Genomic DNA, 144,179 nt, shown 5'->3' with positions numbered 1-144,179 from the left:
CAACCTCAGGAAACCCAGCAGAATGAATCCATTGGGTATGACAAATTAAACACAAAGGGGGAGAATCCAACAAAAAGAAAAAGTCATGACAAGGCTTTTAAAACTTTTAACTTCATCTCCCTAATGAGTGTATAATTTAATTTTATTATTGTACTGATTAGTATTTTTCTGATTCTAGAATTGAACACCATTCTTTGTGCTGTACTGGCTATTTATCATCTTATGTCTACATTTTAATTGGGTTGTCTATTAATGAGCTCTAAGAATTCTTTATATATTCTGCTCATAGGTTATATGCATTGTAAATATGGTCTGTTTAAGGACTACTTTTCATTTTAATGATGTCATTTAAAGTTCTAAATTTTGTGTGTTTTTGTTTTTTTTTTCTTTTTTTTTTTGGTGCCGGGGATAGAACTCGGGTCCTTGCGCTTGCGCAGCAGGCGGCGAAACCACTGAGCTAAATCCCAGGCCCTAAAGTTCTAAATTTTGATGGAATCTCATTTATCAATTTTTTTCTTTTATACATCATGTTTTTTGTATCCTAGGTAGTTCTTGCCTACCCTGAATTCATAAATATTTTCCCTTATAATTTCTTCTTAAAGTTTTATACTTTCAGGCTTTCATATTTAGGTTCATAGATCCTTTCAAGTTATTTTCATGTATGGAAAAAAAGGGTTGAGGTTAATTTTTTATATACAGATACCAGGTGTTCTAGTGCCGTTTGCTGAAAACATTATCTCTTCCTTGGCTCTTGAATTGAGTTTATATTCTATAAAATGCTAATGTTAAATAACCTTTCAAAACTCAGTGGATCATATATGTGTGGTTCTATTTCTAGATTCTCTGTTTTATTCAAATGATCTATATGTCTTTCCTTACACCAACACTGCCTTGATTACTGTAGCTTTAGAAGAAGTCTTAAAATTAGGTACTAAACGTCTTCCAACACTGTTTTTGTTTTTGTTTTTGTTTTTAACTTTTCTAGGTCCTTTGTACTCCTACATAACTTTTAAATTTCAATATCCAATTCTTCATTTATAGCAAGTATACACAGACCTGAATTTTTATATATACCTTGTGTTTTCTAATCCTGCTAAATTCAAGTACAAGTTCTAGGGGCTCCTAGAGATTTCTTAGTATTTTCTCTGTAGATGATCATTTCATCTACATATAAAGATTTTGCTTCTGCCATGCCAATCCTATCCTAGTTGTGTCATTTTATTGCCAGACTATTTTGGTGGGGACTAGGTTTCAAAGTTTAATGGACAGATAAAGAGTAAGCATATCTGCCCTTGTTCCCCACCTTAAGGAGAAAGCATTGTATCTTCTCTGTTCATATAAGGCATTCTCACTGGAAGTATGGAGTACATGTCTTTAATCTGTTGAGAAGGTTCTGTTCTACTTCTAGTCTCCTGATAGCTTTTACCATGAACAGCTGTAGAATTTAGTCCAATACTTTTTCTCCAACTAGTGACAGGATCATATGGCTTTTTCCTTTCCTCTGTTAAAATGATGACTTTTGGGGTTGGATCTTCCAATGCTGAACCAACACTGCCATCCCTATAATAAAACCACTTTCTACATCCTGCCAGATCTGACTTCTAATAGTTTGCTTTGTTAAACAAATTTCTATCTATGTTCTTACTTTTTTCTTCTATTATCTTTATCCAGTTTTAGGATTAGCACAATGTTGAGTTCCTAAAATGAGGGGAGAAGTGTTCCTTCTTTTTTCTGCTTTAATTGTTTGATATAATTTATCAGTTAAAATGTATATGAGCCTGTTGTTGTCATATAGGTAGGTTTTCAAGCTAGGAATATACTTTCTTTAATAGGTGCTATTCAAATTTCATATCTCCTCCAGAGTTAGTTTCATTAATTTGTCTTCCAAGGTACTTCTTAGAAGTTGTCAAATTTATTTCAAAAAAGAATTTTGTAATATGCTTTCTATATCCTTTTAAATTCTGTAAAATCTCTGGTAATGTCTCCTAGATCTTAATATTGTAATTTAAAAAATGTATAACTGATATTGTGTAACAGGAAGAAAAGGTCTAAAAGAGCAGGGGAATTGGGAGGGGTAGGGGAAAGGAAAAAAGGGAAAGGAAAAAATATTAGAAGAGTAAAAAAAATGGAAACAAGGTCTTTGCAAATAGGGAAGGGTGGAGGGGGTGAAGGGAGGGCAAGGGAAGGGGAAAAAAAATAAGAACCAAGAAACTCATGTAATGGTACAAGATCCTAATGATGAATGTAACTGTATTTTATACCAAAAATGTACTAATAAACTTAATGGTGAAAAAAAAAAAAAAACTACACCATCTCACCTAGTCAGAATAGGTATCATGAAGAATGCAAAAAGTATTAAGTGTGGATGCAAGAGTTGGGAAATGTAAATTACTACAGCCACTATGGAAATCAGTATAGAGGTTCCCCCAAAAATGAAAAATAATCTACCATATGACCCTTGGTGTATACATGAAGGAATTAAAGTCAGCACACTATAGAGATACTGTATCTATACACCTATGTTTATTGTAGTAAAATTCACCATAGCCAAGATATGGAACTAGCTTAGGTGTCTGTCAACAGATGAATGGATAATGAAAATATGATGATTGTGTGTGGGGGGGGGCAAGGTTGGGTAACAGGGATAGAACCTGGGACCTTGAGCTTGTGAGGCAGGCAGCGGAACCACTGAGCTAAATCCCCGGCCCAAGAAAATATGACATATATATACACTAGAGTATTATTCAGCCATAAAAAAGAACAAAATTATGTCATCTGCCGGAAAATGGATGGAATTGGAGATATTCAGGTTAACTGAGATTGTTAAGAAAGTCAGACTTGGCAACCCCTTCACTGTGGTCTGACCGGTAGGAGGGCAGTGTAGTCTCAGTGGCCCTTCGGAGACCTCCACCCAGGACAGTTCTTCTTCCGGGGGCCTCTCCCCTCCTGCCCTCGAGTATCCTCACCTCCTAGGCCTCTCATATCTGATACTGTGAGGTGAGGTGAGAGCAGGCCTGGGGAGGGTGATTACGCCGAAGAGCTGCAGTCTGTAGTAAGGTGATAGAAGTACTGACAGCAACTGACTCCCAGAAACTGCTACACCAGCTGAATACCCTGTGGGAACAGGAGGCCAGATGTCAGCCAAAGGTCTATGGCTTGAGACTAACTGAGTCTGCACATGATAATGGCCTCAGAATGACTGCAACACTGAGGGACTTTGAAGTGAAAATCTTCTTAGTCTAACTCAGTTCTTTGACTTTGATATGGAGACATTTTCTCTAGCTGTGAATTTACTGCACAGATTCCTGTCTAAAATGAAGGTACAGCCCAAGCACCTTGGGTGTGTTGGACTCAGCTGCTTTTATTTGGATGTAAAATCATTAGAAGAGGAAAGGAATGTCTTATTGGCAACTGACTTGATCTGAATAAATCAGTATAGGTTCACAGTTTCAGATGTGATGAAATGGAAAAGACTGTATTGGAGAAGGTGTGTTGGAAAGTCAAAGCTACCACTGCCTTTCAATTTCTACAACTGTATTATTCATTCATTCAAGAGAGCTTGCCATTTCAAAGGAAAAATAGCCTAAATTTTGAAAGACTAGAAGCTCAGCTTAAGGCATGTCACTGCAGGATCATATTTTCTAAAGCAAAGCCTTCTGTGTTGGCCTTAGCTATCACTGCATTGGAGATGCAAGCACAGAAGTGTGTAGAGTTAACAGAAGGAGTAGAACATCTTCAAAAACATTCCAAGATAAATGGCAGAGATCTGACCTTCGGGCAAGAGCTTGTATCCAAGTGTTTAACTGAATATTCATCAAACAAGTGTTCCAATCCAAATGTTCAGAAGTTGAAGTGAATTGTTTCTGGGCATACTGCATGGAAACTGAAGCACAGTTACTATAGAATAACTCACCTTCCAAAAATTCCTGAAATGGTTTCTTAATTGGTAAATTTGGTTGCTATTCTCTGTGTAGAGAAAATTGCATAATTTTCTTCTACAATTGAAATTCAAAATATTATCTTCAAAATAAACCAACTGGACTTGGAATAGCAAAAGGGGAAAATTGGTATTACCAATCTAGTCAGCTAACATTTGAAGACATTTGCTGTATATAAGGTACAACATCCTAAGGGCAAGGCATGGTTGTGCATGCATATAATCCTAGCACTTGGAGGCTGAGGCAGGATTGCCTTGAGTTTGAGGCCAGCCTGGGCTACACAGTGAGTTCAAGGTCAGCCTGAACTAGTGGGACCCTGTCTCAAAAATAATTTTAACAAAAACAACACCTTTAAGAGTTTTCAATCTCTGATGTATATGTTAACCATTTCATTAAATTATCAGCTTAGAACACAACATCCTCTGTTTTTGGTACCGGGGATCAAACTCGGGTCCTTGCGCCTGCGAGGCAGGTGGCAGAACCACTGAGCTAAATCCCCAGTCCACAACATCCTCTTTAATGTTGATGTAATTTTTTTTTTTTGGTACCAGGGATCGAACTCGGGACCTTGTGCTTGCGAGGCAGGCACCAGAACCACTGAGCTAAATCCCTGGCTAACATCCTCTTTAATAACCTGAATTTTTAAAGTAGTGCTAAAGTAATGGTTTTTTAAATTGCACATTTTGCTAAATTTAGCCCCAAGCTCTAGCTCAGTTAAAGTTATAATAGGGCCAAAAATTTGATCCATATATGAACTAATTTGAGACTATTAGTTTATAAGCAGAATCATTATGAACTTGAAGTTACACCTAAAGAAAAGTAATACAAAGCAGATGATCTTTTTCGGTTTTCTGAAAATTGCCAGTATGTCTCAACATACTGCTATTGCAATTGGAATGCTAGAAAGTAATTATATTCATAAAAAATGTAAATTCAGTCACTGCATATATTCTATATGTTCTTGCCATCTAAATTTATTAACTTACAGTAATGATTTATCTTTTCCTACTCAAAACTAAATGTTAACATTTAACACATCTACATATGATTATGAAACTTAGGTATGAAAAATTTACTTTTAACGGCTAGTAGTATTTAGATAAACTTTTCATAAGTTGGGGGGTTTTGTTCTTTACATAAAGAGTATGATTGCAGCAACAAAAATTTCTTTGAAGCTTTTCTCCACAACCCCGAACTATGGATTCCATAATATTATAATGGATTTGTTATGAACCCTTAAAATATCACAAATAGATTAGTATGAAGTTCTCCGTCTTGGGAAAACTGCCTAATTAATATAATGCTGCAGTAGGATTGTTTAGATTTGAATTCATCTGTAAAGCTAAAGGCATAAATGTGAAACACTACAAGCTTGAAAAGATGAACAATGAATCTTCATTTCTAACATTAGTTTAACTTTCTATATTGGATCACTTAATTTAGGTGACATTGAAAATGGTAACCTACTTAATTTAACTGTAAAATTTTAAATTATTAGGTTTACATCAAAACCAACATTTCACACATGCACTTTTTAAAGGCATAATAAAGGTTATATTGTAGATAATGCAATGGTTTCTTCGCACTCATAATGCAAGTTATAGACAGTTCAGAGATGAAAATGTTATTGCTACATGGGAATTATATTTAAAGTTAAAAACATTTTGTATTAAGCCAAAATACAGACCTAGTAACCTTGGCATATTCATTGAGCTATCTTTAATGTTTCACCTAAGAAAAAAGTGATGTTTGTATTGATGATAAAAATTTCTATACAGAATCTACTTCCTCAGTCTATCTAGTTCCATTTAAAAATATATGTTCTTTGTCACCTACCTTGCAAGCACAAGGGCCCAAGTTTGATTCCTGATTTAAAAAAAAAAAAAAAAATATATATATATATATATATATGTTTTACTCTATTACATAGTGACTCAAAATCAATTATCACTCTGAAAACTTGCTGCACCCTAAGTTCTAGCTAGATAAAGTACTCAGGTTTTACTATGGACTGTTTCTATAAAACTGCCACTGCTTCCAGTTTATTTTTTTTAAAGGAATAGAATATACTTTCACAAATTTCCATAATGTGTGTTAAGAAAAGTAAGGAGGCACTGTCATAATTATGAGATTGCTAAGGTAGTGTTTGAAATTCTCCATGTGGCTCTCCATGTGAGTGAATTAACGTAAAGAGATGTACGTATATTGTTAGTGTTGTAAACAGTTAGGGCAGCCTGAACCCTGAGTCTATCCAGAATGGATGTAACCAATTTTGACATCATGTTATGGATAAATAAGCATTGAACAATAAACCAAAGAACCACAGTACATACTACCTTTAAGTTTTTGTAAACTATGTTTTGTGGATAACTTCAGTTTTACCACAAGGCTGATATATTTCAATATTTTGAAAATATAAGTATTAATTTTGAGTTGGCAGAGGTAACCTAACCAACTACCATTATGTTTGGTACTAAGAGATATACTTTTCAATAAAATTATTGAAATGCCAAAAAAAGTCAGACTCAGTAAGACAAGTATTGAATGTTTTCTCAATATGTAGAATCTAAGAAAGATGAGATGAAAGTAGAAGGGAGACTTAAAATATAAGACAAAAGGAAGGAAGGATAATAGGAGAAATGGATATCTCAAAATATTTTATATACATGTGTGAAAACACCACATTGAAACTTCATAGTTTATTAAATTAATAAGTAATAATAAAAATATATTTTTAAAAGATGGTTTGATTGGACCCTATGAAGGCACAGACTTTGTATTTCCTTTCCATTTTCAAAATCACTCACCAAATTTGTGGATTTTACCTACTAATTATTTCCAGGTACTCAAACCATATCAACTACCACTAATTCACTTAGATACTTATTCTCCCTCTTATGGTCTTTTACTTAGTTTTCTTCCAAACTCAGGCCTCCTTTAAGCCAACCTGCAGACTGCAACCCAAGTGATCCACCTAAGTTACACACGTGGCTGTGACCCTGGGCCCACCTGCTGCAAACCCTCCAGAGATGCTCCAGAACCTTCAGGAAGTCTGCTCTCTGTCCTAAGGTGCACGCAGCCCTTGGTGACATGGTCCTTACCTACCTACATCCACTCCTGCAATATTCAAGCCCCATAAATCAGATTTAAAAAACTAAAACATATAAATAATGAAAACATTTCCAAAAAATGTCAATAAAGCAAAAAGAAAGACACTGAGAAATCTACAGGCAGTGTAAAGTGGTTCGACGGAGCAATTTTGACCTTCTGTGATAATTACCAGGGTAGCCACAGGTTAAGTTCTGAAAATTGAAAGTCTAAATTACTGTTAACTGAGCCAGTTACACCTGTATGACTCTGAGGAAGTCAATTTGGTGCTCTGGGCTTCATTTTTCCTTTTCTAAAAAATTTTATTTTATTGGTACATTTTAGGTATACAATATAATGACATCCATCATTGGAAATTTGCACCTTTACATAGTCTCCCTTGGTTCTTATTTTTTCCACATTCCCCTGCACTCCCTTCAACCCCTCCATCCCTCCCTATTTATAAAGACTTCGTTTCCATTTTTTCATTTTCTCATTTTCTTTTTGCACTTTATTAAATTCTTTTATTGGTACATTGTAGGTATACAACACAATTACGTTTCTCATTGGGAATTGTACCTTTACATAATGCATCTTGGTTCTTATTTTTTCCCCATTCCTAGCCCTCCCTTCACCCCCTCCACCCTTGCCTATTTACAAAGACTTTATTTCCATTTTTTTCATTTCTCAGCATTTTTCCTTTCCCTTCTTTCCTTTCCCCTGCCCCTCCCACTACCCCTACCCCTATGGACCTTTTCTTCCTATTTTGCATTATTGATTATTCATTCTAATCATTGGTACATTTTAGGTATACAATATAATGACACTCATCATTGGAAATTTGCACCTTTACATAATCTCTCTTGGTTCTTATTTTTCACCCTTGCCCAGCCCTCCCTTCAACCCCTCCAGTCCTCCCTATTTACAAAGATTTTGTTTCTATTTTTCCATTTTCTCATATTAATCCCATTCCCTTCTATCCTTTCCCCTAGCCCTCCCACTTCCTTTCCCTTTGTCCCTTTTCTTCCTATTTCACATTACCTATTATACATTTTAGTCCTTATTTACACTTTCAGTTTCTCACACCAGAGAAACTATTTGGTATTTATACGTGTGTCCTATTTATTTCACTTAAGAGTATTGCCTCAATGTGCATCCACTTAGCTATAAATGTCTCTAATTTCTCATTTCTTATGGCTGAGTAGTACTCCATTTTATAAAAAAAAACCCCACATTTTCTTTATCCAGTCTCCAGTTGATGGGCATTGGGGCTGTTTCCAAGTTTTAGCTATCACAAACTGTGCTGCTATGAACATGGGTGCACATATATCACTGTGGTATGATTCTTTTAATTCTTTGGGGAAGATACCCAGCAATGGAATAGCGGGGTCAAATGGGACTTCCAGTCCTAGTTCTTTGAGGTATCTCCATACTGATTTCCACAGTGGCTGCACCAGTATACACTCCCACCAGCAGTGGAGCAGGGTTCCTCTTTCCCCACAGCCCCGTCAGCATCTGTTATTGGTTGATTTCATGACAGCAGCCATTCTTTCTGGAGTGAAGTGGAATCTCAGCGTTGTTTTCATTTGCATCTCTCGAATGACCAGTGATGTTGAACATGTTTTCATGTATTTATTTGCTATTTCTACTTCTTTGTCTGAGAGATGTCTGTTCATTTCAGATGCCCATTTTTAGATTGGGTCTTTAAATTTGGGAGGTCTGATCTTTTAAAGTTTTTTATAGATTCGAGATAGTATATCTTTGTCTGAGGAAGAGGTGAAGATTTTTTCCCACATTGTGGGTTGTCTCTTCACACTGCTGGTGGTTTCTCTTGCTTTGCAGAAGCCTTTTAATAAGAAGAGATCCCACTTGTTGATTGTTTGTGCTAGTTCACGGGTAACTGAGGTTTTGTTCATAAAATCTTTTCCTACACCGATGTCTTCAAGGGTTCTACCTAACCTCTGTTCCAACTGGTTCAGAGTTTCTATTTTAATATTTAGATCTTTAATCCATTTTGATTTTAATGTAGTGCATGGTGAGAGATATAGGTCTAGTTTTAATCTTTGGCAAGTTGAAGCCCAATTTTTCCAGCACCATTTATTAAAGAGGCTATCTTTCCTCCAGTGAGGGTGTTTGACTCCTTTATGGAAGATGAGATGTCTGAGTGTGTCTGGTGTTGTTTCTGCATCTTCTAATCTGTTCCACTGGTCCTCAGGTCTGTTTCTTTGCCAGTACCATGGTGTTTTTATCACAGTAGCTTTGTAGTAGAGTTGCAGGTTGGGGATTGAGATACTCCCTGCCATGTCTCTGTTACCTAGAATTGCTTTTGCTATTCTGGGATTCTTATTGTTCCAAATGAACTTTTGGATTGTTTTCTCAAGGTCCATGAAGTATGCTGCTGGGATCTCAATTGGAATTGCATTAAATCTATATAGCAGTTTTGGAAGTATGGCCATTTTCACTATATCAATCCTTCCTACCCAGGAGCAGGGGATGTCTGTCCATTTTCTGATATCATCTTCAATCTCTCTTTTCAGAGTGCCATAGTTTTCAGAGAAGAGGTCTTTGATTTCTTATGTTAGGTTGATTCCTAGGTATTTCAGTTTTTTGGATTCTATTGTGAAAGGAATTATTTGCCCTATTTCTCTCTCAGTGAGTCTGTCATTGGTGGAGAGGAAAGTTACTGATTTTTGTGTGTTGACCTTGTCACCAGCTACTTGACTGAATTTGGTTATTAAGTCTAGAAGACTTTTGGTGGAGTTCTTGGGGTCTTCTATATAGAGTATCATGCCATCTGCAAATAATGACAATTTGACTTGTTCATTTCCTATCTTTATTCCTTTTATTTCTTTCTCTTGTCTAATTGCTGTGGCTAATGTTTCCAGAACTATATTGAACAAGAGTGGTGATAGTGGACATCCTTGTCTTCTTCCTGACTTTAGTGTGAAGGATTTCAGTTTTTGACCATTTAGTATGATATTGGCTGTTGGTTTTTCATAGATGGATTCTATCAGTTTGAGGTAGAGACCATCTATTCCAATGTTTTGTAGGGTTTTTATCATAAATGCATGTTGGATTTTTGTCAAATCCTTTTTCTGCGTCTATGGAGATAATCATATGGTTTTTGTCCTTGGCTCTATTGATACAGTGTATTACATTGATTGATTTTTGCATATTGAACCATCCCTGCATCCCTGGGATGAATCGCACTTGATCAGGGTGTATGATCTTCCTGATGATCTGCTGCATTCTGTTTGCCATTATCTTATTAAGAATTTTTTCATCTATATTCATTAGTGAGATTGGCCTATAGTTCTCCTTTTCGGTTGGGTCTTTCTCTGCTTTGGGGATCAAGGTGATGCTTGCTTCCAGGAATGAATTTGGGGGTATTGCTTCCTTTCAATTTCATTGAAGAGTTTAAACAGTATTGGCAGTAATTCCTCTCTACATGTCTTGTAGAATTCAGCAGTGAAGCCATCAGGTCCCAGGCTTTTCTTAGTTGGTAAGTTTTTAATTACATTTTCAATTTTACTGATTGATATTGGGTCGTTTAGACTGTTTAGGTCTTCTTCATTCAACTTTGGTAATTCATATGTATCTAGGAATCTGTCCATTTCTTCAGTGTTTTCCATCTTATTGGTGTATAGGTTCTGGAAGTAGGTATTGATGATCCTCTGGATTTCTGCTGGATCTGTTGTCATTTCACCCTTATTTGTTCCTAATTGCATGGATTTAGGCCTTTTCTTTCCTTTTTCTGATAAGGTTGTCTAAGGGTTTGTCAATTTTATTCTTTCGAAGAAACAACTCTTGGCTTCATTAATTTTTTGTATCATTCTTAGTCTCCATTGCATTGATTTCTGCCCTGACCTTTATAATTTCCTGTCTTGTATGAGCTTTAGGTTTGTCTTGCTCTTCTTTTTCTAGCAGCTTGAGGTTCAGCATCAGGTTGTTTAATTGGGCTCACTCTGTTTTCCTAATATGTGTATTCACTGCTATGAATTTCCCTCGTAAGACTGCTTTCATTGTGTCCCATAGATTCCGATAGGTTGCATTGTCATTATCACTTAATTGAAGGAACTGTCTGATATCTTCAATTTCCTCTGTGACCCATTGGTTATTCCGAAGTGTGTTGTTCAGTTTCCATGTTTTTATGAAATTTTTGTAGTTTCTTTTGCTATAGATCTCCAATTTCATTGCACTATGGTCTGATAATTTACAGGGGTTATCTTCAATTCCTTTTCACTTCCTTAAACATGTTCTATGAGTGAGTGTATGGTCTATTTTGAAGAATGACCCGTGTGCAGCTGAAAAGAATGTGCATTCTGATTTTGTAGGGTGGAACACTCTGTAAAGATGTTAAATTCATTTGTTCAAGAGTTCGATTGAGTTCTAGTACTTCATTACTTATTTTTTGTCTAGTTGATCTTTTTGTGACAGTGGGCTATTGAGGTCCCCCACTACTATTGCATTAGTGCATATATGACTTTTCATGTCCATTAGTATTTGTTTTATACAGTTGGGTGCACTAGTGTTTGGTGCATAGATAGTTATGATTGCCATCTCTTCCTCTTGGATTCTTCCCTTTACAAGGCTGTAGTGTCCTTCTTTGTCTCTCAACCAGTGTTGGCTTGAAATTCACTTGATCTGCACAGAGGATTGCTACTCCTGCTTTTTTTTGGGTTCCTGCCACATGAAGTATTGTTTTCCACCCTTTAACTTTCAATCTTTGAGTTTCTTTTTGAATGAAATGTGTTTCTTGTATGCAGCATATTGTTGGATTTTGCTTCTTCACCCATTCTGCCAGTCTATTTCTTTTATTGAGACCATTAACCTCAATGGTTATAACTGATATGTATTGAGTTATCATTGCCATGACTTTTTCTTTTTGTTGGATTCTCCCCCTTTAGACTTAATTTCTTGTCACTCTCGATGGATTCATTCTGCTGTGCTTCCTGGGGTTGTGATCCTCATTGTCTTTTCCTAGGATATTAAGTAAAATTTTTTGGAGTGCCGGTTTGGTATTCATTGAATTCATAAGGTGCTCTTTGTCATGAAAGTATCTTATTTCTCCATCCATTTTGAAAGATAGTTTTGTAGGGTACATCAATCTGGGTTGGAGGCTGTTTTCCTGTAGGGCTTGAAATATACCACTCCAAGCTCTGCTTGCCTTGAAGGTTTGCGTTGAGAGGTCTGCTGTGATTCTGATGGACTTTCCTTTGTATGTGATTTGTTTCTTTTCTCTAGCTGCTTGTAGAATTTTGTTCTTCTGTTGGGTTTCTGGAATCTTAACAATTATATGCCTATGTGTAGATTTGTTTTTGATCAAGGCTAGTTGGAGTCCTATCTGCCTCACTTATCTGTATGTCAAGTTCTTTTCCCCTGCTTGGGAAGTTTTCTGCCATTACTTCTGTGAATAGTTTTTGTATGTCATCTGCACTCTCTCCTGTTTCTTCATTGACTCCAATCAGTCTTATGTTATTCTTCTTTGCATCGTCTAGCAGCTGCTGGATTGATTTGTCATGGTCCCTTATAATTTTGAAACAATTTTTCTTTTCCTGGTCACTAATTGCAATCCTATCTTCTATATCTGAATTTCTGTCCTCACATTGGCTCATTCTGTTGTGTAAACTTTCAGTGGAGTTTTCAATCTCCTGGAAATCTGTATCTGTTTTATGGACTCCATTTGTTTCCTATGTTGGGATTCCATCATGTTCCTCAGCTCCTCTATTTTTTCATCTGTGCTCTCTCTAGATTTATTAATCATGTCTTGCCCTATGGGCACAATCTCTGTTGTTATGTGAGAAATTATTTCTGATTTTATTTTTTCAGATTGTCTTTTGTTGCCAGTTCAGGGAGTCTAGGTGGTTGAGTATCAGAGTGTTCCATCTCACTTCTTTTTGGGGTTGCTGTAGGTGATCTGAAAGTCTGGTTTTGAGACTTGTTTACATGTCTTCTCATTTCGATGGGGAGGGGTGCTGTTGGTGCCCTCACGGCTCACCTCCTCTGCACTGGGAGTGGTGGAACCATGGCCTGGAAGCCCCTATCTCTGTGCTGGGAGAGCAGAGACATGTATTTTAACAGAAGAGTTCGCTAAGAACTGAGGCCATTTTCCAGATCTGAAGTTGAGAATTACAGGCCTTGTTCCACTTGGGAGTTTCACAATATGACTCTGTTAGAAATACATTTATATTGTCTCTTATCTCTTCCTTGTACTTAAAAGACTCATAGTTCTGTAAACTGGGAAATCCAAGAGCAGAGTTGCAGAATATGGTAAGGGCTTTTTCTAGTGGGGAATCTGCAGAGCCCCAACACATGACATGGTGAGGGGAACTGAGTGTCTCTTTCCATTTTCTTATATCCCCTTCAATCTCTTTTTTCAGAGTGCTGTAGTTTTCAGTGAAGGTATTTTGCTTTGTTAGATTGATTCATAAGATACTTCATTGTTTTGGATGCTATTGTAAAAGGAATTGTTTCCCTAATCTCTCCCAGTGAGTCTGTTGTTTATAAGAAGGCTATTGTTTTTTGAGTGTTGAGCTTGTATCCAGCTACTCTACTGAACCTGTCAATTAAGTCTAGAAGTCTTTTGGTGGAGTTTTTGGGTCTTCTATGTAAAGTATCATATCGTCAGCAAATAACGACCGTTTAACTTCTTCCTTTCCTATCTTTATTCCTTTCATTTCTTTCTCTTTTCTAATTGCTGTGACTGTTTCCAGAACTATATTGAACAGCAGTGGTGGTAGTGGGCATCCTTGTCTTGTTCCTGATTTTAGTGTGAAAGTTTTCAGTTTTTGACCATTTAGTATGATGTTGGCTGTTGGTTTTTCATGGATAGCCTTAATCAGGTTGAGATAAAGACCTTCTATTCCAATTTTCTGTAGGGTTTTTTTTTTTTTTATCATGAATGGGTGTTAGATTTTGTCGAATGCTTTTTGTGCATCTATTGAGATGATTCTATCAGGGGTTTGTGTGAGTGTGTGTGTGCTGAGAGTTGCAAGTCCCTTACAGTGGGCAGATTTTGTTGCTAGTGTGCAGATCTCTTTAGCTGGTGTCTGCTTTCCAGTGATGTATTCTGGGTGTGGCTAACTACAGGCCTTATTCCTGTCCCCAAATCCAAGTACCTCCATTAATTTGGGGAGGGGAGGGTGCAGTATAATTGGCCCAGCACAGAGTTCTGTTTCTGTGTGTGAATGCTGAATCCTGTTGGGCATATTCCATCAATGGTTTCCACTCAAGGGCTATATTTATTCCAGTGGCTGCCAGTTTTCATGTCTTTCTGTGCACCCCAGTCAGGGCTTTCTCTGCCTAGATTTACAGCTTGTGGGTTTGAGGGGTGTATCTCTTGCTCTAGATGCCCGTCTAGATGGTTGATGTGGCAACCATACAAGCCAAAGTGTACCTCTGATCATGATGATAGATGTGGAAAAGAGACAGACCACTGAGCTCTGGGCTGGATATAAACAGCAGGTGTGTGTTTGGGTGAGTGGGGATCACTGGACTTAATGCCAGCATTTCCAGACCCAACTCCTTCCAAAAGCCACTTATGACTGGCCTAGCTTCTCAATTTGGTGGGTGGACCCCCCTGCCATGTCCTTCTTGCCCTAGGAATTATTAAACATAGATATATTCTAATGGAATTTGATTTCCATTTAAACATAATGATGTAAAAAAATCCCTTAAATTCATGTTGTCCATTTGGGACTGTTGTATATACATTTTAATTTCCTTTTTTGCTCTTACTTTTAAAGGGGTCACGGACTGGTCTTACTATTTGTGGTTTCCTGGGTGTCCTGTTAGAATCTAATCCTCTAGACCTGCCCACGAAGTACACCATCTGAATCAGTTGTCTTTCCTGGCAAGCCAGAATTAACAAAGCAGCAGTTTGTGCACCTTGAGCAATCTTTGTGATCTGCATTTCACAAGACATTTTGTTTTTTGTGGTCTGGGTTATTTCCGCACCCTGCTCAGGCTCCATCATTTTGCAGCACATCCTTCTCTTCTCTCCCAGAGTCAGTTTTGCAGTCTTTTGCTTTTTCTTCATTTCCCAACCAAAGTTCTGATTAGTGCTGACCACCATTGCCTCTCCCATGTATCACCATAGTCATTGTCTGCATGGGCCCTCACTTATCCCAGTCACTGTTGCACAGCAATGAGAAGATAAAATAATCCTTTAAGCATATTGATGGGACCACATCATTCCCTATTTAAAGCTCTTTAGTGGCCTTCCACTGCCCTTAGGATAGATCCTCGCTCCAATCAGCGGTCTATTAGTTTCTTCAGGGTTGACAGATGTTCCTTTCCATTTCACGATGAAGCAACATGCTCTTCTCTTATTTTCCAAGTCACAGTTTAAATGTCTCTCTCCCAGTGAAGCCTTTCCTTTGGTGCCTGTTAGGTCTCTATATGCTGTCATGGCTCCCAAACTATATTGGTTAACAGTGGTCACAAGTACAGGTAACTAAAATATTTCAGGTGGTGGTGGGGATCAATCCCAAGCCTTGTGCATGCGAAACAGGTGCTGTGCCACAGAACTATATCCCCATTCCCCAGCAGTTTCTTATACCTAGAAGGTGTAATATAAATATTAGCATATATATATATATATATATATATATGCGAGAGAGAGAGAGCTTTTCCTATACAGGTCTAATTCTATGGAGACCACTGTACTTTTTATTCTTTGTCTACAAATTCACTTCTTTTCTGACACTGTTTACTCTCCCAAATTGAGGAGCCCGACACAACTCCTTCAAAACACATCCCTCTGTGGAGGAATGGATTGTGAAGGGTACTAGTAACTCCTCAGTATCTGAATCACAGAATCCCTGTTCCTGTTGTGACTCTTCCCACAGGCAGCTGTCTCAAGACCTTCTGGAACAACTTTTCTTAATATCACAGTGTACCTCTCTGCTGGTTCTATGGGCGAGCCTGCTCTCTGTGTTGCCATGTATCTCTAGTGAACCACACAGGAACAGATGTTCAAATCTCCATTCAATGGACAGTATAAAGATTAGGGGAATTTTTGCATTAACACATATGGAGGTCCTACTGATCCTTGCTGACAGCCATCTAGGGCATATATTGGACTCTTTGAATTTATACTTGCTTTCTGACTGGTATGATGCGACTATTCCCCAACAGTTGTGATACTTTTAGTTCCTTATTTAAGGGTATTTCCCACTAGTCCATAAGCTCCTTCAGTACTGGGATCATGCCTATCTTAGCATTGTATTCCCTATCCACTGCTTCGTATATGATTGGGCTAGACACTTTTCATTATTTGAGCACCGAAGTGACAGAAAATCTATGTTGGGTAAAGGATTCCCTCTCCGTAACTTCAGTTTTGTATTGGCTTTTTAGTCCATTCTGTTCAAAGACCTCGAAATAAGCAGTCTTCATGGCCTTTATGTAGCTGCTCTTGATAGCCTCGAGTTTACTTTTCCAGTTTTTTATGTAAATTTCACAAATCAATAATCTCAGGTTCTCTAATCTGTTAAATTTTATTTTTTTAAAAAAATAGGGTCTTCTTGGGCTGGGGATTTAGCTCAGTGGTTCTGCCGCCTGCTCCACAAGCTCAAGGACCCAAGTTCGATCCCCAGAACAAAAAAAAATAGGGTGTTACTCAGGCTTTTAACTTGAGATCCTCCTGCCTCAGCTTCCCCAGTGTGAGATTACAGGTATGTGTTACCATGTTTGGCTTTTTTTAAAACTTAAAGATAGTGTCTCACTATATTGCTCCAGGCTGGCCTCAATCTTGTGGGCTCAAGTGATCCTCTCACCTCATTCTCCTGGGTAGCTACAGCCACTGTACCTGGCTGCTTCCCTAGTTTTTATCTCCACAATAAATTGCACAAAATGATTCCCATTCTACAATACCCACCTGCCAGGGAAATGAATCTATACTACTAGGGAAACCAATTCAGTTATCTTTGAAATCATCTCCCATCCAAAAGACCAGAAAAAAAAATTGATCCACAGTATTATGGAAACAGACCACAGATATCTGAGATCCTGTTAATGTGTGGAAATTGGTATGCAGAAGCCTGTTTTTTCTCTACTTGAATGCTCTGCTCATCGTTGTTACACTTTAGGTAAGTTTGCTTAAAATGTAATAGCCTTTAAGTAATTTTTCATAATATTGTCTCTAACAAAGCTTGGCCTCTACTGCTCAGTGGATATTCAAATTTTCCAAACCCTAGAATTCAAGCAAAAATAGGTCACATCCTGGAGCCAAACTCTCCAAATCCACTTATCAAGATATGTGACTTCTATGCTAGTATTCTTGTTTGTCAAACTGTAGTACCTACCGGATTGAATTGTTGAGGAATAAATGAGTTAATAAATTCAAAGTGCTTGGGAAAGTGGCTGGGCATAGGGTGAGAACTTAGCACACATTACCTATCTTTATCTAATTCTGGCCTGTCAAGAACATCAATTCAGGGCTGGAGATTTAGCTCAGTGGTTTTGCCGCCTGCCTTGCAAGCGCAAGGGCCAGAGTTCGATCCCCAGTACTAAAAAAAAAAAAAAAGAACATCAATTCAACTCAGGCAAAAAGCTTGTGTTTTGTTCATTTCTATATTCCCAGAATAGTACCCAACACATTTTAGATACTTTTTAAGACTGTGTTTTGCTATGCTGGTTGTGCCTGAACTTATGATCTTCCTGCTTCAGCTTCATGTAGCTGAGTAGAGTACCTGTCACTGTACTCAACAAGACACTCAAATTGTTAAATGAATTAATCTATTATATATTTATAGCCCAGACAAACTGAAATACTTCTTTATCCCTAAATATTCCTTAGTTTTCCTGCCTTATGCTCTTTGTTCTTCACTAACCATTTATGTTGGGTTAGTCATATTCTCTCAATGTCCAGCTTAAATTGTAGCCATATGAAGCCTTTCTTCATCATTCTAAGGGTAATCTTCCATAGACTGTACTGTCATAGCACATTGTGTTAACTACACATTAGCAGTATGCTAGTTTGCAGTACCTTTATGGAAGTTACCATACCATTAATTATTCAAGACTAGATTACTACATGACAACATGTCTGTTGGACAAATGTACATAGGATTTTAAAATATGGTCCGAGATTTAAAAATTAGTGTTTTTTATTTTTTTATTTTTAGAGCACTGTCTTATTCTTGTGGCAATCTTCCTAGGATTCTGTGTGGGGAACAAAGTCCTACTAGCAGTGGAGCCAGGAGTATGGAAGCTTAGAACCAAGTAAAGAGAATTGTTGAGGCCCACTAAAAATGGCTAGTCTTGTACACAGAAACACTTCCCAGTTATGTGCTATAGCCTAAAACTTCCATAGTATTGCAGCTATAGTGTGGCATAAAGTTCATTTTATAGCATCTAGGGAGATCAAGTAAGATACATTGCAGTGTTTTGATAATTTTAACTCTGAGATGATGTAAATTACAATTTTCATTTTACTCATGCTAGGAAAAGCATCTTAGAGGCTTCAGTTCCCACACTAATGATGGCTGTGGGATCCCAATTTGATTGGAACAATTTGCTTTCCAAATTTGCTATACTCAGCAGGCTAGAACACAACTCCAAGAAAAGTGGAAATGGCCAGGCCTTGGGACTTTTACTTCAGTAACTTTGGGAGACTGACAAGAGATTTGATGAGTAATTTTGAGCTCAAATTAGGTTAAGTTTTTAAAACAATATCCCATATTAAAAATTCTAAACACTTCAAATTCAATCAGTGAAATTGAAAATGTAATTAAAAATTTACCAACAAAGAAAAGCCAAGGTCCTCATTGCTTCACTGTTGAATTCTACAAGAAATTTAGGGAAGAGCCACTACTTCTCAAACTCTTTAGTGAAATTGAAATCATTCCTGGAAGTAAGCCTTTGATTCCAAAAGCAGAGAAAGACCCAACCAAAAACAAGAACTACAGGCCAATCTCCCTAATGAACACAAACAAAAATCCTCAGTAAGATACTGGCAAACAGAATACAGAGGATCATCAAGAAGATCTTATACCCTGACCAAGTCGGATTCATCCCAGGGATGCAAGGATGGTTCAACATATGTAAATCAATAAATGTAATACAGTATATTAACAGACTTGAGGACAAAAACCATACGATCATCTCAATAGATGCAGAAAAAGCATTCCACAAAACCCAACATGCATTCATGAAAAAAACCCTACAGAAAATTGGAATAGATGGGTCTTTATCTCAATCTGATAAAGGTTATCTATGAAAAAACTAACAGCCAATATCATACTAAATGGTCAAAAATTGAAAGCTTTCGCCCTAAAATCAGGAATGCTACAAAGATGTCCACTATCACCACTCCTGTTCAATACAGTTCTGGGAACATCTGCCATAGCAATTAGAAAAGGGAAATAAAAGGAATAAAGATAGGAAAGAAAGAAGCTAAACTGTCATTATTTGCTGATGACATGATACTCTACATAGAAGACCCAAAACACTCTACTAAAAATATTCTAGACATAATAGACAGATTCAGTAGAGTAGGTGGATACAGGGTCAATTCTCAAAAATGAAAAGCCTTCTTGTTACACAAAATACACTGAGAGAGAAATTGGGGAAACAATTCCTTTTACAATGGCATCCAAAAAAATGAAATATCCAGGAGTCAATCTAATGAAGGAAGTAAAAGACCTCTTCTCTGAAAACTATAGCACTCTGAAAAAAGAGACCGAAGAGGATATAAGAAAATGGAAAGACATCCCCTGCTCCTGGGCAGGAAGGATCAATATAGTGAAAATGGTCATACTTCCAAAACTGCTATATAGATTCAATGCAATCCCAATTGAAATTTCAGCAGCATACTTCATGGACCTTGAGAAAACAATCCAAAAACTCATTTGGAACCTGAAGAGACCTAGAATAGCAAAAGGAAATCTAGACAACAGAGACACAACAGGGGGTATCACAATTCCCAACATGAAACTACTACAAAGCCACTGTGATAAAAAACAGCATGGTACTGGCAAAGAAACAGACCCGAGGATCAGTGGAATAGATTAGAAGATGCAGAAACAACTCCAGGCACACTCAGCTACCTCATCTTTGACAAAGGAGCCAACCACCCTCATTGGAGGAAAGACGGCCTTTGGAAAAACCGGATTTCCACCTGCCACAGATTAAAACTAGACCTGTATCTTTCAACATGCACTAAACTAAAATCGAAGTGGATCAAAGATCTAAATATTAAAACAGAAACACTGAACTTGTTGGAAGATAGGAGAGAACTCTTGAAGACACTGGCATAGGAAAAGACTTTATGAACAAAACCTCAGTAGCACGGAACAAGCACAAAGAATCAACAACTGGGATCTCATCCTATTAAAAAGCTTCTGTACTGCAAGAGAAACCACCAACAGAGCTGAGAGACAACCTACAATGTGGGAAAAAATTTTTAGCAGCTGTACCTTAGAGAAAGGACTACTATCTAGAATATATAAAGAACTGAAAAAAATCAGACCCCCCTAAATTCAAAGACCCAATTAAAACATGGGCATCTGAAATGAACAGACATTTCTCAGACGAAGTAAAAGCAGCAAATATATGAAAAAATGTTCAACATCACTGGTGATTCGAGAGATGCAGATAAAAACAACACTGAGATTCCACCTCACCCCAGAAAGAATGGCTGCTATCAAGAAATCTACCAGAAACAAATACTGGTGGGGGTGTGGGGAGAAATCCTTCTCCATTGTTGGTGGAAATGCAGACTGATGCAACCACTGTGGCAATCCATGGAGCAATCTCAAAGAACTAGAACTAGAGGTCCCATTTGACCCAGCTATTCCCCTGGTGGGTTTCTTCCTAAAAGAATTAAAAGAATCACACCACAGTAATATATGTCCACCCATGTTTATAGTGGCACAGTTTGTAATAGCAAAAGCTTGGAAAGAGCCCAACTGCCCATCAACTGGAGACTGCATAAAGATGTGATTTTTTAATAAAATGGAGTACTGCTCAGCCATAAAGAATGAGAAACTAGAGACATTTATAGCTAAATGGATGCACATTGAGGTGATACTCTTAAGTGAAATAAATAGGATACACATGTGTAAATATCGAATAGTTTCTCTGGTGTGAAAAACTCAAAAAGTGTAAATAAGGATCAAAATGTATAATAGATAATGTGAAATAGAAGAAAAGGTCCAGAGGGGAAGGGGAAGTGGGAGAGGTAGGGTAAAGGAATAAATATGAGAAAAGGAAAAATTGGAAACAAAGTCTTTGTAAATAGTGGTGGAGGGGTTGAAGGGAGGGCAGGGGAATGGGGGGAAAAAAAAGAACCAAGATATATTATGTACAGGTACAAATTCCCAATAATGAATATCAACACATTGTATACTTAAAATACCAATAAACTTAATGAATGGAAAAAAAATAAATCATAGGCTATTTTATATAGATTCTATAAAGGTCATGGGAACTGCATGATGAAACATTCTTAGAATAAGGACATACAGAGAAAGGAATATCATAACCCTAAGGAATAAATTAATTTTAAGTCTTTTAGACTCAAGCCCCGTGCACTCACTCATTTTGTGTAAACCAGTTAACAATTTCACAAAGCTACAGTAACTCCAGTTTTCAATAGTTCTACTTTTATTTTGAGATGAAGTTTGGCTGTGTTGCCCAGGCTGGCCTGAAACTCCTGGACTTGTGACCTTTTTGCCTCAGTCTCCCTCACTAGCTGGGCCTATACTTGTATGCCACTGCTCCTAGCTTAGTTTTTTTTTTTTTTTTTTTTTTGATGCGGAGGAATAAACCCAGAGCTTCTGGGGAGATGCATGGCAAACACTCTACCGCTGAGCTACATCCCCAGTGCTTTTTATTTCAAACTTTGAGACAGAGTCTTGCTAAATTGTCTGGGCTGGCTTTGAACTACAGACCCTCCTCCCTCAGCCCCTCAAGTAGGTGGGATTACAGGCATATGCCATCACATGTGGCTAGTTTACTTTTTAAAACAGCTTTAAGTACCAGAGCAGCAGTTTAATAATTTTATACAAATAAATGCTCTGCTTAGAGTTCTCCAAATACTGCTTCCAGTATGGTACAGACAATAGGTGGATTATTTGGATGTTGTTTTGGCTTCTAACAGAGTCCAAGCTGCTGTCAGCTTGGCAATAAGGTCACTTTGTTTGGAAGTCTGTTATAATATGGCAGGGAGTAAACATTAACATCTTTTTACTATCATCTTGTTTTACTAGTCTCTGATTTTTTAACTGTCTTCATTTATGGCAGTATTAAGTCTTGCAGTTAAGGGCTATTTTTATGGATAGGAAATTACTCATTTTGCCTGTATCACAGTTGTGTGTTTTTTGCAATGTTAGGGATCCAACCAGGAGTCTCCCAGGTATTCTACCACCCCTAATCAAAGCCTCTTTCAGCCTTCTGGAGTAGCAGCTGGGACTACAGGCATGTGCCACTTTAACTGGCTCTCTCATTTGATTCTTAATTCAGTACACTTTTAACTCAGAAAATGGCTTACTGGAAGTTTCTCATAACTAAAATAGAGACCAAATGTCAGCAGTTTAAAGGGGTGCAGGGATGACATCCATGGTAGACACCCTGCTAGAGCCTTCAGCAATAGTGTATGTGGAACCCTAGCATTTGAACCTACCCCAATAAAGGCCAGCTGTCAGGACCAGGGAGGTTCTGGTTGACATTAGAGAAGAAAAAAAAATGTGCCTGGGTCCTTGGGGCTTCTTCGTTTGCAACCTCAGCTGTTAGGAAATGGAAACCAGGCAGAATTAAACATAATCCACCAGCCTGCCACCACCCCTATAATAATCATCTTTTTATTACTAGTTATTGTTGCCATCAACATAGCCAGAGCACACTGCCCCTTGGAACAACTCCCTACTAAGAGGCACAACTTTATAGACACAAGGTATAGTTTTTTCCTTTGGTGTTAAGGATTGAATTAGGGCTTCAAGCACATGAAGCACACCTTTATGCCTCAGCTATACCCCAAGATACAAGGTATGGTTTTGAGGTAACATCTATGATCACTGTATTTTGTACTAAAGAGAAACAATTTTAATCCAAAGTTATTATTCTATCAATGTAAAGAAGTTATACATAGCAGGACATATAAGTTTTCATATCTGCCTTACCAAAATTGATATGTATCAATAATTGAAGATAAACACATAGAAATAAGTCATTTTTCAAAGATAATCAAATCTACTTATTCAAAGTTCAGTACTTCACTTAAATTTGTAAATCTTTTTATTGTCAAAACATTAAGTAATACTTTTCACTAATATAAGTGTTCTATTTTAGAGACCATGAGAGAATATTCTGGAGAAATAAGACAAAGGCCCCCAGAAAGACAATGTCATGTACATCTCAGTTTCCTCTGTACTGTTACATGTAGTAAAGCCATTTAAGGATGAAGCGGACACAGTTCTGCTTAGACACTACTACTGATAGGGATAGTATATGTGAAAAGTATACATATAAAGTTCAAAGACCTAGGTCTATACTTTGTTTCAAATGTCATGCCTAACTTTGGGAAGTAAAAGTAACCTTAACCTCGTTACATCTGACTACCAATTGCTACTATAACTTTATTTCTAGTACTTATTCATTGGAAAACTGGCAAGACAAAAAAGTTTTAAATGTTATCAACTGCTAAAAACAACAAGGAAGACTTTAAAGAAAGAATATATTTGAACCACATAAACAAAAAGATAATACATAAGAAAAAATAATGTAACAATTTATGTAAGTACCTAACATGAGTACGCTCTTACATCTAAAACAAAAAAATAGTAACATTGGTACTATATATATATGACAAGTGTGCATTAAAGAAATCTCTAATATAAAACATTTAAAATGTGGAAAATATTTTTCAAGATACAAGAAATAACTGTTAAGGTAGGCACATCCACAATTCTTATAAAAACATGCAAAGATAAAAATTCATCTGACTACGCATTTCTCAGATGTACAAAAGCTATGAAATTGTTAATCACTGGATACTGCCTTTTGTTTTTGCACTGTTTTGAGTTTCAACACTGATCGGTATGAATTCTGGCTTATATAATTACTGCTATTTTTCAGTCTGTTATGCTCCAAGAGAATGGGTCTATTTAATATGAATACTTAGAAGAGGAACATTATTTGTATCACAGTCACTTTCTTACTGTTTTTTTTTTTTAAGGCAGTATGTTTAGAAAATAGTTATTACAAAATAGTGCTTTGGAAGATCTGAAATTTCAAATCAATGTGCTCCATTAATCATAACTAGATCTAAGAAGCCTTAAATAGAAAGAACACAAATGTAAAAAGCTGATGAATTTAAAGATTATAAAATTGGTTTATTGTAAAAGCAATTCAAGAATAACCAGTTAAAATCTTATCCCCATGCTACCCAATACAAACAAGAAGCATTAAAACACTTTTACATTAGGAAAAAGGACATAAAGCAAGAAAGACCACATTAAGGCTGTGATTCAAACTCAAAAGGAGAAAGGACTCTTAGATCTCCTTCAGGTCAGTACAAAGGGTATGAAAAGATCAAAGCACTGTGTCAGGTACACAATGCTGCTACAACACTGAGGTATAATTGAGCAAATTAAAGTCCAGGGGAAATGGAGAGTACATATTTTTGTTTTGTGGGTATATTTAAGTGATTGAAATTTTAGGATCAACTGCCTTTAATGACAGCAAGATGCAAGACAAATATTTACTGAAGTGAAAAAAGTTTATGAAATTTTCTATCAAGGTCCCACTAACTCTGCACAACCCACACCCACCTTCCCACCCTCCCGCTAAGCTAAAGCTACTCTGCTGATACATATATATATATATACATATATATATACACACATATATATACATACATATATATATATATATATATATATGATGTGATCTTAATTTGTATCTTACTGGCAAATTGTAGGCACTCCTTGTAAGTAGCTTTGATCTTCTGCACATTAACAACCATCACAACATTCTGCATCATTCATATGCTCAAAGTTGCATTCTAGGTAGAATTTCATTATTGTTCTAAAACTCAATGCATCTGCACAGTGGCCAAATCCCCCCAGACTTAATTCAAGATTGAATCTTTTTGCCTTTTTTTATATAAATTCTGTAGTCAATTATGATGAATGACCAACCTATGAATCATTATATACAATACAGTGATTGCATTATTTTTGAGCACTGAAAGTATTTAAAATTAAAACTTTACTTCCACTTTTGCACTCTTCCAAATTGAAGGGTCAAAATACTTAGATTTTGTAACTGGAAAAAAAACCTCTATCTTCCCAAGCTGAGGCTTTTCATAGAAGCTTTAGCCAGGAAAAGAGAATTTGTCTGTTATAAACCCTTGAAAATAAGGGCTTATTTTAGAAGCACTGAAAGACCCTTAAATCATAGAGGGGCTAGCTGGTGCCACTATAATTCACAACCAACTACTACTTCATAGCTTATATTGAAGAGTTAATTCATACTCATTTTGTTCCTTTTAAAAAATATTCTTTGGAAGCCATTATTACTTCTGTAGACACATACTCTAGTTATATCTCTTCCTGTAAAAATAAAGGTATAATCATGATTATCTCTATTTCTTTGCTAAATTCAGCTACCAATATACATTTATTAATCTGATCACTTTACCAGCTAACTTATGACCTTACAGTATTCTACATACTACCCAGGTCAATTTTCAGCATACAAAAGTAGGAGCAAGTCTTATAAAGTCTTATTTCAACCTACTAGTATTTATTGTGTTTATTATAAATGAGACCTAAGGTACTAGAATTTACTTCCAAAACTATGGTGAAGGTAAACTTCCAAAGTTAATGGAAGGTAAACCACTAAGCTTACTTCTGTCATGTACATTACAAACCTACTCAGTAATTTCCCATCAAGACTCAAATTAGTACAAGGGGGAGATTAAGCCATTTCTTGTTTGCCCCTTTTCAATTCATCAGATAATATTTATCATGTGTCCAGAGGGCAGAGAGTACTCCTCTAGGCACTATCCATAGTAATACCCTTTCTAGAATACTAAACTACCTCAAATATCTGTAGATTTCTCCAACAGAATTAAACTATTTGTGAAATATAAACTATTAGCTGTGTATATTCTAAATGCACACATTTAAAGCTACCACTTAAAAAATAAACTGGAAAGTAGGGAAGCCTAAAAAAGGATACATTCTGCTATCACACTATTATAAACACTGTAACTGAGTGTGTGAATATATAGAAAAAGGAGATAATCAAGATTTAAATAAGATGGCAAAAACCAAGAAATACAGATTTTACCAAAGAACTACAATAACTTTCCCAAGCTACAATTATAAACAGATTCACTAATACAGTAATTTGCCTAGGTTCTGGGAAAAAAAAAACACAAAAAAACCCCACCACCAACAAAAAACCCAAACAAAAAATAAAACACCCACAAAAATATCCACCCAAATCTATACTAGAGTATGTGGCAATAATTAATGTATTTCTATGGAAACTGACTCATGCCTTATAAGCTCCTAAAGTAAAATCAAGGTCACTACATGACTAATGATAGCACTAGGGGGAAAAAAAACACTGAAAGTAAAAAACAGTCTTCAGCCTTGGTTTCAGCAATCTCTTCAAATCAGCATTAAGTACTTAAATCAGGTACATAATTATTTTTGGCTTGTCAGACCAGTAAGACATGTTTTGCCACTGGCCAAAGGCAGCTGAAGAAACAACTACTTGAACAAACTAAAATGCTGTGACAATGAAGCATTTGACTTCCAAGTCTAAATAGTTAAAATGATCAGTGAACATCTAACTGGGCAAAAGGAATGACATCCATCATCCAAACAGGCTCATTTCCCCAGCCCCCACAAGGAACAGTAGTTATAGTAGCAAAAGAAACAAAAAAACTTTTTTTTGATTCTTTAGGGCCAACTGTGAAAGAGGTCAGCAATATATTAACAGCAGCAATGAACAAGGAAGAGCAAAATAATGGATGAAAGCATCTTGCTGGACGTTTGTTCATCTTTTTCTGTATTAGCCAGGAAAATTTAACGGGCTTATTTGGAAATTTCAGGTACACATGTCTCATCTCCTTAAATCCTTCACAGATTTAGAATTCAGTCTACCTGAGGGCTCTATAACCATGTAAGAAAGCTTTCTTTATCTAGCTTGGTGGCAGCCAAAACAGACTCCATGTCATTAAGGATGTCAGAACTCAAAGCTTCCTGCAGACTGGGCATTAGCTCCTCTCCTTCTATGTTCATTCCATCTCCTTCCAGTGTTCCAAGGTCCACATTTGTCCCAGGAATGGCTTCAAGGTAGTCTGGGAAACGGTTCTGCTGTGAGGGCAGGGTGCTTTGGTTGATAGTATCACCTAGTTGGGACAGAGAGAGGACAATAAGGTAATTTTCTGAAGAGCTAAACATCAGAGCAGATCATATGAGCATACAGACATGCAAAGAGAAAGAAAGCACCCCTGACTGACCTGGACTGATGCCCAGAATTTATTTTAGAAAACAATGCACAGATAATGAAATGACAATGTCAAGTTTACTTTAACACTGCTCAGATATTCAATGTACAATCTGAATGCTTATTAAGTGTGAAGCAGTGAAAGGGGTTGTAAAAAACATAAAAATTCCTCAAAAAACTATATGCAGCAGGGGGAGAAAACAAGTATACCATGCAACAGTATCACCACACTACTGACTTTCAAATATATACCACCACAGTAAGTTTACATGTTTAATAAATGGTATAGACCTGTTTTTCTCTTACATACACTTCAGAAAACACTAAAATAAAATATTCTAATCATGGAGATTCATTTATAATAACAAAACAAGCTTCCTAGAAGTTCTTGAATAAATAGATCTTTCTACCCTTGTTTCTAGATTTCCCAAATTAACCTCATTACAGGACCTTTATGACTACATTAACATCCCTCAGAACTTCAATAGACTGTATGTTCGGAAAAATTAAAATAATTCATTAATAAGGGTTTGGATAAGAAAGAAACGAAGATTCAAAAAGTACAGATAAGTGGCATGCACAAGTAGGATTTGAAGTGGGCCCTAAGGATGATTTAAATTCTCAGTAAATAGAGGAATGGTGCTGCGGATGCTAGGTAGCATTGTCATGAGCTGGATAAACACAGGGACAAAAGATGTGCCAAACATTTTCAGAAGACAAGTCATCAGCTAAAGACCTAGCTAGCCAAAGAGCTTCTTCATTTCCTTGCCTTGTCCCGTGCTCTAACAGTTGCCATACCCAGGGCAATGGTCACCAGTAAGTCATAGGAGAAATGGTTCCTTAATTACCCCTGCAGGGTAGTTATTTCTTAGCTCCTGCAAGATTTCCATAAATATTTTTATAATAATGTAGGTGGGGCTTACCACCAAGCCTTTCCCACCTAGTTTCCTGAGCCTCATAACACTTAAGTTAGACCAAAAATACTTAGAGAAAAAAGAGCAGACAATGACTCACATGGAAATTAAGGACACAAATCTTCAAAATTAAGAACACAAATCTATAAAGAGAAAAGACCTCTAATAAAGACCTCAATTATCTTGCCAATTAACATGTTAAAATGTCATGTTATCAGTTTTATCCAAATTAGAGCTAAGATACCCAATCCATGACATTTAAAAACTAAGACAAATTACAAATCACCATATAGTAAATGAAGCCTCAATTTGAACTGGAGTTTACATAATTTTAATCGTCTGAATAACCTTTGCTCACAACATGTTATCAGGTATGTTACTAAAAGTTAGGTTTCTAAGAGCAATTAAAAATACAAACCTGTATCCATTTCATCAACGCTGTTTAGGAAGTCATCTGGAGTCCGAGGGACACTGTAGCTGCTCATGCTTAGCCCACTGTCTGTACTCTCATCTCGAGAGTGATAGGTGCCACTACAACAACCACAACCACAACAGAAGTTAAAGACCAATGCTGGAGTGGGGAGGGAAGGGCATGTAAAAATGTGTCCCAATTCCCCATGATGAATGTAATCATTATGTATTGTAAACTTGTACTAATAAAAATTAAAATTAGAAAATAAAAACAACAAAGATCTCAATCAAAAAATATCAATGCTAAAAAATTTAAATCAATCCAGGCAAAATAAATATCTATTGAGTATCAAGATTCTCAAAGAGGATTAGTGAAATTCTTATACTGCAATACCTAAAACAAGCATTCTCCTTCAGGGCCATACATAGCCCTGTACAGTGAAATGAAATAGACAGGTTAATCCTAATTGAAGCTGGCAGTTCTAAGGGGCCAAGATCTCTCTTAAGGTTTTTCGTTTTGTGGCAGTAACAGAAAAATGTCAGATCCAGTTAGTTTCCCTACTTGACAGAAAATTCTCTGCATAGATACTCTCTCTGGGATACCACTGGATGGGGCAGGGCGGGGGGGCAGTAGTGGTAAGAGGTTTAAGGGGTCTAAAAAGCTCCACATAGGTTGTTGGCTCCAAAGTCTCAGTTCTCCTGGTGGTGGTAGCATTGGCAGAGAGGTCAAAAGCTCTAACTAGGCAATAAGACAGGCCTGCACTAGACTCTTACTAAAATTCCTAGCTCTTGTACAGAGAACTTAAGCCAAACAAACAAACAAACAACCTAACCCAAAATAAAAGAACCAGAATTCCTTTTTGGACTGGGTCAAAACAGATGAGTCACTGCCACTGAGATAAGAATTCCTGTAGCTTGATTTCTTTGCTTCTGTTGTGGTGAGGCAAAGAACCCAAAAATCCTCAGCCATATAGCCCCATTTGTAGAAAAGATCAACAAAACAAGACACTACAAAGCACATCCCTTGAAGAAAAACGTAAGCTAAGACAGATTTTTTACTTTAGGCTAAGTGAAACATTTCCCAGATTTACATACAGGAGTGGTAGATATCCTCAGAACATTACATTCACAAATAGAACACTCCTTATCTAGTAGCACAAAGATACCAGCTGAAATTGACTATAAAACTGAGTTCTACAAAAACCTTAGGTAACTTTACTTTTCTTAATGGTTCTGAACATGAACTTTAACTTTCCCTACATCTTGGAAATTTAAGCAGCTGTTTAACTTACAACAAAAGTTTAACAACAACAACAAACCTAAGCTTTAAAAACAAGCTTTAATTGTTCAAGGTTAAAAGTTCAGTATCCTGAATTTCTTCCTTAAATTGTTCAACGCATTTTTTTGCCTTATCCTCCCACCCCCTTTATTGTATATTGTAACCACTGGTTTAACATAAGCTTTTGCCAGCTTTCAGCAAGATTCATACGCTTCACACACATCTAACAAAACACAAACTTGCCTCTGACACCAGATAACACAATTGTTCGTGAAAAGGCCTCAGGAAGTAGTTTGTTTTTATTTTTGAATGCCCTGATCTGGGACAAGTGCCTTGTCCCAATCATCACTCTCTTCTCACTGCTATGCAGCACAGGGCATGTATTAGACATTTGAGTCCATTAGAGAGAAGGTGAATTTACAGAGTTGTGCAGAGTTCAATCCACAGGGGAGGTACATGGGCATTTCTGAGGAGAGTTTACAGGGCCATTTTTCTGACTAGAAATTGCTTCCTTACAGAACCCTACCTCCTGCAGGGCCTACTAATTCAGTTAAGTGTTCACTAAGTAACTGCTACTTTATCACAGGCACTAGACTAGGCTGTGATGATACAGAGGTCAACAACAACAAACTACAAATGGTACTTTTTAAGAGGCTTACAACTTCGGTGAGGAAGATGAACAAATATACCAATAAATTATATACAGGTCTATATGAACTGTATGTGCAAAAGGAAAGGTTTCATAGAAGAGGACATCTGAGCTGGCCTTGAAGGGTCTCAGAACAAGAGGGAGGGGTAAGACAACGCTGCAACACTAGTAAGAGTCAACTCCCTGCCAAGTTAGGGGAATAAAAATGCTTATAGCCTAAGGAGTAAGTGTAAGTCAACTGGTAAGTCATACAGAAATTATTAAGAGTATCAAGAAAAAAAAATATGCCATAGTCAGATGTGTGCTTTAGACACAGGGGGTACTACAGAGAATAACTGTACAAGCTGCTTCTCAAAATAGTAAATTGATTATCTGCTACGCTGTGATCTTACTAGAAAAGAACCTCAAACTACAGTCCAGCTCTTATCAAAAGTTTTAAGAATTTGCACACATGACTATAAAAAGGGTCTGTAGTCTACCCATTTATTTAAAAAATAGTTTAATTTTACCCTGTATCAACATAAGTCTACACTAAAATAGGTACTGGGCTTACCCTGATCTGAAATTTTCCTTGGGAAAGAAAAAAAAGTTTTGGGCCCATGATCTTTCCTCATTAGCTGCAGTTTAACTTCAGAATTACAAGCTGGTGTAAATATTCTCAATTTTAGGTAGAATTTTTAAATACTGTGTGTGTGTCTGTGAGAAGATTAAACACAAACTTAAAATATATTCGAAAGACTTTCAAAGTAAAAATTCCCAACTAGGCTACCAGTACAAGATTGGGAGAACAATGGGATGTACTATTGTTTTAAATATTTTTAAAAGGATAAAATATTTTGTTTCTCTTAGAATCATAAAGTTTTTAGTTCGATTGAGAAGAAAAGGTGGCATAATAGCTTTTCTAAACCAAAATATCTATTTTTCAAAAGTATGTTGCTTAAAATTGATTGAGAATAAAAAAATCAAAACTAGAAATTCTAAAAATTCTATCCTAAAAAATGAAACTCCACAGATGTTTTATAACCCAGAAGAGTGAATTTTAATCAAATATTAAATGGCTTTCAAGGCCAAAAATATTATCTGTTTCAGTCTATATTTGTCAACATAGTAGTTTATATATTGCAATATCTGAAACCCAACAACTGTGATAACTAAGAAGCATCCTAAGCAATGTTATTTTCAAATATTAATAATTTTAATGAATTTATGAAAGAGGCACAACTTTATATTTCATCTCTTCAAACTATAGCCCTTAAGAGAACATGTGGCTTATAGTGTGGCTGGATGAAACCTCTCTCAGGTTGAATGGCTATGTGGAAAATTTCTGCCAATGATCCTTAAAATGAGATCATAACATGTTCTTTCACGATTAATTTTAAGTAACTATTAAGTCAACAGTACAGGCAGAAGCAAACATGTGACCGAGTAAGTGACCCCTCTACAAGTCTAGGGCTATTTTTTAATATTTTTTCTGGTACCAGGGATCAAACTCGGGACCTTGTGCTTGTGAGGCAGGCAGTGAAACCACTGAGCTAAATCCCTGCCCCCAACCAACTACAAGTCTGAACAGTTCATTTCCTCTCACCGAAGATGGTTTTGTTTTTTTTTTGTTTTTTTTTTGGTTATCGGGATGAAACTTGGGACCTTGTGCTTTCGGGGCAGGCAGAAGCACTGAGGTAAATCCCCCATCCCCAAAGATGGCTTCTAATCCTCAACTTTTACTGTACTTGCCATTTAAGGAGAGATTCATTTATAGCCATGGTTTCTGGCTCACACAAATGTTCAATACAGCCTATGACAAGGTCTAAGTAGAATAATCTTAAATCTATCATCTTTTTCAAGTATTCGCCAGTAGCACTCTCACCAACCTGTTAAGAAAGGGATCTGAGCTATTGGTCGTCATTGTTCTTAATTCCTGAGACATGCCGGGAGAAGACACTGGATTTTGAGTTCCACCATCCTGCTCCAGTGTTGGCAACTGGCTACGAAGAGCTAATTCCTTAAATAAACAATACAAAAGAGAATCAATCTATGAATGAACAAATTTATTGTTAGACTTAAAGAAAGAAAATGCACATTAGAGTAACTAAGTACAAAGTATTAACATTTAGTTTAAGTATTAATATTTACTTTAAAGTTAATACATTTCCTAATCAGAATATCCAAATTCTTCTATACATTTCAAGCAACTGAAAATTAATTGGAAGTTTGTCTAGTTTATTAACCCAAAAACATACATACTTTGCTATTTTCCTTACTGTCAGATACAGTTCTCCCTTGGAATAAAATGGCAAGTATGGTCTTTAAAAAATAATTCTTAAAGTTTGTATTTACTCACCAATGCTCATATGGTTTTATGTGTTTGGACCAGCAATAAAAATAAAGAAGCAGAAAAAACATTTGATGATTTACTATGAAACACCAACCATTCCCTCCATCCCCAAATATTGTTTTGTACTTTGCTATCAAGTATCTCATTTTAACTTCAGTTTTTTCTATCTTGAGCTGGACAGAGTATGTTTTGTCATCTAGCAGGGACAAATGAGGAAAACAAAAAGGCATCAGAAGTAAAAATATGAACCCAAAGTTTCTTTACCATAACCATAATGTTTAAAATAGGGCACTATGTTTTCAAGGGTATCCAACAATTGCTTAGCGGATTTCTACCTAGAAATATGAGTAAAAGTTACTGGCTGCTTGCTACTTTGATGATTCCCCATGGCTTGCTTCCACAGGCTTCCAAAACATTCAAGAACACAGGGAATATTTTGCCAGGGCTTCCTCAACAGTTTGTATCACTCTGGATAATCCTAACAACTTCACTATTTCTGTGTCCTTAATCTTTCCTTTTCATTTGTTCAATGCTCTCTACTCTGATGAGAATTTTTCACTGCTTATCAGCTTCCTCTCCCTTCATTTTTTTGGTTTGATCTGAAATAAGGATTTAAAAAAAAATCATGAAGTACACTGGCCCAGCTCTCTCCCCTCTTCTGAGTCAAGTCTGCTCTCTGCTACACAGCCCCACCATCTCCACTTAACTCACTACCACATTCACCACGGCATCTAGGTGTGGAAATAATCTCCTAGCTCTTTACTGCCACTCCAAGACTTTGATTTCTCCCATGCAAAACCAACTACTTTTTATTCAATTTATGTTCTTCTGGATATACCACTTCTTAAAATCAGGGTTTCTTAACCAGAGGACCACAAGAGAATTAAAAGGTCTGTGAACTTGGATGAGGAAAAAAGTTATACCTTAATTTTATTAAATTTTAACTTAAATTTTGTATATTCTTCAATTATGAATGTAGGCAACACAACAGTATTCACTGTACCTGAATTTTCATCAATACAATGCAGATGGTGCAAATAGCTTAAAACACCATACATGCTTACTGTGACTGCAATATTATAGTCGTTAATACATGCTTCTAGATAGCGCTATTTATACGTTCATAAAGAAGTACATGTATTTTGGTAAATGTATCAATAAAATTCCTTTCTTTAATGTTACACATTTTATCCTCCCTGTATATTTTTAAAAGCCCAACATTCTGAGAATGGATCCACAGTCTCAGCTGCATACCCAAGTATTATGCCTCTTCCCTCGACAAAGCAAAGTACTTTTTGTAAGCTATTGCATCACATACAGGAGAATTCTGGAGCTTGGTTCAGGGTCTCCTGTCATTGCACATACATATATATATATATCTCATGCTGGACTCCAAAGATCTTCATTTACACTTATCTCCATCACTCCACATATATAGCCACCAAGATCTTGTTACTTGAAATCAAACTTCCTCTACAATCTTGTCATGTTTAGGGCAATGATCATGTTTCAATTCTTTCCAATAGCATCTATCATCCTGGAACTGTAAACAACCAGGTACAAACTCATAATAATCTACAGCTGAAATTCCTGTATATCCTTAAACTGCATTGATGTTGACCACTTCATTAATGCATTTCAATCATTAACTGCCTCAATCACATCTGAGAACTGGCTTAGAAATTCTCTCCCAGAAATCTTACATTTTCTTTTTGTGCTTCCTTTATGACTCTCTTCCAGTCAGCCTTCTAAACTCAGAAGCTTCCGATTCTTCTCTCTTTATTATTCTACGCTAATAGCTCTCGACTGGCTTCTTTCTTTCTCCTTCTCTACAAAACTGAGCTCATAATTGATCATTTGAAAAACATACAAATATCTTTCAGATTTCTGAAAGAATTCCATATTTCAGATTCCATATAATTTTATCTCAACCCCAGCAAACCGCAACTTGAATCAATGCTAAAATGTGCTTGCTTCATTTTGATATTGAGATTGCTGAGAAATTTGAGGAGGGGAAAAAAATCATACAACTATCCAGCGTGGAATCATTACAAACTAATTGTCTTTGGCCTTGGGTGGGTTCCTTAGGAGAACTCACTGACTTTTTTTGGGGGGGGGGGCTGTTTTCTTGCTCAGTTCTTCCTCATGTCATCATGGTGAAATATTCTAAATATGGCACACTGGAGCTCCTAATCAGTCAAATCCATTTCCCTTTTCCAGCCTTGTAAATAAGGACACAGACAATTATGCACAATCTGCCACTCTCTGACAGCTTCTGCCACCTCTTCCTGCTCCCTTCAAATGTATCTTCATTCACACTCATCTTTGTAACTTTTTTCCAGTCTCAGAAAATAAGTTAAAGGCCAATTTACTTTCCCAGTGCTTCTGGAGACCCTATTTCTTTTCTCTCTATCCTCTCTTTTTGATCCTTTCCATTCTCATCTTACAAAGTTATGAAAAGTGACTTTAGAACAAAGCAAGTACATGACACTAACCTGTAAATCATTACTGAAATAAGCCAACTAGCTATAGTTTTATAATGCTGCCAGAACATTTTTTTTTACTCTTTCTCATGAAGTTCTGACTTTTCCAAGATTATTTTGTAAGGTCAAAACTAAGTTATGGGCAGACTAGACTCTCCCAAGTTTTTGCTCCCTGAAGTTTGGCACTATACTTTTTTTCTTTTTTTTGAGTCTCACCTTGTTGTCTAGGCTGGCCTCAAACACAGTTCTCTCATCTCAGCCTCCTGAGTAGCTAGTATTACAGGTCTGTGCAACTGTACCCAGTTTTTTTTTTGGTACCGGGGATCGAACTTGGGACCTTGCACTTTCAAGGCAGGCATCGGAACCACTGAACTTAAATCACCAGCTGTACTCAGCTTTAATCTTTATTTTTTGCTTGATTTAACTGAATTTTACTGTCAGCAGATACTGCAGAACCACCTATTCCAATTCACAAAAGAAAGGCTTAGGAGTGTGAATAAGAAGGCAAGTCATTCCAAGTTAACGAAGAATATACCCAAACTCCAAAACTATAGAAACACCTTAAAGATTCAAACAGAGTGAGCTTTAGAGGATCAATGAAAAAAAACGGTCCTTTACTGGTGGTAATGGGTGGTAGCATTATTTGACATAAAACAAATATAATATGACAAGGCCAATGATACATATAGCACATATATATATTAGATATCACACTCAAAGCATGAACGTTCAGCTGACATCTGGAAGTCAAGTGACAACAAACAGAACATCACTGTTTAGACATCCTCACTAATTTTTGAACAGCCCTGAGATTTCACTGAGTGACAGGTTGCACATAGAGTACACAATGAGTTTTAAATGTGTACACTTCTGAAACTCCCACTACAATAAACATAATCATTCCCCATATATTCTCTTGCTTCTTACCTCCTCTGTTCCCACCCTTAAAAACTAATGGCCTTCTTTTTGTCATTATATTATATATTACAGTTTTCCATAAATGCACTCACATAGCCTGTTCCTTTTCACTTAGCAAATTACCCTGATATTAATTCATATTATAGCTAGAGTTCATTCCTTTTTGTCACTTTCTACCATAAAGATATACTACAATTAATTATTGACTGTCTGATAAGACATTTTGGTTATTTCTAAACTTCGGCTTTGTGTAGATACATGCCTTCATTTCTCTTGGATACATTAAGAATTTAAAAATTAAGTCTTGCCTAAGTGCTTTCAAACTTCTGACTACTTCCAGCGCCTTTCTATTTTTCTAAATGATGAGGACAAATTTTATATGAAGCCAAAATACATATTATCTCAAATGTTTTTTGTTTTGTTTTTTAAAGATAAAGCCTCCTTATGTTGCCAAGGCTGGCCTTGAACTTGCAATCTCCTGCCTGCCTCAGCCTCTGAAATAGGATTACAGGTGTATGCCATTACATCTGGCTTTTGAAGTCTTGGCAGAGGTGCTGGGGATCAAATCTAGAGCTCTAGGCATGTTAGGCAAGTGCTCTACCACTGAGGTACAACCCTAGCCCTTAAAGTGTCTTTTTTACCCTATAGGAATTATATTGCTATTTTACATGAGAGGAGGGAAACAGAAGGATCAATGCCTACAGCTGGGCTCTGGGTCCATAAAAGCCACTATAAAAAGCAGGCAAAAGCATGTTTTCCTTCATGAACCACCCTAGAAAATTCTCTCTAGACCAAGTTGGGACGACTGATTTTAGTTGTAATGCAGAGAACTCTGACTCCAAATGTGTCCCAAATTAGCTAAGACTTACAAGCTCAATGGTAAAAGTCACATTTTTGTATTATTACAGAAGAAAATGAGCCTAAAAATACTTCATTTAGAAAAAGTCACATACTCTAGAAGAACCATTTGACCTTTGAAATACAGAACAGAAGCATGATTAAGTTTTGGCTGAATGTCCTGTAACTTGCTTATTTCCTCATTTTTGAAAAACTGTCAAACTATTCTAACTACTTTTGTGAAAAGAAAAGTTGAACAAACTTGTATTTTTAGATCAGTATTCTAATTTTAGGCACTGTGTTCAGGATAAAAAAATCCAAAAATTCCTTAGAGTTGCTTCATGTAACTTTCAATATGAAACATTTCAACTAAAATCAGTTTTGTTGTAGACAATCCAATTATGCCCCCAAGTTTATTTTAAAGACAGATATACAAGATTTACTCAACTATAAAATAAGTTTCCTATTCATCCAAAATATTTACTGATAAAACTATGTTACTTTAATACATTAGAAAAAGGTCTATGCAGTCCTATTCAGTATTTTGTAATAATAATAATAATAATAATTCTTAGCTTTATGTAGTAATTCACTTTTATATTTATAATACTTGGCTAAGAATACAAGAAATTATAAAGCTTACTCACAATGAAAAGTCACAATTTATCTGTTCTTCACTAGAAGCAGGACAGTTTATAGGAGGAATTCTTTTTTTTTAAATTTCTCATTTCATGTCCCTGTCTTTTCGAAATCTGACTAAACCACAGAGTAGGATACATCCCTAAATGTCCAGTCCATGTTTAAGATCTGCCTTCTTGAAACATTTAGCCCAGCTAGGTGTGGTAGCACATGCCTGTAAATCCCTGCACTGGAAGCCAAGGCAGGAGGACTGCAAAACTGAGCCCAGCCTGGGCAACTGAACAACCTTATCTCAAAATAAATAGATAGGGGATGTAGCTCAATACAAAGGCCCTGGTTCAATCCCAGTACTGCAAAATACCAAATTAAAACAAGCAATAGTCAGCTAATCTTTGATTTTCTTTTTTTATTGTTTGCACCATTTCCAAAGTATCAACAAGTTTGTTTTCTTTTTAACTTAAAAAAGTATACAGATGGATTTAGGAATAGTCATAAGACTTATACAACAATCCTTAAAACTCTGAAAAATAATGGTGATTAACACCATTATTTTAAGATTCAGTATAAATGAGTGTGAGTGTGCATGCGTGTATATTTATGAGGGGAGGCCAGGTTACTACTGTTCTTATATTCTAATGAACTCCAAAGACATACATGTATTAATAAGGGGGAAAGAGGTTGGTCTGATTTTCTACATATTTAGATGTAATTTCCCTCCTATTCTTTTTATAATTTCTTTAAATAACAGCCACAATTTAAAACTTTTCCAAATGGAACCCAATGTAACAAAGTACATTCATTTCATATAAAAATATTAACAAGAATTAATGAGTTGGGGGAAGGACTGCCAACTCAACCTTAATTATTTTCTTAAAACAATTTCTGTCTTTAGCAAATAGAGTTATTTAAGAATATATCCATTTTTGGGTAACACATGGCACACAAGTGAAGGATGTGATAACCAGTTTAAGGAAGATTAACTTAGAAAACTTGAAATTCAAATTTAGAAATGGAGAATAACTTCAGAAATATACAGCTTGTGACTAATTTGTCTTAGTGATAAAAATTTATGTCAATACTAAAAACAGAAAAAGATTTCTTCCAACTATTCAAGACAGGGGTCCTGCCATACCATTTTTCGACACAGGTTGCTTTTTTTCAAGATGACAGAAAACAAGGAGACAGACTATGTGGAGAAGGAAAGGGGTTCCAGGGATGGGGAAAGGTGGAAAGGAGAGGAAGGGAAGGGGAAGTAAAAAGGATCTAAATGTGATATGTACAAGCACCAACTCCTCCTAATGAATATATTCACTATGAACCACAAACATATACCAACAAAAAAAAATTGACACATCTTTCAAAAGTCGTCTAATATTTTGTAATTTATGAAGTCATTTAAACATGTGGCCAATCCATATAATATAGTATTTGTGTGAATTTCTGGTGCTGGAGACTGAACCCAGGGCCTCAGGCGCTGACAGATGAGCACTCTATCACTGATCTATATACCCCTAGCTCTGTTTCTTAATGTTTTTATGTCATGTATCAAATTAACTTGCATTTCAGGACAATTTTTTTTTTTTTTACCTGAAAACATATACATATATAGATTTAGGGACAATTAGGAGAACTGTGGGATAATCCTAAACTCTGAAAAGTAACATTTGAAACAAGAATTGCAGTTTGGTGTTCCCAGCCTTATCAAGATTCGACACTGTTCTGTTTTTCAAAGAAATAAAGTTACTATACCTTCAGTCAAATAGCAAGGGCGAGCCAATTTTAGTTAATAAAGTAATTAAAATAACCTATTAAGAGTATGCAGCATGTAAGGTTAAATCTTTTTACACGGAGTTTTCAACATACCAACCAAAAATAAAATATACTTACGGGGAAATATTCAAGTGAGTTTAGATTTATTTAAAATTAAGACTTCAAAGAGGAGAGATAATGTTGAAAAGAATGTTAAAAGGATTTTGAAATAGCTGTTTTGGCAACTGCTAAAATGAAACAGTTTGAACAGAGAAAAAATTCTTTGTTATTACTAAACTCAAGGGGAAAAAGATTGGCAATTGTTTTCACACGGCTCTGAACAGTAGCATTATTTTGCTCTGAGTAAAACTGTGGACGTCTAAACCTCCTTACTATTGAGGGGTAACAGTGTAGTCCAATATCCTCAACAGTAATACTGTAGTACAGTAATACTGTACTCTTTTATTAAACCAGTAACTGACATGATATATTACTTATTAGTGCCCGTAAGAATGCCAACTACATAATATTCACTAGCTGTAAAATACTGACACAATAACTTCTATGAAGACTGAAACAATTATTTGCACAGAAACAAACATAATTTTGTATCATACTTTTGACCATCTAAATTTGAATTCCACTGGCTGCTAAGATTACTATATATATATATATCTTGTTTTTATTTTGTGATTAGTTTCAGGACTTGTGATGAATACACTTGGGGAGGAGTTCTGACCTAGGCTGTATAAGGGAGAGTGGAGAACCTTAACTGGTAAGACACAAGGCAGATGGCAAAGATTCGCACTAGTGGGACAGCTGCTTACCTAGAATCAATGAGAGAGAAACTACTGACACACAAGCCAAGCTGTAGAGTTTAGACCTGTTCTTATAGGTGCAGTAAAAGGCAATGCTACATATTAAACACCATTCTTCAACACAAGAAGGCAAAAACATTCCCACTCAGACTATCTTCAAACTATTTCTCCAAAGGCTTGAAACAAGCTGGAATGTATTTCCAAACCCACTCCAAAGGTCTCTCCAATTTACAGGAGAGCGTGGATGTGTAAGAAAAATTTGACTAGAAAATTATTCTATAATTGATAGATAATAATTATCTATAATTATTCTATTATATTATTTAATAATAATATTCTATTATTCTATTCTATTATGCTTATTCTCACAAAGATGTTTATAGTTTCAAAGTTTGTTTTGAGAATAGAAGTTTTTGAAACATAAAAATCATGAATTAAAATGAAATTAAAATTTTAAGCTTTTTTTTTTTCTGGTACTGGGGATCAAACTTGGGTCCTTGCACTTGCGCGGCAGGCAGTGAAACCACTGAGCTAAATCCCCGGCCCTTTTTAAGCTTTTATAAGGACAAATCATTACAAAATCCCACAAATACAGTTAACAAATTAATAAATTTTCACATTTACCTAAGAAGGCACATTAAATGCGCCCCCCTCCCTGCTTTTTTCTTCTGGTAGTGGGGATTGAACCCAGGGCCTCTGTACTGAGCTACATCCCTACCCCTTTTAGAAATTTTTAATTTTTATTTATTTTTGAAAGAGAGTCTCACTAAGTCACCAGTTGCCTTAGGCTAGGTGTGAACTTGTGATCCTCCTCCCTCAGTCTCCCAGCACACTGGGATTACAGGTGTGTGTCACCACACAAGGTTTAAAGTTTTATTTTTCGAAGTTTTTACCTTTAAGTCCTATCTCAGGATTATCCATGAACCTCATCCATAGTGACATTACTGTAAATGATTACAGAATCCTACAACAGATTTATTAATCCTACCAAAGTTTTTAACAGCTTTTGAACCTAGTAATTAAAAAACTTTGAGGTTTGGTACCTTCCCACATCCCACCACATATGAGGTATATAAATAAACTAATGGCATTGATATCACTGCTGTTTGTTAACTCAGCTGCACTAACTTCTACTAGAAAGGTTTAAAAAAAACCCAAACAAAACAAAAAGACCTTGGAAAAAACAGTGCCTGGTACTCAAATACTGAGTTATATGCCTTTATACATCCTGTTCTTTCAGACTGGAAGGTGCTTTCAGGATTATCCTTGTGAACACTGTTTAAAGCTTTACTGACTTTTCTGGTGGGACTCAGAAAAAAACATCCCAAAGCATGTTGCTTTGGCATTCTGAGCATGAAGGGTCTTAGAAGCTAAGTCTCTTTCTGACGCTCTCCTGACCTTTTTTCTTACTTTCCCTTTCTTCCCAAAGGCAGACCGGAGAAAACAGAATTCCTTTTCCCCATGGTCAGTTATAGCAAACAGAACCCCTCTCCCACAAAGCAAACCATATAACCTAAGAATATTAATTCTAACCTCACCCTGCCTTTCTACGTTAGAAGTGGCCATAAAGAAATTCTCTGACCTACGTACTAGATCTTAAGAATTCATTTCAGAAGGGGTCCTGCTCTATATCCAGGGGGGAAAGAATGCTTTGCTGAGAACCATAGAAGAATCTGTCAGGTCACGCTGGGTTTCCTTATAGTCTAACATTAGGCCACACCCTTTTGTCCAACCAGATTCTACATGGCTGTCCATTCTTCATTAAACCTCAGCGTAAGAATTTAGTTTTCCAGGAATCTTTCAGTTTTCATTTCTGAAGGTTCCTGTATCACACAAAATTTGGATTACATATACTATGCTTTTGTTTTGTTTGTTTTTGGTACCTGGGATCAAACTCAGGACCTCACGCTTGCCAGGCAGGCGCTGTGCTGCTGACCTACATCCCTGGCCCCATGTTGCTTTTTGTTATAGGGGTGTCTCCCATGACCCTTAAGATTGTTGAAGAAAGTTGCCACACTTTTCTGTCCTACAAAATCTACCTTAAGATCATACAGAAAACATAAGAAAAACGCATATAGCTTTTCTAAATACCACCAGTTTTCATGAAACTGAACGCTACTTCAAATTTATTCCTATTGAAAGTTCATACTTTTAATGACATTTTCACAACTGTGTCAATTAAATATGTTGACAATTAAAAATTGCCAGGCCAGGGATTTAGCTCAGTGGTTCTGGTGCCTGCTGCACAAGCACAAGGTTCTGAGTTCGATCCCTGGTACAAAAAAAAAAAATTGCTGAGGATGTAGCTTAGTGGCAGAATGCTTGCCTAGCATGTGCTAACCCTGGGTTCAATCCCCAGCACCACAAAACAAAACACATGAACATTAATTATTTTAATGTGCATCATATGCAAAGCAAATTTTTAAAAATATGTCTCTCACTGGGCATGGTGCAAATCTTTAATCCCAGCTACTTGTGAGGTTAAGGCAGGAGTATCAAAAGTTCTAGGCCAACATAGGCAACTTAGCAAAATCTTGTCTCAAAATGTAAAAAAAACTAATAAAGAGGGGTAGGGATTTAGTTCAGCAATAAAAAACATGCACAAGGCCTTGATACTACAAACAAGGCAAAGCAAAAACAAAACAACAACAACAAAAAGTATCACAGGATTTTTGCTCTGCCCTATGTAAATTTAAATAAGCAAATCTGCAAATTTAGTATGCTAAAATTTTATTACTTATACACTTCATCTTTTCTTCCTTTTTGCGGGGGATGCTAGGGAATGAACCCAAGGCCTCGCACATACTAAACCTGGCCTCACCTTTTCTAAAGTTTTACTATTTAAAAAAAGTAAGAACTCCTGATGATAATTTTAATAACAGCAATTATTTTCAAATACTAAGTCATCTAAAAAGCATTTATTTGTTAATTTAAGGTTGAAGATCTCAATGGGGGAGGGCATGGTAATTCAACATCTATCTTTGGCTTTTTACTTGAACTCAAATATCATAGAAGTTAATTTCTACTCCTATATTTGCTTCCTTTGACAAATAATTCAGAGAAAAAGCAAAGAAAAACTGTCTTCACATTATAGGACTTCAATACTATGCTGCCCTTCACTCACGGTCAAATGTGGTATTAGTGTCACTCATCATAACAATGTCTATGTTCTACTTTAGTGAAGATGACTTACATTACTCCCTTACTTTGTGTTTTGATGAAACAGGCATTCATAAGACAGATAAAGAACAGAGTTTATTACAAAGTTAACTGATCTCTCTGAAGACTATACTGAACTTCATTAGCATAGTGCTCCAATGGACAAGTGGAATCCTGTCAACTCCCACTTCTATGGTTGATTCTAAAGCAATGCACTTATTTAGTTTACTGTGGAAAGAGCTACATAGAATATAAGGTGTTTCATGGTTGCTTCTGCCTCTCCAAGAGAAAGATAATTTCTTCAAAGCTTTGCTAATTTCTTTGTATCTTTTGGACCTTTTTGGGATTTTTTAAATTTCAAGAATGCAATTCTTATGAGTCATATAGGAGTCTATGTTAGACAGGAAAAACGGCCACAATCTTTCCATCTATACCAGATACCTTCACAACCTGTGCTCCCTGGTATTCATCAGGGAGAAATGCCAATCTAGAAACCTGAAACACCATCCAGGTGGAAGGTTCCCTCTTCTGACAGTTTTGGTATTCTTCCTTTGAAATATCCACTAGAAAGAATTCTTTTCCTCAGTCTCATGACTCTGACAAAGATTTCAAAAATTAGCCTACCCAAGTAAATAATCTGTACTATCTTTTGCTACTGTTCTATTAATTCCTTTAAAACATTAAAGACTTTTGATTCCTGGTACAGAGGAAAAAAAAACAACAAAAAAATTTTAGCTGGGCATGGTGGCACACACCTATAAACCCAGCACTTGGGAGGGTGGGGCAGGAGGATCACTGAGAGTTCAAGGCCAGCCTGGACTACATAGTGAGTTTAGGGCCAGCTTGAACTACAAAGCAAGACCCTGTCTCAAAAAAACCCCATAATTTTAGACTATACACATAAAAATTAGACACACTTTGACACTGACAGGATGTACAAATGACACACAATACACTTCAAATATGGATTAAAAAGACCTCCACACAGTCAAATTGAATACTAGAAACTCTGGGAGGAGTGGGAAGGGAGGAGAAAGTGCAGATCTATAGGAAAAGTAATGTTAACTGTCTTGGTAGAAAGATGACTCAAAGTTATACTCTGGCTAATCTTCAGTGAGGACAGGATCCTGGAATACAAGTATTTTGCTTTCCTAATACCTTTTTTTCCCCATTGCTAAAACATCATATAAGAGCCTACCTGACATTTTGGAGAATTTGCTGTGCTGGGATTGATATTCCGCATTGCCTAAGAGTAAAAAATAAGATGGATAAAAATTACTTTAAGCCACATAGTTTGGCTGTGTAGGCTGAGTTACAAATTGTATCCAGACATATCACCATAGCACAGAATTCCCAAGCTACCCAAGAAGCAGCAGACTGAAGAAGACAAGAGCCAATGGAGTCACCACATAACAAAACTAAAACCTCAGAAGTTTTTAAAAGCATTGAGGATAGGACAGCATGGGACTAAAATTTTGATAACAGTCAGGTAGGTTCTTTGCTTCTAAGTATTAGATGAAATAAGTAACATTTTTGATGTTTCACTGATAAGAAATACTGTCAGTGGAAGTTCAAAGGAAGCCAAACAACTTGAGATGTACTAAAATTACACAGACTGCTAAAACAAAAACAAAAACTTCTTAAAACTAGGTGATTAGTACAAGAATAGAACAGACCTGTTCACTTCAGTATAAAAAAGACAACACAGTAGGCAATAAAGAAACAAAGAGGTTACCTTTAAAGAAAGTGAAGCTATTCTGTCCAGGACCCATCACCCAGAGTAAGAACGAGAATAAGATTTAGAAAAATTCTTTAGAATGAAGAGTTTTATAAGTAGCAGCATTCTGCCCACCAAAAACAAACAAAAACCAAACAGGGTAATCTATGGTATACAACAAAATAAATGGCCCATTTCTAAACTTCAAACTACCTTAGAAACAGCAAGACCTCAACGTTGCCAATTAAATAACTATTTCTTATTAAGGTTTCCTGATTTTGATAGTTCTGAAATTGAGACCTGCATTACTTAGATCAACTTAGATCAATTAATACTCAGTCACAACAAAATGAAAGGCAAACAATGAAAACAGGCTGTGTAAAACGTACTTTTAAATGCTTTTCTAGCAGCCACATAATTAAATTATTGACAGTGTTACCTTGTTATGACAATACAGTTTTATCTAAGTGAAAAATACCTTTCCTCTACATTTGGTAGAAAGTCAGTCAGAGGTACAATAAACCATATTACTATGCTTTCACTTTTCATCTTCTTTATGCAGATGAAGAAGCATCTCTTTCAAGACCTTGTCCTGATATCACATGCTAGCCCAAATTCTTACTCTCCATTAGGGCTCACCGCTAAAGCCAACCACACTAGAATTACACTGATAGTGTGCAAACAATTTGAAGGTGAGCCCGTTTGAGATTCCATGAATGTATTTAATTCCTCAGGTACCAGATGTTCATATCCCAAATCAGAGTTAAGAGACAGTACTGACTTTGTGGAATTTCAAGTATATTCAAGTGACACTTAAAAATAGTCCTTTAAAAAAATGTATCTTTAATTTTCTATACCCTTATTAACAAAAATGTAGAGTATAATTGCTTTTTTTTTCCTGGTACCAGAGATTGAACTTAGGACCTTGGACTTGTGAGGGAGGCACGATGCCACTGAGATAAATCGGCAGCCCTGAACAACTGATTTTAAAATGTCTATATTTAGGGCTGGGGATTTAGCTCAGTGGTTTCGCCGCCTGCTGTGCAGGCGCAAGGACCCAAGTTCGATCCCCGGTACCAAAAAAAAAAAAAAAAGTCTGTATTTAGTATGTTATGATTTAGGGGGGTAAACAATATAGATATGTGTTTTTTTTTTGTCAACAATATTTCTGGGAGGAAAAACAAAAAGCAAGAAACTTAGTGACTTTACCTCTACAGAGAAGAACTCAGGAAACGGAAAAGAACATTTTATTTCCTTCCAGTATACTTTTACACACTTTCACTACTATTTGTTTCTATTATCTATTCAAAAAATTTTATATAAAAATTGAGAAATATACTGCTTAAGATATTCCAAATATCTGAACATTATCTTAAATATTCTGAAACAAGATAAAGCAAGAATTTTCAGATGAGATTATCTATTTTTATTCAATATAAAGACCAATAAATAGTTCTTCCTGAAAGAATACGTATGGCAATGATTATAAAGGGTTTTAAACTCTTTACTGACTGTTGCATACTACCCTTCCCAGTAAGAAAAAACATTCTTAAAGAGGTAATCCCACTCCCCAGCCCATGCTGGGGATTGAACCCAGGGCCTTGCACATGGTAGTCAATGGCTCTACCACTGGGCTAAATCCCTAGCCCAAAAAACAGGTAATTTTAAGACATATTGAGATCTCCTAAATTTGGGTATAACTCATTATTTGGGTATAACTCTTATTTTAAATGAGAATTATTAAGATTTGGCAATACTGAAACATATTTGCCATTCAAGAAAAGTCACATGGTATATTCCTCCCACACAAATAATTCATTTAAAGATGTTTTTCCCCAAGAGATGCTGTAGAGTATCCCCATTAGCAAAATCCTCAGAAACACAGTAATATACACAGTTTCACTCACATACATGTGAGGAAGTATTCTTGCTTCCTTCAATTTTCCCTCAAGTGCAATGACCATGGCCAAAACAGCTCTGAGATACAGGATTTTACAAGTTATAGCCCATCTGATCAATAGCCAATCAAAAAACTAAGACAAGGACAAAACCAGACAGAATGCTTGTGCGTCATTCTAATTTTAGAAAAATATTTCCCTGTAACTAATAATGCTAAAATGAAATCTGCCCAACTTCACAAAGGAAAACAAACCCCCAAAGTAGAAGGCTGGTTTCTAACCTGTGGCCTCACCTGCCGAAGCAGCTCTTGCTGTTTCAACCGAAGTCTTTCCTTCTCCATCTGCAGTTGTTGGAGACGCATCTGTTGCTGTTGGTTGGAGTTGCTACCACCCATAACACCTCCCTGTGGGCTCTGGGGAGCCAAGGGTGGTGGCTGTTTTACTGGAGCACTTTGACTGATTCTCTGGCTCATGGCTGAAATAAAGCAAAAAGATATGCCTTTAAAATCTAGTTAAAGAAAAGGGTAACAGCTATTAAGAAGCAAACAAGAATGTTAAATGTAGGTTTTTGGTAATATGACTAAAAATAACCTAAAAATCCATCAATAGTATGATGGTCACATTAACTTCTTGTCATCACTGTTACTGGATGAAAGGCAGTAATAAAAGAAACAGCTACAGCAAGTATGAATTAAATAGATAAGAAGCATACTAATATTGGTTGGCTCTGAAGGTGGAAAACTGGGTGACTGAAACACTGAGTTCAAGACAGACTTTCTTAACTTCTGAAGTTTGAATCATGTAAATAAAGTGGTACCCTCAGTACTTACTAATAGATTCCAGGAAGTGCTACAAGTACCAAAAACCATGACTATCAAACTGTTTTGGCTGGAAGGCAACTGACAGCAACAACTTTTAGCTTGTGTGGGCAAGTATCAAACAAATGATCAGTACCAGGATACAATTTTCATGTCAAAAATGTCAAGTACCAATTCAATGAGTTTCAAAGCAACTAAGAATGAAGGTATGACTTCACATTACATATTACAAAAATAAATAAATACATAAAATTAAAAATTCATCTTCAAAAACTAAGACAAAATACTTTGAGCAGGAAAACTCATAAAAACAACTCTTATACTTCACTGCACATATCACCCTAATAAAGCAAATCAATTAAAATGATCTATGTTCATATCAAATGAGTCCACAAGCATCTGATATTTGTCTCATTCAACACCACTGAACCCAACATGCAGTCTGGGTAGTCAACTCTTTTTACTTAAATGTATAATACACTATCTGCTGGTGAGAAACCGACTGGATTTTTATACTAGTGAACTTTTGCCACTGATACAATGTAGGAATGACAGAATCTTGTTTGAGAAACATATTCACCATTTCAAATTGAAATTTTTGGTCAGTTCCTCTTAAAATTTTATAATACAGCACACACTGACCAGAAAAAACCCTAGGCTCAAATAAGGAAGAAATAACATCAATCTTATAAGATACCACATCTTCCAGAGGACAACAAAGAAATATTTCCCAACATTTAAGAGGCCAGAATAAGCTTCGTAATTTACACAAGGACATCAAAACAAAGAAAAATTATAGACCCAATCTCTCTTACAAACCTTGCTAAACAGCATATACTGACAGCACTGTAAGTTACTGGCAATCCTTGTGATTTCTTCTTTGTAAAACAGTGGCTGCTTCGTGATGGCTACCTCTTCTTGAGCAAACTTCATGAGTCCTTCTTAAAGTCCAATGACAGGGCAACCCATTTGAGACCCCTCCTGTCTCTCAGGAGCTATTCTTATTCTCCATTCCTAGTCCTCAATAAATTTTCTCTTAAAAAAGAAAAAGTCTAATGATAACCATCTTCTTGGGCTGAAGACATAGCTCAGTGAAAGAGTGTGTGCCTGGCATGCACAAGGCTCAGGGTTCAATCCCCAGCACCCCAAAACAGAAAAGAAGGAATCTCCTTCCCTCAGGAGTGCCTCAAAACATTTCTGCTTTGTCTACTGACATTTCTTACCTAACTGTAATTTCTGATTTACAGATTTGTAACTTTAGACTGTCCTAGGAGCAGAGGCAATATCTTACTCATTTATAAATTCTCAGTGCATGGCATTGTGACACAACGTATGTTCTGAAAAACACTTCCTTATTTCTATGTTGACTATTCATTGAGGCAGAAAATTAGCTAAGGCAGGAGTATCCAATCCATGGTCTACAGGCTGCATGCAGCCCTGGGCAGCTGGTAATGTGGTTCTACACGATGATACATTGTTTAACATCATTATGTGATTTTTAGTGGTATTTTTCACAATTTGAACTCAAGCAAAGACCAAATAGCTAACAATGGAATGCTGTGCAGAAGAAAGCACAATGAAGTGCTAACTCTTGCTTCCCACAGTTGAAGCCAGGATGACTCAGACATTATATGTGCTTGTGTGACTTCCTGAGTAAAACAAACCAATTACTGATGATAATATTTTCACCTATCTATGTGCTATGTGTGCCTGTGAAGGTCCTTATTATTAAGTAAACATGTACATTCTCTTATTAAACTTCAACTTGCATTATTTCATAAAATACTAAGTTTTTCAGCAGCTGTGGTACAGTTAGTATAAAAATGTATACAATAGTGTTGTGCTCATGATACTGGTATAATTACATACACTACAAGGCTAATACTAGAGTAATACTATTAATTTACTTATTAATTTAAAAAATTCAACATGGCTTCACAGAAGAAAACAGAAGCTGGGCACGGTGGTTCATGCTTAGTCTCAGCCTATTGAGAGGCTGTGGCAGGAGGATCACAAGTTGGAGCCCAGCCTGGGCAACTCAGCAATTTAGACCCTGTCTCAAAATAGAAAACAAGAACAAAAAGGGAGTGGGGAGCTGGGGATTTAGGTCAGTGGCATTGGGCCTGCCTTGAAAGTACAAGGTCCTGAGTTCAATTTCCAGTACCCAAAAAAAGGGGGGGTTGGAGGGGTGGGATGTAGCTCAGTGTAAAGGCCCAGTATCGGGGTAGACGGGGAAGGGGAATCTCTTCCTAAAAAAAATTTTAGGTAAAGGGAAGAATATTCAGAGTATTTAACCAAAAAAGCAGACAGATGAGCACCGTGTTTAATTTGTACAGAAACATGTCATTGCAGAAAAGATTACAATTTGAAAAGACATCATATGCAGGGCTGGGGATGTAGCTCAGGGGCACCCCAACTGCCTGGCAAGGGCAAAGTCCTGAGTTCAATTCCTGGTAACCAAAAGAAAGATATCATATGCAAAAAACATACTGTTAAATTCCATGGATATCAAGGAATATTTTGTGTTTTTTTTAATCCTCAGAATTCTTTAATGTAGGTACTAGTATTTCTCATATTTCACACATGTGCAGCAAGGCACAAAGAACATGACCACAATTAGGATCTGTGGTGCCTGGTCTTGAGCCCAGGCACAGACTCCAGAACCTACATTCTTTATTCAATTTTTAAGAAATTTTATTTTATCCCATGTACAGAAGCTTTGTTTCCGTTTTTGCCTTCTATCTTCACTTTGTTTTACCTTAAATTCTTTTATTGGTACATTTTAGGTATATAATACATTTACATTTATCATTGGGTGCTTGGTACATGTACATGATGTATCTTGGTTCTTATTTTTTTCCCCATTCCCTTGCCTTCCCTTCCTCCCCTCCACCCTTCCCTATTTACAAAGACTTTGTTTCCATTTTTTCCTTTTCTCATAATTTTTCCTTTCCCCACCCCTTTGGACCTTTTCTTCCTATTCAAATTATCAATTATTCATTTTAATCATTTTAATCTCAAGGAATATTCTGTAAAGACAAAATAGCAGAATTAAAGAAATAAACAGACCTGAAATCAACACAATTCTTTTTAAAAAGTTATAAGACTACTGTAAAAGCTAGTTATTTATTAGTAAATCTAATTGCAAAGAAAATCAAAACCATTTACAGATCGTGAATGTATTAAATAATGTAAGAAGAGTGTGGCAGACATTTTTCCTAATTATAAAAAATTTTTCTAAAATCAGTTTATCTCACCAGACTATAGGCAGATGAACTGAAGAAATAGGAAAATCTACTGAAAGAGATTTGCAGAGTAAAGCTGATAATTTCAAAGTTTATGCTCTGACAATACATATTCTTGGCTCAACTCGCCATTTTCACAGACATACTGTTAATGAATATATTGTCACTGAAAAAATGGCTTCTTTGGTGCCATTAAAAAACACAATTAAATCTCTTGATTTCCATGAGGTTGTAAAAATTACATGAAGACAATTTTCTTAACCTTTGTCAACAAATCTAGTATAGCTACTCATGGTGCCCTGGTGATGGCTATTTAAGAAAAAAAAGAGGAGACAAAGGTCTACTATCTTGAATCTGCAAAGAACTTAAAAAAAAAAAATCAGACCTCCCAAATTTAAAGACCCAATCCAAAAATGGACATCTGAAATGAACAGACATTTCTCAGACAAAGAAGTAGAAATGGCAAATAAACAAATGAAAAAATGTTCAACATCACTGGTCATTCGAGAGATGCAAATGAAAACAACGCTGAGATTCCACCTCACTCCAGAAAGAATGGCTGCTATCATGAAATCAACCAATAACAAATGCTGGCGGGGCTGTGGGGAAAGAGGAACCCTGCTACAATGCTGGTGGGAGTGTATACTGGTGCAGCCACTGTGGAAATCAGTATGGAGATACCTCAAAGAACTAGGACTGGAAGTCCCATTTAAAATGACCCAGCTATTCCCCTGCTGGGTATCTTCCCCAAAGAATTAAAAGAATCATACCACAGTGATAATATGTGCACCCATGTTCATAGCAGCACAATTTGTAATAGCTGAAACTTGGAAACAGCCCAAATGTCCATCAAATGGAGACTGGATCAAGAAAATGTGAGGTTTTTTTTTAAATAAAATGGAGTACTACTCAGCCATAAAAAGCAAGAAATTAGAGACATTTATTGCTAAAAATGGATGCACATTGAGATGATACTCTTAAGTGAAATAAATAGGACACACGTATAAATACTGAACAGTTTCTCTAGTGTGAGAAACTGAAAGTGTAAATAAGGACTAAAAGGTATAATAGATAATGTGAAATAGGAAGAAAAGGGGCAAAGGGGAAGGGGAAGTGGGAGGGGTAGGGGAAATTAAAGAAGGGAATGGAATTAATATGAGAAAATGAAAAAAAGGAAATAAAGTCTTTGTAAATAGGGAGGGATGGAGTGGTTGGAGGGCAGGGGAAGGGGGAAAAAATAAGAACCAAGAGAGTATGTAAAGGTGCACATCTCCAATGATGAATGTCATTATATTGTATACCTAAAATGTACCAATAAAAGGATATAAAAAAAGGAACTTATAAATTAATAGATGATCTGATTGCTGCTGGGAACTCTTATTTGATAAAATATCACTCTATTCTACATCAAGAAAATTTATGCACAAAAGGTTTAAAAATGGATGTAATGGAAATTGTTAACAAAGGTTTGAATTTCACAAGGCTCAAGGGACAGAATCATTGACAATTCCAGGAGTTCCTTAAAAGTATGGATGGTGATTATGTGAACACTATTTACTTTTCTGAAATAAGGTAGCTAAGTAAGGGTAAAATGTTAAAAAGATTTAATAATTTTATGTAATGCTATCAAGCCACTTAACACAGGAAAAAGGAAAATTTGTTCCAGAACTTTAAAATGAAAAACAGCTCACAGATTAAGCATTTTTTGGTTTGAATCCTCATTTAAATGAGTAAAACATGCACCTTCAAGGTAAAAATCAACTTCTCTGTCTTGTTTCAAACCATAACAGTGCTAAAAATCAAACTTGAATTGGGATGATTTCAAATTAGGGTAAATAATTTTATGCATTTTGGTACACTGGCTAAACAATCCTTTGAACAGTAAAAAATACACATCTTTGTCTTCCATTTTAATACAGGAATTTGAGAATAGGTTTCAAGATTTCTCAAAAAAATCATCAATTTTTTGGTATACTTGCAACTCCATTTTCAGTCGACAAAAATACATTCTGCAAATTTTCAAATGAAATGTATAAACTGACAATCATACATTCAACTCAAAGAAAATTTTTATCTTGTCTCCCTTTACTAGACTTTTGTAAGACCTATCCTTCCCAGAGAAAAATTCACTTCACAATCATGCTTTACTCATGTTAATGCTTTTTGGTAATACATACATTTGTGAACTACTTTCAGGATGAAGCACATGAAGAGTAAAATTATATAAAGAATTTCTGAAGAACATCTTGAAAACTCACTAAAAATCACAACATCCATAGAACTAGACACTGATGCATTCATTCACAAAAAAATGTAAAAAAATTCCACTAGATATCTTTGTTATCCTCTTCTAAAAATGTTGATAATAAAGCAAGTTTTGTTGCCTGTATACATTAACTTTATTATATATTTTACATACAGCCCTAGATTATTCCTCTTCATTCAATGGATCCCAGGCAAGCCAAAATGTTGAACACATGTGCTTTATGATAAAAGACAATATAGTAATAGGAATCCTATTTGTTTAGATTGCCCAGTTTTTTTTTTTTGTTTTTTTTTTGGTATCGGAGATCGAACTTGGGACCTTGCACTTGCGAGGCAGGCGGCAGAACCACTGAGCTAAATGTCCGGCCCATGCCCAACTCTTCTGTGAGGTCAGTGTAACACTGAGACAGAACGAAGATGATTAAGAAAGAAAAAATTACAGACCAACCTCTCTCAGGAGGTTTTAGTTTAATTCAACCCAATCTACTCATTAATATAAGATGATAGAATTATCAAGTACCTCCCCCTTTTTGTTCTTTTTCCCTCTGGTTATTTTTTTAAAATAAATTTTTCTGAGTTAAATTCACTTAGTTTAAATCCCTTCAGGAAGGATTTATGTCAATAAATTTACCATTAAGTCCTGCTTTACCACATCAAATGTACTTGAAATACTGTAATTCTTGAGTGTCCTATTCCAAATATTCTTATTCAACAGTGCCAATCTTGTTTATTTCCATTCTCAACCACTTTTTCCTCCAATTACTTTCAAGCAAAATATTATGGGTTTTGCTCACAATTTTAACATGTATCTCTAAATAACATAATTACAATATCCTGATTACCCTGTCAATATTTGCCAATTCCTTAATATTATCAAATGTCCACCCCATGTTTACAGTTCTCTATTATTAATGAGATTATTTTTTACTTCCATTTAAAACAGAATCAAAACAAAGTCCCTAAGGTGTAACTGGCTCAAGATCTAAGTCTCCTCAGAGGACTAATATCTGGAATATAAAAGAATTTTTAAAAAATTACACCACCAAATAAAAGACCCAATTAAAAAAAACAGGAATTGAAATGAATAAGCATTCTTATTGAAAAACAGCCAATAAATACATGAAAAAACACTCAACATTAGAGACAAGAATGGAGAAAAGGAACCCTTCTACACTGTTGGTTGGAATGTAAAACTAGTTCAACCACTGTGGAAATCAGTATGGAGCTTTCTCAAAAAACTAAAAAGAGAAATTCCATTTGACCTAGGTATTCAGCTTCTAGGTATCTTCCAGAAAGAGTTAGAAATCATATTACAGTGATACATGCATACTCATGTTTATAGTAACACAACTCATAATAGCTAAATCTTGGAAGTGGCCTATGTGCCTATCAACAGAAGAATGGATAAAGAAAATGTGGAATTTAAATTTGAGTCATTTGTAGGAAAACTGATGCACCTCAAGACTACAATATTAAGTGAAAAATCAGACACATAATATTGCATGGCTTCTCTTACATGTATCAACTCCCCATTATGTACTGCAAAGATGTATTAATAAAAAACAATGTCAGTAGCATGTGGCATAAACCTTTTATCTTTACTATCAACCTTTTATTTATTCTGAGCTGTTTATCCAAATATAACAGGTGCAATTTAAGAGCATACTCTTTCCTATTTGTTAAAGAAATTTAATTTTTTCTTATTTTAACAGTGCTGAAAGAATACACTAAAGATATCTTGTGTTCCTTTGCAAAAAAAAAAAAAAAATCCAAGTCTCCTTTAATAAAACAGTTCTTGAGGGGCAGGGATTTAGCTCAGTGGTTTTGCCACCTGCCTTGCAAGTGCAAGGATCGGAGTTCGATCACCGGTACCAAAAAAAAAAATTAAAAAACAAAACAAAACAAAACAGTTCTTAAAATGAACCTTCTGAATCATGAGGAACAGTACCATCTAGCAACTCTTCAGAAATCCAAAGTCATGAGTCCTCACCAAAAGTACAGAATGAGAAGCTCTGAGGATGAGGCCCAATAATTTTGTGTGTGTGTGTGTTGTTGGCACTGAAGACTGAACTCAAGGCCTTTATAATGAGCTACATCCCAGCCATGCTGATTTTTTAAATTTTCAGACAGGGTCTCAATAAGTCCCCAAATTTCCTAGATTGGGTTCATACTTGTGATCCTACCACCCCAGCCGCCCAGAGTGCTGGGGTTACAGGCGTGAACCATCATACCTGCCCCTCACTTACCAGGGATCGAACTCAGGACCTTGTGCTCTCAAGGCAGGCGCAGGCGCAGCACCACTGAGCTAAATACTTGGCCCTAATTTTTTATTAAAGTACATGTTTGCAGTACATAATGACTACACTCATCATGGGGAATTGGTACATGTACGTAACATATCTTTTTTCATCCCCTTCCCCTCTCCTCCCTCCACTTCTTGGTCCTCCCCTTCCCCTTTGCAAATGATTCATGTCTATTTTTCCTATCATCTATATTTTCTTTTGCTAATTTATTTATACTTGGGGTTTTTCACATAAAAGAAAACGTGATATTTAAGCTTATAAATCAATTTATTTCACTTATCATTATGGTGATTTTGTTACAAATGACCCAAACTTATCCTTCTTTATAGCAAAATGAATATGTATAAATATTTTCTTTATCCATTCTTTTGTTGATGTACATATAGATCACTTCCAAGATTTAGCCTTTATGAGTTGTGCTGCTACAAACATGCACACCTTGCCTAATGTGTTTTACAAGAGGTCTGATAATTTCTGATCAATTCTCAAATGTTTGAAAACCTTTCATATATAGATTTCCCCTTCTGTGTTTTTTTTTTGCCATTTATTCATTCCTATAAAATTTGTTACAGCTTAGATTTTGCTGATTGCATCCTCACTGTATCAGTTAACATGATTCTCCATACCTCCAACATACCATAAACAAGTTAGGCATCAACAGCTGACCAAATTTTCTGGCAAGAATGTTGTACTGACAGTACTGGTTAAGATGATAGAGCACAAAATATCCAGTCTTTCTTCTTAGAAGCATGGATGGATCAGTATGTACAGATGCAGCAAATCTATTGTACCCATTTTAAATTTCCTACACCTAATATTTTTTAGCTGTTGATCCTCCTCCCCAATCCACTGTTTATTAGAGGCTGCAAAATGGTGTGATTCTATCATCCCTTCATTGGTTTTATCTAAAGTTCTACAGGAATTTTCCTACACTGTTATTTGGTGACTTGATATTTAGTTTGCAGGGGTTAAGATAAATGTTTGATTCATTCCCGTGGTACATATTTTTAGGATGAGTTGGTTTCATTGTATCCTCCTAAAGGTAGACAGTAAGCATTTGTTTTATTAAAAATCATATCACAGATTTTAAAAATGTTTATGATGTATTTTAATCCAACAGAGTTATTCTGAATACCCAGCACCACTCAGCCAGTGAAAGCCCCCTGAATTGGGTTCTTCTAGTATGGCTGTGGTGGGAGTGGTCACCTTGCTTTCGTTTAGATATGAAAAGCTATTCCAGGCTCATTTTCTTTCTTCCTTTTCCAAAATATTAGTTAGTCTCTGTTTCGAAGAAGTTCTGGTTTCTTTAAGTGGCAAATGGTAGAGACCTATGTAAAAATGTATCTTTGTCCTAATAATCTCTTTATTAGTGATGTCTTCAGGTTAAATATGAAACTTTACATACACAGAGGTACCACCCCCCAACCCACACAACACTGCCCTAATAATCTTCATCACACTCAATTTCTAAATTTTGTTATTTCTGGATTTTCTATTGTTAATCTAACTACTCTTATACTAGTACACAGTATGTTTTTATGTATATTACCATACAGTGAACATCTATTCCTATCAGCACAACTTTAATTTTTAAATAGCTAGTCAAGGAAACCATATTTTTAAAGCTAACTTTTTAATTATGACTTGTAATTTAATTGCAGTGTGGTTAAAAGAACACACTCTATCCTACTGATGCTAGAAAATTTGTGACTTCTTTGTGACTAGACATGCAAGTCAATCCTTAGGTTTCTACCTAGCCTGGGGCCAGGTCAACTGTTATGTCTGGCTTTTATCACACAGCCCCTTTCTTCCTCTCCTTCCTATTCGTAACTTTTAGTTCCTGATGTCCTCAGGAGCTGAATCTGAATGGCCCTCAAACCTGGCAGGCTCCAGTACTACCCACACTACTGTATGTGGTTTTATTTTCTGACCTATGGAGATTTTTAAAAAATCTATGATCCCAGTTATGTCAGCTATGGTTATCATGTTTTATTTATTTATTTATTTTTTGGTACCGGGGATCAAACTCTGGTCTTTGCGCTTGCGTAGCAGGCGGTGAAACCACTGAGCTAAATCCCCGGCCCTGGTTATCGTGTTTTAATATTTTGTCTGGAAGAACAGAGAAGAAATACCAAAACACAACATACTGCTCAATCTTGTTTAGTCTTATTAATCTTTTATATAGTAAAATAAATGAATCATACTGATTGGAAGAAATAATTAAAACTCTCACAATTACAGCTTACACTTTAGTAGTTTATAGGGGAATGGATAGAGAAAAGAACTAACAATTTTTGAGAGCTAAGATTTGACAAGTACCAACAACCTTAATAAAATTATCTGTCACCAACGTAAGAGGAACAACTGGCAGATAAACCATGATACAGAAAGCATGGCTTTTAAAGTCAAATAGAACTAGGTTAGATTTAGGCATATCAATTCAATAATTCATTTGTTTCTTTTTTTCCAGTATTAGAGATTAAACCTAGGGAACATTAACTTACATCCCACCCCTTTTCAATTTATTTTGATAGGGTCTTGTTTGATTGTCCAGGCTGGCCATGAATTGTGATACTCCTGAGTAGCTAGGTTATATGTACCACCAGACCTGGCTTAATCCTCAGTTTCTTGAACTGTATCTGGGGATACTAACACCCCCCTTCTGGAGTTACTGTGGAAACTGAGTATTCTATTCTAGACCTGGGGTGTTTCATAAATGTTAGTCTCTTCCTTTCTCAAGTTCTTTCTAAACCATCAAAGTACTACCATTCCTGATAATCATCTCCATCTCCTCCCTCCTCCTCTACACACACACACACACACACACACACACGCACACACACACTCATTCCCTTCCTCCTCCTCCCACTTTACAATGTCATTCAACGTTTTTAAGTATTCCTATGATTCACAAAGATATGCTGTTTATCTTTCCCATAGATCTAAGTGGAAAAAGAGTAGATAGCAGAGACTGAGCTAAGGGGTTTCTTCTTTCTCTTTGGGGAAGTATGTTCCTGGTATGACAAAAGAACACTCATATTGACATAGAGACACATCTTATACGTTGTGGTATGTTAGGTAAATAATAAATAGAAGGATTGACAGATTCCTCAAGTACAGTGAAAATGTTATAAACTGAGGCCTAAGGCAAACAACTATTGGAGGAAAAAGTTTTCCAGTTCCAAGCAATTTTTTATAAAATGCTAGACAACTGCCCATTATCAAGTTGAAAAGTGCTGGGATTATAAAACATGACTGATTTAAAAACAGATCCTAGGGCTGTTAAATATTTCATCTATTAAAAAAAATTAGAAAAAGCTTTTGAGCTTTCCACAGTAGGCTTTTAATGTAACATTTAATAAGTTATTTATAAAGTAACATACCTGGTGAAAACAAATTGGACAATAAAATTGCGTGAAAACAGGTAAGTATCCTTTGCTTCTCACCAGTTTCCCAGAATTAGATAACATAAGCAGCAATCATTCATGAAAATTGCTACTGCTGATGGCAAACTGAATTTGGATGGTAAGGTCTTTTGGGGGTGTGGGGGGGTGTCTCTGGAGTATCAGACCCAGGGCCTCACACATGCTTGACAAGCTGCTGTACCATTTAACAATATCCCCACCCCCACCCCGTTAGACCTTTTACAAATCTAAGATTATGACTACTCAAAACCAAAAAACTTTCACTCCCCGGTACCAAAAAACCCAAAAAAACCCAAAAAACAAAAACTGGGGGGGGGGGGGGGACGGGATATTAACAGAGAAAAGAAGAAAATTAAACAGTCCACAAAATTGAACAAGCATGCCCAAAATGAGCAAGAGAAGGTCTGGTGACTACTGTAGCACTTTGGGTTGTATTTACCTAAATGTTGTTACCTATGGATACAAGCAGTGCTACAAGGTTTCCATATAAAGAGCTTGCTTAAATGACCAATTCAAACAACACTGTTTGTCTACTGAAGCTGGGATTTATTCTTCTCAGAAGCACTCTGTTGTTCACCTCTGAGTATCTTAAGCATTTCAACAAAACACAGTGCAGTGCACCCACATGGAGTGCAGCAGAGACCTCACAAGCAGGCAATAAACAAAACAGGCTTTGTTTCCAGGGGGAAGGGGAAAGGGGGAAGGGCAGTTAGAAAAGAAAAGAATAGCATTACCAACTTCCCCCCACTCTGGAATCAACTATTTAAACACCAGTGTTTCCAGTTTTAATACAATTTCTGAAAGGTTAAGAGAAAAAACATTCTACAAAATGTTTGAATTTTAAAAATTATAATATGCCATTTTAAAATGTATAGACTATGAAATACTAATTGATTCAAGTTTTACTAAAGAAATCAATCCTGACAGCTTTATGGTAGCAGACCAACAACTCAGCAATTCCAGAAAAAGAAGACTACCTTCCCAAAGAGAAAAGGAAGTCACCTCCATGACCCAAGTTTGATTTCAAACCTCTCAATTTTCAAACTTCAGATAATTTTTAGATTTACATAATTTGTTGGCGCAAAATCTTGGACTATTACGAAGTATTACAGATTTGTTAGTCTTAAAAGGTTTGAAATAGATTCTTAGTTTAAGTATAAATTTAAAATTCGAAAATTTTAACTACTAAAACTATATCAACTCTCTCAAAACAAAAGCACGTTTCACATCTTTTTTTATTAGTGCATACTGGTTATACAGATTAATAGGTTTCACTTTGACAGATTTGTACTTGCATATAATATACTTTGTTCATCCTCCCCTTGTGGTGTCCCCCCTCCCCCCAGTTTCACATTTGGGACAAGTTTCAATGTGTATAGCACTTCTTTAATTTATCTAATATTTGTTTTAAAAGTAATGCTTTTTTTTTTTTTAAAGTAATGGTTTTCTAAAAATACAAACTAATAGCCCATCTGTTGGTCTTAAAACAGTAAACACACACACACCACCCACTACATCCATCACCTAGAATGGTGATGGTGAACCTTTTAGAGCTTTCGGTAATACAAACAGCCCACTGCTGTGCGTGAGCCATATGTTTGTCACTACTGACCTAGAGAATTAATTATCTACAATGTAAATTTGCAGTTAACTGGCACAATAACTGATCTGCAAATCTACCATTTTACAATGCTAGCTTCTTGAAGTTACTATTTCATTCACTACAAAAACCTGTCTCACAAAAGTAGTGAAAGATAATAGCCCCAACCTAATGACTGAATGAATCTTTATCATTTCATAAATGTTTCCCAATATTTTAACTAAGCTAGCACCTAAATAACAATGCTGTGCCTATCTTTTTTTTTGCTGAGATGATTCACATGCCATAAGATTAACAATTCAGTAGTGTTTAGTACTATACAAGCACCACCACTAATTTCAGAACATTTTCATCATTCCAAATCAAATCCTGTGTCTATTAGGAGTTTACTTCTTAATATCCCTCTCCACAGTCCCTGGTAACCACTCATGTTTTCTGTTTTTATGGATTTGCCTATTCTGGAAATTTCATATAAATAGAAATAAGCAACATGGACCCTTTGAGAAGGGCTTCTTCCATTTAATCTTATTTTCAAGATTCATTCATGTAATCATTGCAGGGTTTTTTTGTTTTGTTTTTGTGACAGGGTCTCACTACACATGTATAGTTCAGGGTGGCCTTGAACTCATTATGCAGCCCATGCTGACCTCAAACTTGCAATGATTCTCCTGTCTCAGCCTCTAAGTGCTGGGATTATAGATGAGTGCCACCACACCTGGCTGGACCCTTCTTTAAATTGCAGAGTATTATTCCATTTTTGTAGAAATCACGTTTTATTAGTCCATCATCAATTTATGGACATGTGGATTATTTTCACCTTTTGGCTATTATGAATACTGTCATGACCATTCATAAGGGGGACATATGTTTTCAATTTTGCATATATACCTAGGAATGGAACTTTCTGTTCATGTGGGAATGTTATGGTTAACTGAGAAACTGTCAAACTATTTTCCAACTGGCTGCATCATTTTTTAATCCCACCAGCAATGTATGAGAATTCCAATTTCTCAACATTCTGGTCAACACTTGTTATTATCTTTTTTTCCCCATTCTAATGTGAGGAAAGTTGGTATCTAATTGTGGTTTTGAATTGCATTTCCCTAATGACCAGTATCTGGTAACAGCTCGCTCACTCTAAGATCCCACTCTATGTCTAGTCACAGACAAAGTGATGTCTCCTAATACTATGAACTTTTTCTCTTTCCCCTAGCTCTTACTCCGAAGTCCCCAAAATTAGGTTAAAATATACACATCTTTGCTTGGAAATACTGATAACAATATCAATAGGTCAATCCAATTTATTCTTCCTTGACCCTTCTATGAAAAGACTAGCATAAAAATTAATTACAGTGGTATTTTTTTCAAATGATACAATTGTGGATGGAGCGTTAAAAAAATTTCAACAGAAATTTTTCTCCTTATCACCTTGTTAACAAGCACTTTGAGGCAAGACATGGGTTGCTGAATGAGGTGAGGCAGAGGAAGGAGAAAGTGTTCTCACAGCTTTAAGCTGTTTCCAGAAAACAGCACATTTCTCCTCCACTGTGAAAGGTTTAAGAATCAGGTTTGGAATGTTTGGTTGCTTTAAGGGGGAACCACATTTTAAAATATATCTGCCACCATGAATTCATTTAGATTACAAACTAAACAGGGCCATTAATTAGTTTTATCTCTAATTTCACATAATTTATTACCAAAAATTCTCATTCACTGGAGGAATTTATAACTTAAAAGATGCATAACTTAAAGAGTTTGGTTTTTTCTCATCCTTTTCAATGTCCCTCCTTCAAAAAAGCATTCTTTGACCAATCAGAAATCTATTTCTTCTCACCACACCTTGTTGATTACCCCTCATGGATGGAACACATATGATGATAATTTATTTCCTTCTAAGGTTTATGTGTGTGCCCTTGATGTTATGGGCTTTAATAACACAAATGGGCCATTAATTTAAATTATCAGTGACTATGGTGGCACTAAACTTTTGAATTTTCAGAATCCTACATGAATAGTTTATTATATAACAAAGACAATATTCTTTACCATATAATCAACTATTTGGATCACTAAGCTATCCATCAAGTAGAAGCTACATGTTAGTTTGCCTTCATTAATATATAGTATACCTAGGGCTGGGGATTTAGCTCAGTGGTTCCGCTGCCTGCCTTGAAAGCACAAGGACCCGAGTTCAATCCCCAGTATCAAAAAAAGGAAAAAAAAAAAAAAAATATATATATATATATATAGTATACCTACCTACCCTTGTTAAACACTAGAGAAACTGTTTACCATAGTTCATAAAACTATTTTCACACTGTTCTACTAAATTTAAAAACAAGCAAAAGTAAGCTGAGCATGGTGGTGACATCTGCAATCCAAGCATTCCAGGAGGCTGAGGTAGGAAGATCACAAATTCATACACAGCCTCGGCAACTTCACGATCCTGTATCAAAAAATAGAAAGTAAGGGGGGAAGGGTGTAGTACTGGGAATACAGCTTAGTGTGAAGGCCCTGGGTTCAATCCCCAGAACTGGAAACAAAACAAAATTTAAAAACCCACAAACAACAAGCCCTACAAAGCTCATGTACTGACTTAATTTTGATATTCATTCAATAATCATATATAACAAAATATGTAAGCAATTTTTTAAAGTCAAAAAACTATTGAGGGAAATACTAATAATCTGTAACAGTCTGTCTTAAATCAGGCTTTACACCAAGCACACAGTATGGAAACTAAGTTTGAAACTGCCTTACATCAGATCTAACATGGCAAATTTTGGAGAGTTCTAAATTTTAAAAGCAAAAGGACACCAAAAGGGCCCAAAAGCAGTAAAGCTAAACCTGCTAATGATTCCAGGATTGTAAGTGTGTTCTCACAGCTTAACTATTAGATCCAGCATAGCCCACTGCCTAACCAGATTTGTTGGCCTGGCCATATTCACCATGTGATAGGGCTCATCTTTAAAGACAGATTCTTCTCCTCTTCAAAGTAATTTCCAACTGTGATCACAAGATCAAAGCTAAACTTAAAGGGTATGTCTGCCTTGCAAGCGCAAGGTCCTGAGTTCGATCCCCAGTATCGCAAAAAAAAAAAACAAACAAAAGTTCAATAGTTACCTCTGATACCTCAATGACCAAAAACTAACAAGGCTACTGAGAAATAATCTTAAGAATTCAAAGGAGTTACTGAATACATAATGTAGCATATTATATTCAGCTATAAACTGAAAATCTTCTTAAAAGCCCCTAGTCTAATTTAGTCACATTTACATGAATCAAATTAAGAAAAATTACCTTCTGAATCAGTTGATTACTTTGTGGTAATGGAACAACCTGGGTCTCCTGTTTCCCAATTGAGTAGGAAATTTTTTCTGTATCATAATTTAATTCAGTTAAATATTTTTAATGAAACTATTATGTGGAAAACAGAATGCTAACCTTTACTATAGACTTGAAAAATGGTCTTTGGGGGACATACAAAATGTCAGTTCAGAGGAATGCCATAACTAGTTTTCTCACTGGATAATGTACATATAAAACATCACAAGTTTATGAAAGGGTTACTTTATATTGTAACATCACGAGTTAATGAAAAGCATCCAGAAGAAATGAGTGAATTGTTAAAGAACTAAGAACTCTCATAATCAACACAGGAAAAACTGGGAAACTGCAATTAGAAGAGAATATTGAAAGGATTAGTGAAGCAAAATAAATTTCTGGGTAATAAAGGGACACAAACTTTCTGATCATTAGAACAGACTGCCCTATAATGCTGGAAGCCAATCAAGAAAAAGGTCAAACTGGAAGACAGTCTCTTAAGAATGTGATAGAGATGAGGAATGAACTGCATAGATAATTCAAGTAGATAAGAAAAGTTTGAAAATCTGTTCCAATCAGAGATCTTATGATTCTCTTCTATAATTAGAAACTCATGATCTTTGGATAATTCCCTCAAGATCAGTCACGATATAAGATACAGGTGAATTAACTAGCGTCCTCTTTCTCCCTTTGAAATTTCTATGTAACAGTACTGGTGTATGGGGTACTAGGCATGTTTCTAAAAGATAACTTCATGCAATCTAAAGGTCTTATAAATAATCGGTGTCAAAGAAATCCTGGTTTTGGTTCTGTCACTTTCCTATATAATCTTAGATAGGTTACTGTTTCTCTAGACCTCAGAGAACTCAGGTTTGGGGGAGTATTCCTTACCTCTCTAGGCATTACTACTTTTTAATGTGGTGATGGTTAGAGAATCATGACCAGGTACACCTCTATAGCATTTAGTGAGCCAGGCATTTAGTGAGTGTTCTGCAATACCCAGAATGCTAGCATACCTTCCACTGAGAAAGAGAGATTAGAGGAATCATAAAGTCCTTTTCGGGCCAAATTTTGTAAGGCTTAAAATTTAGTAATTTTTAGTTAGCAACAGTTCTTTTTACCTAAAACACAATGAAACTTCGTTTTCTCTCTATTATTGGTAGTTAATATAGACCACAATCAAATATTGACAGACTAGGAAAAAAATTTTTTTAACTGGAAATTAAACCCAGGGCCTCGTACCAATTAGGCAAGAACTCTAGCACTGAGTTGAAGAACTCTCCAGGCGTTCTTCAAATTTTGAGAGGGTCTCTCTAAATTGGCTAAGCTGGCCTAGAACTTGTGATCGTTCTGCCTCAGCCTCCTAAGTACAGTAGCTGGGTTTAAAGGTTTGTGCCACTGTGCCCAGCAGCAGAAAGATTTAAGAGTTGTATAAATAAACAATCAAACAAACATATTGATTTTAATGCACAGATGTCAAGAGATTTGCACATGGATAAAATTCAAATAACTACATTCCCTCTACCCAAGACACCATTAAGGAAGTAACATTTAGTTTCTAAAGTCTTTGGTGTTTTTTCTTATCATTAAAACATTAATACTTAAAAGTATTTAGCTGGTCATTAGGTGCATTTTCTTTTTCTTTTTTGGTACTGGGGATTGAATACAGGGCCTCAGGCTTGCTAGGCAGGAGCTCTACCACTGAGCTACATCTTTACCCCTCATTAGGTACATTTTCATCAAAAGAAAAATATTACTGGGTGGGGGATTTACTTCAGTGGCACTGCGCCTGCCTCGCAAGCACAAGGTCCTGAGTTCAATCCCCAGTAACCCCCAAAAAGAGAAAAATATTACTTATAAAAGCTACCAGAAATATTGGGTCTTTCAAAAGGAAAAAGTTAATGAATGTCTCAACAGTTAAATTTTTAATAGGTTATTAATCAACATCTGAGTTTTAATTCCCTTTGACATTCCCTTACAAAAAATTATAGTTAGGAATTAAAGGATACTCTTTTTATGGCATACCAGTATTGTTCATTACTTCTTTTCAGACTCACAGGTATAATCTCCAGCTCTTCCAAATCTCTGGTTTCTATGTTTTCTTTACATTAAACATCTTTATCCCAATGGTACGTACCATCAGCACTTGTTTCCAAAAAATACAGACTGCTAACGTTATTTTAATGTATCTTTAAAAACAATCAGGGACAATAATATTATAGAAAGATCAGTTCATTGACTGTGTTTTTGTTGTTGAGACAGGTTCTCCCTATGTATCCCACTCAGGCTGGCCTCAAAGCTCAGTATATAGGCCAGACTGACCTTGAACGCCTGGTGATCCTACTGACTCAGCTAGGATTACAGGCCACCACACCCAGCTCTGTTAGCATTTAGAGTAGATTTTTATTTTTTGGAGACAAGGTCTTACTCTGTAATTCAGGCTGGCCTTGAATTCACTCTGTGGCCCAGGTTGGACTCAAACTCAGCAATCTCCTGCCTCAGCCTCCCAAGTGCTAGGATCATCACAGGTGTGCGTCACCACACCCAGCTCACAAAGTAGATATATATTTTTTTAATTTTGAAGAAAAGGAACTATAATTTCCCTGTTTTCATTAGAGCATTAGAATTAAATACTCATAAAACTGTACTATATAAAACAGTAATTTTATAATATAAAGTAAATACTTAAACTTGAGACCCTGGTACAAAATCTCCAAGGAACAAACTTAAAGCCTCTTGTACATGTTTATATGAAATAATTAAAAGGTTCCCATAATACTCAAGGACCCATATTTTTAAAAACACATTCTTAATATGATTCCTTAAAAAACAAACAATATAAAACCCTTTTTTAAAAAAGTTCAGCAAGTATTAGTGCATCTATACTACCATTTGATATCCTTTTTAAATAAATTACTAATAAATTCTCTAAAATACAGTTTTTAAGTGTTAAAGACCAAGAAAATCAGATTTAAAAAGAACCAATCCCCAACAAATTAGCATTTTATTTCTTAATATTATATAATTTATTAACTTCATTAGAAACGTGAAAGGACTGGTAAACTTTTAATTTTAAAGAATCTGATTAAAATACAAATATAAAAGGAGTTGACATTTAAAGAGGTTAAGAAAATTACACTTCTACAGAGATGTATATCTTCCATTCGAAGAGGCTAAATAAAAGATACATATTGACTTAGCTAACGGTCAATACTTTAATACATTTGGAGAATATGAAAAAGCAAACCCCAAATCCTTGAAAACAATAACCCTCACCATTTATTTGTGTTTGCATGGCTCAAAGGGTCAGCAATAAGGGGACAGTTTATATTTTTTTGGCAGAGATAAATATAATCCACTATACAGAACTTCATATTTCAAGGAGAACTTCAAATCCAGCAGCTAACAGCTTGTCTCTATTTGCTGTCACTCTAGATCAGAGAAACCCACACATTTTTCCTCCCCCTTCCCCTTCAGTTACACTTGAGCTCTCTGGCTGAAAAATGTCTGGAACAGATTAAAAGTCGGGCCACAAAATAAAAGGCTTTGGCGTGTTGTCAAGCTGGTCTGGAAGACACATACACAGTGGGCTCAAAAAGGGAAACTTAATGCAGTAAGAGAATTTCATGAAACTTTTTTTGGCTTATCTAATTGTATGCTTGTGTGTACATGTGCTGGAGATAGGGGGAAATCTTTAATACCTTATACCTCAAAACAAAAGACCAAGCTGTGGGTGTAATCAACACACCTACTTAAGCTTACAGCAAAGCTTCTGATTTCACTGTTTTAACTGAAAATATCTTTTTTAAAAAAGCTGTTTTCATTCTTGATCTCTGCAGTTAATAATTATCTTTCATAATCTTGTGGGAGGGGGGTCTTTAAAATTAAAAAAAAAAATTTAAATGTAGACAAGTAGAATTCATCTCATTAAATATGATTTAAGGAAACATGCCTGTTATTCCAGTCCACACAAATGGCAACATTTATTAAATTTTCTAGTACTTTGTTTCTTGTTTCAACCACAAGGACTTATTCAAATATTAAACAGAATCTGAAGTTGTAACTTATTAACATGACATACTACTTTTTTTTTTAACACTAAACAACTCCTGAAGCTCAAAAGGCTGGCATTTAAGCTAAACCCAAGATCTGTCAAAATGACAGTCTCTGCCCTGACCCCACCTTTGACTTGACTTTGAATAATAGAGGATTCAATAAGTCCATAAAAACGACCAGTCAGGCAGTTTGAGGTAAACCTTAATACTGTTTGGGGTTTTTCTGCGCTTTTTTTAAAAAAAAGGTATACATAAGACACAGGAAAACTGTTCATAAAGTTCCTGATGGGGAAGTTATTTTACCCAACTAGCTCCAGATAGTTTTTTCTTTCTTCCCCAGGGCTGTGTTTTGATGGCATTCACAGAGTTAATTCCTCTTTCCCGTAAGGGCCCCACAGTTGTTGTTAGGTCAACCCCTGTAAAGCTTCAAAGGTTCCTCATCCCCTCCATCTGACCTACTCAGTGATCTGCACATTGTTTTCATTTAGTTGCATCTAGTCCAAGAAGAGAGCTTCAAAACCACAATTATCTGCTTCTTTTTAAATTCATTTTCCATGGCTTTGGAAAAATATCTCAGAAACCCAACTGAAGAAATTGAAACAGTAAAAAAAAAAAAATATGGCTAGAAAGGCACAGAAAAACTTGTATATGCTTATCAAAATGTGCACATTTGGGAGGGAAGAGTTCTGTGCAAATAGTGATTTATGTAATCTGGAGAATATGGCTTGCTTTTTATTTCTTAAATAAAAAATAAAGATCCATTATTTAAAAAAAAAAAAAGCCAACAGAGAAGAAGGGAAAATGCTTTCATTAGACCACTTCTAAGGCAAGCCAAGCCCTCTTCCCCACTTAGAATGGGAATCACTAACATCCAGGCACTCAATGGTGCTCAGCATTCTAAGAATTCAAGCACAAGTAGACACCAGGTCACTGACAAAAGCTGATGTTCCACATTTTAGATGTTACATGACAGCCTGATTATTATTACAGTTACAAAGATCATTTTCAAAGAGGTTGCTGGGCTTCCCCAAAATGTGAAAGGGACAGTGATTCTGGTTAGTCAGCTACTATGACCCCCACCCCAACACAGACTAAAAAGATTATTTAAACCTAAATTTCTCAAGTTTAAAATGAAAGATAAAAAACAGTACTAGGAAACACTGGGTAGGCGTTATATTTTAGTACTATGAGTCAATACAATTTTATTTAAATGTGTTTTCTAAACTCAAACACAAAAAATTATAATTAAAAATGTCAATAAAGGTTTTGAGATGAACCTTTACCAAAACGAGGGTCAAGCCTTGGGTCTAGCCAAGAGGTGGTCTTGTTCTTATGATTTATATAGTAAATTTCTCCATCCTGAGTTATGGCTTGTTCCCATCCATCAGGAAGAGGACCTACAATACAGAAAAAAAAATCATGGTTGGTTTTGATTTGGTGTACCTAAAAAAAGGAGGGGTGCTGATTTTTTAAAAAACACATCTTGACATAAAACAATTCATTAAAACAAATTTAAGCCTATGTTCAGAGAAGGTAAACCTATATACCTGAGCCTGCCCCACTAAAAAGAAACAACCAAATAATAAAAATCAACATACCCAATGAAACAGTAAGGAGGGAAAAAGTCATACTAAAAAAAAAACCTTTTGCAAGTAGTGATCCAAATAATTATTGCTGATAATATAAGACCAAGGAAGTGCTGCAGATCTGGGAATTACCCCCAATCCAATCAGTTTTGTGACAGCGTGCATTACAGACTTCAAAGTTCTTTAGAAAGAAATACATGCAAGTGTTTCAGAACATCTAAAGTATCATGAACTTTTTTTTTTAGTACCAGAGATCGAACTCAGGACCTTGGCCTTGCGAAGGCAGGCGGCAGCACCACTGAGCTAAATCCCCAGCCCTCATGAACATTTTAAAGTGACTGGATTATACACACACACACACACACACACACACACACTATAATACCGAAAACAATAGTTTTTTTTTAAAGCTTATTTTAAAGCAGACCAGAAAATAATAGGAATAAAGGATTGTGGCTGAAGTTTTAAGTTTGTTGGTAGTTTGAAAGAGGGCAATAAAATATAGCACTAAAGCTGTTGGAAGGCAAATTTCTTAAAAACAAAAGGGGAAGCAAAACCATTTCAAAGCTACAGAATAAAAAATAAACATCTGGGAGATATAACTAAAGAATATAGTTAGCTCTAAGATTTTGCTACTTTCATAAGGTTACAGAAGTCAGACAATTGATTTGGGGAGGTAATACTAATGAAAGAGAGATCCAGAATAAATAATTAAAATATTCAAACACTCCTACAATGAAGCAGAACCTCAAAACTGAATACTAGTGATTTGCTACTATTGTACCCTTAATTGTGAAAATGGCTAAATTGTAAAATGGGTCAAAAAAATTAAACTTTAAAAATTCTAAGATCCTACGATACCATGTGACTATACATGGTAATGAACAAATCAACAAGTCCCTGGATGCCTTAGGGAGACCCAACAATCTCAAAAGACCTTCATTATAGGCTTCAAACATGTTTGAGCATATGGACCCTGTTTTGCAGTGCTGGTGATTAAACCAAGGGTCTTGCACATGCTAGGTAAGCATTCTACCACTGAAGCGTAGCCCCAGTTTTGTACCATTTTTAAACTGCCTCATTCCACACCTTCCTTGGATACAAATTAAACCTTCCCCACTTGCGCTTCCTGAAGATTCCACTTATTTATATCTCTGATTGATCCCTCCATCCCATCCATCTCTAAGAATTTAGCCATCAATACTCACCAACTCTTTTACCTAACCTTCCATAGAGCTTCCTTCCTTGGTGACTGACTTCTTATCTCTCCTCACTCCAGTATCTTCTGTTTGGCAGCCACCAGGGTTTTTCTTCTTAAAAATACTATTTGGCTCCTTCCCTCACAGTGCTGGGGTGAGGATCAAACCCAGTGCCTGGTGCCTGCTAGGCAAGTACTGTACCTCTGAGCTATGTCCCCAGCTCTAAAATACTTCCCAACAAACTTTTATGTCACTCACTACCTTATACAAAACATACTTATACAATTTCCACTGGTCTCCACCATCAAGGGGAAAATGGCCAAATCTTTCACCAGCTGGTCTCATTTCTTAAAAGTCTCCAGGCACCCAATTTTTCCCACCAACTTTTCAAAAATGTTCCTTTTATACATTTATTTATTTATTTCGGCTATTGTAAATAACAGTACAATACACAACCCATGGGGCAGTGACAACAGTAGCATCTTCACCACTATTATTTCCATTATTATATCAAAATGTACAGTGTCTCCATTTGCTATGCACTGTTCTTATCACTGTTACACATATAAACACAGTGAGGTTCACAGAATTTTGTAACTTGCCCAAGGTAGACAGTAAGTTTCAAGCCAGAACTTGAACCCAGGTATTATGTTGAGCTTCTGCTTTTATTTTAACCCATACAATATGCTGCTTTGTAAAGATATAAATACAACCCCAAAATTTATGCCAGTGTTTCTACAGATTAAATTTGCAAGGTTGAATAAAAACTTTATCCCTTTTATACCAAAGTTTTGATCATTAAGTATTAATTTCACTAAAAATTATATTCAGGAAACCTTTCACAAATACCATTCTCGTAAAAGGTAAACAATCAGAAACAAACTTCTAAATGTACAAGTTTTGGAAATGAATATATAAGCAAGACAAGCCCAGCACAAATCAACAGTCTAGTGAGTAGTGCCTATTTTCTCTTCCTATCTCCAAAGAATGATACAATGCATATATCAAATACACATCAAACAATTACAGTAGTAACTTTGTAAGCACTCAAATGTATGCCAAAAATATATGCTATACAGAAAAGGACACTTTACATATTCAATTATGTCTGTAACACTTTCTGGATATATGTAGAATGTTAAGTGGAAAAAGATAAGCGCAAAATGGGTTGCCTTTTTCACACTGAAGGGAACTGCTGGTTAAAGACAAGGAGTAGATCACTACAGATAATCTTTAAATAGCTTAGTACCATGAATGAATCCTTAGTAGTCAAATTAAAACAGAGGAGACTAAAAAGAAACAAAAAGTTTCAAACTTAAATGTCAATGAAATAAAATATAAATTTATGTTTTATTCACGTCCCCCCCCCAAAAACCCACAACTTTTTGTCAACTGGCCCCGAGATTCAGTGACTTGATTCTTACAGCACTTTCCAACTTATCCTATTAAACTAGTCTGACTGTTATATAATCATGAAAAAGAAAGAAAGTGATGTATTTTCTTTTCTTTTCTTTTTTGGTACCGGGGATGGAACTCGGGGGGTCCTTGCACTTGCGAGGCAGACGGTAGAACCACTGAGCTAAATCCCCAGCCCAAAGTGGTATATTTTCTGACTCAAGTTATACAATCGAAAGTCTAGTTCAAGCAATCTATTTAATCTAGAGATAGTGTAAATCTAAGAGAAATAAATACAGGTGTTGATTTATATTCTGATTTTAGTACATCATATTATAATTTCTCTAAAATGAGGTATATACAATGAATTAAATTTAAATGGAAAAATTTTACTTATACAAAATGATCTAAAACAATGGCCCTCAAATTTTGGAATAACCAAAGCTTTATTACAACAAATACTGCTGAGCCTCGGCTTTCTACAGTTTCTGTCAGGGGTGGTGCCTGCATATTCCTAAATGCTGCTGGTCTAGGGAACATATTTTGAGAATAATTGATCTAAAATAATCACTTCAAATTCTAAAGTATGTATAGAGTTGCTTTTTGAATCGATTCAATTTATACATGACTATATTTATTCATCGTTAGGTACCAAGGGCAGTTCATAGGTTAAATTATCAAGCCTTGCCATGTGTGAGAAAGGCACATGGCTATGTTTGCTAGAATAAGATGAGGAAAATGGAACTACCAAGAAGACAGTCATTAGGAAGGTGGTAATTTTTTTTAATACTTGAACACTCTAACCTAGTATTCTGGAGGAGACCAAATGTCATTCCTCATTTGTTCTCTAATGACAAGATAGAAATGAAAAGCAAGTATCTGGAGGTAGGAAGAATTGGTGTGACTTTTGGGATTTATTACTAGCTACTTAGCTTCAAACCATTTTTAATCAAGAAAACTTCATTTTCTCAAACAAATGAAGAGCCCTTTCTTTGTGCTGGCAGAATATTTTCTTTATAACTAGGTCATAGCATTTATAATGCAATATTGTTTCATTATGTTTCTTGTGCGAAATCCCTGAACACTAGCACATACATGATGCACTCATTTCATCTTATTGCCTAATATGTTGTCTACTCCTTAGAAAGAGTGGGAATGTTGGCTGAAATATATGCAATCAAAATGAAACTCAAAATGTTTTACTTATGCTTATGGAACAAAAGATTCTGTTCCTTCGATGTAAGCTTAATTTCTCTATTATTTGACACCACTTAAGCTGAAGGCAAAAGAATATATCAAATTCTTTCATTCAATAAGTATTTATTAAGCTCCTACTATATTCAGGTACTATTCCAGGCCCTGGAGATACAGTAATAATCCCTATTTCATGGAGCTTATTTACTTTTATTTTTATTTTTTTTGGTCCCAGGGATCAAACTCGGGTCTTGCACCTGCACAGCAGGCGGCGAAACCACTGAGCTAAATCCCCGGCCCCTTGGAGCTTATTTTTTAGCCAGGAAGATATAAACTAATGATAAATGCAGTGAAAAAAATTACAGCAGCATGAATGCAGGGGAAAAAGGGGGAAATAATGTTTTAGAAATGCACATCAAGAATGGCAACATGTAAGAGGTGACTTTTAAATTTAGTTCTGAATACAATGCAAATTCAAACGTGATGACCTGGGACATGAGCATTTCAGACAGGGTAAGACACTGAGGAAACCAGTATTGTATAAATGGGGCAGAACAGGCAATAAATGAGGTACCATGACTCACTTAGTTTTTATGATTATGAATTGATTAGAAGCCTGGTATGGTGGCTCATGACTATAATTCCAGCACTCAGGAGGCTAATGTGGGAGGACTGCAGCAAGTTCGAGGCCAGCCTGGGCTACATAGCAAGAGCCTATCTCTAAAACCCAAAAACCAAGCTAACAAACAAAATTACACTGGAAGCCAAAACCCAAACTCAAACCCAAACAACAACAACAACAACAACAACAACAAAAAACACAACTAGAAAATGTTTCATTTTAATCAGTAAAGGACTGAATGGGTAATATTTATAAGGGATTACTGTTACTAAAAAGTAGTAACAATTCTCCTAAATTGATGGATAACCTATAGACAAGTCAAAACAGGCCATAAATATTATCATTCCACTTCATTTTTTTATACTCTAAAGCTAGATGTCAAAAAGATGTAGGAGTTAAAGGCTAGCCTATCTTGCTGATCCCCACACCAAAGCCCCTTGGGGGAGGATGACCGAAGAAAAAAAAAAACAACAAAAAAAGGCCTTACATCAATAAGGGAGAAAGACGCGAGATTTTAATGACAAGTAAAGAGAGTGAGAAATCCGAATCAGGATAAGCGAAAGACAACGGCAGGCTACAGTTAAAGTAATTCATACATATTGCAGAAAACAATTTTTATGTAAGATTTACTAATATTACTTAAATGATAACCTATCTACTGTAGGCAAGCAGTAACTTCCTGCAGTATTTTAAAATACTCTCTGTCACAATACTAAAAGTGATGCAACATCAACTTCCTGCTCTTGCCTAAGGACTCTCTTGCATTGGTAATGATTAAAACCATTTGCAATGTCTGATCAAACAAGAAAGTCTTGATTAGCTACATCAAATTAAATGATTTGATTACCGGCCTCACAATTCAGAAATAAAGAAGTCAACCCAGGACACTGAACATTTACTAAACACACCCTGGTGCATAGTTCAAAGTACAGGACTATCAAGAAGTAATTTCTTTAGAAAGTAGATTCAATGACCATTTAAAGGAACCCAGGTCTAAAATACTGACCAATTTCCATTTTGAAATTCCATTCTCTTGTATTTAAGAGTCACAAACTTCTTACAACATGCAAGACACTGTACTAAGTTCTTTGCAGACAAATATTAACTCATTTAACAATCCCTTACACAGGTGCAATTGTTATCCTCACTTTACAGAAGAGAAAGCTAAGAAAAAGAAAAGTTAGCTTGCTCAAGATCACCCAAGCTGAAAGTGGCAGAACTGGTCTTCAAACCCTGACAGTCTAGCTCTCTAGAACATTCAAGTATGACAAATAGTAATCAAAAGTTTTGGTTTAAAACATGTTCTGCTCCCGGAACTTTCATAAAATCCTCTGGCTTCTGTTCAATTTATGTAGATAATTCCCTTCTTTTTAATGCCTTTCCATCAACTGAGTACTGGTATGTCACAAAATGTGTCTCCTGTATTTTGAGTTTTACTTAGAACATTATTTCCATTTGTCCCTCAAATAAAACTAATGTAAACTCATATTTCCAAGACTAAATTTTAGCAGTAATTAATAAATTGCTCTCAACTAACTCCAACTGTAAACCCTGTTATGTACCACAAGACCATCTTGCCTCATTTCCTCTGGGGAAGTAGCTCTCTGGGTTCACAAAAGCTCAAAGGAAAAATTCTCAACTCTTTAGCTGTTTATACCCTATAGTCACACATTACACAGCACTGCATAAGTACTGAAAGCATTCAGAACTTCAGGTTCTACCCAGTCCTTCATAATTATTTCACACCTCCCACTGCTCAGTCTCTTTTTTAGGTGCCCAAACCTCTCCACCTCTTTTCCCCACAGAACCTTCTCTCATGCAAGTCTTTGAATAGCTAACATCTACTCTTTCCTCCCCACTTTGAATGCCACTTCCTCCTGAGGCCTGGGCTACAGTCTCCTTCCCTACTTCATCAGGTTGTTTTTTCTTTGGTAGGATGATTCCATCACTTTAGTGATTTAGCAACCTATTCAACATCAGTCCTCCTAGCAGCATGGCTTGTTCACTCCTGCCTTTCCAATGCCTAGCAGTATCATGTACTTTCCACCTTCGCATACATTCTCAATGCGTCTGCTCCTGGCCTGTCTCCTCCACCGAAATTCTACTGTATCCTTATTGCCCTATTTTTTTGTGAAGCTTTTCTCAATTCTGTCCTGTTACTACGGCTCTTCTCCAGCTATGAATTGCAATTACTCTTGCTTTGATTTCTTTGCTTCTTATGACAGACACACTGCCTTGTGTTAACTCTTCTGCAATGAGTTCAGTTATAAGCCATATGGTATTATTATGGGAATAATTTATCATTCTGCTCTAGAAGACAAAAAGAGTTTGCTTTCCTCCCCCCTCACTCCTAGTAGGATACATGATTTTGAATTTGCTCAGGGCAAAGATAGCAAACACTTACTGAAATCAATGCCAGGTTAGTTTATAATACTACTTTGGTCTGCATACTCTACAGACTTGTACCTTTCAAAATATAGAAGAATTAAAATATTTTCACCTGAATCTTCTGCAGTTTTATGTACAAAACTATTTACACAGGAGTCTTCCACAAACAAACAACTGAAATTTCTATGCTTGACCATGTAAGCCCTAGATAAACCCTAATAAAGTTCTATCCACATTACTAAAATTGTTAGGCAAACACAACAGAAGAAACTATCATAGGCAAATCTGAAGAACTTTAAAAATGATCACTAATTTTTTCTATAAGCCAGCCAAACACAGGACGATAAATGCACTTAATGAATTAAGAGAAATTTATAAATCAGGTTTTGGTAAAGATTTTTCCTCTACTTTCCACAACATATCTTCACTACCACTACTACTGTGAAAACTGGCCTGAAGCATGCAGTTCTAAATCGTAAAACAAAGACTGTATTTCTGTCCTTTTTTTTTTTTTTTCTTTTTGAGATAGGGTATAGCTGTTTCCATGAATGGATTGTTGAGAAGGAGAAATGCTTTATACAGGGCAAGAAACATTGCAAATATCTAAAAGTCAACTCTCCACCTTTTCCTAGAATAGCTCTACCATTTTATTCTAATAACTTATTTAGCTTATTAAAACTCTTGTCGAATATTCATAAAAACAGGTTAACTATAAGAAAATGAGATACTTGGGTCTTGTAGGTCATATGATCAGATAACAAAAACAGGAAAAATCACTGGTAAAGATCCCAGAGTTATGTTAATAATGTCCCAGAGTTCTCAGAATAAAGCTAAAAATTCTTAGTTTAACACAAAGGCATTCCGAGGATATTTTCAATCTCATTCCCCTACCATTCTACCAATGAGTTACACGATCAAGGGTTTCAGGCCTCAGTAACTGCCTATACAGTGCTACTTCTACTGACCCTTTTCTTCACCAAACTTAACTCCTACTCATGGGGTCCTGAACCCATCTACTTCTTACCACCTTTAATGCTACCACCCTGGTCATCCTCTTCCCTAGGTTACTACAAATGCCCCCTTAATAATGTCCCTTCTTTTGAAAAGCACACTAAGACCATATCACCCCTGTGTTCAAAACTTACAAGATCTATCTAATGTGGTGTCCTTGCTGCCCTTCCTGATTCTTCCAGTTGCAGGAACGCTGAATGGGTTGTTACGTCATCAGGGAAAATTCTTTCCCTTTTCCTCAGATATACCCATGGCTCTTGCCCTCTGTTCATTCAAAATATCATCTCCCTCTATCCCAACCAATCACTTCAACCCATAACTAGTTTACTTTTCTTCTATTTTTAACTGTACGTATTTTGTTTATAATCTATATTCTTATGATTTAGAAGAGTGCCTGACACATGCTTAAGTATTCAATATTGGTTGAGGGAAAGAATAAACATCTGCTTCTTTAAAGAATTCCTCTTCCTGCCCTCCCCACTACTGACTCATGTGTTCCTCCTTTTTCAGCATTCAGTACATACATCTGCCACAAGACTCATTATTATATAGAAACACTCTGTCTTGACTCTACAATCCTAGTGGCCATCACAGTGCTTAGTAGAAATTAGAGGGATTTTGTTGTTATTTGGTGAGTAAATACTTTCAGAAGGAAAAAATACCAATGTCTCAGGATAACACCTGTTAAAAATCATTCCTGTTTGTCATGCTACAGTTGGGTGAACTTCCCAGAAGGCCAAATGTATGCTCAGAGAGAACCTTCTAACGTGCAGACTCTTGAACTCTTCAGTGCAATTTGAGTCTCCTAGATTTTATCTTAATGAAATAGCTTAGCGTTTTAATAAATTTAGTAAGGTAAGTTTTCTGTAAAGTTTTACTGAAGCAAAAATAAGTAAGATTTAGACTTCAGGCTGCTCAAACAAAACAATCATCTTTAAGATTTTAATCAAAACTTTAACCTTGCTAAGTATGGGGCTGAAATCCCAGCACTTAAGAGGCTAGGGCAGGAGGAATATGAGTTTGAGGCCAGTGTAGGCTACACATGTAAGTGAAACCCTGTCTGCATAAACCAACAACAAAAAAACTAACCTACAGCAAGTCTCACCACTTTCTTCACCTTACTAACATTTAAAAAAAAAACAACCAACTATTATTTTGGAATATTCTGACCATTGCTAATGGATGGATTACATCTAGTAATGGACTACATTTCATTTATGCTGCCTCTATATGGTAGCCTTTGGATACTATTTTTAAAGAATTACTCCTTCACACAAATATTCCTTTTATTTATGAGTCACAAAATTATTACAGCAATAGAGCAACCAGAAGGATTTAGAAATAAGTGGGAAAGATGAAAATACTGTAATATCCTAACACTTATCAAGAAAAGAAATAAAACAGGCATTTGATTTGTTACTTAAATGTAAATAATCTTTTCATTCTCTGAAGATAAGCAGTTTCCAAAATCTACAAATAATTGCTGTAGAAAAGTTAAGCAGACACTTGTATTTTTTAATTCCTATTATTCAACAACTCATTTTACTATGAGTTACCTAGTAGCAATGATACTCATGCATCTAAAATTTTTCCTTATATACTTTAACAATATTGTCTAACAATATTCTCTCACTCTTCTAAACAAGACTACTTATTAAAACTGAAGTCTATATACTTTTATTAGGTTCAATATTTACATGAAAATCTTAGTGACTTTTAGAATTCAAATAAACTTTAGCTTCAAACACTTCTTATACATTTTAAAATATATTTGATTTGTTAGATGTACTATAAGATCAAGTCAACAGAACAATCTTGAGTTTCTATTTATTCACTCTTGCTTTAGAAGCTAACTTCTAAAAGAAAGCAGAGATTTCCTCATTTTCTTTCTCATTCCGTCTCACTGTCATTATCCCCTTCCAAGGGGAGTGAGTAGGGAGGGGGCTTATAAGTGCTCTGTCACTGAGCCACACTCCAGTCTTCCATCTTAGGCTACCTGAATTTATAGATGCAGGAGAGAAAAACCCAAAAATTTTAAAAAAAAATTTTTTTAAAGAAGCTTGGGATAGGAATTTAAGAATAAAAAATAAGATACATAGTCTCAATCTAACCTATATTTGATAGTAGGTTAAACTTTGATGACAGCTAAAATAGCGTGGTAAGATTTTAAAACTTGGGCCGGCAATTTAGCTCAGTGGTTCTGCCACCTGCCTCACAAGCTCAAGGTCCTGAGATTGATCCCCAGTACAAAAAAAAAAGATTTTAAAATTTATTTTAAATGCAGTAATCATAACTATTAGTCATAAAAACTTTTTACAAATCAGGTCACATTTATGTACTACACATGCAAAATATAACAAACCTATAATGTCAGTAATAATTTTTAATTATGTGCCAATTGCATGATATGAATTATGTCATATAATCTTCACAACAGCTTTATGGGTTCAGTTACTATGTTGTTGTTACTCCATTTTCCAAGTGAAGAAAATTAAACACAGACAGATACAGTAACTTTGCCCATAATATCACAAACAGTAACAGGTAGGACTCAAACCCAGGTCCACCTGACTATAAGAGCCCTTGTTCTTAACTTATTCTAAACTATCTCTTAGTGTCAAAGGTGAAACTTCAAAATTTATGAATTACAACATATAAAGTAGGAATTATCAACATCTAAAATTTGTCAATTTTGTAACTTCTCACAATCTTTATATGCTTGTGGAGGTTAAAAATCTTATTTTCAGTATTTTGTCTGTCATTTTTCTTAGTAAAAATTTCTCTTTCCTATTTGTTCTTTTGTGCTTTGACAGATCACACAAACCAGGAATAACAAAACTGGCAAACATACAGCAGGTCTATACTACTCACTTGGCTTCTGAAATCCACCTCCCCCTTAAAATGAAGGTGCTTAGCACATTCCTCTAATATGCATCACCTTTCATGATCAAAAGGACACTCATCTTCAGGTAATTTCCTAGGAATTCTATGCAGTTTTTCATAATAGGGAAATATGAAAGAGTTGCGATGGTTGATTTGGTAATTAGTCAAATAAATGCCAACAATTTCAATGTAAATGCCAATAACTTTAAAGACTAAAAATAATGAATGAATTCTTTAAAATACACCCAAAATAACACATTTTGGTTTTGGATTATTATCAAAGGCTTACTTTAAAAAAGCAGGTAAATGTGTTAAATAATTTTGCTTAATGTATATAAAAGATTTTATTTTTTGAGACAGAGTCTTAGTATCTTACCTAGGCTGCCCCCCTGAGTACTTGTGATTTTAGGAGTATAGCATCCTGCTGGCTTAATTTTTGTGATCCTAAATAGTTATCAGCTCTTTGGCATACAGGTATTTCTGAATCATTACAAAGTACATTCCTTGACTTTAAGATTCATTAATCAGTGTTAATAAGCAACTACTAAAAATTTTAATATTTATCATACAAATAATTAAAAGTAGCATCACTCTTCTCTCCCCAAATTCTTATTTTTAATATAGAACACAAAAATTACTAAAATGTTTACCTAAATCTTAGTGTGAAGATGTATATTAGACTCAATGGATGCATCAAAAAGTTATTATTATACTATAAACATATCACATAATAAAAGCTTCTGAAGGGCAATCACCAAGTAATTTAATAGGCAAGGTTCATACATGTATACGTATGTTTAATTTTAACATGGAATAAAGGAAAATAGAACCATTATCTTAATGAATTATTCAAATCCTTCTACCAGGAAGCTGAGGCAAGAGGATCATAAATTTTGAGGCCGCCCTAGCTAACTATGCAAGACCGTGTTTCCAAATTTAAAAATAATGGGCTAGGAATGAAGCTCAGTGATAGAACATCCCTGGGTTCAATCCCCAATACAGCAAGACATACATACAATTTTAATTTTAAAAATTCCCCTTTCTCTCTTATCTTCATCTTTTAAAATCCTTCACAGAATATGCTGTCATTTACATGGCAGTTAAATAATACCTATAAATTAATCCTTTTCATGAGATGTAATAAGCCTTGCCTGGTATACCTTTGTTTTTGAGTAGTTTCTCACATACACATATTTGGAAATTTGACCAAATACAAAACACAGGTTTCTAGTAATGAAATACATGGTTTCAACCTCATATTTTGAGTAAGTCAGAACAGAACACAAATCTGCATTCAAATTTTGAAGGACAATTTTTTAAAAGATTAATACTAGAAAGTTTTTGTTAAAAATAATTAGTGGTAAAATTATAAATTGGTACTTAGCTTGATTAACCCAGTAAAATGCTGCAAACAGCTTCTCTTTTATCTGAGGGCTTCAGATGATTAGATTCAGAAGGCAAGATAGCTTGCTTAGCTGCAAGTCATTTGCTGCTTTGTTACAGTGGAAATGCCTTCAAATTTACTTAAATACCTTCACAACTTTCCTTCGCTGCCTCTAGGCTTTAAAGATTCTTCTATAAGATCAATTTTTGAAGCACAGAAGGGCAGTGCTTTTGCTGGTTTTCTCGAAGAGATAAAATCAGATGACTTTACATTCTGTATAATCCTTGACCCAAGAGTAAGATCATTCTCTCTTAAAGCTGTTTAGGAACCTGTGACATGAACCTCACTAGAGAATATATAGCTGTCACATGCCACAGCTGCTTTTTAGATAAAAAGAAGTTCTTAGATTGAAACTTTTATTAACATGCTGTAATTTATGGTTACAAGTCTATGTGAAATGGGGTATATCAAGATTACAGTTCCCATGGGGCTGAGAGTACTGTTCTGTGTTACAGCACGTGCTTAGCATGCACAAAACTCTGGGTTGGATCCCCAGCACCAAAAGATTACAGTTCTCTTCCTGTGACATTCATTCCAAAGCTTTTCAAAACTTTGTGGAAGTCCTTTTCATTCTTAAATATCTAGTGAAATGAAAGACAATATAAAAGTTCTTGTAGTTCAGAAAGAAACTCATACAGATATTACCAAAAGCCTTAGCACTTGATTTGACAGCTACATCTCCATTTATATTTTTGTGACAAAATTCAGAATCCAGGCTTATGTTTGTCTAAGTAGGAATTTTCATGCACAGCTGGCTCCCATTATTCATGAGTTGTGTATTCCTGAAGCCAACAATGGATAGAAAATACTTGAGGAAAAAATTGTGCCTGTACTAACATGTACAGATTTGTCATTTCTACTATGTAAACAATACAGCTAATTACACTGTGTTAATATTAAAAGTAATCTACAGAAAGCTTAAAGTATACAAGCGGATAGATACACTTAAGTCTTGGAACCAATGACCTGTGGGTACCAAGAATGACTATATACCCAATGTAACACCTCACTCTCATTTTCAAACTTTTGTTGACTACTTTGCTCTCCCCATACTTGTCAACTAGCCTCTTCCTTTCCTAACTTTAATCATACTGTCTGACCATCTCCATTAAAGGCAATGACCAAGTATTCTCTAAACATTCTCTACTATATAAAGGACAGTGTATTTTATTAGACACAAAGCCTCCTTCAGCAAACAAGACCACACATCCCCCTTCTGAAGAACCAATTTCCTAGTACATGTACTATTATTTTTAAATAGTTCCCCTAGTACATGTTATGGTTTGTACCTAGATGTTAGCCCAAAGCATTCTGTGCTCATAGGTGGGGCTTTTTGGATGCTAGGGTGCTTTTTCTGAAGCTTTATTGTGTCATTTATCCTATTTATGACTCATTTACCAATTGGGAGCATAGGACCTAGAAGCTCATTACCAAAATCTGAATCTGGCTGCTATTACTTAAAAGTGTGATTTTGGGACAGTTACTCAAGTGTTCTGATATACAAAGTGTAACTAATGGCCATCATAAGGGTTAAATGAGATAGTCCAAAATGACTTTTGCACAATGCCTGGCTTATAAACAGAACTTATTACTGTTATCATTTTCTACCACGATTTAAATATACTCAAGTCTCTCTGGACATTGCTTTTCTCATTCAGTTCTCCCTTCCAACTCCAACCAGAACTCTCTCTTCATACCTTCTTTCCCTCACTCCTAACTTACCACAGTTGTGTTTCTCACCACTCCCCTGTAACTGTTCCTGCCAATGTTGTCTCTTTGCTAAATATGTCTCTAAGTAAGCATGTCTACTAATTTATATTTGGGGTATAAAAACATATTTTACAAGACATTTGAAAATATCCATATTATTTTAAAAGTCACTAAAACCAAGATGATGCATGCTTTTGATTTTAACGTAAGTTTGAGCCCAAATTCTCTTATTTTCTTAGGCCATAATATTCAGAAAATAAACAAACCAATGTTTTAAAATAATCACAATCAATCTTGTCAGAGAGACAAAACATCTAATCATCCAAAATATGATTTAAATTAATGATTGATTTGTTGCTAATTTCCTACATATACTTTCGGCTGGAATAAGACAAAATAAATAATGTAAATTATCATTTTTGGACCACAAATGCAAGGCAGATTTTATAACTTCTATTTGAAAATTTGGTGATTAAAAAAATAAGTTGTCAAGTACAAATATTAATTTAAAAACTTATGTAATTTTTCCCTTAAGTTTTTTAAGATTTAAATCAAATGCTACATATAAACAGCTTTTGAGACTACGTAAATGAATTCATATTATGGTAAGTTCAAATGAAGATGAAAGGAATTTTTCATCAAGAGTAAATTTATGATAAGAAAAGCTCAATTATGAATTTTGCCTTGTTCTTCATTTTCACCTCTTAACTCTTTAGAAGTCAAGTTTCCAACCCACCCAAAGTGAGAGCAGAGTTACAGAACAGCAGAAATATTCCCATACTTAAGACATCATCTTCAGGGCAGAACATTTCAAGTTCGGTGAATCCTTTAGTCAAAGTGACAACAGTACCATCCTCCCTACCATCAACAGTCCTTTACAAAGGCTGTTGCTTGGGAAAATCTAGAGTGCAGCTCCTAATATTAATACTATGGTCATTTTTTTGCATAGAGTAATCAGACAGGTTATGAAGGAGAAAATCAACAAGAGCACCAGAGCTAATACTTCAGCTGATATCCTGAACTATGGGGGACAGGAAAGTGAGCAGAAAACCAGCCCAGATCAATACATACTTTTTCCTATAGATGCATAATGAGCTAGCTCTGGCCTTGGACCCACCTACTAAAGTAGAAAAGAGGTCAGACAGTATCTGATTATGGAAGATAAACTAAAATTTCACTTAGTACTTACTCTGTAATAAAAGTATAATAAAAGATATATATATTATAAAATTTCCTTTAATTGCTTCTTCTCCATCATAAGGAGCATTGTTACATGCCATTATATATGAGAAAACTTGCAGATTCAAGTAAATTGCCAAATAATTGAATCTACATTTTCAGGTTTATCTTTTGTGAAAAAGGTAGAGATGTGCTTAATAACACGTTAGACCTAGGAGAAAGTACAGTTCTTTGGGTTTCACGAGTTAGTCTCTCAGGTACTGTATTTCTGGGGCAGAATAAATACCAGTTTTAAAAGGTAAGTTAAGAACACCATGGAGTCTTATATTGGAGTCTAATATTCCCATGACCCAGGCATGTAATAAATTGTGTTCTTTTTCTTCTGCAGGGGGAGGGGATACCATAGCTTGGCTTCCTATCCAAACAACAAAAAGGAGGAGGAAAACATCAATTAAAGACCTGAGGCAAGAAAGCAGCAGAATAAAACACAAACATGTCATGATTAACAAAACCAGAAATCTAAAAATACTTCAGAAAAGGTTCAGAACCGAACCTTTAGCAAACTGTTGGCTTTCTGTTATTAAGACCCTTTATGGAGTAATGACTAAATAACGCTATCATATAGCATGTTATTTTGAAATAAAATATCTCCAAATGAAATTGCATAGAAAATGAACACCATTCGTGTCTCAGTTTCCTTAAAAAAATAATGATCATTTTCCACAAGTTTTACCAATGCATAAGCATTACTCTGTGGGCTAATTCCAGTGTCTCGCTCACCTGAGGCCGAGTTCATCAAATTCTGCTGCACTGGTGGATTGGTGGGGGCTGTAACATTCATCTGAGAGAGCATGGCCTTCCTGGGGTCCTGCCATGTTGTTGTCTGGTCAATGTGACTGAAACAAAACAAATCACTGCGTTAGATGACAAATACTATGTCCTAAAAACAATGCTTCTTATCAAAACAGGGTAGCTATGTAGGCTAAAAAATCACAGGATGCTAAATGAGTTCTGTAAAAGCACAGTCACTTCATCTCACAGCTCTTACCCTTCCTCCTGAAGACACTGTTCACCATGCAGTCACTCAATGTTTACCTCTTAGATCTTTCAAGTGCAAGGTTTTAAAAAGCTATGCCTGGAATTTTTTTTTTTTTGGTACTGGGGATCGAACTTAGGACCTTACACTTGTGAGGCAGGGGAGGCAGGGGTGGTACCACTGAGCTAAATCCCCAGCCCCCATGCCTGGAATTTTAAGTGAGGAGAAATCTTCACCTAGTAGGCAATTATTATTCACTGCTAACTTGAAGATAAAACATAATTTGTAAATTAATCATCTAAAATAGTAATAAGGACTAAAACTCAAGATTCCTGAGAATCATGTATTTTTCCTTCTAGTTCTAAAAATGCCAACATCATTTTTATGCCTAAAACCTCTTTTTTTTTTTTTTTTTTTGGTACCGGGGATCGAACTCAGGACCTTGTGCTTGCGAGGCAGGCAGCCGAACTACTCAGCTAAATCTCTGGCCCCCTAAAACTTCTTTTTAAAAGTAAAACACACAAAAAATAAGAGCTTTATTGTAATACATACTCAGAAGCCAAAATATAATTTAAAATGTCACCTGTAAGTTTTCATTGTCTCCTCTGACTTCAACAGGTCTCTATACAAAGGCTTTTGTTAATCTCCCTTCTCTTCCCTCCATGTCTCTCTCTGGCTTTCTTTCTCCTACTAGGGATTGAACTCAGGGCTTTTACACTGAGCTACATCCTCAGCCCTTTTTTATTAATTATTTTGAGAAAAGGTGTCCTTAAGTTGTCCAAGTTGGCCTTGAACTTGTGATCCTTCTGTCTCAGCCTCCCAAGCTGCTGGGAACACAGGCATGGGTCACTGCTCCCAGCAACCTTTTCTACATATTGATAACTTACTACAAAACATAGTATACATATAGATTTCTACATAGTAAAAGTGGGGCTGAACACAGCTTAAGATCTTATGAAATACAAAACTACAAGGCATCTTAATATCTGGTATAAGGCTTTCAATAAACACTTAATAAAACTTTTCTAACCAAGTTTCATTGTTTCAGTGAAATCAACACTAAAGATATCATTATACAAATAAAACTACCTAAACAATTATCCTGAAATAATAGACAGCTACTGAAAGATTTATTCATGAAGTTCTCTTCACTATCACTTTTAATAGCAAAGTCTGAAAACCAGATAACACTCAATGATAGAGCACTGGTTAAAATAATGTTATTACATATGTACTACTATGCACCGATAATATTTTAGAATATTTAACAACATGAAAAATATTCATAATATAGTTTTTATAAGTAGGCTATAAAACAGTACATACAGTACAAGGCTGTTTTTATAATACATGTGTGTAGTTAAAGTGTATGGAAAGAGCTATCAAAACTTTTGACAGTGTTTATTTCTAGATGATAAAAAATACATTAGAACAAGCTCATTATTAAACAATCATGAACTCATATTATGGAAAAGGGGAGACAGAGAAAAGGGTTAATTTTTTTAAAGAAACCTCCAAAATAATTTTTTGTAGCTGTTTAAATTTCAAAGCTGAGTGCTCGCTTCAGCAGCACATACACTAAATTTCAAAGCTGAGTTGTCTCTTTCTGAATCATTCCATGATAACCACATAAACAGTACAGATATAACATTCTGTGTCATTATCCTGAAATCAAACTAGAATGCTCTCTCATCAATAGCATCTTATTAACAAGTAAGAAAGGATAATGGACTCTGACTTAGAATTGGCCCTAAGTATTATCTGCTGGATCTTATTTCTTCAGCAAGTTGAAAACAGAAGGGTTTATGTACTTAGGAACAACAATAACAATCTTACTTTAAAGCTATTACAGACCAAATATAAATGTGAAGAAAAGTTTATTTATTTAGTGGGATATATAATTTCTCTTACCAGCCCCCCCCCCCCAACTAGGTTGTTGTAGCAGCATTAGCATTTGCTCAGGTCTAGACAAAAAGGTAATACTTTGTTCAAGTTTCACTAAGTACCTTATTCCAAAATTATCATCTTCATCAAGCCCAGTAATGGTTTATTCCCCCACCTTTTCAATCCTCCACAGGAGCCAACGGTCCTTAGGCACATCACTTAAATGTAACAAAGTGGAGGTCTCCAAACCCACCCAGCTTCTAGGGCCTTCCACATGCTGGGCTGGAGTTCCTTGAACTATACTCACAGGCCTCTTTCCTTTTTATAAGTGACTTTCTCCCAACTTTTAGGAGTGAGCCATCAAAGAATGTAACATCTCATTCCCATGGCTGAAGTCTAGTCCTGGGGAGGTAAGACTTCAGGTAGCACTTAATATTCTCATGTTTCCTCAGCAATTTGATGGTGGTGACAGTAATACTGTTATTCCTCCTAAAGTCAAGAACCTTTGCATGTTTAAGGTCTAGGCGTAAGTTTCACAGGATTACATCATATAGGAAGATATTAAACTAAGTATCTCTGTACACTATTTGTATCCTTAATTAGTGCATTATGCAAAAAGTTATTTTCCAATATTTCACTTCTACCCTTTCATGGATTTCTTTACATTTTGTGAAGTCATCCATTATGAAATATCACATTACCCATCAAAAGATACAAAAGCCTGCAGGTGACACTGATTCTGGGCCCAAACGTTGTTCAAAGCTGCATAAATTACATCAATCTAAATTTTACAAGTTCACTGCTTAACTGCTCTGCAATGATATCACAGGGTTTATCTTGGTAATAAATCCAATTGTTTTTTCCTTCCCAAAATTACAGCAGAGAATTTATTTACATATCTTGAAGATGTAAAATTTCAGATTTATTTTCCTGTAGGAAGTTCAGCAGTTAAGACTATCTTTAGAACAAACTGAACTAATTTATTTTCTATTTTTAACTTCGAAAATACTGTTTTATGAGACAAGCAGTGAACTCAGAGTAGGCTTAGACAAAGTGATACTTTAGAAAACTCCTTTATGTAAATCCATACCGATCTTTGATCCTTTTGAAACATCCAATATATCTCCTGAGGCTACAGTTCCTCCATAGAAAACCTTTCTCCAACTGGCCCACAAAGCACTTAATTTCTACCTCTTCTTTTTTGTTGTTGTTTTTTTTGAGACAGGCCTTGAACTCACTATTGTAGCCCAGGCTGGCCTGGAATTCACAGCAATCCTCTCATCTGTCTCCGGAGTACTGGGGTTACAAGCTTCAAGCGTGCGCTACCACGCCCAGCCATTCTACCTAATTCTTTAAAGACTCAGATAGATGATGCCTCCTCTTAGAAACCTCCTCTGTGAAAAGGACTGACACACAGTATATTAAAACCCAGCTCAGCTGATGGCAATCCGGATTGTGCAGGTAAGTTTTACCAATCTTCTACATCTTCACAAAAATGAGACTGATTAACCTGCTTAACTTCCCAGCATTATGATTAAATTCAACAGCATATATAAAACCAACTATGCCCTTAAATGATTTTCCCAACTTTATTCTTTTGCTAGCCCAATATTTAGAACAGGAAAAACTTCACTGTAGATGAGCCAAGAACATATTTAAAAACAAGCTAAGAGTTCAATTAAGAGAGGACGACCGATCCAGGGCTTTAGGAGTTTAAAAGGAGTTTGGTTTTCACTTAGTACAGTAGGTGATAAAAAGATGTAGTAGGTAGACAGTACAGGTTTGGGGGTAGAGAACAAAACAAAATGTTTCTGGATCATCAGTCCAACAGACATAGAGCTATCAGCTTAGAGCTATGGATGAACTAGAAAAAGAAACTACCAAATGTAGACATACTGGCTCCTAAGAGAAAAGCAGTAAAATAACTTGAGAATTTAAAAAAAAATCTCTGTAACCAAATGTCAAAATATGAACTGCTGGAAACCTCCCTGTACAAACAAACATTTCTTAATTAAGCCATGGGACAGTCAAGTCGGACAACTAAACCAAGACAAAGAATAAGCAACATCTTTTAAAGTAATAGCCAAAGTCTATCACAATAAACTCTTAACACTTCAAATTCTTGATTGTGCATGTCAAAACTCCTACATATGTGACACTGAGGAACACAATAGGAAATGGGTTAATAGAGTAATAGAAAAATCATTTCTAGAGTAATAGAAAAATAATCAGGACTTTCTTACATCTATTCTCAAATTGCAGGATTAGCTTCATGCTGCTTAATTTCTCCAAGCACCAGCGAACTAAAGGTTAGTAAAACAAATTTACTGATTAACTTCAATGCTGATAGCGTGACAAAGTTTAGCAATCTCAAGGAATGGGTAACTTACAATTCTCTTATATCCCTGGTGCTCAACAACATAGGCCTTGGGTGCAAGCACTGACCTGGGAGTCTGTAGCACCCCCAAACCTCAGGCTCTGTCAACCTACAACGAAGATCTGCAGCTTAACAAGATGCACATGCATCTCTATATGTACTGCAGTTTGAGAAGCATTTCCTCAGGCCCTTGAGACTTGACCACCTACACTGTTTTAAGGACAAAAAAAAAATCAACAGAGGTTAAACATTATGTGTACACAAAAAATTACATGGTTTAAGTATCAGACATAAAGAAAGCAAAACCAATAATTTAAGGTGTATGTAACGGGTTTTCTCAAACTCTCAATTTATAAAACGATGCAATCTTATATAACTAAGATTTCCAGCTAATACCAGTAAAAATGAAATTGTTATAAACAATATATGTTTTATCCCCTTTTCATAATCCACTTTTGAAAATGTTTTCTTTCTAAACTAAAAAACAAGTAAAACGACCTTTTTACAAAATTCCAGCTGCATTATCTTCAACTATCTATTCCACTGAATAGCCACCTACAATGTTCTATGATGTTAGTTGACCCCAATTAGATGTAGGAACCTAACAATATAATCTACACTCATGAATAGAAACATCTTAAAATGCAGTCAGCAAGTGTTTAAGCTCCTAACATGGTACATCTTTAAGACTTTGTTGGGCCAGGGTTTTAGCTCAGTGGCACAGCGCCTGCCTCAAAAGTTCAAGGTCCTGAGTTCCTCCCCGTACCCCCAAAAAAAAAAAAAAAAAAAAACAACTTTGTTGTTTTGCCAGAGAAAAAGCAGGGGGAGGGAACTTTAGGGCAAGAGTGACCTGCAAAGACATCAATAAAATTTCTTTTGTGAATTCTTCTTTGCTGCCTAGGTTGAGAGCTCAGCTATACTATGGGAATTGACTGAAATTCTGAATTTTTCCCAGTAAAAGTATAAAAAAATAAAATGACAGAAACTTGTGCTGTTTTTATGCTAGTGACATCTGGGCAAACAAATCACCTTCATCCCAGAAGAAAAGTGAGAAAATTTGTACTTATATATAGGATCACAAAACAAGTACTATATCTAATGAAAAACCAAGTGACCAAATTAAAGTCTGTTTTTATTAAGATGACTTGATCTTTAGGAAAACAACAAGATTAAAACTAGAAAACCATCAATAATACAAAATGGGTATGAAAAACATTTTAATTTTAAACTTCTGTTATTGCTATCAGGCCCTCAAAATACTATGATGGCAGTATGGGAATGGGCAGCCAGCCCAGATTTACTGCTTACTTATCAAGCTCATGTTTGTTGTGCAAGTATTATTTATAGAGTCACATACTAGGGGCTGTTCCCAAACCAGCTAAACCTACATGCTTAATTGACTCTAGGAACAATGATACACTGCTCTAATTCTTCTATGAACTACACTTCCTAAGCCACAACCATATGCTTTTTATATTTGTATATGTCTATCATAAACTATTTTTAGAACTTGAGAAGTTCAGAGATATGACAGAGTATTATGTGCACACAGTATTAACTCCTCAAGAAGGATAACTTACACATTTATATTAAGTCTTTATATAACCAGAAATTAAAATCTTAAATTGAGATTCAAATAAATGGAACTACTGCTAAAAGCTATTAAAATGAATAAAAATTAGAAACAAGTGTGGACAAAAATAAAAACGAATGTGTCAATTCATTATACTCTCCAAATGCATACCATGGTGTAATCTGACTCTATAGCCTTAAATAAAATACTAGCTCGCAAGTAGGAAATCAATTAAAACACAATTTCACCAAGTTGCCATGTAAGGGTGAGTGACAACATCCCCTATTGGGAACAATTATTCTCTAAGGGAGGAATAAAGATGCAGCAATGATAAGCATAATGACAAAACTCAAGTGGAGGCTTCCTGAAACACTACACACAGTTCTCTCAATCTCAAACCTAAATGGCTTTTATCTGAAGTTATGTCCAGCAACATTCTTTTCATAATGCCAATGATAAAATCACTTCTCCCTCAAAGTTTAAAAACTGTATTTTTGTCCTTTTATGATACAGAAAATGATGTCATCATAGTAGGATTCAACAGTGAAAACCAAAATTCAAGTTTAATTCCCCAGAGTAAGGTCTATATAGCTTCCCTTTTGTCAGAGTCAACCTAGGGGGAAATTTTTTTTTAAATGACAAAACTAAAAAAGAGAAACAAACTGTGAAGGTTAATCATGATTACTAACTTGACTGGCTTGACAGCCTAGGAGATTAGTAAAGCATAAATCACACTTCTGGGTGTTCCTGGATTGAGTCCTAAGGAAATGACCTTGGGAACCAAATTTGGTCCCTAGCTCCTTCCTCTGGCAGTCTTCCTCTCTGTTTCCTGATTGCCATAAGTAATCTTCCTCTACCATGCCCTTACATCATAATGTTTCTGCCTTAGAGCCAGCAGACTATGAGAACTCTTTGAAACTATGAGCCAAAATAAACCTTTTTTCCTCTAAGTTGACATTCTCAGGTGTTTGGTCACAGCAATGGAAATCTGACACTCTCTCTCTTTTTCACACACACACACACACACACACACACACACAACAGTTCTGAGAAATTAAGTCTCAGAAAGTCTACCATAATTATCCAAAATGTGATCCTCAAACAAGCTATACCATAATTGCCTAAGAGGGGGTTAGGAGATGTAGCTTACTGTCTAGCATTCATTAAGCACCATTTATTCCCAGCACCCACTCTGCTTCCCCTGCCAAACAAAATTTGTGAGACTTAATAGCTCGTGAGTTTTTATTAGTACATGATTATACTACATAATGCTTACAGGTCTTGTGTGAGTTGGTACATGTAAATAACACATCTTAATTCCTTTTTATCATGCCCTTTCTCTCCCCCACCTCCATCTCTTGATCCCCTTACCATCTGAGAAAGATCTGTCTCTGTTTCCTATTACTCTTGAGTATTTTTACAAACAATAAAACTAGAGAGCTGACCTAGCAATTTATTCTCTCATAATCTGAGACCCATACAATATAAGACGTTTACCCAAAAGAGCCAAATTAGGAATTCAACCACTTCAAAAGATGGTTTTCTCACAGTCCATTGTTTTGTTTACACTGATAATCCTGAGCAAACAGTTTAAATGGAACTATGTGTCAGATTGCAAGAAAAAGTGAATTTTTTTAAACAGGTCAAAAACTTTAACAGTATTATTTTTTTCATTTTACAATTGTCAGTCTAGAGGCAGGAGAAAAAAGCCCAGAAGATGAGGAAACAAATGTGTCTGCCATCTCTGACCTCATTTGCCATGTTATCCGAAGATAAGGAAAGAAGACAGGTTTAGGCAGTCAAACAATGCTATAATCAGATTCTGTGGCTATATCAGACACCAGTGGCTTCCAAATAAGGATCTGTTCAGTCTGCTGGTTCGTGTCTACTGCAAAGGAATCATATTTAGCAACTGACCTGGAACCATCTTCATTATATATTTATGACTACATTCAAGTTTTCAACTGTTAGTAACACACCATAGCTTTAGCAGCTTAATACAGGATGAACTGAACAGTTTGGGAAAGTATTCCCAAATGGTTAATCATCAGGAAGATAGTCAAGAAAATCTATACTACACATTTCTAGGCAAGGCAAATGGCCCATACCAAACTAAAGCACATATGGAATTTTTAACATAAATAACTACTGGCATCCCACCCATACCCATTTTGATAAAAATAAACAGGAAATGATTCCTACACGTTGTCTTTACCATTTACTTTCAAGAATAACTAGATAATACCATAAAATGTCTCCAGTTATCTAAAAAGATACATATCAAAGCTACTAACAAAGAAATTTAGGAAGACCCCAAAACCTAAGACAAGGAACTTTTACATATTCCATACAACATTTTTTAGGATGAAACAATACACATCAAAACATTGATAGGACTGGGGATTTAGCTCAGTGGTACCACCGCCTGCCTCACAGGCACAAGGTCCCCAGTTCTATCCCCTGTACCAGAAAACAAACAAACAAACAAAAAACATCGAGATAGTTTTTATTAAATAAATACTAAGCGTGAAGTCTTAACTTTGTTTTAACTATTCATTAAATGGTATATAAAATCGACTTTATTTTAATGTTTCATTATTAGGTATCACTTTAAGGGATGTTATTTTCTAACTTTAAAAGTTTGATATGGGCTTGGGATGTAGCTTAGTGGCTCCGCACCTGCCTGGCAATCGCAAAGTCCAGAGTTCAATACCCCGTACGGAAAAAAAAAAAAAAAAACCCAAGAAGTTTGATAATGCTTACAGGAGCTTGACATTTAGAAGAGACAACAAGACACAGGTGGAAAGACAATAGATTTACTTGAGAAAGAACCCACTCTGAGTCAAGTCATTCAACTTTTCTGGTGCTCAGCCTTTAGCAGCTGTGATATATGATGAACCTACATAAAAAAGAACAAATACAGGCTTACCTTATAGACTGTCTGGTGTGATTCGACAAAGCATTTATCTATACCACCATTTTAAAGTAAACAAAGTAGTATCTGATTGTCAACACAGGTCAGCCTTTTGGCTCGAATTTAGTTACAAACCTGGAACTACATCCACTGAATGTTTTTGGCTGCAATCAAGTTTTCTACTGTTACCAATGCATCAGGGTATAACAAATTACAAATAACTAACAATTTTTTTAAAGTAATGGAAATATTTAGCTAAATTAAAGTTACTGGTGATAACAAATAAATGAATTAATTTTACACACAGAGGACTATTACAAATACTAAGGTGGTTTGTTAGATCCTTGTATTTTATGTGAGGAAAGGGGTAGTAGAATTCTTTCAGTTATGGCCAAGTAGTCATACATCATTCTTCCACCCATTGAATTCTTTATATGATCATTTCATGTTGCCTTTAAAACAAAAGAAACAAAGAGCAAAAGAGAGAGAAAGAGAAAGGGGAAGGGAAGGAAAGAGGCCAGACACTTATCTAAATCATCAACTCTAAATTATAAATACAGATGAAATGTGTAACTTGTTTTCTCTTAGTTTTATTCATTTATAGGGAAAAAGGGGATAAAAATCACTTTGTAAATTCCCTAGTTCACCAGAATCAGAACATTTGCTCAGACTGAAAACCAGGATTCAACTTGCTTTTGTCAACTACAACTGAAATGTGAACTTGTCACAAATGAAATTACAGCTTTCCTCTTTGAGCTTTTTAAGTAAATGACTATGAAATTCAATTATACTATAAAACATTAACACTTTTTTGAAGGGGACTTTTATAGATAAATGGCAGAAAGTGTCACAAACAGTTATAGTAGTGGTCATTAAAAAGAAATTAATATTGGCCAGGGATTTAGCTCAGTGGTTCCAGTGCGTGCCTCGCAAGCCCAAGGTCCCGAGTTTGATCCCTGGTACCAAAAAAAAAAAAAGTTGGGTGTGGTGGCACATGCCTGTAATGCTAGCACTCAGGAGGCTGAGGTGGAAGGACTGCTGAGTTCGAGGATAGCCTGAACTATATACTGAGACTCTGCCTCAAACAATCAAATTAATAAAAAGGTTATACTGTAAATACTAAATAATCTGATCATTTAGGGATGGTAATCTATTAGAGAACCACCCCGAGGATGGATCCTCTCTATCACAAAAGGCACTGCCCAAAGGGTAATTTCACAGGTTTCTAGTTCTTGTAATTTTTTTTTCTTCTTTTTATAAGTTCCTAGGGCACTTCTCTAGTCTCCCGTGAAGATGTCAAACATCCAGAAGAGCTCACAACCAATGAAACCAAGTTGTGGGAATACAGAGTTAGTTAGGGAGGGAGGGAAGAAGGGAAGGAGGGAAGTTAGTTCACTAGACTGGAAAAAGTGTAATTGAAGGAGTAAAATTTCAGTTTCCCTGAATTCTCTTTAAAATTGTATTTCAATATCTAAAAAAGGTTTCTGAAACAGGAACTCAGTTTCTCTTGAATTCATTCATTAAACTTCTAATTCACATTTATTATACACATAGAAAATAGCATTATTTAATAATGTATCAGAAAACACTTGGTTTTGAGGTGAGGAAATAAAAATACCTAAGAATTATAAAGATTTCTTTATATCTTTAAAAAGAGGGAGAAAAGCCAGGCATGGTGGTGTACACCTGTAATCCCAATACTCCATAGGAGGATCATCAAGAAGAGTTCAAGGCCAGCCTGGGCTACACAACAAGACCCTGTTTCAAACAACAACCGCGCTGTGTGTATGCATGTGCGTGTGTGTGCACGCACGTGTGTGTGTGTGTGTCCTGTGGTCCAGCACTTGCTTAGTGTGTGCAAGGTCCTGAATCTGATACCCCAGCAACTGCAGGAGGGGAGGGGAGGGAAGGAAGGAGAGGGGAGGGGAAAAAAGGAAAATGAAGGGGAAAGGACAACAAGACCCTTTCATAAAAGTTTTGATAAGAACATGGTAGTGCGTGCCAGTAATCCCAGCACTCAGGAAGCTGAGGCAGGAGGATTATGAGTTTGAGGCCAGCCAGGACTATACAACAATACTGTGTCTCAAAATAAACACTAAAAGAATTTTTGTAATATATTTTGTCCACTACAAGTCTGGCAGGGAAGAACAATGGTAGAGTGGTGAGGTTCACAGTAACTTTTTCATATTATGAATTACTCATATCTGAGCAGGATGTGGTAATGAACGCTTGTAATCCAAGAGCTAAAACAGAAGGATTATCATGAGTCCAAGGCCAGCCTGGAATACATAGCGAGACTCCAAAAACAACCCAAAAAAGTGTTACTCGTATCTGTGATGCTACAGAAAGTTTTGGTCACTATTACTCAAGACTGACATAGATAACTGCTACATAAAGATGAACTATTACAATGGCTTAAGGGGTAGAACAAAGTTTAGGTCTAAATGAAATTAGAAACTCTCAGCTAATAAAGATGAAGTTCAAGTGCAGATGTGATTAAATCACATTTGGAAATGAACACTCTGAACTTCTCAAAATATAAAATATCCTTGCCAGGCATGGTGGAACATGCTTAATCCCAGCACTCTAGGGGGCTGAGGGAAGAGGATGGCAGTTCAAACCCAACCTAGACAACTCAGCAAGACCCTCTTTCGAAATAAAAAGGTCAGCCATGCATGGTGGCACCTGCCTGTAATACCAGCACTCAGGAGGCTGAGGCAGGAGGAGTGTCAGAGTTCAAGGCCAGCATGGACTACATAGCAAGACCCTGTCTCAAAAAAATTAAAAAATAAAAATAAAAATAAAAATAAAAAGGTCTGGGAATGTAGGTGAGTACAGAGGTTCTAGGTTCAATCCCCAGTACTGCAAAAAGTAAAAAAATCCCTCACATCTGAAGGAAACTTCTGCCATCGATCACTACTATTTATACAGTATTTCTCCCTGTAATTATTCTTCCTTCCCTGGTCTTCTCAAGTCTTTGAGGCAAGCTCAAATGTCCACTCAGCCCCCAAGAGATCAAACGCTCCCTCTTCCATTTTCATGGAAATGCCTTTAAAGAGCTATCACTATGCTGATCAGAGGATTATATATACATGTCTTTTAATGGCCACTATACTATGAGCTCATTAAGGCCAAGAACTCTGCATGCATAACATATATTCATATATGTTTTAGGAAGACATTTATGAAATCTTCCTTCCTATAGATTTATGCAACTCTATGAAGTGAGGCATTATTAAAAAATAGTACACCACAATAAATAGTAAGCTGGAGAATACAGGTAAGGAAGGACTTGACAGCTTTATTAGCAATAGGCCAAACTGATTTCTATTATATAATCACATCAGATGTGTAAACTAAAGTAGAAACACACCTTTATCAAGTGAGTTTTTATGTGATCAATCAAGTGGCATCAGGCAGAAATTCCAATACTTGTTAGAAGAATGTCTCAAGATTTCAGAAATCTTAACCTACCATATTTATGCCACAAATTAGGAAAATGACAAAACTGAACTTATTTACATAATCACAGATCTTCAAATAAGGACACAAGTTTCTGTGTTTGAGAAAGGTAAGGAGGACAGTGAAAGAAAAAACCTGCTAATTCAAGCAACCTCCAAAACCATGTAAAAGCCACGAGAAAATAAACTGCATAGGATGCATAAAAGATCTGAAAATTTGGCTGAGCATGGTGGTACACGCCTGTAATCCCAGCACTTGGGAGGCTGAGGTAAGGAGGACTGCCACAAGTTTAAAGCCTGCCTGGGCTACAAAGTGAGTTGAAGGCCAGTTTGAACTACATAGTGAGACCTTGTCTCAAAAAAAAAAAAAAAAAAAAAATCTAAAATCTCATCTATCTCATAAAACCTTTTTAATGACTTTTGGTCATTTATGAGCTTTTTTCCCCAAAAAAATTATTATAGTGTGTTACTTATGCAATCATTAAATCCTACTTCCTAACATTAAGTATACTATCAGGTATAGGGAAAACAAAGATGAGCGGAAATACTTCAGTTTCAAACAATTCTAAGCCTACTACAGGACAATTGTTTGATACAGCTTTTATCAACTAGACTATCAACTTTCATAAGCAAACTGTTTTACCCTCTCTTATACTATGCCAAGGTATAAAATAACAAGTTCAAGGCACTGACATGGTAGGAAAAAACAAAACCAGAATACGCATTAACCCCTTATCTGCAGTTTCGCTTTCTATGGTTTTCAATGATTTCCATGCACTTTCACTTACCTGAGATAAACCAGTATCACCATGACTTGCTCAATGATCTTCCTTTATGGCTATGCTAACGTCAGTATAGCAGTTTCCTCTTATCTGAGACAGCTAGCTAACTAATGGGCAGGTAGCATATACAGCATGTTTACACTGAACATAGGCACAACTGCTATCTAGGGCAGGAAGGAGTTGAGGCAGCAAGAGATTTCATTACACTACTCAGAATGATATGCAAATTAAAACATGAGTTACATACTTCTAAAATGTGTATTTACTAATTTTGGACCAGAGTTGATCATAGGTAACTGAAACAGTAAAAAGCAAAACCATGGATAAAGAGGGACTACTATCATAGCCTAACAGTATGTGAAAATGTCTGTATCATTTACCTACCATTTCATTACCCTACTACATGATCAACATTTCCGGGCTGGGGATTTAGCTCACTGGCGCCACGCTTGCCTTGTAAGCACAAGGTCCTGAGTTTGGATTTGGGGGGGGGGGGGGGGCAGCAGACCAAAAAAGCAACCTCCATGAGCACTGTATCATCTCACATCACACTCAAGGGTGAGTACAGTACAATGAGATATTTTGAGAGATCACATTCATCTACCATTACAGTATGATATTATTACTATGATAAAAATATACTGTTATAATCATTATAGTATTAGTTATAGGTAAGGTCTTACTGTGCCTAATTTATAAAACTTTATATAGGTATGCATGTACAGGCAAAAAGCATATTATATATAGGGTTTGATAATATCCATAGTTTCAGGCATTCACTGAGGGCCTTACAAAGCATTGCCACAGATAAAAGACTACTATATTTCCAAGAGAGACTGTTAAAAGTTTCTCTTTAATTACAAAAATAAAGCAAATATAACAAAACTTCTATTAACTGAAGCAGACCAAAAATATATTAATTACTCAGTTATGCTTCAGGCATAATCTGAATCTTTTGCATCATTTTAATGATTTAATCTTTTGAATAGTTTAATTTGGTGACTATGCCAAAAGAAATAAATGAAATTACTGAAATCAAAGGGCAAACTATAAAGAGCAACAATGGCAGAATGAGAAAGAAAGCTGGAGACCATCTGACCAACTGCTTTATTTTGTAGATTAGGAAATGGATGGATAGTCATTTAACTAAGTGCTGGCAATGGTACTACAACACATTATTTTCTGACCCATAAAGTAGTACATCTTTCTTTAGGCAACACTGAGACTAACATCACCAATCAAGAAGTCTGGTCTACTCAGAACAGAGTGAAAGGCACAGGAACACTCCCTTCCTGTCACCTGCTCAACTGTAGCACCAAAGTTACTGAGAGAAGCATCTACAACTGCTCTGATACCAATGACTCAGGTTAAAATACAACTCACAAGAAAGCCATTTCATCAACATATTAAAACCAGATGAGTCAGGTGACAAGACGCTTACTGAAGATAGTATGTGAACCAGATGGAATACAATAACACTTTACTTATCCAGGTCATCAGTAAAGAAGAAAGTGTACCCCCAAAAGCAGCTTCACAGATAAGGGATCTCTTCATTTGAAAGAGGTATTTACTACTAAGTGGTATTTACTATTAACCACTGTTTCTAATCAGCTGCTTCAATTTATGAAGGAAATATCCAGCAATTACACTGAGGCCTATTCTATTTAATAATGGACAAAATTTTGTTTAGCAGAGTTGTCTGTGTGGATGTGATACACTACTTGCTGGCTGAGCATTCTTCTTGACCATGTATAGATAGCCCCATCCTCCCTCACTCTGAAGATGACAGGATTAAGACTCATGATAGCCACTCAACCATGCCTGAAGTCATGACCCTACTGGGTGGCAGAGGCACAACTAGACTTCAAGTCTCCTGTCAATCAGCTTTGTGTGATGATGACAATGGCAACATATTGAAATGGTAAAGTAACAAAAGAGATACATCCAGTATGCCTGAATCGCTACTAAGAAGGAACACCCTAGAAAAAATATTTTGTGAATGAGAAATAAATGTTTAGCCACTGAGGGTTTTTAAAATTGTTACCCAGCATAGCCTAGCCTGTCCTAAAATAAAAGTACAGAAAAATGTTGTTAATATGTGTCTATTGAGATGTTTAAGACATGAGGGTACTTCCTGAATAAGCTTTATAGATTCAAAACTCCTCAAAGATCACAGAGAAAAGTAAGAGCTCAACATTTTAATAATGATTACTAGATTTAGTTTAAAATGTAAGGAAGAACTTGAATAGATGTTTCTCCAAAGATACACAAATGGCCAACAGGCACACAAAAAGATGCAAAATATCACTAACCATTGGAAAAACGTAAATTGAAACCACAAATAGGGATAGAGAGTAGTAGGTCAGTGGGACAGTGCTTGCCTACCCTGTATCAAACCTGGGTTTGTTCTCCTACACCACTCACACAAAAACAGAGAAACACACACACACACAAACAAAAAACCATGAGCTACCCCACTCATGATACCAACCAACCAAAAACTATGGAAAATAAGAGTTGACAAGGCTATTAAGTAACTGTAACCTTTGTAGATTGCTGGAATGTAAAACAGGGCAGCAACTGTGGAAGACAATTTAGCAGTTCCTCAAAGAATTAACATAAAATTATCACATGATCCAGCAATCTCATTTCTAGGTAAACACCCAAAAGAACTAAAACAGAAACTCAATGTTCATAGAGGCGCTCTTCATAGAAGCCAACGGTGGAAACAACTCAACAAATTAACAGAAACAAAATGTGGCATTCACATATAGTAGAATTTGTCAAAAGGCAATGAAAGTCTATTACAGAAAAGGATAAGTAAATTAGGTACCTAGAATAGGATAATTAATAGAGACAGACAATAAGTTACCAAAGGATAGAGGAAAAGGTAGAATGAGAAATTATTAAGTACAGAGTTTCTATTTGGGATGATGAACCAATTTCTGGAAATGGATATTCGTGATACTTGGATAACAACATGAATGTACTTAATAGCACCGAATTGGATACTTTTAAATGGTAAATTTTATGTTATGTATGTATTATGTATATATCACAAATTTTAAAAAAAAGAAAATGTAGCCCTCGTGTTTCTTTTTCCTTCACAGCACAAGATCTGGTAAAAATGCTTCTAAATGTGCTACCCAATCACATTTTAAATCTCATCTTCCAAGAATTCAAATCAGATAAATTCAAAGAAAGCTAGTGTTTGTAACTTAGTAAATACAAGGAATATTCAAAGAATATCAAGAACTCTATGCAATGTCAGTTGACTTCATAAACTCATTTGTTTCTACTGGAAGATGGAGGCTTTGGCAGCTACAAACAAGTATGGCAAGCAAGTGAAACAGGAGAAATTCCTGATAAACTAAGGCACACAGATAATGAACTCTAACCACAAAACTAAAATGAGGGATAGACAGCCTTGTGAACAATCAAGAATGAGATATGCTCTCTTTAGGTAAAGGGCCTGGGTTCAATCCCCAATACTGAAAAAAATAAAAAAGTAAAGAAACAAAGAAACAAAGACTAAGTGCAATTCAATAGACTTTGTGGGAACTAAAATATAAATAGTAAAAGAACCCTTTTACTCTTGAAGATACATCTGAAAGAAAAGGAAGATTTGAGTGAAACTGTTAGATAACAAAATAGATTCTATAACTCAGGCTTAAATTAACAAGAAAACTTGTTTGTAATTAGATTTTATATCGCAACAATTTGCCATGTCAGGTAACTAAGCACTATGCTATTATTTTTAAAGCTCCCAGGCCAGACATGGTGGTACATCCCTGTAACTCAAGCACTCTGGGAGGCTGATGCAAAAAGGCTGGGGAGTAGCTCAGGGCAAAAGGCCTATGTTCAATCTCTAGTGCCACCAAAAACACACACAATGCCAGGTATGGTGGTGCATGCCAGTAATATCAGCATTCGAGAGGTTAAGACAGGACTGCTATAAGTTTGAAGCCAGCCTGGGCTAGCTACATAGTAAGTTCAAGGCTGGACTGAACTACATAGCAAGACCCTGTCTCAAAAAAACAAAACAAAAATACACACACAACAAACAAACAAACAGCTCCCAAGACACTGAATAGCACTATTTCATCTAGCCAAAATGTTCTGAGACTTCAGACAAAAAAGATAAGGGATGTTAAAATGACATTCCTAATTTTGTGTAAAGAAGTGAGTACAGCACAGTGGTAGACTGCTTATCCTCAGCATGTGCAAGGTCCTGGGTTCAATCCTCAGCACTACAAAGTGTGTAAGGGGGTACTGCTCACAATCTCCTTAGCAAAACAATAGGAGCTGAAATTATCTTCAATAATCTGTAGTCTTTCATTTATGCAATTATTTAATGAATGCTCCTGACACGAACTATAGGCCAAGTCACCACTGTGGAGTGATGAAGGTACAGAAAAAGGGAGACCTAGTCCCTGACCAGTGTCCAAAGTCTCAACAGAACAAAGACTCAGAGGGAACAGATTTAGTATTTGAGATAACTGAAAGTATTTTTCCTTTCCCAAATAAATTATTCCCACTTTTCCAAGATCACAACAATGATATTTTATCATTTACATATTTCTTTTTAAAATTTTCTATACCAAGCAGTAACAAGTTTGGCCAATCATTTTCAAATACACTTTAATACTGTCTCAGAAGCCACTTTCTTCACAAGCTGTTAGGCCAGATTCCCTGAAACAAAATTCGTATCTGGTCCGTCTCATGCCATTACAACAATAAATGTGGCTTTCACTTTCATCCACTCCTTGTCTAAACATTCATTCAGAACCCCATATCTCACCAGCTTTTTCTCTCTTGCAGATATGCCATTAATTTCTTATCTAACACACAGGTCATACTTCATTCCTTTCCCCTGTATAAATCATACTACTCCTTTCTTTTATCCCTTAACTCTCTCAAGTTCTGGCTCCAAAATACAAACTGACTGCCCACTTGCCAGTGACCTACTATCTAAATGTACTCAGGCGGTACAACATTAATATATCTTTAATTTGCTACTTTATAGAAACAATCTCCAGTTTTCCTCAGAGTGGTCACTTTAATAACCTAAAAGAACTCACATTTCAAAATGTTATTAAGTAAAAACTATAAAGCAACATGTAAAGAGGCAAAAGACAATATATTAGAATGCTAAAAGATAATAAAAAAGTTAATACTGTGATAGACTATCAGATGCTGCTAGGGGGAAGACAAATAATGTAACTTTACTAGAGAGTTGTTTGGCAATATCCAGACTGTAACAGAAATAATATGGCCAATCTGTTATCAATTAGTGATAAGATAATCAATTATTTATATGCTTTTTTGGTTTTCCTATGTTTTTTAACCCCCCTCCAACATTATACCTCTATAATTTGTACTATAAAAAACACAATCTGTATTCATTTTTAAAAGTGGATTGATATGACAGCCCGAACAGGCTGAAGATGAGAACAGGCACTTCGCTTCAGACACGGCCATGCTGTCTAGAGAACAGTAAGATACTATTTTTAAAAGTATCAAAATAAATACTTCATAATGGTTCCAGTGCTATTTTGCTATTCAAAAATTGCCACCAATACTCAGTAGCATTAACTTTCATGGCATCCTTAAACCTGTCATATTATAATGACATCCAGAAACTATCCATGTGTAGCACTTAGTGAGCACACAGGATTTGTGAACTAAATGAATCACTGCTAAATCAGGGAGATAGATCTTAGTTGTAAGGTCTTGTTTTTTCAGTTCTTATCTAATATACAAGATTTTCCAGAGCAACAAATTGAATCCAAACCTTCTCTTCTTTTCCAGAAATATAAGTTGTCAAAAACGTACACTCATTCCAGCTTTCAAACCAATGATCTTAGGCTGTTCAAAAGTTCTAAGCCCCATATATTTATAGAAAAATCAGATGTTTACTTGCAGCACAGAGATCAAAGGCACAATCTTCTAAGTCGCCAAAAAATACCAAAGTTCCCCACGTCTAAGCATACTCTATAAATTTCATGTTATGAAATGAATAGGAATTTGAGCAAAGACATTGGAAATTCTTGAATTACAATATAGACTGTACTGTGCTAATTATTCTTAATAATCAAGAGCAGTCATAAGGTTAGTACAGACTTAGAAATACACAAAAATGCTTTTAAAATCTTTTCTAAAGCTTTGTATTTTACCAAAAGTTCCATAATCTACTTGGGTAATTTCTAACATCTACATACCAAATACTTTTGCTCTTTTTGGCACTGGAGATTGAACCCCAGACCTCACACATACTAGGTAAATGCTCTACCACTGAGCTACATCCCTAGCCAATTTTTCTTTTTATATGACTATCACTTGTATTTCTGTACTAAAAGATGAATATTTTAAAGTCCCTGGCATGGGTGGCAGAGTAACAATGTGATTCATATTAAATATATAAATATTTATGAGTACAAATATAAGATTTTGACATTTTTGGCCAGAGTTGTTGAATGTCATTAAGTTATATAATGAAGCAACAGATGGTGATTTTTAGGATAATCTACTGGTAGTAATCCCAGCACTTGGGAGGCTGAGGGAGGAGGACCCCGGGAGTTTGAGGCCAGTCTGAGCTACATACAAAGTTCAAGGCCAGCCTGCACTACAGGGACCCTGCCTCCAAAACAAAAAAGGCAGAGGAGGGAAAGGAGAGGGGAGGAAGAGAGGGAAGAGGGAGAGGGAGAAAGAGAGGGGGAGAGCGAGTAAGGGAGAGAGAGGGAGGGGTATAGGGAAAGGGAGAGGGAGAGGGGGAGGGAGGAGGGAGAGAATATGAAGATGGGGGTGGGGGGAACTTCCTAAAAACCATATCAAAGAAAAAACACAAAGGACTTGCTTATTTAGAAGTCATTCTTGGAGACAGAAATCCCATTTTTGAAGTTGAATTCTGTCTGTGTTTCTTGCTCAATCAGCTGGTGAAGTTATTTAATCTCCTTGATCCTTACCTTTTCTCATCTGTAAATAAGGATAATGTGTACCTTCCTTAAAGGTAGAAGATGCCCAATGTTAGTTCATTTCCTACAAAGCCTGGATTTCAGCAGTTCAATTTAGTAATTTCATGACCTTTTCTTGGTACCAGGAATCGAACTCAGGGCCTCGTGCCTGTCAGGCAGACAGTATACTGCTGAGCTACATTCCCAGTGCCAATTTAGTAATTTCAAAAGAGCAACACCACCTAGAAAAATTACTTTATCAACCCTCGTTCTATACTCCAAGTATAAATATGTAGGTGCTTACATTACCTTGTTTATCTCTTGATATGTTCAATCCATGGCCCACGGTGGCCTTGCACAACTAGTAAGGTAGCCCCGCAAGACTGTAAACTTTTAATACTATTATGTGATTTTTTTAAAGATACTTTTCACGACTTAATTGTGCCATGGTTAAGAGTAGACGGTGCAGACAACAGAATGCTATGTAGGAGAGGGCGCAGTGCTAACTCCACCTCCTGTTCCCTCTACATGTATCAGTCCAGTGAAAACTCACTTGTATCAGATGTTGCAAACACCTGTGTGGCTTGGTGAATTATTACTGATAGCAGTATTTCAACCTACTATGAACAATTCAAAGCCAACAGATTGAAAAATATGTTCAGCATTTTACAAATATATCTGGCTTCACAGATAACCTAGTTCTTTACGTATCCTAATTATCTTTTTCTTACCTTCAATTTTTTTTGTCAGTTCAGTTTGTAGTTTATAAACTCAAGTTTCCGAGTCTGAGAAACCTAGATGATACATTTATTACATGTTCCTTTTCAAGTACATTAACATAAAAAATAGATACTTCTTTCCACATTTGATAAGTTCTACGGAGAAGGGACAGAGGTTGGTATTATGTATTATTGCATTTCTAATACACTACAAACACTTCATGAACTCTTTGAAGAAATTATTCACATTTTACCTCCCCTCCTCCCTATAAAGAAATACTTGCTCATTCATTCAGAACACATACAAAACCATCATGTCTATCCAGGATTCTGACCAATTACTGGAGGACCCCATAAGCACTGCGTTGAATCCAATCATTAAGCAGAGAACTTCTATTCTTAGGAAACAGCAGGGTTTGGTTTAGTTGGCAAGACTCCTGGCCTCTGGATCAAGAGGTCAGTTTCACATTTCACATATGAACTTCAGTTTACAACTCTTGCTAACACTCCTGTAGAATACAAAAGGCCCATCAAATGACAGGCCCATCAAAACCAAGTATCTTGGAAAACTTCAAATCTAGAAATGTAACAAAGAGATAAAATGGACAGACTAATCCTTTTAAAATAAAGTCCCTGCTTAAAAATAGGTAGGAGAGAGACTGTGTGTTTTAGGCCAAAGGTAGGATAAATGACTTCTAGTTCATAGCTACATTAACCTATGTTTTAAAATAACGACCTATTTTTAAAAGGGTATGGCAATATCTGTAATAAACAAGTAAGCTTTTGGTGTTTAAATATTTTTATTAAATTACTTTAACTCATGGGGTGGTGGGCTAAAAATACAGGAAAATTTTTCGCAGAAATGAGAGGCCATATCAAGTGATTTCATGTAGACAATCCACAAGCACACAACTCAGACAGGATGGCACCAAGTGATTAACAGCTCTCTACAAAAATAGATAAATAATGTTGCAATACATGAGCTCTCATTTGAAACACTAGGCTGAATTCCTGAAAGCAGAAGCTTATTCTGTATTTTAAAAATAGGTACCCAAGGAATATCAATAAGCCACATTTAATACTCATACAATAGGTGACTTATTTTAAATAATACCTACAGGTCCTAAACAGTCATATGGTAAATTTCCTTAAATAAACCATTTCTCTCTACTTAAAATTATACAACTGAATTACCATGGAAATAATTTGGCCCCAAAATCATGACAAGAACTACGTGACTTGAACTAATTTTGTACATGGTTGGGGAAAAAAGATTACTGGTATTTCTTTACGTGCAGGTATAAATAATCTTTTCTATAATATGAAAAATTTTCAATTTTCATTTAAAACAGGCTTACTTTGTACTACTATTTTCAGTATTCAAATAGCTTTTGTTATGGACTCTTGATCACAGGTCTGGGACTGGGGGTATCTAGGAGGTCATTCTATCTCTTTGGCTTGCTTATCAATGGCAAGTTGTCCTCTACAAATACTTCCCAGCTTCCATATTTTGTTCTTACAAATCTTTATAATGAAGGCTATTTTATCTTAATCAGGTACTATGGAAGAAATCATTCTTTTGCTCATCATTTCCAGAACTGGGAAATTCCAACTAGGATAGTTTCACCAAAGAAAATTATAATAAATGATTGCCAATTTGGATTTGCTGATTTCTCAGTTACTATACAAAAGAACAGAAGCCTGGGGCCAGGGATTTAGCTCAGTGGTTCCAGCGCCTGCCTCACAAGCACAAGGTCCAGCAGTACTGGACAAAAAAAAAAAAAACAGAAGCATGAATAAAATCTTCATCAAATTCTAACCTGATATATAAGTACTGACAAGTAATTTGTTCAATTAAAAGACTGGTTTTCAGATAAAACAAGATGGACATGTAACTTCTACTATAGTGCCTATACCACGTGACCTGCTGTTACCAACGGACAAAGCTAAACACAGGGCATGACAGCGCACACTGTAATCCCAGCACTTGGAAGGCTGAGACAGGATTGCTGAGTTCTAGACCAACCTGTACATAGTAAGTTCAAGGCCAGCCTGAATGACCTGGCAAGATCCCATCTTAAAAAACAAAGATAAGTTATGAAGGGTATTTATATGGTCCTGTAGAGTTTTAATAGTACTCTCACACATTTTTATATATATGTATAAAATAATAAAGGGAACTTAAATACATCAGCAGTTAAGTGTTGAGGCCAGGTTAGGGAGGAGAGGTGGGCTTCTGGCTAAACTTAATGAATGCCTCTACATTTCTCACAGCCTGACACATACATATGACGACTTAGGAATATATAACAAGTACATGGTGAATTTGAAGTAGTTTCAATCATTCAGTAACTTTTTGACAAGTGGACATATGTATCAGAATCTCTGGAGGAGTTTTTGAACCAGTAGTTACCTGATCCTTTCTGGTGCTACTTCTTTTAAGGAGTATGATTAACTACCTCAGTTCAATATAAGAAGTCCTTATGATCACTAAATGAGAGTATAAATAAGACACTATGAGAAATTTAGATTTAACTCAGAAAATATATTTAACTCAGTCTATAAAAAACTTAAGAGACAAAACCAAAAATATTTAAAATCTTTAATGGTTGTAAAGAGGCAGTCACAGATTACTAGAAATTGCTCATGCTTTTTTAACGTCACAGACCTAGATGAACACTTCTCCAAAGCAAATTCCCAATTTATAAGACAGTCATTTATGAAGAAGATAAGGAATTGTAAGATACAAACATACCCATAACCAAGTATATAAGAATGGTTACTTTCATTCTAAAGCAGCAATGTCAAATGCAGCACATGAAACAAGTTGGATGCCCAACAGTTTAACATCCAATTACTAAAGACTGAAAATTAGCTTAACCACAAATGGTTTTCTTTGAAATTCAAAGTATAAATCACGAACTTACAAAAAAAATTCTTTTTTTTGGCACCAGAGATCGAACTCATGACCTTGTGCTTGCGAGGCAGGCACCGGCACCACTGAGCTAAATCCCCAGCCCTATAAAATATTAACATTCTTTCACACTCTTGAATAAAGCAAATAAAAATAAACAATCTGCTTACTGACTATAATAAGTTAGAAAAAATCATGTTTCTGACAAGATAGTCCTAAATTAAAACTGATTGTAAAGAATGGATTCTAAAGGGTAAGGAAAGCCATCTGAATGCTGTGGCTCTGACATCAATGACTAGCTCTTCTCTCAGAAGGCTATGAAAGGCTTTTTTTTGCTCCGGGGATTATAACTTTCTCTGGGTTTTTGTGTTAAAGAGGAGGTACAAATGTAAATCAGCTTAAGCTTAAATCTCAAGCTTTATTTCTTTTTTACAGTTTGAGAGTAAACCACTAATATGCTAGTATTTTCTCAAACAGGTCAAGAATTTCTAAAATCAATTTACATTCTTACCAACACCACACTAAAAAACTAATGTCTGACTCTTTCTTTACAAAGGTAAGCCTTCTCTTTCAGCCCTATCAAGTCCCTCTCAATTTCTACCTAGATCATGGAATGTCACTGTTAGAGCTTTCATTTTTCCTTTTCCTCCACAATACCAGTTAAATAACAATAAGAAAAACTCTTTAAAAAAAAAAAATACTCTAGTGGTGACTTTTTTTTGCTTAAAGGAAATATTTATATATTGTACAATATACTTATTATAAATGAAAAACACTAAATACATTACAAAATCAGAAAATACTTAATATTTATGTAGACAGCTGGAAATTCAGAGAAAATATTTCATTGATTTTTCACAGCATTTGAGCTGGAAAAGTTCTTAACAAATCATATTATTTCAATCCACTAATTTTACAGATGAGGAAATCAATGCTCTAGAATTAAGCCAATAAAATCAGCCATATTATTAAACATCTTTATACGTCAGACATTATGCTAAGTACTTGAGACATTAATGGTGAACTGAATGAAACCTGCAATATCCAATGGAAGAGACAAGCAGGCAGGCAGCTAAAATTCAAATGAGAGAAAATTTATTTTGCTAGATATAGAATTACTGTAATCACATGTTGCCAAGCTATAAAACCATCACAAATAAAGCAAAGTCAACAATAAGTTTCAGTCTAGAGTAAAATCCTACTTTCATCTAATCCCAGCCATCTTTCAAATACAGCCAAAGACCAAACTCCTCTACATATCTCCACTTCAAAACAGAAATTTTCTCATGCTACTTGTTTCATCCAATTTGACTCCTAATTAACTGAGGATAAGGATGGTGGGGCTCTCAACCTCTGTCCTATAGCTCTGAGCACAATGCCAAAGTTCTAAGAAGTCACCAAAACAGTTGAAAATAGCTCAATACTTCTGAAAAAAGTGAACATTTAAAAGCAATTTTCAACATATTTTTGGTGAGCATTCATGCAAGCTATCCCTATGCAAGATCATGACATTAGTAAATTCAAAGTAAAAAATTGTTCTCCCAAAATACTATGATTTGACATTAGTAAGTCTAGCATAGAAATTCCTTCTCCCAATGCAGTAAGGTTCACAAAAAGAGCTATAAAGATTTAGGGTTAGGAAAAATTTTGGAAGATTCTCTAGGGAATTAACATGAGCTAAATTTTAAAGGCATTTGTATTTCATTGCATAGTTCCTGGAGGGGGATGAGGGTTGGGGTCAAAGGTAAGGCAGAACATCCAAAGAGTAATCCTCAGAAAACACCATTTTGCTAAACTGAAATCATCTCAATCTCAATTTATGACACAGAAGTAGTAAAATTCTCAAAATTAACAAAGAAACTCACAATATTATCCAATTTGACTGTCAACTCAAGAGGATTATTCATACAGTAGGGTGCCATTTTTAAAAGGTTTTGGGGAACCAAAAAATTTGGGGGAACATCCTGTAATGACACTTTTTGTTTTACTTTGTTGCTATCACAGGTGTTGAGGGGGGATTATAAAGTCACAGCAAGGAAATACATATATTGTAACAGATAATGCTCATATGATTAAAAATAATTTTAAATATCTTAGATTACTATAGTTAGTCAAACGTCAACACTTTAAAAGAATCTGAATTAAAAGCAGCTTTTGGACGGGTGGGTATTGAGGTACAGTCTCACTAGTCCTTCAGGTTGGCCTTGAACTATGTAGCCTAGGCTAGTCTCAAATTCAGTGATTCTTCTGCCTCAGCCTCTTAAGTGCTGGAATTACAGGTGTGTGCCACCATGCCCAGCTTAAAAGCAGCTTTCAAATTCTTGTAATTCTTCATTTTATCTATTGATGCTTCCTAAAATGAAAACTGTAGCCAGTTGGGGGAAAAACCTATTTTTCTTTTAGTAATTTAAAATTTTCCTGAAATTAAACCCAGAACAATGGAAAAAATATAATTTTAACATCACAGAGAATACTATGCAACAACTCAACTTTTTAAGGCATCAGACTACACTATAGAAAATGTATTATATTTTTAATGGTTTGACAATGAACAGAGAAGCTGTAAAATACACAGGTTAAAAGTGTCCTGCTTAAGATAAAAACCACAACTAATTTTATTCTGAGTAGACACTAGTTTTCAGTTGTGTGCTAATATCTAATCTAGTAACTTCTCAATCTATTGAGATAAGCAATTTTATCTTTTTTATCTTTTAATGAGAAAAAAAACCAAATGAGACCATTTATTTTTCTATCATTATTTTTTAAAACTAAATCAGTCTCCTTCCCCAGACATACTCCAGGTCAAATCCTTTGATAAGACAATCAAACATCTGCTTTTATGAATTTAAGCCAAACTGCTGGAGAAGTTCTGCATTTGATAAGATGACTAGATTTTGATTAAGAAGGGAGTAGAAGACAGATTTCCTGAAAACCTCAAAAATAGTTTACATCCTACAACTACTTAATCTAGCTATTAACAAAACAGTTTAGCTTGCTTGAAAACCTGCTCTTCAAAAAGTAGACAACTGACAAAAAGTGAAGACAAACTTCATAGCAATAATTCTGAACTCTTACTCCACACAGGCTGCAGGGAAAGGGCCTCAGTGACTGCTGGCCTACAATCAGACTTGCTCAGCAACTTTGTTATAATGGCTTCAAATTGCAGGCCTGAGGAAATGCTCCATAAATAGCTGCTCTTTTTTCTCATAAATCCTCAACATAGACCCAATACAACTCCACTACCAAAAATGGAGGTGACACCATGGACTTTTTTTAATTCAAGACAACTAGGGATACACTGCTAATCATGATACTCATTACTCATTTTCAAAGTATGAACCACAGTTCTAAAATCTGATTCACTATTGAAATCAAATTTTAGTTAACAAAAACTAATAATGAATTAAATCATTTTTTATAATTGTTTAATTTCATGAACAGGGAAAAATACTTTTTTTATAGACACATAGACTTAGTTCATTAAATGTCTGAGAATGTCTTCATTGTCTCCCAGTGAAGCATTACTCCTAAAGGTTCATTCATAAAAAGCCTACAAATTTGGGCATGACGTGATAAGAGAAAATACTTTTAGGAAGCAGAAAAAAACAGTACAAATAATCATTCTAAAGTTACCATAAGTACTCACCTCCTGTGTTACTTTACATTATTGTGTACACACACATTTGATAATTCAAGTAACTTAGACTTCAAATTAATCAAAAAACTCAACAAATAGCACCTTAATAAAGTTTAATCTATAAATAATAATATTGAACACTTTTTTCAAGGTAACACCTCAGGGAGGAGAAGAAAGCAACAAAGCAATGAAGTAGGTACCAAGAAATTTAGGTTTTATCTCTACTACAACCGTTTTCCATGTGAGTTCATGCCAAAGCTAATTTAAAGATAAGTAACATGACAGTTTGGTTAGTTAGGTTATGTAAAACATCAGTCAAGTTTTAGTGGATAATTACAAAACTGGGTATCAATTAGAATTCATGTTCTTAAATATAAATGACGAATTGCAATCAAAAACCTATATTCTACCAATCTACTGAATGGTCTAAAATGATTGATCTGATGGCATCTCAAGATGAAACACCCATCAAAGTTTTATTTTGAGGGCCAGGGATTTAGCTCAGTGGTTCTGTCACCTGCCTCGCAAGCGCAAGGACCCGAGTTCGATCCCTGGTACAAAAAAAAAAAAAAAAAAAGTTGTATTTTGAATACACTATTCATAAAAAATTAGAATGTACTTCTTAAAAACAGAAACTGTTTTCCATTGATGTTATCTTTTACTCTATATTTAGGCCCCAAATAATTCCTCTATCATGAACATTATTTATTGAAACTTTTCAATTCAACTGTAGCCCTTTGCAATTCCTCTGATCAAGTGGCAGTCTATTTCACAGCCCTGTAAATTTGAACTGACCTTGTCACTTGCCCTGGCCAACACCATGTGACAGAAGTAACACTCTACAATGAGGCCTTAAATCCCACAATGATCCACTTAGAAATGTTCACACCAACACATAATGAGATCATATGCAAAGAAAGGACTAAGAATCAGCACCAAGTCCCAGAAAGTTGAAAGGAATCTTCTTAGATTCTCCAGACCTAACCCAGCTACCAGACAAACTGCATGTGGCCTCAAGTGATATGTATCAGAAGAAAGAAAAGCTCAGGTGAGCCAGACAAAAATGGCACAATCATTGTTTTATGCCACTAATTTTTTTGTTGTCAGTTAATGAAGCAGTATATAACTGATATCAAGGAAGGAACTTGATATAATGCTTTCACCTCTCCAAAATGCAGAAGTTAATTTTGAGCTGTTGCACACACTTTTAGAAGACCTTATAAGGTTAATGATATCAAGAAAAGAACTCCATGATTGCAAAAAACAAAAAAGTACATGGGTATATGTATGCTCATATTTTAACAAAGCAATCTAAAAAGTTAAATTTACCTTGCCTTTACTGTGACCTTACTTTCAGGGGTGAGATAAACAAAAGCAGGCTGGGGATTTAGCTCAGTGGTTCTGCTGCCTGCCTCACAAGCGCAAGGACCCGAGTTCGATCCCCAGTACCAAAAAAAAAAAAAAAAAAAAAAAAAAGCAGAAATTTCTTTTAAACAGTGTATATTTTTCATATTTTTTTTCCTCAAAATTTCATTATGGAAATTTCAAACATACAGCAAGATTGGAAGAAATTTAGAGTAAACATTCATATACTCATCATCTAAATTCTTCCATATACATTTTGATGAATTTGTTAAATAAGCTTAACTTTTTTATTACCAAGAAATGATATTAAAATAATGGAGCATCTAGTTTAAAATGAACATCCAAAAACTTTATAGGGAACACAGCAGTATAATGTTAACACAGCAATTTCTCTTCAGAGAGACTATAATCAATAGTTTCTAAAGATTTTGACATAATAGCTAATTTTCATAATTCTGCTTGATATGTATTGCCACTTATCTTACACAAGAAAAAGTATAGAGAGTTAATGCGACACAAAGTACTAGGACAAAAAGAACTAAGTTTCCAACTTTGGTCTAGTCAGTTCCAAATTTTTAGATTTCTGTCTAACTCTGACATTAAGAAGGAAAAAACATGTTCATACAATCTTCTGATTAGAAGATTTACTAGTGTAATGATGCTAATTCCTCAAGTTTTTGTTTAATTTACAACCTCAAAATTTTAAGAGGTCCTGTGTAGAATCTGACAGATCAATTCTAAATTTCAATACAACAGAAAAATAACAGTCATCGCAGGGCAAGACAAATGACACTTTTCCTACTACCAAAACATATTCTAATGTTCTAGTAGTTAAAAGTTATACTAGAACAGGGATAGGAAAAAACCAAATAGTAGAGAATAGCAGATGTATGTGTGTCTATTATGGACAAGAGGTAGAATCCCTTCCAGAAGGAAGGAGTGGACTTTTCATGATGTAGTTCTAGGAAACTGGATCTCAATTTGAGAAAAAGAAAAAATTAACTGGAGCATCTGCATTCATCTCATTTGTAAAAAAGTCAATTCCAAGAAGATTAAAGACTATATATGAAACTTTTTAAAAACAGTTCCATGTCTTAGGACATAAGAGACATGAAATGATTACTAAATAAGCACAAATCATACAGGAAATGGGGATTCACTGGCAATCTTAGCAATGTAAGACAAAACCACAATGATGACATATCAGTATAAACATGGAAAAGTACAGAAAAGTAGGATTTCTTTTACAGGCTTTTTTGTTTGGTTGGCTGGGCTTTTGGTGGTGGTGCTGGGGATCAAACCCAGGACCCCACACATGCTAGGCAAGCACTCTACCACTGAGCTCCATCCACACTTCAAGCACTGGAATTCTTGGAAGTACATAATCTCTGACCGAAAGCAATACCATTTTTCATACACAAACTAGAAAAACTCTTGTACATATACAAAAAGAAATCTTTACATAAGTAAATGAATGTTCACTGCAGGATCATTACATAACAATGCAAATGTTCTTCAAGAAGACAATGGATTGCTGGTGGCGAAGGCCTATAATCCCAGGATTTGGGAAGCTGAGGCAGGAGGCCATGAGTTTGAGGCCAGTCGGGGCTACATAGAGAGTTCAAGGCCAGCCTAAACTACATAGCGAGTCTCTGCCTCAAAAAAAACAAAAAGAAAAAAGAATGGATTAAATTGTGGCCCAGTTATATAATATAGCTATGAAAATAACCTTTTATGGTAACAAAAACAAACTACATTCATATTTGTGAGTCTCACCAAGTTGATCAAAAGAAGCAAATTACAAAAACATTTGCAGCACCACTTGTTTAAAATTAAAATTTAGAAAAAACTGATTTAAGGACGTGGTATGTTAATAACAATTTTCTACTATTCCTTCCACTGAAAAGTCTGGTTTCTGTGACTTGAATCTATGCTGGTTTAGTCACTGGCCAGACTAACAGAACTGGATATCTAAGGTCAGGCTTCAAAAAGCTTTTAGTTTCTGCCCAAGCTTTCTCGTATCTTCAGCTGCCATTTAAGAAATCCAACTCCCCCAAGACCTAAATGCTCAGAAGGTCATGTGCTGGCATTCTGGTAGGTAGACCCAGCTAAGCAGAGTCTTGTGGCCATTGACATTCAAGCCCATGGGAAGCCAGCTTTGGACCCAGTCTGCCACCTTAATAGCTTTAATGCTATGTGGATAAGAATCGCTCAACTGCCTTGACTGAATTCTTGACCTACAGATTGTTAAGATATAATAAAACTATGTAAAATCAAGTCTTTGCATAGTTTGTTATGCAGTAGTAAACTAAGTAGTAAACTGTTATGCAGTGGTAAACTAAGAAGCCAAAACAATGGTTACCTCTGGATAAAGGGAAAATAATCTGAATAGCACACTGAAAGCTTCTCAGTAATTAGCAATATTCTTATTAACTTGGACAATGATTGCACAGGTACTTGCATCATAATCATTTTTTAAAATAGCAATGCATGGTGGTACTGAGTTGCAGTGACAGCCCAGGATACATAGTGAGTTCAAGGCCAGCCTAAACTACATTGTGAAATCCTGTCTCAAAAAAAAAAATCAATGAAAAAAATGTTTTATACATTTTTCACTATATATATTTCAAATTTTTCATAGATTAAAAAAGGGGGCAGGGCCAGGGATTTAGCTCAGTGGTTCTGCTGCCTGCCTTGCAATCCCAAGGTCCCAAGTTTGATCACCAGTACCAAAAAAACAGGGACACACACACACACACACACACACACATACCCATAGCATATCAGGACAATATACATAGCTCTAATTTATATGGAAAATAATACTGAGATGTAAAAAGTTGAACTCTCACACTATACATCTGCACATAATATACATGCTGTTTATAATACCTTGATATTTTAAAATCAAGAGTTAATACATGCAGGCTGGGGATTTAGCTCAGTGGCAACGTGCCTGCCTCACAAGCACAAGGTCCTGAGTTCGATCCCCAAAGGGGGCGGAATACATGACCAGTGGCACATTCCTGTAATCCCAGCTACTCAGGAGGCTGAGGCAAGAGGATTGCAACTTCAAGGGCGGCCTGAACTTGGCTAGACCTTCTCTAAAGATAAAATGGGCTGGGATATAGCTTAGTACTGCTTAGGTTCAATCCCGAGTACCATCAAAAAACACAAAGTAGTAATATATAAGTGTGACAGTAAGGTGCCAGTCTGGCACACTGAAGTCAGAAAGTACATAGTTTCTGTAACAGGTCAGTGCCAAGAGAAGTGAAAGACCTTTGACAATACTACCTAAACCGGTGCCTTCCAAATACAAATTTCCATAATGCAAACTTTCTTCAGTTAAACCAATGTTACGGACTTCACGTTGGAAGAAGTGTCCTCATAAGAACAGACACCATTCATTCTTTCCCCACATGTAAAAAAGGGGTCATGTGAGCCCAAGGCAAGATGGAAGCCTATAAGCCAAGAAAAGAGGCCTCAATGGCACCTACCTTGCCTGCTCCTTCATCTTGGACTTCTGAGCCTCCACAATTATTCCGCAATTCTCATGTCTCGCTACAAGGTAGCTTGAACCACTGGCAATACATGCATGACTGTTCAATCAGGCGGCTTATTAATTTTATTAGTAAAAAGACTGATAGAAGTGATTATATTCGTTTGTACCACCAGCTGTACAAGCTGCCAGATAGGACAGGCATGCATGTACCACTGGTGGTTTTAGCCACCAAGCTAAGATAACTAGTACCAGTAGTGATCTCCACGTGACTTAGGGTAAAACAGTAGAGTTGAATAGTAACAGCTAATATACTGCTGCCAATTAAATTAATTTTGTAATTACTAATATACATTAAACTCCTATCTTCCTTCCAAAAAATATTAAGCTCCAAGTTTTGTTTTGTTTGGTTTTGTTTTGCTTTGTGGAGATGGGGTCTTGCTGTATATTCTAGGCTGACCTTGAACTCACTATGTAGCCCAGGCTGGCCTCAAGCTCATGGCCGTCCTCCTGCCTTGGTCTCTTGAAGTGCTGGGATTATAGGCATATGCCACTATGCCTAGCTAAACTCCAACGTTATGGACAGAATTGATCATGTGTTCCACAAAAGTTTTATTAATAAATCTCTACCACTGAGTTACATCCCCAGCTCAAACTGTGCAAATTCTCATCCATAGTATCATGAGCACTAACTCAAAACTGAAAAATAGGTACACAAAGGGCATACTTTGTCCCCAAATGTGGGCAACAATAATATTTATATATCATGAATGTATAGTGATTATTTTTTCGCCCCTAAGAAAAGATCTGTAACTAGTCCTAACAGGAAAGTCCACACACCCTCCAGCCAAGAGGGGTTAAAAGTGATCCTATTACATCACTTGGAGCCCATCCAAACTACATATTTCAGAAACATAACCTATATCAGTCTGAACATGTGTAGAGGAAAAACAGAAACATCTGTATTTGGACAACTTTTCACCAATTTTTTTTTTTAATCTTTAAAGAAAGTTACCCAGGAGAGTTTGGTAAATTTAAACTGTGACCCTATTACTGGTAAAGATTAGTTCCAGGCAGTCTCACGAATGTCCACTTACTTAGTTTGTTTCTAACCTTGGCTATTTTAAACACATTTCCTTATCCTACATGTTTAAGTAAAATGTACTAAATTTATTCCATCTTTCCCCATATTAGTCAATATTTTAAAACCTTCAAAGTATCCACTTGTTTTTTTGGTTCTGACAGCATTTAACTCTTTCCTCTCATTAGTGTTCTAGTATAGTGTTGTTCTAGTCAACTGAAGTTTTTTAAAGGCTTACTTCCTCTTTCCCTCTCAATCTCCCCAGCTGATCTCCATGTGTAATCCATTTTTACCTAAACAAAAAGCAGACTACTAGCTGGGCTTGGTGGCACATGCCTGTGATCTCAGCACTTGGGAGACTGAGGCAGGTAGATCCCAAGTTCAAGAGCCAGCTTAAGGTTCAGATAGAGAGACAGACATGGAGATGGAGACGGAGACAAAGACAGAGAGAGACTGATAAAAGATGCCATCTGGAAAATTTCAACTTGAGTTTAACAATAGCAAAGGGTCCTAACACACCTCAGTGACCACCTATTTTAACCAATCTATCTTAACCTAAACCCCATCTTCTTGAAATTCTAACTTGGTTTCTAAAAATGCTTACATGACCAAAAGTAATATATAGGGAGAAATATTTTTATTTTATGATACTGAAATGGTATATTAAAAACTAAGTATAAACTACTTTTTTGAGCTATCAAAGAACACTTGCCAAGGAAAGTAACAACCAAACTAAGATAAAATCCAATAATATGCCTTTTGGGGTTAACTATGCAAGTATATTGACAATTACTTAATCAATTCAGATATACATAAATATTTTTCCTACCATCATCTGTATTGATAAAGGAAAGAAGAGCTGAGTGTGGTGGTGCACACCTGTAATCCCAGCTCTCAGGAGGCTGAGACAGGAAGAGTGCATGAGTTCAAGGTCAGCCTGGGCTACATAGTAAGTTCAAGACCAACCAGCACTACAAACCAAGACCCTGTCTCAAAACAATAAATAAAAAGAGAAAGAATTTGGAAATGACGTACAAGCAGGTATCTCCACCAACTCACATAAGAAAAGGAATATCTCTACTCCAGTGGTGGCAAAACTATGGGACAGGTGCTGCGGCCACCTGCTTATTATCATTGAAAGCTCTAAAAAGTTCACCACCACTGCCTCTGCCCCTACACACTTTTTTAGAATCCAAACCTCTGGACAAATTTCTAACACTGCCCAGTACTAACCTAGGGTCAAAGTAGACAGTTTCCCCTTTAGGAAAATCTAACACATGAAAATGTAAGCTAATAAACAGTAACACTAAAAGGGATAAATATAATTTGATTAATCAACTGTCTGATAAAAGCATTTAAAAAGATTCCATTAAAAGTTATCTTGTAATAGTTAAGTCAAATCATATGAAATTGCTAAGAATCACTATTTCGAGCTTAGAAAAATGGCAACTTTATATAATCAATCTAAGCAGGGTGGGGATTTAGCTCAGTGGCATCGTTCCTGTCTTGCAAGCGCACAAGGTCCTGAGTTCGATCTGCAGTATGGGGGAGGGGGGTATTGCTGAGTACAATCCCTGGCAACAAAAAAAGCAACTGGTATATAGTCAATCTAATAATTAAAAATGGGACTCATTTAGCTTATGTACAACTTTTTTTAAAACTCTACTGCACACCCCTGCCTGGCTCAAGCAGGAGATAGATGAAATGTATGTGTTTCAGACAAACGGATCTAGAGGCTCTGCATTTAAGGGCCCCACAACCTCAGGGTTTAGTCCTTGTATTACTCTCCAGAGAAGCCCACTTAAGACAAGATGGCAGCAAAAGAAAATTTTAAAGGAGACACCTACTATAATATCCTCAGAGACACTCTATTACTGTATCCATGAAATAAGAGCACCATGTTATTAAAAATAATGAATAATGGGCCCAGAAAGGAGCCACTAGAAATTAATGAGAAAGAGTGTTTTCAGGGGAAAACAAAATCAACAAAAACATTAAAAGTCAGAGTTAAAGAAACCTTCCAGGAAGACTAACAAAAGGCCAAGTGAAGGAAAAGATATGAAAATCAAAGAGTTATTCTAACTAGCAAGAATTCCAGAAAGGGAACAGATAAAAAGACTGGAAGAAATCATCTAGGAATTAATAAAACAAATGTTTTCCAAGACTGTAAGAGAGTCGGGGGAACTGAACTGAAAACTTTTAAAGGGACATCATTCATGCCGAAGACTTAAGTTTTAGACCACACATACTTCAAAATGAATTTTAAAGTTCCGTACCAAAACATATGGCGAAAGTTTAGAACCCTAAAGATAAAGAACAAAATATAAGAATCCTCAAGGAAGCTACATAAGGGCTAACTGCTCAATAAAAAACAAAAACACCTAGAAGCTAGAATGAAATGGGAGTATATCCTTCAAAATTCCAAGAAACAACAAATGAATACAACTGAATACAATAAATTTGCCCTTTAAATTTTAACAAATAAAGATATTTTTTGCACACAAAAGATATCAACAGTTACCTCCCGTGCATGCTTTTCTAAGTGATAAGCATACTCTTTTTTTTTTTTTTTTTTTGTACCAGGGATCGAACTCAGGTCCTTGCACTTGCACAACAGGCAGTGAAACCACTGAGCTAAATCCCCAGCCCTGGATGAGCATACTGTTTAAGTGTGAGCTAATCAAGAAAGAGGAAAACAGGATATCCAACAAAGAAGAGTGATGCAGAAACTCTCAGAATGAATGAGAGCCAAGAGTCATCCTGGTATGACAACTCTGAAACAAGTCCAGGGTAGCCTACAGCAGGGAATACAAAGGACTCCTAGGAAAGTGGGTGGGTGGGTGTGGGGGTGGGTGTGGGTGTGGGTGGGTGGGTGTGTGTGTGTGTGTGTGTGTGTGTTTTAAGATAGGGGGGATAGAAATGCAAATAAAAAAAGGCAATTAACAATTCCAAGAAAATATAACAGTTGTTGAAAAAATGACAGTATTTACACTGCTCAGTTGGGGGCAAAATCTAGTTAATAACAATGTAAAAATAACCACAAACTTGCTAGTAATTATACTAAGAGGATTAAGAAAAGGGGGATTCCAAGGCGTGAAGAAAATTCAAGAAATAGTGGTGTAGAATATTTTATAAATATGGAATTTTTTAAAGTATTGGGGAAAAAAATCTAAAAGGACTAGAAAGTGCCAAAGCCTAAGATTTTTTTTAAAAAGTGGGTCACTGCTCTTTTTCTTTATAAACCTTACAGTATATTGAAGGATCTAAATTGAAATATATAAATTCCTTAACATTACATTTAAAACTGTATGTTTATAAATATGAAAACAAGTATCTTCACCTCCCTCTCACAAATAGAAGAATGTGAATGATTCCTTTCCTTTCTCCTTTCCTAAATTTTCGGACAGTTTCTAATGAACAAGTGTTGCTTCATAACAGAAATCATACATCTTAGTAAAAGAAACCCATAAATCAGATCCATGAAAGGGGAAAGTCGGTGAGCAAGCAAAGTTTTATAAATATAAAACAACTACAGTTATTTCAAGACATATGAATAGTTAATTTCAAACAACTTGCTAGTCTACCAAGCACACAGTAGTACTCTCTAAACCCCAAATCAAATAGTCTGTAGTACATTTTCATCCACACAGCAAAAATATTTCTCTAAATATACTTGTTGGTCAAATACATTTCCTACTTTTAAACAAGCCAACTTCAATTTAAGCTAACAATTACAAGAAGAATAAGGAACTTTTAACAAATGCCCCCTGGCCCAGTCCCAGGTCAGGACCCAGCTGAAGAATCTGATAGTCGGGCAACTAACATCCCATGAAGAGATAGAGAAGCAAAATAAAGTAAAGACAGATAAGTTATAGCTCTAACCACAAGTAAAGCATTGAAAATATCTGGTGAAAGAAAACCTGGTATTTTAATAGAAACTTCCATTTCTGTTATTTTGTTAATTTGCAACATTATTCAGAGAAAAATGGCTTATCATTTGATACGTTAAAGATTGCAATCCTCATGCTATGAGACAAATAAGGATTAAACTACTAACCACTTTTCCTTGTCCAGAATATTGAGGGGGGAAAAATGGACTCATGTGATTTATATCAAACTTCTTTGTTTGCTTTTAGAAGGTGTCAAATCCTTCGTAAATAAGTGCTTTCATGGTGGCAGTACTTGTTCCCAGGAAACTGTGCTACAGTACTTGAGCAACCAGAACCCTGAAGTAATTCTTCTTCATAAAATCAGCAAAGTCCTTTTCATGGCTTAAAGTTCTGATTAATTCTAGAATCAAAAGCTCTTTTTCTAAGAACTGTATCACTCAGTAACTACAGTTATAAAACAACACAGTTCTCTAAGAGGTTCCTTCATACAATGCTACTCAACTGTTATTCAACTTTCAAGCCATAATTAATGGCTAAATTATGCTACTACAGAAGGAAGCAAATTAAGTTTGCATAATCTTAAACGATTTTTCAAATTACTTTACACTGATTTTCCTAAGCCTAAACTCAAAAATCCATTATGTCGGGCCAGGGATGTAGCTCAGTGGCGCCATGCCTGCCTCCCAAGTGCAAGGTCCTGAGATCAATCCCTGCTACCAAGAAAAAAAAGAAAAAAAAAAAATCCCTTATGTCAACTTCACCCCTCCCCAAAAAGGTAAAAAAGGCAATGCAAAGTCATGATAACACTATTGTGTTAGGATGCTAATTTACATTCTTTTTCTAACTGCAAAGCAAAATTTATTTTTCTGCATTACCAAGGAGAACTAATCTCAGGGTTCCGAAAAGTTATTTAAATTTTAACTACTCAAATATTACCTAGAGGTTTTTATTTTCAGGTTTTGTGTTTAAAGTAGGGCTTAAGAGAAGGGTGCTTTTTTGAATGTTATGCTTAAAAAAAACAAACAAACTAGTCTACAATCTGGGACCAACAGTGTTTATGAGATGAAATGTCTAGATCCTTAATTAAGTATCTTTTTTAGTTCACATCAGAAATAGGTACTCATTATTTTCCCCAGAGAATAAGTTAATCTTTATGTTCTATTTACCCTGTCACATCTATTATCTATCAACTGTTTTTAAAATTCTGCTGCTGGTAAATATACTGTTCCTCCAGTTTTTCCACCTAAATCATTGCAGCACTGCAGGTCACTCTTCCCTAGAATATCCACCCACTGAGCATAAGCAAGTCATTTTTTCAGAGCCGAGGGCACAGTTTTATCTTCTCTTTCCACACAGTCTCAACAGCAAGACAAACATGCAGAGACTAGCCCTCCCCTCAAATAGGGAAATACTTTGTGACTGCAATTTGAAATCTTTTGTGTTCTGTGTGTGTTTCAAGGTTAACCAACATTTAATGGCAAAATTACAAGCTTTTCATTTTTTAAATGGAAATCATTTGGGTTACGCTAGGTACAACAAAAAAGAAAAAAAAACCTAGCATAGCCTTATTCTTAATGAAACTCTTCCTTTTAAAAATGCATATTTTTGGCCGGGGGATTTAGCTCAGTGGTTCCGCCACCGGACTTGCAAATGAAGGTCCCTAGTTCGATCCCCAGTACCAAAAAAAAAAAGTATATTTTTACTATGGTAGTATGCACTGCGTCTATGATCTTACCCTGGATAAGTGTTTGAGAAGAAAATGTAAGATCAATTTCTAACAAACAGTTTAATCCATTTCCTTTCATAGATACAATACCGCTGTACTTAGGGCCATGGAGCATTTATTTCTAAAATAACCTGTAGCAGAAGGCAATTTTATTCAGTGTTGGTTTATGACTGAGGTGTATGTCAAAAAAAACTCTGAAAAAATATCTTTTTTAAACCATGAATCAAGATACTCAACAAACTTAAACAAATCACAGCCACGAGAAACCGTGAGCCTTCAAGGAATAAAAACACTAAGGCCAGTTATTCAGAAAATGATAATGGAAATGCAACAAAACTATATTTAAAAAATTGTTAAAACACTTAAAATAATCTAAATCTACAAGCTTGTTAAATCAATGGATCACTTTCTTCAAAGCAAAGTATAATGTCCTGCATACCAGAAGTTCTTTGTACATGGTAACAGTTACAAGGTATCAGAGTCAATAAAATAAATCTGAGAAGTAGTAACATTCCTTGTAACCAAATATATTATAAAATGCTAATTCAGGAAGCTATTCAACAGCTTATAAAGAAATAGGAAGTTGTTGACCAACTACTTGAAGAACTATTTCCTGTAGGAAAACTGTAAGGCAGTTGAAGAAGGAAGAAATTTGAGTTGTAAAGAGTACTATGTGGAAGAAATTAATTTCAAACAGTAAATTCAGCCAGATATGGTAGCTCAGGCCTATAATCCCAGCACTCAGGAGGCTAAGGCAGGAGGACTGCCATTAAGTTTGAGGCCAGCCTAGGCTAATGAGTTAAAGACCAGCCTGAACTATACAGCAAGATCCTATCTCAAAACAAAACCAAAAAAACCAAAAAACAAAAAACAACCCCCCCCAAAACAGTAAGTTTAGTAACAAAGATATTATACGTAGTATACAAAGATAACAATTTCTATATATATCAATCTTCCCAGAGCTTGAGTATATACTGTAGATAAATGTTTATTCAATACTTCAACCACATCACTTGCCAAGATAAGGTACAAGTCTTCTCCAAAAGAACTCATCAATGTATGGAGAACTTTAAAAATACCAAGGACAGGCCGGGGATTTAGCTCAGTGGTTCCGCCACCTGTCTTGCAAGTGCCCCAGTGCCAAAAAAAAAAAAAAAAAAGAATGAATGAATGAATGAAATTATGAGCTGGGTGCGGTGGTTCACTGTAATCCCAGCACTCTGGGAGGGTAAGGCAAGAGGAACCTAAACTCAAGTCCAGGCTGGGCAATTTAGCAAGACTGTCTCCAAATAAATAAAAGTGGCTAGGGATGCAGCTCAGTACAAAGGCCCTGGGTTCAATCTTCAGTACCAGAAAGAAAGAAAGAAACAAACAAACAAAACCAATGATTCTATAACCCTTCAATAATTATGCTGCCTTCAAGCTGGAAGACACACCAAATGATGTCAAAAACTCCATCTATGGTAACAAGGCAATAATTAGTTGTTTCCAAAGTCAGTATTTCTAAGTTTTCTCTCAAATTACATTATTTTGCATGTTTAAACCTTTTATAGTCAAGAGTTCTTCATGTCAAGTATACATCTCAATAAATGATAAATTACTTTGTAACTTAAAAGTTAGTTCCAACAAGTATCTAAAAAGATGTATAAGAAATATTTCATAGGGAGGGATGGAGGGGTTGAAGGGAGGGCAGGGGAAGGAGGGGAAAAAAAAAATTTCACTGCTGAAATGAGTGTAAAGTATACCACTACTTTAAATTTTCATTCTACATCTAGCTGGCAAGAATCTTTACAGATAAGAGAAAATATATAAATATTGGTTGCAGAGAGAACTGATTTTAAAACAGAAACAAAGATAAAAATGTACTCTGGCAGTAGCAACATAGCACTCACTCAAAGCTTACATTACCATCTTTGACTCACAGTCAAGACATAATTTATCTGTTGAGTACACAAAAATAACTAAATTGTTTATAAAAATTATATAGCCTGTATCATGGAAGTAGCTAACTACTGGAGAAGCTGCACTAATTTTATTGGACAACCTTTCTCCAAATTATACTTTTTCTTTGTGAGGCAGGGTCTATGTAGTTAAGGCTGGCCTCAAACTTGTGACAATCCTCCTGCCTCAGTGCACACACCCAGCTCCAAATTGCATGATTCATAAAGCAGATACTCTTTAGAAGAATATGAAATTTTATGAGCCTTCAGCACCCATCTTTCACAGAGGCCCTCTGTATACACGAATCTGATAGATACCCATAAATCTACCTCACCTGCTTTTACTGACCAAGATTTACCTCTTAAGGAAAAGGGTTGTTTTGAAAAGCATGAAAAAAGAAAAAGTTCTACAGATCAAAACTCTTCACGTTTATCCCATAATAAGCCTAATCTCACTTCCAGATGAAGGCACCTCCAAAATACTGAAAGAGCAATTCTGTCTTACCGTCTTCTTGCCAGTGCTACCTTTCCAGGTAAAAGCTCCCCCTACTCCTATGACATTCCTCTTATGGCATAATTCCTACTTTGGCCCACTGTATCTTTACAGGCCCCTTAGAGTGGAGTGAGCTGAGTGAGGAAAAGTATATGCCCCTTTCATTAATCCATCCAGGTATCAATACATTTAAGAAAAACATCTCTTCTCAAAGGAAGAACCATTGGAAACTTTTAAAAGCAAATCCAGAATGTTTATTTCAACTTTAAAAAGGTCACTCAACATAGGCCTTTGCCATCTACAAGATGCAAGAGACCAAAAAGAACCTGAATGTTACTGACTTTTTCCCATGGCATCAACCAAAGAAAGAAGACAAGTAGGCTATTAAGCTGTTTAAAAAATCTTCCCCGGTTAACATGTGACCCAGCAGGGAGAGGTTCAAGAAACTAGAGCCTTTCTTTTTCTTCCTAACAACCTGGTCTGTTTCCACTCCTTTTCCCTTTAAGACACATCTCTCACAGCTAGCAGCTCTTTCAATCATTTACTTTGGATGTCTGCTGGAGAACAAATGATCTTGCTCATGCAGATGAGTTTGCCAGACTTGTGTGTACTTTCCAGTCTCTGGGCCCTTTATTGTTCTGGGTGAAACCTGACCCTTTGAAATGGATACCAAAGCACCAGAAAAGAAATTTTTAAAAAGAGGAAAAAGCTGAAGGAAGAGGCAAAAACCTCTTCCTTTGCTCTCCTAAACAGGCTTGTCACAAAGTAGTAACCCACCCCAAAAGACAGTTTTCATGAAACATACATGAAGATTCACACAAGATGTCATTAATGGTATTATCTGATCTAATAAATGTTAACATTTCTCTTAAGAGTACATTGCGCTGACAAATCTGAATCAAAACAGGGATTATTTTTCACTTTATTATCTTAACCTGATTAAGTATTTCAAAAGAATTTTATTTCAGTCTTTAACTGTTATTAGACAGTATATTATATACTTGATCCAAACAAGCCACATAAAATTAAAAGCTTACCTATAATTTCAAAATTAGAGGGGATAAATTTGTATTTAGGTCTTTTCAGCTTAAAGTAATTTTGTCATTTGTTAAATTCAAAAAGGCAAATAAAAACAACCCAATAGCCTTCTTTCCCCAAAGAATGTTCTGTTTGGAAGATCTGATAGCTCGAAAGATATTCATCATTGAGTGATCATGTATCAAACCTAAAAAATTATATTCTTCACATTTGGGGAAAATAATTGATAAATCACATCAAACTGAAGCTAATGTGCTTATCACCTCAAAATTTAAAATATTATACATTAGATTCCTCCAAGTCCTACTTATTCAGTAATTCTTCTCTACCAATAAAATATTATTTTAAAAGATAAATGGGGGCTGGAGATACAGCTCAGTGGTAGAATGTGTACTTAGCATACATGAGACCCTGGGTTCAACACATACCTCCAAAAAAAGAAAAAGACCTAAGTAGCACCATCTATATTTTATATGACTAGGCCAGTTCTAGAATTCTTAGAATTTGAAAATTCTCGTGGCATTCCTTCTGTGTTGCACTAAGCTAATTAGCAGATTTGGCCCAAACTTCAAATGAGACAACTGCCACTGAAGATGAAGAAAAGGTTCTGACCTAAGCTTCAATCAAGATTTCAAAATATAACCCACACTAATACAGGTATTTGGGATTGACAGCAAACTGAAAAAAAGAATTATGGAAGATACTGGAGTTTGAGAAAAATATTAAGTACAATACAAACACAAACAGTATTCTATATATTGCCACTTTAGTGTGTTTTCAATGCATGTTCTTGGATAACTACCTCCCACAATTATTTTCACTTACTTTAAGAAGTATCTCTGACCAGAAGATGTCTTGGCCATCTCCCAGCCTGCTGGCAGAGGTACGTCATCAGGTATCTCAAAAGAAGACTGGCGAAGATGTTGGGCAGCGGGTGTAGGTGCTGGGCCAGAGACTACTCCAGTGGGGGTCAATGTCCCAGGAGAAATGGCTCCCAGCTGCAAGGACGCTGGAGAGGAATGAGCTCGAACATGTTGTGGAGTCAGGGCTCCTGCAGTGCCTGCATCGGTACTGGCCTAGTGGGATTAAAATGCAAATTTAGAAAAAGAAAAAACATTTCGGAGAGAGTACCTCTAAACTTCTTAAATATAACTTGACTGCAACCAAATATCTAAGTAGTACTGGCAAATTTCAACATTTAATATACACCAGGTTTTCAAACAGATATGCCCTGTTCCCAGATACTGGAGACTGAATCCAAAGCATTCTCAATGAACATCATCCCCTGACCCATTTATTTATTTTTAAAATAGGGTCCTGCTAAATTATCTGGACTGGGCTTGAACTGTTGATCCTCCTGCCTCAGCCTCCCACAGGGGTGGGATTACAGATGTGTACTACCATGCTTGGCTAAATAAATACTTTTAAATTATGCAATGTTAAAGGAAGTGAAGAGCAGGAAATACTGGGGGAATGGTGGTGTGGTGATGGCGGCTGCAGCGGCACAATGCCTATACAGTTCCAGTTACTTGGGAGGCTGAAGTGAGATCAGTTTAGCCGAGGAGTTCAAGGCCACTGGGGCAACATAGTGAGACCCTACGTCTTAAAAACCTTAAATTATGTAATTTTAAGATATACTATCAGCATTGATAACTTTATTGATGAACATTCTATTTAAATGAATTTCTACCTACTACAAACTAGATACGTCTTCCACGCTTTTTGCAGACAAATAGTATAGAAGGAAACAAAGGTTCCTAATAGTAAACAGAGAATTTTTAAATCTAATTTCTAGAGGCGAGCATGATGACACATGCCTGTAATCCTAGCACTGACTATGCTACATAGTTCAAGGCCCATCTGAGCAATATAGTGAGACCATGCCTCAAAAAACAAAAAAGTAAAACACAAAAATCTGGTAGCTGGATATGGTGGTGCACACCTATAATCCCAGCATTCCTGAAGCTGAGCCAGGATTGCTTTGAATTTAAGGCCAGCCTGGGCTACATAGCCAGACCCTGTCTCAAAAAAATGAAAACTAAGTTTTAAAAGGTCAAGGCAGGAGCTTGAGGTGTAGCTCAGCGGTAAAGCACCTGCTTAAACATAAGAGGGCCATGAGTTCAATGCCCAGCATGAAATAGAGGTAAAGGTATTACGAGTGTTTTTCCAAGTTTTAAAAAAATGTTTCAGGTGACCAGTACAGTGGTACGTACACACACCTGTAATTCTACCACTTGGGAGGCTGAGGCAGGAGGACTGCAGCAAATTTGAGGCCAGCCTGAATTACATAATGAGACCCTGACTCAAAAAACAAAACAAAACAAAAAGCCTTCTGGTATAAACATAACCCAAAGAATTACTACCCATTTTTTCACTAGGTTTTAGTTTTTTTTTTAGACCAAGCCCTAGTCATTTTTCCACTATGAACAAATCCCATCAATAAATCAGTCATTGAAATTTATACAACTTTTAGTGAATTCAAAAGATTCAGAACTGTTAAATATTCTTAAAAGTCATCTAAAGAATAGAATGAAAAAAATCAAAAGATGTAAGTTCAATTACAATTATGATTTTAAGAAGTGACATACATATTTACAACTACATAATAGGAAAAGGGCCAGGGATTTAGCTCAGTGATTCTGGCGCCTGCAAGGTCCCGAGTTCGAGCCCCGGTACCCAAAAAAAAAAAAAAGGCAGGAAAAAAATCTGTATCAGAAACTTCCCATCCAAGGGGGCTAAGTGTAACACTTAACAAGTATCATAACCTCTGTGAATCAGTTTTCTCTTTTGTTAAGATAGGTTTGTCATGATTTTAAAAAAAAGGAGAGCTGGGCTCAGTGGTTCCACCGCCTGCCTCACAAGAACAAGATCCCGAGTTCAATCCCTGGTACCAAAAAAAAAAAGGAAAATTAATCTTAACAGTCAACAGTCTGTGGACAGTACTTAAAAACTAGATTCATACTATTCATAATAGCTTTTTAAAATTCCTTTATTAGAATTAGGGTTTAGTTACCCAAAACAGAATTTCCTAGATTCACACAGGCAAGGAAAACTGAAAGGAATCAGCAATCATTTAATGCCTTAAAGCAAATTCATGTACATTTTTTAGCTGGGATTAAATATGAATTAGGAAAATCATTAGCAGAAATAAAAGTTAAATTTTCAGATGCACGTTGCCAGGTGTAATGGTGCATGCCTGTAATCCTTGCACTTGGAAGCTGAGGCAGGAGGATCTCTGCAGAGCTCAGGGCCAGCCTGAACTACACAGCAGATCCAGTCTCCAAACAAAAACAAACAAAAAAATTTTTTCAGATGCACTACACTTAGTCAAACATAAACAAAACCATATATATTTTTAAACTGCTGGATATAAATTCTCGCGTACCCACATACTGAAAGAATTTGTACACTTTTCAGCTGCAATATTTTTGGCTTACAGATAGTACAGGATGGGGAGTTCAATCTACGTGTATACTTTCAAAGTATATTAAGTAACTAGCAGCACCGCTGTGTAGTCTGCAGGATACATGCCAATATACATTTAGCCATAAGTTCAGAAACCCACTTCCAGAGGTAAGAGAAAAAGCATACCTAAGTCTGACAAATTGAAGTGGTTAAGCAAGCAGATAAATAGTTTTTCCTTCCTCCCCTTAACCCAGGTTTTTGTCATCAGGTTAAGTGAGCTTTTCTGAGTTCCAACCCCCTAGCTCTGTAACAGGAGAAAATACAACAGGCCTGCAAACAGGAGGGGGAATGGGAGTGGGGGCAGTAACTCTTCTTTCCACTCAAGTTACAGCCCGAGTGGGCTAACTACATTGCAGTATTTGGAAAACCAATTAACTTTTGGGCAAAGTTCCTCTGCCGTTTTAGCCCGAAACAACAACAACGACAAAAAAAACAAAACAAAAAACGAGCGGGGAGAAAATCCTACACTAAAGAAATCTACTAGGACCTACTGGAATGTTAAGACTTTCATAAAGTTTCACTTCAATGTTAAATCAAGTTGGCAAAAATAATCGAACGTTCTGTATGTGGAAAAGCAGCCATGTTCATATCCTCAACAGAAATTACAGAGCAGTGGAGATCCTGGGATTAGTCATCGCTTCCCAAACACTAACTTTTAATCACCGTTGAACTAGGCAGGACGAGGCCTATGAGTCAACCTGCAGTGTATTATCAAAGGCTTGTGCTAAAACCTCGGTTCAGTAAAGCGCAACTCAGTTCCTGCGCAACGTACAGATGTGGCTAATTTAAAAACATTTCAGCAGACTGTAAATAACAGTCTACAATTGGGAGGCAAACACAGGAACCTATTCAGTTTGATAAGAGTAACTCTGCCCAAGTTCCGAGGCAGAAGGAAGGGCAGGGGCGAAAGAAGTCCATAAACAACTTCCAGGAAAGTCTATGCAGGGAAAGCCCAAATCTAGGGTTCTGAAAGCGCCTGGCCCGCGAGGAAAATAAATGCTTTCGAGAGGGGGAGGAGGAGGGAGAGAAGGAGCAAGAAAACTAAATGGACCGGTTCAACCCCCACCCCTAATCAACACTGCAAAACAAGAGAACAATTATTTGACTCCCCAGGAGATTCAAGTGGACCGGGAGGCCCCGTAAGAAAAGGGGGCCAAGGCTCAATTCACAAACCCCGCCACCGCTGGCGAGTCACCCACACGCGGATGCCAGAGGTCCCCTCCCCCGGCCGGCCGGCGAGCGAAGGTGCGGGGCGCGGAAGCGCGCCATTGTGCGGCCCCCCGCGGCCGGCCGCCTCCCCACCCCCTTCCTTCCTCCCCGCCGCCCCCCTCGGCTCCCGCCAACCTCCAAGAACCCGGGGAAGAAAGAAAGGAAGCGGGGGGGGGGGGCGCCCCGGGCTGCAGCCGCGCAGAGAAACTCCAGCGCGGGGGGGAAAACAAATCTCAGCTCTGGACTCGAGAGGAGAGCGAGGCGGGCGCCGCGGCTCCCCCACCCCGGCCCCAGCGCCCCGACCCGGGCCCGCCCGAGGGAAGGGGACGGGGAGGGCGGCGCGGGGCGACTCGGTTACCTGTCGGGAGTGGGATTTGGGCTCCGGCGGCTTAAAGAAGGAGTCAGGCAGCTTCCGGAGCCTCATGGGCACGGTCTGGGGCACGTTGGCCGTCTTGGGGTTCATGACGGCGTTGAAGAGCGCCTCCAGGTCGGTCTCCGAGTCCCCCCGGACGTGCACAATCTGGTGGCCGGCCGGGGGGGCCTGCGGCGCCGCCTGGGACACTGGAGGAGCCGGCTGCCCCGGCGCGGACGGTGGGCCCTGGCCCGGAGCGGGCTGCGCGGGCGGCTGCCCCGGGCCCTGGGGCGCCGGCTGAGGCGGCGGCTGCTGCCCGGGATCCATGGCGCGAGCCTCCCCGACGCGCGCCCCTGGCCAGGCGGGCGAGGGCTCCGCCCGGACTCCGCGCTCGACGGGCGAGACGAGGAGCGGGCGCGGCGCTGTGCTCACGCTCAGGGCCGGGGGGCTGCGCCGCGGCCCCGCAGCCCCCGCCCCGGCGCCTCCGCCCCCGCCCGCGTCCCGGTTCCACTCGTCTGGTGGCTGCGCCTCGCGAGGGGCGGCGAGGGGCGGCGAGAGGCTCGGACGGCGGTGCCTCAGAACTTTTCCCTCAGCTCTCTGGACGGAGGCCGGACGACTCACCGCTGCCTGTCCCCTCCCCCTTTCTCTTTTATTTCCTTTTCTAGTTCCTTCCTTCCTCCCTTTCTTTTCCCCGGCGGCGGCTGCGCCCGACTGAGACAGAAACTCGCCTCAGACGCCAAAACTAAAGTTGAGAGAACTGCCCGCCCGAGCAGCGGGCCAGCTCCGCCTCCTCCCGGCTCTTCCTTCCTCTGCGCGCCCGCCCGCGCCGATTCCGCGACAGCCACCGAGGGAAACTTTCCCGGCGAGTTGCTGCATTCCTGCAGACTCCGGCCGGGCGCACGTGACTAGCACCCTCGTCCTGTCCTCCAGCCGTGCCTCACAGGGCCGGGGCCGCGCGCCTCGGGAACCCAGAGCTCAGGCTGGCTCCGAACTCCAGTCCCTGCGGAGAACTTGGCTCCCCTTGGCCGCAGCGAGTCCTCCCACCCTGCCTGGCTCTTGGCGCCCAGGGCTCAGGAAAGGCTCCTTCTGGGCCTGCACTGCGACATGGCCAAGGGCGACAGAACTCGGCAGTGGACATGAAATCCACTTACACCATCCCCGCGGAATGCCCATGCGGGCTTCCGGCCTCCAGCGTAGGTTGGAGTTAAAACTTGATACCATTAACAAGCACTAGTCTTAGTAAGTAAAGGGCCATTTTTTTAACATTAACTTCATTTTGCAAACTTCCCCCTGCCCCCCGCGGTATTGAGTACTGAACCCAGCGCCTTCACATTGAACTACATCCCCAGTCCTTAATGTGTTTTAAATTTTCAGACAGGGTCTCACTAAATTACCGGAGTGGGATTCAAATTTTTACCCTCCTGCCCAACTTCCCAAAGTGTTGGTATTATAGGCTTGCTTACTGACTCTTAGTATGTGGAAAACCACTTGCAAAGGGTAAATGATTACTTGAAGCTTTGATACTAGGTGTATATCTTACTAAAGGAAACCAAAAAAAGTTGCCTTTTAAAAAAAATGAAAGTCGTATCAACTTTTACCACTGAAATTTGCAATACAGTCATCGAAACCCTCAGTGCAGGAAAAAAAAAAAAGTGTTTAACTTCAGTTAAAAGCATTTCTCTGTACTTACCTTTCATCCTGGAGGCTTTGAGAGCCAGGAATCCCCGTGCTTAGTTATCCCTACGCCTGGCATGAGAACACACTTGTAAATGCGGACAGAATACGAAATGAGTGGGTGAAGAGGTCATCACCCAGTTTTCTGTGTGGCAGTGTCTTATATGCAAGGAGTCCATTTGGAATCACTCAAAAACATTTTTTTTCAAGTCATACACTTTTTTAAAAGCTCTATTGAGATATAATTCATATCCTATGCAGTTTGTCCATTTAAGCAATTTGGTGTTTTTCAGCATATTCATAGGATTGTGCAACAGTACTCTGATTTAAATTCCACTAGAAAATAAAACCCGCTACCTCTTTCTAAAAAATACCCTGCTTATTGTTTTAATGATTTTATCTGTAATGCTGATAAAACAGAGGTGTAAAGAGCATTAGGAAAAGAAAGGGCCCTTGTGCAAAAAGATAATCTTACTCCAGCCAGCACATGCCCGGGATAATTCTGAGTTGAAATCTGTACCACTTCGAGTAGATCAGACACTAAGCTTAAATATTGCATGGTTTCTCTTATATGAGAACCCCATTATATCAATAAAGTGCAAAATAAGGAATAGACAGTAGGAGACAGCGAGATGGATCTTTGGTACATGGGAAGGGACGGGGGGGCGGGGGGTTGAGATTAAAGGAGGGGTGGTATTTGCTTGTACCAAGTCCCTTCAAGGAATGTGATCATCATGTACTGCCCTACAAACATTGATACTATACATATATATTAGTGGGTCCGAGAGATGCGGGGGAGTGCTAAAGAAAGAATTGAGAAATGTCATGTACGATGTACCAACACCCCACAATGAATGTAATCATTATGTATTAAAACGTGTACCAGTAAAAAAAATTGTTTTTAATCTGTCACTTGGAGTAGTGAGTTTGGGCCGGCAGGTTTCACACACTGCAGGATTCTAATGTAACTGCCCTGGACCCCCAGTTTCCTGTCTGAAGAAGGGAATTGGTGTAAATGAACTTCAAGATTGCTTCTTGGATTCATTCCCACTCCTCCTCCCAAAAGTCAAGTGCATTTAACAACAAACTGGTAGGTTCTGGAGTTACAGAACCTAGTTCCACCGTTTACTAGCTGTGAGACATTGGACAAGTTACTTATTTAATATTGGCGTCAGGGGTAATAACACCTACCTCATACATTGTTGAAGCATTAAATGAGTCAATGGATATAAAGTACTTAGCCCAGTTTTGACATACAGTGAGTTCTTAGTAAATGTCAACTATCATCCTTGATACATGTTTATAGATTACTTCACAGTAGTGATATAGTCTCTCATTTGGAAAGCCCCTTTTTTTCTATAAACTGCCTATGTGCCCAGTGCAGCCTCAAATTCAAAATCCTTCTGCCTAAGCCTCCCAAGTGCAGAGATCACAGGCGTGTGCCACCCAGTCCAGTTGCAAGACCTTTTCTAATCACAACCTCAGGAATCCTGTTAATGCTGCTTTCCTCTTGCATCCAAGAATCAGTCCACACAAACAAAACCTTTGGGCAAAACTATGCATTAAAAACTCCAACTGATAGAAAACTTAAAGAACCAAAATGACTGAAACCCTGGGGTTGTACTGGAAGCTGTCCCTTAACTAGAGCCTTACTACTATGAACACTATAATTAAATGGTTTACCATATAGCAGAGGTGGTTTTGTTCAATATTGTTTCACCTGCCACTAAACTGAGAACAAAATTACCTTGATAAGTGGATTGAAGAGCTTTTTGGAGTGATTTTATGTTCTGTAGACACATCTGTGTTGTCAACCAAGATTTTTAAACTTGCTGTTCCTGTCTATAAAATTTCAATCATAGGTTAGTAAGGAATAAAGAAAATGGATTCAGTTCTTTGTCCCCTTTCTTCCTCCTCTGCCCCATTTTAGAACAATTGCAAGATTAAGGCAGCTTGAAATGGGGAGGCATATTCTTCATACAAAGATCCACTTTTATTGTGGGCTGTTATCAATGTCTATGTAAATCACCATCTCAAAACATTGGTCTTATTATTTGACCTATGAACTACAGTGGACCTTGGTCTGTAATTCACTTTAGCCACCTGCTGCTATGTCTATACCCAGTCATCATTCAGAAATACTCCAGTTGTGAGGTCAAACAATGTTATACCATCCTTTTATTATATATGTTGTTCTGTTGTTTCATGACTCCCACCTCATTTAGCACTAACCTCTCCCTTTTCTACAATCCCTCCATTCCTCTCTCTTTTCACTCCTCTGTGGTTTGAATGTTTGTGTCCCTCCAAAATCCATGCTGCAATTTAATCTCCAATGCATTATTATAAAGAGAGGCTTTAGGAGGTGGTGATTAGGTCATAAAAGGGGCTTTGCACAGTGTTTAGTCCTCCTGTCCCTCTGTCCCTTCTACCTTGTAAGGATAATCTTCATCCCATCTGGAAGATGCAACAAAGTGCCATCTTGGACACATGAAAGAAACTTGCCAGCACCTCAATCTTGAATTTCCCAGCCTCCAGAGCTGCGAGAAATAAATTTTTATTATAAAATACCCAGTCTGTAGTATTTTGTTACAGTAGCACAAATGAACTAATATAACTTCCTTGTGGCTTCAGTTTGGAAATCATAATCCATTGCTTAAACTTACAATCCTCTATGCCCTCAACTTCACATCCCATGTATTTTTACAAACTGGATAAATCCAGTTAATGACCTTTTCCCACTCCAATACCAGGCCCCACATTCATTAACAACTTCATTAATCCATTCTTTCATATTTTGTCCACGTGTAGTTATGCTACCATCCTAGAGGTAAGCACATGCTATATGATTACAAGAAGGTATTTACTATAGAACTTCAAATTTTGTCCCATCACAATTCCCTGGTGAGTAGTACAATCATTTTGCATTTTGATTACCATGTTTTAAAAGTATTGATTTGCTAAGTGTAAACACGTGAAACTTCTTGCTGAGAAGTGAAAAGAAATAGTAGTCCTTCTCCCAGCCTCTGGGAAGCCCTGTTGACTCCTGGTTTCTGGAGACAACCAAAGGGCATTTCACAGATGAGTGAACTGTGCCCTTCCACATTTACAGTCTCCAGCCAGGTTTCTTTGCATCTGCCGTGAGCCTCTTCTTATAGGAGATAGCTGCTCTCCATATCATGTTTATTCATTATCTTGCTACCACCTAAAAATCGACATCTCCAGCTGCTCAGAGCTGAGGAGATACCCATGCACAAAAGTCCTGAAAGTCTCCCCCTGAACCTACAGAAACATGTCTACATGCTCACAAGGCTTTCCCACCATAGGTACATAACTGTATTTGAAGAGCAGTACCTGTTCTCCACTTCTTCGTGTTGTACATTCACCCTTCAACTCAACACATCTAAAACTGAATTCTTCTACTTTTCTCAATCACCAACCAAGCACAACCACATCTGAGCCTTGTACTTCTGATTTATCATCTCAGTTAATAGCATCACAACCAGTCCACTTGATCAAGCCAGAAAAACTGGGTGTTCTCAACCCTGTCTAATCATCAATTATATCCAACCAGTTACTAAGGTGCATTAATTTTCTTTCACATCTGAAAGTCTACCATCCAACTCCATGCCCATTTTTATTCTGCTTTACTTCTTATCACTTTTTCCAGCACCCACAAAATCATGTGCCTGCTTCTACTTGTATTTGGCTCTGTCAGAGTTCTATTCTGATGTCAGAATGATCTTCTCAATATGTAAGTCTGATCATGGTATAATACTGTTCAGGACAAATTTAATCCTCCTAGTATGACATGACCTTGCTTTCTGTCTTCAACTTACCTCTTATCACTCACCTATATGTGTTCTGTTTTCAAGGGATACTGAATCACTTGCGGTTCCTTGACTAAGCCATTTTCCCGCTCAACCTTTGTCTCCGCATATGTAATTGCTGCTATTTGGAACTTACTCCTCTCCCTCTCTTTGGCCTGTTTCCCTTGATACTCAACAGTCAAGAGTTAATCTCTAACAGGAAGGCCTTGGTAGCTCTCCCCTTCTCACTGGTCCCCACCCCCACAGTAGGCAAGATGCTTCACTTCTGAGCTCTAACAGAATCTGGCCATTGCTTTTATCATGACATTTACCATATTTTATTATAATTGTGTGTGTGCCCCTAACACCCCTCTGAGAATTTCTTTAGCACTTCAGTCTAGTGCTTTCCCAACTAAGCTATTTCAGCTTCCCTCTGAGTACTTCTGGAGCAGTACAGAGTACTTCTCCCATCTCTACATCCCATGCCAGTAATGCTTAATGAAAAACAAGTGCTCAATAAATATAGCAAGGTAGGAGGTGGGGCGGGGGGGAGGGGGCAAGGAAAGATTCCAGGGCCCAAAAGTGAAAAGTAGTTTGACTCTGAAACTACTTGCTGCCATGATTCTAATTTTGAAAATTCAGTTTCCATGGACAGACAGATATTTCTATTCCACATACATGCAAAACTTCACAACATTTACTAAACACCTATGAATTTTGCCTGAATTTAAAATTTTTGTTTTTGCAGTGGTGAGGATTGGATACAGGGCCTTGTAGATACCAGGCAAGTACATTGCCAATGAGCTATACTCGTAGCTTTCAATTTTTTCTTTTTTTTTTTTTGTACCTGAGATTGAACTCAGGACCTTGCGCTTGCGAGGCAGGCAGCAGAACCACTGAGCTAAATCCCCGGCCCCGCTTTCAAATATTTTTGATGAAATAAAAGCAACAGTTTATACTGTGCCAGACACTATGCTAAAAGCTTTAAGTAGATTCTCATTTAACACACAGCTCTTGGAATTAAAATATTAAAAACAACCTCTTATATATGAGAAAACTGAGATGAAGAGAGGTTAAATATTTGCTCAAATTTGCACTGCTAGGACATGACAGACCTGAATTTGAACCTATGTTTCAGGTTTCAGAGCTCAAATCCTCCATCAGTAATACTGTGTGGAATTGGATGGATTTCAAAAGGTTTATCAGTAATTTCATGCATTTAGAAGGATAAGGGAATGTAGGAATCCTATTATTTAAGGAGTAGAGTTTTATTTATTTATATACTAACTGTTGTATGGTTTAAGGTTATGTAGTATTAAGGTTAAACATTAAGGACAAAGTTGTATGCCCTCTTGAAAGAGTGAAGAGAGAAAAATCTTTCATTCTAAAGAAGGTGACATTTAGAGGCAAATTACTGGATAATAATTTTTAGAAGTTTTCACACTGCAAGGGATATAGATGGCCTCTGTTAGGATCCAATTTAAGAATTCCTGGTGAGGGTGAAAAGGGAAGAAACAGTTCTAGCAACTATTGCTGGGGCTCATGGAGCTCTGTTTTGCTCAGGATTCAATGTAGTTTTAATTACCTTTGAGGTGACTGGTATTCCCTCAGAATCAGACAGTATTTGTGAGTTCCCCTACAATGTTAATCCATTACTCGGACTCTGCCTTTCTTTTTGCTAATAATGGATAACTCTTTCCTTTCCTCCATTCCTCGTGATTTGTTCATGGCTTCAGCACCCTCAGAGCATCTGCTTATTTCCTTTTGTTCCTGGGACTTCCTACTGTTTGCTAACTATGCATCTAGTGTTAAATGGATAAAATTAAGATGAGCCAGTATGATGGTGCACACCTGTAACCCCATCACTCAAGAGGCTGAGGCAAGAGGACTGCGAGCTCAAAGCTAGGCTGGACAATTTAGTGAGTTCAAGGCTAGACTGGACTGTAGTGAGACCCTGTCTCAAAAAATTAAACTACTACAAATTACTATTTATTTATTTATTTATCATATGGGACTGGGGACCAAATCTAGGGCCTCATGCAAGCCAGGCAAATGCTCTGTTACTGAGCTACATGCCAATCACTTTTTTGTTTTGTTTTTTGAGATGAGATCTCACTAACTTGCCCAAACTGGCTTCAGCCTCTTTGAATACCTGGGATTACAAGTGTGTGTATACCATTGCATCTAGTAAAATTGCACCTCGTAAAAATTACTGATATTATTTAACAGGTAGTTAATAGTAGAGATGGAAAAGGGATTTAGCACACATAGATGTTTGAAGACAAAATGACCACAAAAGCTACTCTGATAGAGGTTATGTGCCACCACTCTTGGGGAACATCTTTAACTCATACCCTGTTACTTTCACATCTGTCACAATAAAAAGTGGTGTTTTTACCTTGGCAATAACTATGATACCCCTAAGCAAATAAGAAAAATACACAAAGTCATTTGTTTATCAATTTTAGAGAATAATATCTAAACACTTTAGAAATGGATATTTATATACAAATATTTTAAAAGCCAGAACCATGTTCACTTGTGCTTAGTTATACAGTATCACTTGGGGTAAAAGCCTAGGGCTGGAAATAGTATGAGCCATAGTACATTAATTTTAAAAAATTACAATGACAACATTTTATTTAAGTTAGCTTTCCTGACACTGATTTGTGGTTTTAACATCTGTGATATCTGTTTTGACATATGCATATCTTCAGCATGACATGTGGCACAAAAAATGTTTTTAAAATCATTACATTTAAAGCTAAATTTATTTTGAGAATTTAATGGAACAAACTCTCTGGTAGTGCCTCTTAATACCTAACACTATTTCCTAGGGGTCTGTCTAATGAATAGAGAACAGCTGGATACCATTTCTGTCTAATAACCTCTCATATATACATGAATGTAATTATTAAATCTTCCCTGAGTCTATTTTTCCTAAACAATTTCAGTTCCTTAACCCTTACTCAGTCTTGTTTCTCAACTCTTTAATCATGTTCTTGCAGTCCTCTGAATCCTTTCCAAGTACTCCATGTTCTTCTCTAGTTGTCAATGTCACAATATATGCTATATATAGTCCAAAACATCATTTATTTATATACAATTGATTAACAATTGTCAAGACTTTCTATATGGAAAAGGTGTATCATTTAACATTCTTTAGCAATGTATTTTATTTTAGGAAGTCAAAATTTGAACCTTCATGTGCACATGAATTTATTGTATTAGATTAGTAATAACAATATTTTGGAACTAAAAGGCAAAGGAGAGCCCTAAACTCAATTTCCCTTCTTTACAGAAGAACTTGAGTTCTTGGTTAATCTGCACTGTCCAAGATGGTAGCCACCAGCTATACTGAGATAAAAAATACAATTCCTTAGTCCCATTAGCCACATTTAAACAGCCACACACAGGGATAGTAGCTATGGTACTAGATGGCACATATATAGAACAGTCTCATCACAGAAATTTTCATTGGGTAAAGCTGCTTTAAATGACTTGCTCAATAAATATACAGGTCTTCAGTGGCAGTGCCAGAACTCCTGTTCTTGGTCCAAAGACAAAATATAAGATGACCTGTCTAATATACATTCATTGAGTTTATGTTTAAAGCATTTGTGCTAGGCATAAATTCTGACCAGTAGGTTGTAAGAAGTAAATTACTTTAGATAGGATTGCTGGCTATATAGAAAATGATAGGTGGTTTGGCTATATTTTACCTTCTAGCCTCTAGCTATTTAATGCATATATGTATGTAAATATGTAGGTTTGTTACTGAAATAGTCCTCTCATTTTCTCAGGGACATCAGACACTTCTCAGCTCACACTTAAATTTTTGTAGCCAATTTCTGGCTGAACTCCCAGGCTCTGTCCAGCTTTTCCTGCTCCTATCAATCTTCTATGATTTTACCCATTTTCCTCAAGTGCCATTTTCACTATTGCTCGTCCACTCACAACTGTAGCAGATCCCCATTGTGTTTCATACACTAAAAGTGACTGGTACCTACATGACACACTCTCAGGGCCTCCACATACATCATTCTGGTCCACTTAATTCCTATCCCTCTACCTAGATTGCAAAGCCTTCCATTAACTGTCACCCTTCTATTTCGCAAGATCATATCTTTTAAAAAATTTTCTTTGAAAAAAGGAAATTTCATGCTTTACATAGAAGACCCAAAAAACACGGTCAAAAGCCTTCTAGACCTAATTGACAGATTCAGTAGAGTAGCTGGATATAAGGTCAGCACTCAAAAAACAATAGCCTTCTTATACCCAAATAGCAGACCCATTGAGAGAGAAATTCGGTAAATAATTCCTTTTACAACAGCATCTAAAAAAATGAAATATCTAGGAATCAACCTATCAAAGGAAGCAAAAGACCTCTACACTGAAAACTACAGCTCCCTGAAGAAGGAGATTGAAGAGGACATAAGAAAATGGAAAGATATCCCTTGTTCCTAGGTTGGAAGAATCAATATAGTGAAAATGGCCATACTTCCAAAACTACTGTATAGATTTAATGCAATACCGATTGAAATTCCAACAATATACTTCACAGAACTAGAGAAAACAATCCAAAAATTCATTTGGAAGCAGAAGAAACCCAGAATAGCAAAAGCAATTTTGGGCAACAGAGACATGGCCGGGGGTATCACAATCCCCAACTTGAAACTATACTACAAAGCTACTGTGACAAAAACAGCACAGTACTGGCAAAGAAACAGACCCGAGGATCCATGGAATAGATTAGAAGATGCAGAAACAACTCCAGACATACTCAGCCACCTCATCTTTGACAAAGGAGCCAATCGCCCTCATTGGAGAAAAGTTAGCCTGTGCAATAAATGGTGTTGGAAAAACTGGATTTCAACCTGCCAAAGATTAAAACTAGACCCATACCTATCACCATGCACTAAAATAAGATTGAAGTGGATTAAAGAGCTAAATATCAAGACAGAAACAGTAAACTTGCTGGAAGATAAGTTAGGTAGAACTCTTGAAGACATTGGCATAGGAAAAGACTTTATGAACAAAACTTCAATAGCATGGGAACTAGCACAAAGAATCAACAACTGGGATCTCATCTTATTAAAAAGCTTCTGCACTGCAAGAGAAACTACCACCAGAGCTAAGAGACAACCTACAATATGGGAAGAAATTTTTAGCAGCTGTACCTCAGACAAAGGTCTACTATCTAGAAATTATAAAGAATTTTAAAAAATCAGACTCCCCAAATTCAAAGACCCAATTCAAAAATGGGCATCTGAAATGAACAGACATTTCTCAGACAAAGAAGTAAAAACAGCAAATAAATATATGAAAAAATGTTCAACATCACTGGTCATTCGAGAGATGCAGATGAAAACAACACTGAGATTCCACCTCACCCCAGAAAGAGTGGCTGCTATCAAGAAATCAACAAATAACAAATGTTGGCGGGGGTGT

General features: G+C 36.4%; 1 protein-coding gene across 12 annotated transcripts; it reads right to left on the bottom strand.

Moving 5' to 3' along the window:
• Positions 1 to 23,243: 23,243 nt before the first annotated feature.
• Positions 23,244 to 134,135, bottom strand: Yap1 (Yes1 associated transcriptional regulator). Of its 12 annotated transcripts, none has more exons than XM_087212321.1 (9): positions 133,255 to 134,135; positions 129,048 to 129,298; positions 85,721 to 85,836; positions 69,607 to 69,726; positions 47,576 to 47,769; positions 44,878 to 44,925; positions 32,613 to 32,743; positions 28,824 to 28,936; positions 23,244 to 27,393 (listed from the first exon to the last, which is right to left on the bottom strand). In XM_087212321.1, exons 1-9 carry the CDS (start codon positions 133,573 to 133,575, stop codon positions 27,155 to 27,157), a joined length of 1,533 nt encoding a protein of 510 aa, XP_087068447.1. In that variant the 5' UTR covers positions 133,576 to 134,135; the 3' UTR covers positions 23,244 to 27,154. The 12 variants fall into 12 exon arrangements, with proteins under 12 accessions (XP_087068447.1, XP_087068448.1, XP_087068449.1 ...); XM_087212322.1 differs by having other exon boundaries at positions 69,613 to 69,726; positions 133,255 to 134,132; XM_087212323.1 differs by having other exon boundaries at positions 47,588 to 47,769; positions 133,255 to 134,114.
• Positions 134,136 to 144,179: the final 10,044 nt, after the last annotated feature.

The sequence above is a fragment of the Heterocephalus glaber genome, unplaced genomic scaffold (genome assembly GCF_053883595.1).
Source record: "Heterocephalus glaber isolate CG9 unplaced genomic scaffold, H.glaber_assembly_v1.0 deba00001429, whole genome shotgun sequence".
In the NCBI taxonomy this organism is placed as follows: Eukaryota; Metazoa; Chordata; class Mammalia; order Rodentia; family Bathyergidae; genus Heterocephalus; species Heterocephalus glaber.
Note: the sequence above shows the minus strand (reverse complement) of the source record. Positions and strands in the feature narration are given on the sequence as shown.

Excerpts from the sequence above, each read along its gene's own strand:
- Yap1 (XM_087212321.1), bottom strand. The coding sequence starts at position 133,575 with ATGGATCCCGGGCAGCAGCCGCCGCCTCAGCCGGCGCCCCAGGGCCCG. Across the intron at positions 129,299-133,254 it reads CCAAATCCCACTCCCGACAG|GCCAGTACCGATGCAGGCAC; the intron begins GTAACCGAGTCG and ends TAATCCCACTAG. Across the intron at positions 44,926-47,575 it reads TTCGGCAGGTGAGGCCACAG|GCAATGCGGAATATCAATCC; the intron begins GTTAGAAACCAG and ends TTTTACTCTTAG.